The 144,179-nt window shown below is 43.4% G+C and overlaps 4 protein-coding genes and 1 long non-coding RNA gene across 6 annotated transcripts; 3 read left to right on the top strand and 2 right to left on the bottom strand.

Moving 5' to 3' along the window:
- Positions 1-12,131: 12,131 nt before the first annotated feature.
- Positions 12,132-15,323, bottom strand: LOC122543305 (tubulin alpha-1C chain). The gene is made up of 4 exons (XM_043681819.2): positions 15,189-15,323; positions 13,673-13,895; positions 13,400-13,548; positions 12,132-13,207 (listed from the first exon to the last, which is right to left on the bottom strand). The coding sequence occupies exons 1-4, from the start codon at positions 15,189-15,191 to the stop codon at positions 12,233-12,235; spliced, it is 1,350 nt and encodes a 449-aa protein (XP_043537754.2). The 5' UTR covers positions 15,192-15,323; the 3' UTR covers positions 12,132-12,232.
- Positions 15,324-68,347: 53,024 nt separating this feature from the next.
- LOC122543309 (uncharacterized) lies at positions 68,348-93,153 on the bottom strand. Of its 2 annotated transcripts, XR_006309994.2 has the most exons (3): positions 91,937-93,153; positions 89,642-89,840; positions 68,348-68,947 (listed from the first exon to the last, which is right to left on the bottom strand). It is a non-coding gene; the product is annotated as an uncharacterized LOC122543309 (long non-coding RNA). The 2 variants fall into 2 exon arrangements; XR_015755785.1 differs by lacking the exon at positions 91,937-93,153 and having other exon boundaries at positions 89,642-90,009.
- Positions 90,929-95,657, top strand: LOC122543307 (tubulin alpha-1A chain). Its single transcript, XM_043681821.2, has 4 exons — positions 90,929-91,085; positions 93,554-93,776; positions 93,901-94,049; positions 94,155-95,657. Exons 1-4 carry the CDS (start codon positions 91,083-91,085, stop codon positions 95,133-95,135), a joined length of 1,356 nt encoding a protein of 451 aa, XP_043537756.2. The 5' UTR covers positions 90,929-91,082; the 3' UTR covers positions 95,136-95,657.
- A 10,208-nt stretch (positions 95,658-105,865) lies between these two features.
- On the top strand, positions 105,866-109,557 carry LOC148134661 (tubulin alpha chain). The gene is made up of 4 exons (XM_087985636.1): positions 105,866-105,999; positions 107,268-107,490; positions 107,610-107,758; positions 107,997-109,557. Exons 1-4 carry the CDS (start codon positions 105,997-105,999, stop codon positions 108,975-108,977), a joined length of 1,356 nt encoding a protein of 451 aa, XP_087841762.1. The 5' UTR covers positions 105,866-105,996; the 3' UTR covers positions 108,978-109,557.
- A 12,918-nt stretch (positions 109,558-122,475) lies between these two features.
- Positions 122,476-125,785, top strand: LOC122543306 (tubulin alpha chain). Its single transcript, XM_043681820.2, has 4 exons — positions 122,476-122,608; positions 123,878-124,100; positions 124,220-124,368; positions 124,607-125,785. The coding sequence occupies exons 1-4, from the start codon at positions 122,606-122,608 to the stop codon at positions 125,585-125,587; spliced, it is 1,356 nt and encodes a 451-aa protein (XP_043537755.1). The 5' UTR covers positions 122,476-122,605; the 3' UTR covers positions 125,588-125,785.
- Positions 125,786-144,179: the final 18,394 nt, after the last annotated feature.

Genomic DNA, 144,179 nt, shown 5'->3' with positions numbered 1-144,179 from the left:
TTGTTAGGTCCAGACTCCCCACTCCACACCCGGCACCTTCCCCGCCATCATAAGAAGTGCACATCCTGCGCACATACCTCCCCCCTCACCTCCATCCAAGGCCCCAAAGGATCCTTCCATGTCTGGCAGAGATTTAGTTGCACATCCTCGAACCTCATTTACTACATCCATTACTCTCGATGTGGTCTCCTCTACATTGAAGACACCGAGCACAAATTCGTGGAACAGTTCAGGGAACATCCCTGGTCCGTATGCACCAACCAACCCCACCTTCCTGTGGCCATCCATTTCAACTCCCTTTCCCACTACCCCCTATGACATGTCCATTCTGGGCCTACTCCACCACCTAAACAAGGCCACCTGCAAACTGGAAAAGGAACACCTCAGCTTCCACATCAGGTGCCTACAACCATAGAACATAGAACGACGGTACAGTACAGTACAGGCTTTTTGGCCCTCGATGTCGCGCCGACCTGTGGAATTAATCTGATACCCATCTAACCTACACCGTTCCATGATTATCCATATGTATGTCCAATGCCCATTTAAATGCCCTTAACGTCAATTACTACTGTTGCAGGCAGGCCGTTCCATGCCCCTACTACTCTCTGAGTGAAGAAACTACCCCTGATATCTGTCCTAAATCTATCACCCCTCAATTTAAAGCTATGTCCCCTCGTGTTAGCCTTCACCATCTGAGGAAAAAGGCTCTCACTGTCCACCCTATCTAATCCTCTGATTATCTTATACATCTCAATAAGTTACCTCTCAAAATCTTCTCGCCTCCGTTCCCTCAGCCTTTCCTTGTAAGACCTTCCCTCCATGCCGGGCAACATTCTAGTAAATCTCCTCTGAACCCTTTCCAATGTTTCCACATCCTTCCTATAATGCGGTGTCTGTCTTTTTTCAGCTAGCCAATTTCTGATCCAATTCGCTAAATCACCTTCAATCCTGAAATTCCGTATTTGAGCAATAGCTTACTGTGTGGAACATTATCAAACACCTTACTGAAGTCCATATACACCACATCAACCAACTTACCTTCATCCACCTGTTTTGTCACCTTCTCGAAGAACTCAATAAGATTAGTGAGGCACAACCTACCCTTCACAAAAACGTGTTGACTATCCCTAATCAAATTATTCCTTTCCAGATATTTATAAATCCTACTTCTTATAACCTTTTCCAACACCTTACCCACAACTGAAGTGAGGCTCACTGGTCTATAATTACCCAGGTTGTCCTGACTCCCCTTCTTAAACAAGGGAACAACATTTGCTACCTTCAGTCTTCTGGCACTTCTCCTGTTGATGATGATGACATAAAGATCGAAGCCAAAGGCTCTGCAATCTCTTCCCTGGCTTCCCAGAGAATCTGAGGATAAATCCCATCTGGCCGAGGGGTCTTATCTATTTTCAGATCTTCCAAAATGGCTAAAACCTCCTCTTTGTCAACCTCAATCCCACCTAATCTAGTAGCCTGTATCTCCGTATTCTCACAAACATTGCCCTTTTCCAATGTGAATACTGACGAAAAGTGCTTCCCCAATGTCCTCAGATTCTACACACAACTTCCCACTGCTACCTTTGATTGGCCCTAATCTTAATCTTACTCTAGTCATTCTTTTATTCCTGATATACATATAGAAGGTAAAAACAATGACTGCAGATGCTGGAAACCAGATTTTGGATTGGTGGTGCTAGAAGAGCACAGCAGTTCAAGCAGCATCCGAGGAGCAGCAAAATCGACGTTTCGGGCAAAAGCCCTTCATAGAAGGCTTGAGGGTTTTCCTTGATCCTATTCGCCAACAACTTCTCATTTCCCCTCCAGGCTCTTCTCAGCCCTCTCTTTTGTTCTTTTCTGGCTAACTAATAACTCTTAAGGCCCCTAATTGACCCTTCACGCCTCATCCTGACATAAGACTTCCTCTTCCTCTTGACAAGAGCATATGGCTTCAACATTGAATTCACCAGTTTCCAAATCTTTCCAAGTCAGATGCAACCCTCTGACTTGTCTCTGCCCTTTTGACCTGACCTATCTATCTATTTTCCTTCCCACCTCCTACCTTTTCCCACCTATTGCCATCCAAACCACCCTTCCTCAACCCCAGATCTGATGAAGGGTTAGGCCCGAAACATCAAGTCTCTTGCTCCTCAGATGCTGCCTGACCTGCTGTGTTTTTTCCAGCACCACACGTTATTGGCTCTGACTTCTCTAGCATCTGCAGTCCTCACTATCTCCTAGTTCATGAGAAGCACTAGCATTGTGTCTGTGAAATACAGCAAACACAGCCCATTAATATTTTGTTGAAGGTGCCACTTAAGACAGTCCTCCATTACACATTCGCCTCATCAGACAGCATCGTTTCCAGGGCGATAAAGGCACTTAACTTCAGTTGCTAAATCAGTCATTGTTTATATGCAAAGTCAAGAGGAATGATGCTGGAACTGCTCACTCAGTGATTGATTATCTCCATGTGCAAAAACCTGAGCTTCATAGTGTCAAGGCCTTAAATTAATAGCTTGCTACCAAATGTGGGTCCTTCACAAGGTTAGGTTACCCAAGAATACAAAAACAGCTGCTGCTCTATACAAACTGTGACTACAAAGTCAAGCACAAATAGTGTCATTTCTCCAGCAAACCTGTGGTTGCAAGTAATGTAATAGTCAGCAAAAGAACTGAGTCATTCAATTAATTTTCTATCGGAAATCATCAGTTTTCAGCATGGAGTTCCATACCCTGCTAAGCACACCCTTCCTTCAGTAATCACAGTGACTCCTTCGGCAGAGATTTAGGAAGAAAAGCCCTTGATTACAGGCTGAACACAGTTACAGCTCCTTCGCCCTTCTAACCCCCTCATAAAAAGGATTGGCTGCTATTGTGCTCACATCATAATCAGTCACTGTGAGGAGATTATTTGGCTCAGTGTACATCAGCCAAGAAATGCATTCAGGATAATTAGCTGCACAGCAAACATTAACATTGCTCGTTAATTATTGAACAAGTCTGACTTGCTAAACTAAAAGAACTAACCCTCAAATAAAACTACACGCTTGATCATGACGATTTATTTTGCATTGTCAGAGTGGAAGTGGTAATAAATAGTCAGATTCCTAATCAGCGGAATGAGATTCCATTCATTTTCATTTTGTCGTCCACCAGTCACCAACTATTGTTTATTCAAGAAAACAGTGCCTTTTCACTGACATCCAGTGCAGACAATCTCCATGCCCCGATTTGCATGCGTCATTGGGATAGTAGAAGGTATTAGGGTTGATTCTGCTCTCATTTATATTCTTTCCAATAGGGGTCACAATAGCAATCAAGAGGAAGAACTACGATTGATTTTTCGGTCAGGCAGTTTAGGCCAATTGAGCACTTGAACTGCTGCCGTGGCTATGTATAGCTAACATGTTAAAGATCAGAAAGTAAATAAATTTGGCACCTTCATCTGTATATTCCTACACAACAACAGTAGTCACACTTCAAAAATACTTAATTGGCTGAAAAATGTTTTGGGGTTTCCCAGGGTCATGAAGGGGAGGCGGGGAGGGGAAGGGTGCAGGTGCAGGAGCTGCCTGTTAAAAATGATTACCATTCAAAAATGACGATTCATTGTTTAATAGCCTTCGTCACTTTTGTATGCATTGTTCTGGTGCAGCCATGCACAAGGTCAGGTCTCATCTCCTTGATCACCGCTAGGGCCTTCTAAATTAATCAATTTATGCAGTCTTCAGTCAGATCTTTGTGAACAAAAGAAATCATAATCCAAACTGCCACTGTGCAGAATTATTCATGAAATCTTGCTGATTCATTGATCTAAGAAATGAAAATATAGGAGGCAATTTTAACACAACTCAGTAATTGAAATCCGCAGGAGCAGTTGGAATCTTGGTTTCACACTTCATGCAGTATCTTCAAGTGGACGGTCAAATTGGACCAGTTATAAAACCAGCATTTCAACTGATGGCTTTGTGCGTGGGAAATCATGTCTCACAAACTTGATTGAATTTTTTGAAGAAGTAACAAAGAGGATTGATGAGGGCAGAGCGGGAGACATGATCTATATGAACCAGTGTAAGGCATCAACAAGGTTCCCCATGGGAGACTGGTTACCAAGGTTAGATCTCATGGAATACAGGGAGAACTAGCCATTTGAATACAGAACTGGCTCAAAGGTAGAAGACAGGGTGTTGGTGGAGGGTTGTTTTTCAGACTGGAGGCCTGTGACCAGTGGAGTGCCACAAGGATCGGTGCTGGGTCCACTACTTTTCATCATTTATATAAATGACTTGGATGTGAACAGAGGAGGTATAGTTAGTAAGTTTGTAGATTACATCAAAATTGGAGGTGTAGTGGACAGCGAAGAAGGTTACCTCAGATTACAACAGGATCTTGACCAGATGGGCCAATGGGCTGAGAAGATGCAGATGGAGTTTAATTTGGATAAATATGAGGTGTTGCATTTTGAGAAGGCAAACCAGGGTAGGACTTAAATAGTTAATGTTAAGGCCTTGGGGAGTTGCTGAACAAAGAGACCTAGGGGTGCATGTTCATAGTTCCTTGAAAGTGGAGTCGCAGGTAGACAGGTTGGGGAAGGAGGTGTTTGGCCTTCATTGGTTAGTGCATTGAATACAGGGGTTGGTAGGTTATGTTGCAGCTGTACAGGACATTGGTTAGGCCACTGTTGGAATATTGCATGCAATCCTGGTCTCCCTGCCACAGGAAAGATGTTGTGAAACTTGAAAGGGTTCAGAAAAGATTTACAAGGACATTGCCAGGGTTGGAGGATTTGAGCTATCGGGAGAGGTTAAATAGGCTGGAGCTGTTTTCCCTGGACCATCAGAGGCCAAGGGGTGACCTTGTAGAGGTTTATAAAATCATGAGTGGCACGGATAGGGTAAATAGACAAAATCTTTTCCCTGCGGTGGAGAAGTCCTGAACTAGGAGGCATAGGTTTAGGGTGAGATTTAAATGAGACCTAAGGGGCAACCTTTTCACGCAAAGGGTGGTACGTGTATGGAGGCTGGTACAATTGCAACATTTAAAAGGTGTCTGGTTGGGTTTATGAATAGAAAGGGTTTAGAGGGATCTGGGTTAAATGCTGGCAAATGGGACTAGATTAGTTTAGGATATCTGGTCAGCATGGAGGAGTTGGATCGAAGGATCTATTTCCATGCTGTACATCTCTATGACTGTATGATTCTATGATCCAGTCAGTTTCCCAATGAGCATGTCAGCTTAAAATTACTCCTATTATCCCAATTCTCTTCAGAAATTGAAGTTGAAGGGAGGTGTACGGGAAACTGCATCTGATTAAACCAAGTCTTGAGAGGGTATTACTCTTAATAACTCACTATTTTTTTCTAAACTTGAATTGTTATTGAAATGTATATTTTGATCACTCTGATAAAGTGCTTGGCTAAGGCTTCCTTGGCACTGTGATGACACTATGGCTTTAAGAGATGCATTTTGTCCCTTTTTTTAATGAAGAAAGGTTGAGACAGAGGTAGCGAGCAGTCTGCTCAATGCCAATACAGAAAACAGCTTGTGAGGTCTTGGAGGCTTTTATTAACTTGGAACAATGGAAGCAGCTTGAATGGGTGGGGTCAAGCTCCCACAGAACCACAATTTTTAGTTTTCTGTAGATGCTAGAGTCTTGAAGCTGAATGTGGAAGCTCTTATTCCTCTCTCCGTTACAGTTAAAGGCTGGAGTTCTCTTTCTGCTGCGAGAAATGCATGTGGGTGAATCTGTTTTACTGAACTTGCCTTTGCCAACGGCGTGTTTCTGGGATGCTACTATATTCATACCATCAATTATTAGTCGTGGCTAATATATCTAGTATTTCACTAAGCATTTTGATAGAGTTACAGTGAAGCCAATTCTTTATTTTGTCTGTATCTTAACTGTAGAGTAAAAATAAAGTGTGTTTTCCTTAATGTCAAGTAGTTTGACCAATCAAAGTGCACGTGGAACGCAACATCTTACACTTTCCCTAAAATAAGCAAACTTTAAAGTCCAGACTATCTTCTGAATATAATTTGAGGGGGGTTTGGTCTGGTCCATAATAGCACTAATGGCAATTTTGGAACTTTCTCCCTGTACACCTGGCTTATAGATCCTTGTGTGTCACCCACCTCAAGTAGCTAATTCCAATGAGCCATTAAGTGGCAGCAAGTTGTTTGACTTAGAGACCAGAGACTGCTGGCTGCTCCTTCAAATCAAGATCCTGAATTCAGTCTCTTCTTTGGACAATGCAGTAATTTCTTCCTGTCAAGATCTGATATATCTTAGATGGGCCAAAGTACACTTTAAAGGAGATTGCTAGGAATAAGCATATTTGTGGATGGAAAGGCCCATATTTGGTTTGCTTCCAATTGAAAATTTCCATATGTTTAAGAATGGGATAAATCAATAATCTCCCGGACATTTTGAGATAGCGGCTGTTTCTGCCTTGTCTCTATGCAGAGTTTTATCTTTTCTGAACTTGCATTTCTAATATAACTGCATGGTAAAATAGGACTGAGTCAGCATGGCTTCATTGAGAGGAGGTCATTCTCTGAAGAAATAAAGAGCAAGTTCAACATAAAATAACAGCCCACAGTGTTAGGGGTAAGGTACTGGCATGGATAGAGGACTGACAGACTGGTAGAAGGCAGACAGTAGGGTTAAAGGGGTCTTTTTCAGGATTGCAGCTAGTGATTAGTGCAGTTCCGCAGGGATCCATATGGGACCACAACTATTCACGTTCTATATTAACAATCTGGACAAAGGAACTGAGGGCATCGTTACTAAGTTTGTAGCTGACACAAAGATAGGTGGAGAGACAGGAAGTGTTGAGTAAGAGGGGAGGCTATGGAAGGCCTTGGACAGGCTAGAAGAATGGGCAAAGAAGTGGGAAGATGGAATACAATGTGGGAAAGTGTGAGGTTATGCACTTGGGTAGAAAGAAGAGGTTTAAAATATTTTCTGAAAAGTGCAAGGCTTTGGAAATCTGAAGCACAAAGGGACTTGGGAGTCCTAGCTCAGGATTCTCTTAAAATTAACATGCAAGTTCAGTTGGCAGTTTGGAAGGCAAATGCAATGTTAGCATTCATTTTCAAGAGGGCTAGAATACAAAAGCAGAGCTGCACTGCTGAGGCTATTTAAGGTTCTGGTCAGACTTCATTTGGAATACTGTGGGCAGTTGAGAGGCCTGGATAGAGTGAAAGTGGATAAGATGTTTGTACTAGTAGGAGACTAGGACCCGAGGGCACAGCTTCAGAGTGGTTAATCTGTGGAACTCATTGCCATAGATGGCTGTGGAGACCAAGTCATTGAGTGCATTTGAGACAGATAGGTTCTTGATGGGTATGGGGATCAAGGTTTTTAAGAAGGCAGGAGAATGGGGTTGAGAAACAGATCAGCCATAATTGAATGGTGGAGCAGACTCGATGGGCTGAAGGGCCTAATTCTGCTCCTACATCTTATATCTAAGTACCATCATCTCCTTTGCATCACAGTTTTTGTCAAGAGATGTTTGACCTCTGGGTCAGATTTCCAGATTCTGCAGACTTGCTCTTCTGTCAGTTTGAGAAGAGCTTGCATTATCTCACAGCTGCTGCTATCATTTTTGTGATTTGCAGCTTATATTTGTCAGTTCAGTTGCATAGTCACAAAAGTGATCACCAGCGGTTGTGTCTCTCTCCAGAAGTCCATGTCTCACCCAACCTGCACCATCAGTGAGGAACAAGGGATAATCAATGCAATATAAATAGACCTTGGTGCAGATCATCCAAGGTTCTGCCAAAGAATACAAAACTTCCTTACTAAAACCATCACAAAGGTGAGTGTACTCACAGAGATAGGCTTCTCTTGTAGGGGGAGAATAGAGTGGAGCAGCCAAGGTAAAACTTTGACCTCTTTGTAAACTTGTGATATACCATTAAAATAAATGGGTAGAAAAACCATGATTGGTGAGCGTAGAAGCAGAAAGCCCTAGCCCATGTTTCATCTAACCCAAAAATGTGTAATGCAGAAAATCCCCTGCTGACATCATAAATGCTGCCCTTCAAAACAGTTCATTATACATGAAGTGCTCTGGACATTTCTGGAATACATTAAGGCATGTTGCAAAAGATCATGGTCCTGAACTTCCTCAGGGAAGGTGCACACAGTTCCTGTGTAAAATGCAAACGAGAACAGTGGAGGGAATGAGAAATTGGGTGGATCCAAAAATGTTAAGTCTTTTCCTGAAAACTGGCACAAGAGACTTCCTGCTGCAACAACAGACATTCTGCTCTCACCATAATGATCTAAGAAAAGGCAGGAGTCATTACAGGCAGAGTGATTTCACCTGCCAGATTTATTACAACTCCTGCCACTTACATCATGTGCCAGTGACAGGAAAGCTAGAGAATATTTAGACCAGAACTCAGAAGTGATGGAACTGCGTCTCTCAAAGGAAGCCCACAATCAATTATTGCTCCTATTTCCTTTGGCTATCTCAATTGCTTATTAGTATTTTGGGATCATGTTCCACAATTCAGCTTGTCTCTGAAAACAAGCCTCTTTTGCAGCAGAGAGTGGTGGGGCCTGGGCGGAAGTGAGGTCGGACCACAGAGGCTGTTGGGAAGGTTAGTGAGTGCTATTTAAGTAGTTACTTCGAAGCCAGTGGTCTTTTTTGCAGCAGAGAGCGGCGGGAGCTGGGTTGAAGTGAGGTCAGTGCGCAGAGGCTGTTGGGAAGGTTAGTGAGTGCTATTTAAGTAGGTCTGGTCTGAGCCCCTTAAGAGTCCACAGACTCACAGCAAATAAAAAGGGGGTCGAGGGAAGTGTCTGGTGAGAAAAGTGAGAGTCTTTGGCTTATGCCACAGACTCATGAAATTACGCTACAGTTTGAAGAGGGTGAAGACATGACTGCCAACCTGATTCAGTGTACTGTGTGCATGATGTGGGAGGTCAGGGACACTGATGATGTCTCTGGCTCTCATAGCTGTGGAAAGTATGTACACATTCAGCTTCTGAAGGAGCATGTTGCAGCTGAAGAAAGAACTAGATGACCTCAGGCTCATCCAAGAGAATGAGAATTTTCTGGACAGAACCTTCAGCGAGGTCATTACACCGAGCATATCAGGAGAGAGAAGGGAGATGACAATGAGGAAGGATGAGATGATTCAAGTAAAAGAGATCCCAGGGGAAGTACCTCGCGTGAATAGGTTGACTCTCTTCTCACTGCCAGTCTGAGAGGCGGACAGGTCTGCCAACTGAAAATAGGTGCGAAGGCAGAGCCGAGGAGTCAGACATCATGCAAAGCCGTGGTAATAGGGGACTTCATAGTGAGAGGGACTGAAAGGGGTTTCTGCAGCAACAGGCGGGATTTGAGGATGGTGTGTTGCCTTCCTGGTGCCAGGATCCAGGACATCACCAACAGAGTGCAGGAAATCCTCAAGGGTGAAGGTGAAGAGCCAGAGGTGGTGGTTCATGTCAGCACAAATTACATTCAATCCCTTGCGAGGGGGGACATAGAATCAGGAGATATAGAGTCAGTATGGATAGAGCTGAGAAATTCTAAGGGTAGAAAGACCCTAATGAGAGTTATCTACAGGCCCCCAAACAGTAGTCTGGATGTAGGGTGTAAGTTTAAAAAGGGAGTTGAAATTGGCCTGTTGCAAAGGTATTACTACAGTTGTTATGGTGGATTTCAACATGCAGGTAGACTGGGAGAATCAGGATGGTACTGGACTCCAAGAGAGTTTGTGGAATGCCTCGGAGATGGATCCTTAGAACAGCTTGTACTGGAGCCTACCTGGGAGAAGGCAATTCTGGATCTGGTGTTGCGCAACAAACCGGATTTGATCAGGGACCTCAAAGTAAAGGAGCCATTAGGAGGTAGTGACCATTATATGATCAGTTTTAATCTGCAATTTGAGAGGGAGAATTGTAAGTGTCAGTATTGCAGTTGAACAAATGGAACTATAGAGCTATGAGGGAGAAGCTGGCCAAAGTTCAAAACCCTAGCAGGGATGGCAGTGGAACAACAATGGCAGGTATTTCTGGATATAATGCATAAGGTGCAGGATCAGTTCATTCCAAAGAGGAAGAAAGATCCTGATGGAAGGCAGGGGCAACCGTGGCTGACGTTAAGGACTGTATAAAGATTAAAAAGTATAACATAGAAAAGATGAGCTGGAAGCCGAAGGACTGGGAAACTTTTAGAGCAAGAGGATAACTAAAAAGGCAATACGCGGAGAACAAATGAGGTGTAAAGGCAAATTGGCCAAAAAGATGAAGGATAGTAAAAGCTTTTTTAGGCATGGGAAAAGACAGACTAAAATTGGGCCCTTGAAGACAGAAACGGGTGAATTTATTATGGGGAACAAGGAAATGGCAGAAGAATTGAATAGATACTTTGCTTCTATCTTCCCCAGTGAAGATAGAAGCAATCTTCCAGCTGTAATAGTGGCTGAAGGACCTAGGGTAATGGATGAACAGAAGGGAATTTATATTAGGCAGGAAATTTTGTTGGACAGACTGTTAGGTGTGAAGGTTGATAAATCCCCAGGATTTGGTCTGCATCCCAGGATACAGGAGGTGGCTGTAGAAATTGTGAACGCATTGGTAATCATTTTGGTACGCATTGGTAACCAAAGTGCATGGTTACAAAGTTCAATCAGGTCATAAGTGGAAATGAGATTGCAAGGAAACAAGCAGCTATCTGCCACCAACAAGCCTGGAACTGTTAAGTACCTCAGCAAATTCAGTTAGCAAGAAATACTGAAACAAGACTGATCTTACTGGGCTAGGTGCTTTATCTCAAATTAACCCCTATATATTGTCCCTACTCACATTACAAGTGTCTGGATGTTCAAGGTTTTAAAAAAAAAAATATAAAAACCACACCAGGTATAGTCCAACAGGTTTATTTGAAAGCACGAGCTTTCAGAATGCTGCACCTTCAAGTAGCTATGGAACAATATATAGGCAAGAATTATTTTTTTTCTATAAAGCTAGATGTTGTACCTTAGTGATCTTTTCCACAGCTAGCTGCTTTAAAAAAAGTGCTCAAAAAAAACACTAAATAAACCTGTTGGTCTATAACCTGGTTGTGATTTTTTTTTTTAAAGCTTTGCCCACCTGAATCCAATACCAGCTCTTCCACATTTGGTACACATGGAAACATATGACTGCAATAGGTATCATTTACCTACCATCTCACCCTTCTGAAACTGAGCAATATTGGAAAGGTGAGGTACTTCCAAAGTTAAGGTACTGGGGATTCTGGGTGATGTAGAAGCAATTGCCCCAACCTCTGGGTTTGAGTCCCACTCATGACAAACTTGATTAAATAAAAAGCACCAACTCATGGTAGACATTAAACTGCTTTAAAAGAAAAGTGATCAAGCTGTTACAACCTTGCTGTTGTATGACACCCCTTCCCAACTGTTTTTTTTTAAAAAAAGCCTGGATCTTTTATTCAAATACTTGGGCAAGGAGTTTAAAAAAAAATCACAACACCAGGTTAAAGTCCAACAGGTTTAACTGGATGCACACTAGTATGGGCAATGAGGTGATGCTAAGATACCAGTCAATTAATTATGAAGAAACCCTTTCAACACCTTTGTCACAAGGGTCAACAAACAGAAAACAGTTTGAAGGCACAAGACATTTTAACCTTAAAACCTTTTACATCTACCTCAGTAGTAGATGCAGTATTTGCTATTGAGCAAATTATCCTGCAAATGAAACCATGTTTTACATCTTCACCAGCTCCCTACAGGAGTTCAGGTTAGATTCCCTAGTGTGTAAACGGCCTTTCAGCCCAACAAGGCCGAGCCAACCCTCTGAAGAGTAACCCATTGCACCCCCCACCATGGACAATTTTAGCATAGCCAATTCACCTGAGCACTCAGGAAACAGACATGGGTAGAATGTGCAAACTCCACACAGAGCTGCCAGAGGCTGGAATTGAACCAAAATCCTGATGCTGCGAGGAATCAGTGCTAACCACTAAGCCACCCAATATAAGTGTAGCTACACAGTGTAAGGATAGGTAGTAAAGCCTGCTTTCAGCTAGTTAAGATATATTGCACTACATCTGTTTCAGATGAACCCCACCACTGTCAGGAGACATTGAGACAGTCACATACAGTAATCACTTCAGGAAAGTTTTATTAACAGGTTTCACAGGAGAAAAGTAAGGCACAGAATCAGAATACAAATAAAAGCAGAACAAGACAACATTTAAGTCTGAACTTAATACTCCTCTCCTTCTTCTTCACCCTCACCACTATCAGCACCAACTTCCTCATAATCCTTCTCTAAGGCAGCCATATCCTCACGGGCTTCTGAGAACTCTCCTTCCTCCATACCCTCACCAACATACCAGTGAACAAAGGCACGCTTGGCATACATCAGGTCAAACTTGTGGTCCAGGCGAGCCCAAGCTTCAGCAACAGCTGTGGTGTTGCTCAACATACATACAGCCCGCTGAACCTTGGCCAAGTCACCTCCAGGAACCACAGTAGGAGGCTGGTAGTTAATACCAACCTTAAAACCAGTGGGACACCAATCCACAAACTGGATGGTACGTTTAGTTTTAATAGTAGCAATAGCAGCATTGACATCTTTTGGCACTACGTCACCACGGTAAAGGAGACAGCAGGCCATGTACTTGCCATGGCGAGGGTCACATTTAACCATCTGGTTGGCTGGCTCAAAACATGCATTGGTTATTTCTGCTACTGTAAGCTGCTCATGGTATGCCTTCTCAGCAGAGATAACTGGCGCATAAGTGGCCAAGGGGAAATGGATACGGGGATATGGCACCAAGTTGGTCTGGAACTCGGTCAGATCAACATTCAGGGCACCATCAAAGCGAAGGGAGGCAGTGATAGAGGACACTATCTGACTGATGAGGCGGTTCAGGTTGGTGTAAGTTGGCCTTTCAATATCTAAGTTTCTTCGGCAGATGTCATAGATGGCTTCGTTGTCAACCATGAAAGCACAATCAGAGTGCTCCAGGGTAGTGTGGGTTGTCAGGATGGAATTGTAAGGCTCCACCACTGCAGTGGACACCTGGGGAGCTGGGTAGATGGAGAATTCAAGCTTGGATTTCTTGCCATAGTCAACGGAGAGACGTTCCATCAGAAGAGATGTAAACCCAGAGCCAGTGCCACCACCAAAGCTGTGGAACACCAGGAAACCTTGCAGACCTGTGCATTGGTCAGCCTGTTTTAAAATAAGCAGAGATACCACAAGTATATTAAGTACAGTACATAGTTAATTATAACAGAACAAAAAAGATGAAGTATACAATAAGAAATTCTCTATATACAAGAGCAAACATCTCCTTCACAAATTGAACAGAATTTTAGTCAAGGACTAAATCAAAACCTAAATGGGATTTAACAGCCAGCTCACCAGTTTACGGATGCGGTCCAGAACCAAGTCAATGATTTCCTTGCCAATTGTGTAGTGACCACGGGCATAGTTATTGGCTGCATCTTCCTTCCCAGTGATCAGCTGCTCAGGGTGGAACAACTGGCGGTATGTACCAGTACGAACCTCATCTAGGATGGGGAGACAAAATTCAGCAATTGATTAACACGTGCAATCGTGGGATGAAATCAGGCTCAAGCATAACCAGAGAAGAGAAGAGATCTGAAGGCAACTGTCACCCATGCTATCACCTACCTATTACAGTTGGCTCCAAGTCCACAAACACAGCTCGTGGAACATGTTTGCCTGCTCCAGTCTCACTGAAGAACGTGTTGAAGGAATCATCTCCACCTCCGATGGTCTTGTCACTGGGCATCTGCCCATCAGGCTGGATGCCGTGTTCCAAGCAGTAAAGCTCCCAACAGGCATTTCCAATCTGGACTCCAGCCTGGCCAACATGGATACTGATGCACTCACGCTGTAGGAGAGAAAAGAATATAATGTAATAAATTTAATCTATGCATTCCACACTGAGTTAGTGCAAGCCAACATCTGTTGGAAAACCCACAGAATGATCAAAATGAATTCAAGCAACAATCTCATCTTGGAAAATACCAAACTTAATCATAATCCCTGCAGTCAACAGTTAAAGTGTGCGCAGTAGGTCTTTATTGTACAGCATTTTGCTGAGTCAGAGAATAAGTCATTTGGATCCATTTCAAATTACCAGTTGCGGTACATAGATGCATGGGTGCGGAACATACCAGAGTCCAAACCCAAAAAGACAGTTTGGAAATGGAAGATTTTACGAGGGGGAAAAAAGCGCTCTGGAAGTCCTGAGTGGAAACAGACATCAACAAACAAATTTCCAATATTTTAAAGCCAGCAATGCAGGGCTTTAAAAATTAATTGCCTATGGTTGAGGAAGAGGAAATTAGTTCAGAGGAGATGTACTAGAGAGCTTTTTTGCCGTTGAGGTCAGCCCGATCGCATGAATGAGCAATCAGCCATGTGACCGATTACTAATTACATCATCTTTCTACACGAAGAGATCATCCAGCTGCTCCTCGAGAAAGGAAATAAATCTCCGCAATATAAAACTGAAAAAAAAGTTACATCTGAAGCTGCAACGACTTCTGGTTAGGTCGATAAGGCGTACTGCAACTAAGTGTTTCTTGATATAAAAAAAGGCGCTCCCTGTGAGATTTTTTCGAAAAGTATGAAAGGGGCTGTGGCTCGAAGATTTGGAAGGGGGAGGAGTTATCCTAACTGCCGTATATACTTTCGAAATGTTTGCAGCGTTCGGCGGGACAATGAGCGAGTGAATGCCGTTAAACCGCCTTCTGGCCGCCTCGTGCTCACCAAACCGCCACCATTTTAAACTTCCTTAGAGAGGGGCAGACTTCCTCATTTCAAATTCTCGTCGCCCAACACTCTCGTAAATTCGTTTTTTAAAAAAAAAACTCGCCCCTAAAAAAGGCATACCGGCGGGCCAGGTAGAAATGTTAGAATTTATTTCTTTCTTTCCCCGGAATGAAGTGTCTGGCCCAAGGCACCGTTAAACACGCAAAAGGCGGGAAAAGACCAAACGCCGGTAACGGACTTTCCCTTACATCACAGGACGAGTTGAAAAAAAACCCGAAACACGGACAACTTCGACGTTTCAGTTTAAGAAAGGAAACAGACGAAAAATAAAGTTAAGATGCAAATCAATAATTTTTTTTTCTTTCCATTAACATTACACATTTGCGACCGACTACGGGGAGCTTACCATTTTTTAAAAGTTTTGCTGTCTCAAACTTTTCTCTAGGTGAGAAAAACGATCTCGACTCGTCAACGCTTAAGCTCTTACAAGCTGACAACAAGGAGTCGCTGTAAGAGATCTCTAGCACCTCTCTGCGGGCGCGGCTGCTTTAATAGCCGCGCTGGCGTCATAATGGGGCGGGCCGCGTCGGTGACGCGGTGACATCTGCGCTGTGGGGGTGGGGTGACTGCTTGGCTGGCGGCAGGCCGAGAGGCGTGATTGGTCCATTGCACACAATTCAAACAAAAATGCCTGAAAAAGGAAATGTGGCAGCAGGCGCGGGCCAACTTTGGGAGGGCGCAGTTCCGTTTCCGTTTCAAGGGTATTGTTAGCGTTGTTTTGACAAATGATTGAGAGCCAAAAAGTATTTTTTGGGGAGAGGGAACTGTTTAGCCGAAAAATTCTAACACAACTCTTAATATCTTTTACGTCGTTCACAATTGAATAATTAGGAACAAAAACAGTCATTTCTTGAGAAACTCAGCAGCATCTTTGTAGAGAAAACTGCTAACGTTTCGGGTCCAGTGACGGTTCTCCACCAATTTCTGTTTTTGTTTCGGATTTGCAGCATCCGCAGTTCTTTGTAGGGTTTTATTTGGCTTGGCATTAAATAGTTACGATTGTATAAAGAACGTAACAGGAGTTGGCCATTTAGTTTATTTAGCTGCTCCCATTCAGTTAATTCATCACTGATCTAACTTCAACTCCACTCCCAACTAATTCCAGTATTCCTTGATTTTCTTAGAGTCCACGTTAATGTCATGTTAAAATTGTACAAGGCATTGGTTCGGCCGCATTTAGAATACTGTGTACAGTTCTGGTCGCCACATTACCAAAAGGATATAGACGCTTTGGAGAGGGTGCAGAGAAAGTTTACGAGGATGTTGCCTGGTATGGAAGGTGCTAACTATGAAGAGAGGTTGAGTAGTTTAGGATTGTTTTCATTAGAAAAAAGAAGATTGAGGGGGGACCTGATTGAGGTTTACAAAATCATGAAGGGTATAGACAGGGTAGATAGAGATAAGCTTTTTCCCAGGGTGAAGGATTCAATAACGAGAGGTGACGCTTTCAAGGTGAGAGGTGAAAAGTTTAAGGGGGATACACGCGGCAAGTACTTTACACAGAGGGTGGTAGGTGCCTGGAACGTGTTGCCACCCGAGGTAGTAGAGGCAGGCATGGTAGATTCATTTAAGATACATCTGGACAGGTGCATGAGTAGGCGGGGAGCAGAGGGATACAGATGCTTAGGAATTGGGCGACAGGTTTAGACAGTGGATTTGGATCGGCTCAGGCTTGGAGGCCGAAGGGCCTGTTCCTGGGTTGTAAATATTCTTTGTTCTTCTTTCTAATCAACTGTCTTAAATAGAATCAATAACCCGAGCATCCAGAACTCCAGATAATCCTATGAATGAAAAGAAGTCTATGTTGTACTTCCTCTAAAGTAAATATATCGTCCTTAAGTGAAGACACAGTATCCAGGTGTAGTATAATTGTCGCAAAAGGTCTTTAATCTAATATTCTGGATCAGTGGTGCTGGAAGAGCACAGCAGTTCAGGCAGCATCCGAGGACAGGCAAAGTCCGAGGACAGGCAAAATCGACGTTTCGGGCAAAAGCCCTTCATCAGGAATAAAGGCGGAGAGATAAGCTAGAGGGGGTGGGGAGAGAGTAGCATAGAGTACAATAGGTCAGTAGGGGAGGAGATGAAGGTGATAGGTCAGGGAGGAGAGGGTGGAGTGGATAGGTGGAAAAGGAGCTAGGCAGGTCGGACAAGTCCGGACAAGTCAAGGAGACAGTGTTGAGCTGGAGGTTAGAAACTAGGATGAGGTGGGGGAAGGGAAATGAGGAAGCTGTTGAAGTCCACATTGATGCCCTGGGGTTGAAGTGTTCTGAGGCGGAAGATGAGGCGTTCTTCTTCCATGCGTCTGGTGGTGAGGGAGCGGTGGTGGAGGAGGCCCAGCACCTCTATATCCTCGGCAGAGTGGGAGGGAGAGTTGAAATGTTGGGCCACGGGGCGGTTTGGTTGTTTGGTGCGGGTGTCTCGGAGATGTTCCCTGAAGCGCTCTGCTAGGAGGCTCCCAGTCTCCCCGATGTGAAGGAGACCGCATCGGGAGCAACGGATACAATAAATGATATTAGTGGATGTGCAGGTAAAACTTTGATGGATGTGGAAGGCTCCTTTAGGGCCTTGGATGGAGGTGAGGGAGGAGGTGTGGGCACAGGTTTTACAGTTCCTGCAGTGGCAGGGAAAGTGCCAGGATGGGAGGGTGGGTCATAGGGGGGCGTGGACCTGACCAGGTAGTCACGGAGGGAGCGGTCTTTGCGGAAGGCGGAGAGGGGTGGGGAGGGAAATATATCCCTGGTGGTGGGGTCTGTTTGGAGGTGGCGGAAATGTCGGCGGATGATTTGGTTTATGCGAAGGTTGGTAGGGTGGAAGGTGAGCCCCAGGGCCGTTCTGTCCTTGTTGCGGTTGGAGGGGTTGGGTCTGAGGGCGGAGGTACGGGATGTGGACGAGATGCGTTGGAGGGCATCTTTAACCACGTGGGAAGGGAAATTGCGGTCTCTAAAGAAGGAGGCCATCTGGTGTGTTCTATGGTGGAACTGGTCCTCCTGGGAGCAGATACGGTGGAGGCGGAGGAATTGGGAATACGGGATGGCATTTTTGCAAGAGATAGGGTGGGAAGAGGTGTAATCCAGGTAGCTGTGGGAGTCTGGGGGGTTGTAGAAAATGTCAGTGTCAAGTCGATCATCACTGATGGAGAGGGAGAGGTCCAGGAAGGGGAGGGAGGTGTCAGAGATGGTCCAGGTAAATTTAAGGTCAGGGTGGAATGTGTTGGTGAAGTTGATGAATTGCTCAACCTCCTCGCGGGAGCACGAGGTGGCGCCAATGCAGTCATCAATGTAGCAGAGGAAGAGGTGGGGAGTGGTGTCGGTGTAATTACGGAAGATCAACTGTTCTATGTAGCCAACAAAGAGACAGGCATAGCTGGGGCCCATACGTGTGCCCATGGCTACCCCTTTGGTCTGGAGGAAGTGGGAGGATTCAAAGGAGAAATTGTTAAGGGTGAGGATCAGTTCGGCCAAACGAATGAGAGTGTCGGTGGAAGGGTACTGTTGGGAACGTCTGGAGAGGAAAAAACAGAGGGCTTGGAGGCCCTGGTCATGGCGGATGGAGGTGTAGAGGGATTGGATATCCATGGTGAAGATGAGGCGTTGGGGGCCGGGGAAACGGAAGTCTTGGAGGAGGTGGAGGGCGTGGGTGGTGTCTCGAATGTATGTGGGGAGTTCCTGGACTAGAGGGGATAGGACAGTGTCGAGGTAGGTAGAGATGAGTTCAGTGGGGCAGGAGCATGCTGAGACAATGGGTCGGCCAGGGTGGTCAGGCTTGTGGATTTTGGGAAGGAGGTAGAACCGGGCAGTGCGGGGTTCCCGGACTATGAGGTTGGAAGCTGTGGATGGGAGATCTCCTGAGGTGATGAGGTTCTGTATGGTCTGGGAGATGATGGTTTGGTGATGGGGGGTGGGGTCATGGTCAAGGGGGCAGTAGGAAGAGGTGTCCTCGAGTTGGCGTTTGGCTTCAGTGATGATGAAGGGCTTTTGCCCGAAACGTCGATTTTGCCTGTCCTCGGATGCTGCCTGAACTGCTGTGCTCTTCCAGCACCACTGATCCAGAATCTGGTTTCCAGCATCTGCAGTCATTGTTTTTACCTCTTTGATCTAATACTCCAATCCCATTATAATAAAGACTAATGCAGAATTTACTTTCCTAATTGTTTGCTGTACCAGCACATCAGCTTCTGTGATGACAATACCCAGTTGCTCCTGAAAACAAACATTTCCCAGATTCTCACCATATTTTTAAATATCTGCTTTTTAAGTGGACAGCTTGACACTTATTCACATTATTGTTCATTTCCCAGGTCCTTGCCCAACTGCAAGCTTTTGGGTCGCCTTTAAAAGCAAAGACCTCAGCACAGATACTAGCAGATTAAAAGTCCAGATGAAAAATGCAGAAATACTGCATGTCTTCTTTAAACTGACTATTATTTGTAAGGCAAATTCCTCCTTTCAATTGCATGTACTTTTCTCAGTGTACAGTACAGCATCAGATAGAACTGTATGCATGTCCTGTATGCATATCCCTTGTCTGACAAAACACACTAGAAAACTATAAGCCCAAGTTGGGGAAGGGGGAGACAATATGAAGACACAGTTGCTTCAGCCCAACATTACAGATTCAGAGGAAAATTGACCTGACATATTAACTATGTTTCTCGCTCTGTAGATGCTGCCAGATTTGCTGTGTATTTCCAGGGTTTGCTGCTTACGTTCCAATTTTTCTAATGGCTGAGCGGACAAATGGACCACTTTGTAGCGTTGACTTGAATCATAAAAACACTGACTTGAAGCATTAACCCTGTTTCTGCCTTCACAAGTAGTGCTTGGCCTGCTTATCATTTCCACATTTTCTGTTTTTATTTCAGATCTCCAGGATGTGTTATTTCACTTTTACAACTATCTTCAATGTCACTGAGCTGGGGAGAAACAAGTCAGAATTCTCTCTTGATTACTATCCAGTGACTCCATCCTGCCCAGCTGGAAGATGAGTACCCTTTGTGGTTAAAAAGCCTTCCCATACACCCTGGTTAATGAGCACTTACAGGAGATGCTGGAGAGTAGCCAGCAACCATTGAACCAAACCTTCGTCCGCATGAGTCAGGATGTGTCTGGAATGTAACAAGATCATTTGCATTTGCTGCAAGCTCTGTCCTGTGATCGAACAGAAATATATTTAATTGGATTTCAGAGCCCAGCAAATCCACAACGGAGATGACACCACAATTCCTAAAAATATCAACTAAATTAATACTTTCCTTCAAGTCTTAAAATGATTGAAGTAACATTTTGAGACCTATTTTAAAATAGTGTTAAGGACCGTCTGTCACTTTATTTGGAAAACACAAATGCAGCTTTGATGAAGGCAAATGTCTGAATGAGGAAATACTGGCTCCATTCAAATCCACTCATTATACAAAGAGCTACCTGAATTGCTGTTGGCTTCAATAGTGTCTTAATAATATTGCACTTTTATCAAAGTGATTGAGGTTTCTGCTCACCGCCCCAATTTCCTTTTAGAGTACTAGCGGGCAATAATCAATATATCTCAGAATGTATTTCAGCATTATCAACCCAGATGTGCACATGCAAATCCAATTCACTATCAAGCAATTCGAGCATTGCTTTTAATGCTGGCCAAATATGATGAGAGACAATGTATGTTGGCCCTGCCAGCAACACACCCACTTCAATGAATAAATAGTAGGACTTCTCAAAAGCCTTGGTAACCCTGTAAACAACCCTCTACTGCCCCCACCCACTGCCATTATCATCACAAGCAGTCCCTCACAGACCAGGATGACTCTTCCACTCTCAGGGTGAGTCCGTAAGTGACTGTACAGTGATGTGGCTACAACAGGCTCTGGTACACTTGTGGTGGTTGTGGGAAGGAGTGGGTGGGACGGTGTGGCAGCAGGTTCCTTTCTCTGTTTTCTCCGGGCATCTGTTTTTTCTCAACAGCAAGTCTCAAGGTGTTCGATGCCTTCCTGGATGCTGTCCATCCACTGTGGATGGTCTTGGGCTAGTGATTCCCAGGAGTCAATGGGAATGTTGCACCTCGCTAATGAGACCTTGAGGGTATCCCTGAAGCACCTCCTCTGTCCACCTGGGGCTTGCCTGTCATTTCAGAGCTGGGAGGAGAGCACCTGCTCGGGGAGTCTAATGTCGGTCATAGGGACACCGTACCCAGCCCATCGTATCCGATCAAGGTGGTGGTGGGGTTGGGTGGTCAGTGCCTTGATGCTGGGGATGGTTGAGGACGCTGGTATTGGTGCATCTGTGTTGGTGTGACTGCTTCAGCACCTTGAGGTCTTTGCTGTAGACAGTCCAAGTCTCTGAGCCATATAGAAGGGTGAGACCCACCACAGCTCGGTAAGCCATGGCCAAGGACGGAGTGACTCTCATCAAAGACCCACCACCACATGCTGTAAATATGGAACACACTAACTGCAGTGGGAATTACATACATTTTGTTGACCGATATGTTGTGTAATTTTTGTGCCTGAGAGTTTAGTGCTGGCAAAAATTTCAGTTCAGCACTCAGTAACTGCAGGTGTCCCAGGTCAGTACAGCTGAGCGTAAGCTGCTGTACCCTTAAAAAAAAAGGACTGGCATTGCCCTTCTTTATACCAGCTCAGTATGCAGGAGATCTTTTCACTTTGATGCTCCTATATTTTGGATTGTAGGGGTTTGACACGATGCAATGGTTTCCCATATTTGTGTTGATCCCTCACCCCAATGGAAGAATTATTTTAGCTCTGTGAAATTGTGGGGAGTTACACAACATGACTTAAATAAAGTTTCAATTGGAAAAACGCCTCAAGAGAGGACGCATGAGAGGCACTTTTGTATTGTGAGCAGACTAAGGAGACTTTCAACCATCGGTTCTGGCTGGATTTATGCCCTAGTTACAAAGGTAAAAGGCCAAAGTTTAATCTGCAATGTCACATGCAGCTCTTTCAAAGATAGCAGATTAATCAATCTATTGTATGTTTATAAGTTCAAAGGGATAAAATTAGAATAATCTTATTTGCCAGTCATAGTCCCTTGTTTTCAAATTTTGACTGATCTATTTTTTTAAACCTCACTTGCATTACTATGTTTTATTTGAAAAAAAAATGTTTGTCTTTAAATTGATAACTTTGTCAGCCCATGCAATCACTTGAAATGTCACAAAGGTTTGCCTCTGCTACACCCATGGAATAAATAACTGGTGTAATCTGTAGAGCACAGACACAATCACTAAGTGTCCCCACACTTAATTGTTTGCTACATCTGCCTCCTCCATCCAACTTCCACAATTACCCCTGGTATCTACATGGAGAGACTGCAGTTGATTTCCTTAGAGCTGTAAAGGCTAAAAAGAGATTTCATCAAGGTGTTTTAAATCATCAAGAGTTTAGATAAATTAAGATAATAGAAACTGTTTGCCATGGCTGAAGGTTTGACAACCAGACAACAAATAATTTAAGGAGCTTGGTAAATGTACCTGAGGTCACATGAAGTAAAAAGCTTTTTTTAAAACTGCAGTCAGTGGTTAGGATTTGGAATACACAGTGATTGATATGATTTCAATTGTAGATTCCAAGAGGAATAGCATAAATACTTGAAAAAGAAAAGAAATATAGGGATATGGGGAAAGAGCAGGAAAGTGGGACCAACTTTGAAGGGCCAAATGGCCTCCTTCTGTGCCGTACCATTGTATGTTTGACATGTCAAGTCAGTTCTGTTCCAAATCATAACAACTGAAAGATGGATTTTGCTTAAACCCAATTCACTTCCAGCTGAAAATAAGCTATAGTTGGAGAAGGGTGAATCACTCTAGCTGCTTGTTATGCTACTACTGATCAGTTATTCATTATCTTGCTCAATAGTAACACTTGATCTCCTAGAGAAGGCAAAGACAATAGGCATAATTGATTTTCCTCATTGCAGAAGTTTCTTCTATTGATTGTGGAATAACATTGGTAAAGATGATGGAAGTAGCAGTGAGTTGATTTATAGAATATCCTACATTCAAGCTGGGCTAGCACAGTGCCTCAGTGGTTAGCACTGCTGCCTCACAGTACCAGGGACGGGGTTTGATTTCACCCTTGGGTGACTGTGTGGAGGTTGCATTTCTCCCTTGTCTGTGTGGGTTTCCTGCCACAGTCCAAAGATGTACAGGTTAGGTGGATTGGTCACGTTAAATTGCCCATAATGTTCAAGGATATGCAGGCTAGGTGGGTTAGCTATTGGAAATGTAGAGTTACAGGGACAGGGTGGAGTGGGTCTGGGTGGGATGGTGTTCGGAGGGTCAGTGTGGATTGGATGGGCTAAATGGCCAACTTCCACACTGTAGGGATTCTATGAAGTTACTCACTATTTCATCCAGGCTATGCCAGTTGTTATGCCTATCACCTTGTGGATGTGAAAAAAAAAATAATTGGGGCAAAAATACTGCGGGAAAGCAAAATAAAAACAAACTGGGGTGCCAGCTTATTTACAAATCATGGTCTGGGAATCCCTGGTCACCTTCATGTTTTTTCTCCAACTCTATTTGTTAAGTATTGTCTTTTTTTATAATATTTTTATTAAGAAAAAATAGATTTTTAAATATTACAGCAAATACAAAACAATGCAATTCAAAACAGTACAAAACTAAACCCAAATAATAAAAACAAATTCCCCAACCCACCCTCCTATATGAATGTATAAACATATATAGAGAAGTATAAAATTTAAAAAAAAACCTAAATTAGCTATTTAACTAAATAAATAAATACCTAACAACAAACAAATAAATAGTAATAACTCAGCCCAGCCAAACAAAACACTCATACATTCACAGTTCCTCCTCCCTGGATATTGGACTCATAAAACACAATCATTACGGCTATATAAAAGCCCTTGTTAGTGTGGCAGATAAATCTGTGTCCAGGTATTTCAAAAAGGGTTGCCATGTCTTGTAAAAATTCTCAGTTTTGTGGTGTACCATATTTGTGAGAAAATCCAAGGGAATATGCTCCATAACAATCTTCCGCCAACCCGACAGGCCTGGGGGTTTTCTGATATCCAACCTAGCAAGATATTCTTCCTTGCACATAACGTAAGAATATTGAAAAGTTTTTTCTTATGCATGTCTGCAGGAAATACAATGGGTAGGCCCAAAAGCAGAGAATTAGGGTCCTTCTCCACCCCTACACCTAAAATCCTCTCCATTGCACCTGTTAAGTATTGTCAACGTTAAAGGAGTTACATAATGAAAATTGCCCAATTTAAATTTCAACAAGAAGTACAGAGTCTTGAAATCATTTATAATGCCATTTGTACTGGGAAAGAGGAATAAGTAACAGAGACAAGGTTTATATTCAAGGTCGGGAAGTCCTATATTAACCATGTCCCTGATCAGGATGATCTCTGCATTTTGAATGTGACTTTTTATTTCTTTTCAGAAACCCCTAAGAGTATCATGGTTCTGTTTTTTTCTAACAAAGAGAATTGAATTAATGGTCAAGAGACACCAGTTCTGCACCAACTGTAGTAGCTAGGAGCCAAGAATGGTGGACATCGGGCGTAAGAGGTCGCCATGCATGAAGATAATGCTATTACAAATCCACAAGTAAAATATCCATCAGAATCACTTGTGTTTAAAAGGGGAAATCATTGATGAGGACAACGAACGGAATTCCATTGTATTCTTAGCTGGTCACAGGCAGAATTATAGTTTAAGTTCCTGTGGTACGTTGTAGCCCAGAGCTATGAATAGTGATGATAGAGGCTTCAACGTTCTTTCCATTGCATGGCTGACCAGGAATTCCTCCTACTGTTACCACCTGCCACTGGAAACATTTGCAGGTTGATACACAACCTGTTATAAACACACCTTCCTTGGCCATCAAATCCCAGAGGTGAGCCTCGAACCCGGATTTTCTGTCTCAGAGACAGGAACACTAGCCAAAGGCCTCCCTTCACAATCTTTTAGTTTCTTGTATTTTACAAGATTAGTTTCGGTGCATATCTCTGAAAATGATCTGTCTGCCCTCACCCTAGTTTACTGCATGTAAAGACATCTGCAACTGGACAGTGCATAGACTGAATAAAAAAAACGACATGGTGTGGTATGGAATCTGACAAATTGCCACTCTAAGCTGTAGAACTTAATTTAATTAGATAACTGAACTTCAGAAAAAAGAAGTATCCACAATGGTGACCATGAAAGTTCTGGATTGTTATAATGGATAAGAACTACAGCACTACATGGAAAAGTTACGGGAGAAGGACTAGCTTAGTACAGATGACAGGCCAAATGACCTTTTTCTATGCTGTAACCATTCTCTGAAACATTTGTGTCATGTTAAGGCAGAACTACAATGTACACAATTCCAGGCAACATATTGAAAGCAGGTTTTAAGGACAATACAATTCATGGAAGTTATGAAGTTATCAAATTCAAAAGTTTAAAGCAGTTTATAGTGATATGATCACACTATGAGAACATTGTGTCTGCTCGTTCACGAAGTTAAGCATGCAGCTATCTCTGTGTGTGGGCAGACTGTCACTGAGTCAGCAATGTGTGGAATGTTAGATATCACCAGTTATTGGTTCCTGCAGAGTTCAGCAATGCAGTACAATGTTACAAAGGAACTGAATAATTTCACGGACACTACATTAACCTTTTTGTGAAGGACTTGGCAAAGGTGACATAAAACAATTATTTTGGGTGTCTATTGGCTCAATGGGTAAATGTGCCACCCAAGGCTGGCAAGCAATGAGAGTAGGAAGATCCCAAGTGCAATCCCTCATCTGTGCAGAGTTACCCAGCATCAGCCAAATTGTAACTGCAGAGCTGCAATCATTGACTTTGTTTCTGAGTGGGCTAAAATCAGCTGCTCTCTACCATTATGCATTCATTCTGTTGGAAAGTAGACAAATGAGTGGCAAATGTGGCCGCTTGATTGGCGCCCCAACACCTATCTTAAAAATATTCACTTCAACCACAGTGGCAGCAGTTTGTACAGGATATACTGCAGCAACTTGCAAAGCCTGTGACCTCTACCCTTTCGAAGGATAAGGAAGGCAGAGCCATAAGAACATAGGATCACGATGGCAACCAACATCCTGTCTTGGAAATATTTCACTGTTCTTTCATCGCTGCAAGACTTTGGAACTCCTTCATTAACAACACTGTGGAAGAGCTTCACACGCAGCCTGCAGTGGGTACAAGAAGATGATTCCCTATCACTTCACAAGGACAGTTATGAATCATCAACAAATGCCAATCATGGAATCCCTGCAGTGTGGAAGCAGGCCATTCGGTCCATTGAGTCCATATCTATCCTTTGAAGAAGAGGATCCCACCCAGACCCACCCCCCTATCCCTGTAACTCTGCATTTCCCACGGCCAATCCACCTAACCTTCACTTCCTTGGACTGTGGGAGGAAACCAGAGCACCCAGAGGACACCCACACAAACACGGGGAGAATGTGCAAGCTCCACACAGACTCTCACCTGAGGCTGGAATTGAACTGGGGTCCCTAGCAGCAGTGCTAACCACTGTATACCCACATCCCATGAATTACATTAAGGGACTAACAATATTTCAGTAAGAGTCAGTATCTTCAATTGGGAGGAAAATGGTTGATTTTTTTTTAAAACAAAGAGGGTGTGGCTTTTAAAAAACTGATACTTGAGAATTGTCAGGCATGTAATCTTGAGCAATCTTGGCACCAACGAAAGCCTGCTTATCTGTCTTCTCCAGATCACTTTAGGTAACCAGCAAACATGTAGAGATTATATATGGAGCCGTCATTAGACAGACAGCACGTACAAGGAGCACCTCCAGGATCGTGGTACTGTGAGAGGACAATTAAAAAGAAAAGGGGAGTTAAATTGGATAGCCCTGAAGAACATAGGGTTCAGCATGCACGATCACCCTGCACACAATTCAGGAATTGTAGGCATCATAATGTGCTGCCTGTATATTACCACAATTGCTGCATCCAGCATGCATTAAACATACTGTTGAGGAGCAAATTACTGCAGATGCCGGAATCTGTACTGAAAACAAGAAATGCCAGCAATCAGTGGGTCAGGCAGCATCCATGGAGAGAGCAAGTTAACATTTCAACTCGAAACATTAGCTTGCTTTCTGTCCTGACCCGCTGTGATCTCCAGCATATCTTGTTTTCAAACATGCTGTTGAGTTGTTGTCAGCCTCAAGCTGGGGGTCCAAAAATAGAGAGGTGGTAGCACCATTGAAACCAGCCTGCACTGCATAATGCATTTTCTTAAAAGGGAGATTCATTGTGGCTCAAGTAGGTGGTGAAGTCCCTCTACACCTCCATCTGATGTGGCAAAAGTCATAACATGAGAAAGAAGATTTTTAAGGCGCTTGGATGTTGCAATAGAGGCTTTGGCAGAAGATGCAAAGAATAAGAGAAGTAGATGCAAGAGGTGATGAAGGCTTGCAGCCAAAATGGTCAGATAGTTGCAGTGGTGAACGCCAGGAATCTAACTCTTATGACCCAGAATGCAATGCCACAAGAAGTTCAATTACCTCACACAATTGATCAAAGTGAATGGATTTGGGCCTCAGGCACTGCTCAGTTTGTCACATCCCTATCGCTCACCTCCTAACAATCTTTATCAATCAAGACTCATACCTAACATTCATATGCTACACCTCCCCCTGCCCCCACATATAGCAAACCTCAAACCCACAGCTCACAGGCACTGCCAGTAATTCACCCATCTCTTGCAGGAAATGGTTGCACATAACTGGAGACAGCAGAAACTAACAGAAAGGGGAATACCATGCTTTCATAACCTGATTACCACGGAGGGTCAGGGCTTACTGTCATTAGAGCAGCCATTTCTGAAGTTATGGTGAGCAGCAGGGCTGAGAACTGGTAAGATAATGGGGGGGGTTCTTCTTGTACAAGGTACTGTCAATGGTTCTGAAAGAGTCAATGTTGAAGTTGCATTAGCTCCACCCAATCTGATAATGTCTTCGGGGACAGACTCGGACAGTCTCACGTCAGATCTCATTGGAGACAGATGTATCACCTCTGGTTCCCAATAGTTCTAATTCTGCCGATCTAGTTAATGTTATTTGCACCTATTGGTATCGTGCAATAAACTACACATTGTTACGCAAATCAAATGGCTCTTCCTGTTAAAGACTCAATGATTTATCCTCTGCCACTGATCATTAGACAGGCAATTTGACTCCACATAGTGAGGTACAGCGAGGATTGGAATGCATTACCTTGGGTATTCTGATTTAGGAAGTTTCCATTTTCTTTCGTAAGTTACTGTTAACCATTAGTTTACATTTTTGTTACAGTGCCCCAGCAGGGACTATCTGCCATTGTTGGTATTTCTGACTGGAAGGGTAGAGGGAACTTTATTCTGTATCTAGCTGCATGCTGTATCTGTCTCAGATAAGGACAGTATTGAGGTAGCTTCATTTTCAGTATAAAAGAGAAGACGGAACACTAATCTGTTCCTAACCCCATGCTGTCCTGGGAGTATTTAATAGAGACCACGTTGAGAAAGCCTTACTTCCATTTTAAGAGAGTAGAGAACTTTACTCTATCTAACTGCTTGCTGTCCCTGTGCTGGGAGTATTTGGTATTTGATGGGGACAGTGCAGAGGTAGCTTTACTCTGTATCTAATCCCTGTGCTGTCCCTGTCCTGGGAGTATTTGATGGGGGACAGTGAAGACAGAGCTTTACTCTGTATCTAACCCCATGCTGTCCCTGTTCTGAGACAAAGTTAAAATCACCCAACGCCAGGTAGCTGTTTGTTCAATATATCATTTCACCTGCATGGCACTGTAATCTTTTGCTATAAATTGTGACTTATGATCCTGCTGCATAGCTACCTGATGAAGGAGCAGTGCTCTGAAAGCTAGTGCTTCCAAATAAACCTGTTTGACTATAACCTGGTGTTGTGTAATGTTTAAACTTTGTCCACCCCAGTCCAACACCGGCTCCTCCACAACCTGTCCTGAGAGTGTTTGCTGGGGACAGTGTAGAGGCAGTTTTACTTTCAGTTTAAAAAGAGGGTGTGCTGAGCACCACAGAGGCTGGGGTGCATCATCACTCTGGAGAGTATGCTATTTTGATTTGTTAAATTTCCATTTACCATATTTAGATTATGTTGACCATTTGGTTTGTATTTTAGTTCCAGTGCCCCACTGATTAACCCAATTATGGTTTCATTTGAAAAGAGTGGGGAAAAAAAAGAAGAGTATCTGGTGGGCACTGTAGAGGCTGGGGTGCATCGTCACCACAGACAATGTTATTTTGAATTAGAAAGTTTCTGTTCATGTTTTACAAGTTTCTGTTAACCATTTGGTTGTGTTTTTGGCATAGTGCCAGGGGCTGTATAACTACTTGTAAATGATTTCACTTCAAACGAGTAGACAAGGAGGATTTTTTTGATAAGTTTCTGTTCCAAGTCAGTAAATTTCTAATGGAGATTTTGTCCTACAGAGCCCCACCAGATCTAACCTGATGCAATTTTCTTTTTAAAAGAATGGAAGACTGGTGGCTGTGAACTATGCAATCACATGTTATTTTTATTTATTCGTACGATGTGGGCATCACTGGCTGTGCCAACATTTATTGCCATCATAGTTGCCTTGGAGCATGTGTTCCCAAGCATCTGCTGTTCTGCAACTTCTAGGTGATAGAGGTCACAGGTTTAGAAAGTGCTGTCAAAATATTCTGTCGAAATAAGTAGTGCTTCATGTAGATGGTACATACTGCTGCTACTGTGCGTTGATGATGAAGGGAGTGAATGTTGAAGGTGATGGATAGAATGGAATAAAATCCCTACAGTGTGGAAGCAGGCCCTTCGGCCCAACAAGTCTACACCGACCCTCTGAAGAGTAACCCACACAGACCCATTCCCCTATCATCCTATATTTACCCTTGACTAATGCACCTAACCTACACATCCCTGAACATTGTGAGCAATTTAGCATGGCCAATTCACCTGACCTGCACATCTTTGGATTGTGGGAGGAAACCAGAGCACTCAGAGGAACCCCACGCATACACAGGGAGAATTTGCAAACTCCTCACAGGCAGTCACCAGAGACGGGAGTCGAACCTGGGTCCCTGGTGCTGTGAGGCAGCAGTGCTAACCACACCATGCCGCCCATAAATATAGGGCCAATCAAGTGGGCAGCTCTGTCCTGGATTGTGTCAAGCTTTAGAGGCGCACGAATCAAGACAAAGGGGAGAATATCCCATCATACTTCTGCCTCGTGTCTTTTAGATGATGGCTAAACCACTCTATGACAGAATGTAAAAATAAATTAGTGAATGCAAATGTTGGCTCCTTACAGTCTGAAACGGGAGAATTAATAATGGAAAACAAGGAAACGACAGAGCTATTAAACAACTACTTTAGATCAGTCTCCTTAGAAGACAACATCAATATCTTCCTAGAAGTGCTACGGAAACGAGGTTCAATTGGAAAGGAAGAATTGAAGGAGATTAGTATTAGTAATAAAAGGTCATGTGAAATTAATGAGACTGAAAACTGATTAATCCACAGAGCCTGATAGTCGACGTCCCAGATATTAAAGGAGGTGGCCATGGAAATAATAAACAAGTTAATTGTCAGCTTCCAAGATTGTGTGGATTCTGGAACAGCACAAGCAGATGGGAGCACAGCAAATGTAACTCCACTGTTTAAAAAAAAAAGGGAGAAAACCAGGAATTACTGACCAATTTGTGTAACATCAGTAGTAGGGAATGTGCTAGGGACTATTATAACAAAGATGTGATCACAGAACTTTGAAAATACAATGGGATTGCACAAAAATACTGGCTTGACAACCCTACTGGTAGGCTTTGTTTTGAGGATGGAACTAATAGAATAGATGAGGGAGAATCAGTGGATGTAATGTTTTTCAATTTTCAGACAGGTTCTTAGAGGTTGGTGTGCAAAATCAAAAGATATGGGATTGGTGCTAATATACTGGCATGGATTGAGAATTTATTACCAGATAGGAAACAGAAAGAATAATTGGATCTCCTTTGGAGTGGAAGGTACTGCAGGGATCAGGATGCTGGGATTGACATATGAGGAGCGATTGGGCCAATTGGGCCTGTGTTTACTGGAGTTTAGAATAATAAGATGGTACCTCATTGAAAAATCTTAAATTCTGACAGACTGGACACAGGGATAATTTTTCCCCTGACCACAGGGGTTCAGAGCAAGGGATTACAGTTGCAGTCCAAAATGGCCCTACCATGAATCCTGTGATGAGGAGAAATTTCTTCGCTCAAAAAAAAAGGTGGTGAACCTGTGGAATCCTCTACCACAGAAGGCTGTGGAGACCAAAACACTGAATATGTTTAAGAAATAAATAAATAGCCTCCAGCAATCTAAGGGATCACAATAATCATGTTAAACAGTGGAATGGCTCAATGAGTTGAAAGGCTATTTTCTGTGGTGCTATGTTCAAGAACAGACACTAAGTGAATGTACAAGGGTGAATTGTTCGTATGCAATATAGTATGACTTGATTTTAAAATTACTGTTTATTTTGTGGTGGTTATTAAGCAAAAATAAGAAAGCATACATAGTGACAGTCAGTGACAGAGGGCAGCGAAGATGTGGATGTATTGGTGAATGGGGAATTGGAATTGCGTTTACTAGTACTATATTCCAGTGAGTTGTTCATAAACAGACCAACTATGTGTGCGTGATGGCAGGTTAGGCAGCAAATGACAAACCATGATACATGCTCTGTTGAGTACAATAGAGCTCCTCCAGAGTGAACAGGCAGCTGGAGACCTGTTTCTGAACAGGAGGGATCTGCCACAAGTGTATATTGGTTTCACACAAGAGTCGTCAGTCTCAAGGTTAGTGTTATCATCTAGTAGGGTCTGGCAGGGAGGGATATCTAATGGAACTAGAGAACAGTTTGTAGTTCTATATTAATTAAGGGTTAATTGATTGAGACATAGATGCACTGGAGAGGGAGGCGATGGCCTAATGGTATTATTGCTGGACTGTTACATGGATAGGATAAATAGACAAGGTCTTTTCCCTGGGGTGGGGGAGTCCAGAACTAGAGGGCATAGGTTTAGGGTGAGGGGAAAGATTTAAAAGAGACCTAAGGGGCAACTTTTTCACGCAGAGGGTGGTACGTGTGTGGAATGAGCTGCCAGAGGAAGTGGTAGAGGCTGGTACAATTACAGCATTTAAAAGGCATTTGGATGGTATATGAATTGGAGGGACATGGGCCGGGTGCTGGCAAGTAGGACTACATTGGGTTGGGATATCTGGTCAGCATGAATGAGTTGAACTGAAGGGTCTGTTTCTGTGCTGTACATCTCTATGACTCTCTGACCCAGGTTCGAATCCTTCCATGGCAGAGGGTGGAATTCGAATTCAATAAAAATCTGGAATTGAGAAACTAATGATGGCCACAATAATTGTCAGTTGTTGTGAAAAATCTATCTCATGCGCTAATGTCCTTTAGGGAAGGAAACTGTCATCCTTACCTGGTCTGGCCTACATGTCACTCCAGACCCACAGCAATGGGGTTGATTCTTAACTGCCCCCGGGCAATAAATGTGGCCGAGCCAGTGACACAGACATCCAATGAATAAACAAATCTGGGGAGTGAGTGATCAGTACGGTTGAAGTTTGTGGGGCAAGGAGTGACAAAACAAAGGTAAATGACTGGAATCTGTCTAACCAGCATTTTCACCTCAGTCAGCAGACAGTTCTTGTTAACCAGTAACAACCTTTGGATGACCAGATGGCTTAGCTGAAGCAGACAAAGTAACCTGCTGCAGAATGAAGGCATTGTGATTTGCTGTCAGCATAGCAGGTGTTGATCTGTCTAGGGTCACACAACAGCTCGACGTTTGATGGAGGAAACCCTATTGTTGTGGTAGATCTCAAAGTTGGCAGGGTGTACCCACAAAGCAATAGGTGCATTAAGTGGTACGTGTATGGAATGAGCTGCCAGAGGAAGTGGTAGCGGCTGGTACAATTACAGCATTTAAAAGGCTTTTGGATGGGTATATGAATAGGAAAGCCAAAGGGAAAGCCTTATGTCCTATTCACCTGCTGCTTCCTGGCAAGGGAGGATGAAACATGATCAGCTTTCTTTGAAAGTCAAGCCTCCATGACTTGCCTTGCATGATAGTGGATAGCACGCTGCTGAATGGTGCAAAGAGCTCCAGCCAGGCACAGTGGGCGGCACGGTGGCACAGTGGTTAGCACTGCTGCCTCGCAGCGCCAGAGACCCGGGTTCAATTCCCGACTCAGGCGACTGACTGTGTGGAGTTTGCACGTTCTCCCCGTGTCTGCGTGGGTTTCCTCCGGGTGCTCCGGTTTCCTCCCACAGTCCAAAGATGTGCAGGTTAGGTGAATTGGCCATACTAAATTGTCCGTAGCCTTAGGTAAGGGGTAAATGTAGGGGTATGGGTGGGTTTCGCTTTGGCGGGTCGGTGTGGATTTGTTGGGCCGAAGGGCCTGTTTCCACACTGTAATCTAATCTAATCTAATCTAATCAGAACCATTACTATGATGACAGGCAACACAGTCCTTGCTTTGCTCTGAGATTGTGGCAGCAGCCATACAGAGAGAAGCAGATTTCAATGAGGAAATCTTTACTGAACGTTGTTACTCGCTGAGGTTGAGGTAGGAGAGTTCCTCCTTGAAACAAGAGTGCATACGGGCTCCTATCTTTTCGAGCAGTTTTTCCTGCTTTGTGTGTCCCCTGTTCATTCTCCAAGTTATGCTTTTTTGGAAGTCAAATGTCTGCTTGCGTACTAATATCTGGAAGCACTCTTGTTTGTACAGAGGCCTGTAGTCAGGACCAAGTACCTTGTAAATGTTAAGAGACAAAAACTCAAAAATTGCTGGAAAAGCTTGGCAGGTCTGGCAGTATCTGTGGAGAATCAAAGTTAACATTTCAGGTTGAGTGACTCTTCCCTTAGCCACTTTAAAGAACTGTAGAAAGCACCAAGTACTTATAGAATCCAAACATAGCTGAAAGGAGACATTAAGTCAAAGTTTTTAATTTTTTCGAGTCATCAGGACAGGGACATAAGAAATCAAAGTTGGAAATGGTACATTGATTTCTACAGCATGAGAAGAGGGTACTGATTGGTTAGGCCATTGCTAGTAATGTAGATACAGAAAGATCATTTAACTATTCAATCTTTGTTCTCAGACCAGATGGGTATACTAATTGTTAATCTTTGCATTCCCCACGGCAACACCTGACCAATCTCAATGACACCGTTCTGAATGAGAAAAAGGGCAATCTATATGACAAATTCCTTTTGCCGACATCAACCAGGATCTGTGTGTTAACACGTGTAGCTTCTAGAATTCACAATGCACATTACACTCAGGCTAATAAACAACATAGAAACCAGGTCCCTACAAAAGGAGAGTTTTATTCCCTCAATCACAATCAACAGGGCTGCAAACAGAGTGCTGGCTTTCTCACAGGCAAATTATTTTGACTCCACAAACAAAGTGATGTTAAAACTTCAAAAATCCAAGGGAAAAAAATAATCAATGAGGGCCTGTGTAAATAGGTTATATTCTTCACTGCAGACAATCAGCCTTCAGCCATATAACAGGCCTCAGCAGGGTCTATTACTGTCATACTGCAGTGTCATGCTGCTTGGAACTATCCACAAGCAGCCTATTTGCAATTGTAGTCCAATACACTCATGAGGAAGTTAGATAATGGAATATCTTCTGTCATTGCAGTGGCAGAGGAAGTCTGCATCAATGAGCATCCAGAGCTGGCACCAACTCCATCCCCATGGTGTATTTGATGTCACTGATCCATGGAAACCACTCTTATTCCACACAATATTTGGTGTTCCTGCTTCCTGTGAGTGGGAGGGAGGCATGAGGGGTCACAAGCATTGTGGACAAGTGTTTGCAATGGGGCAGTGGGCAAATTGTTACTCCAGGATTTGAATTCATTTAAGATGTCTGAAAGACACTCACTGTATTGCTTCTTTGATGCAGGCACCTCACTGTAGTGTCATTGGCACTGCAGCTACAGGAATGATGAGTACACCCATCCCAGCAAACCCAGCCATTGAATAAACCACACATGGAAGGAAACAATAGAAGTGCAATGAAGATGGATAGAAGAAGACTTCAGTGCAGCAGAAATGCCAACAAAAACCAGATGGGCTGAATAACCTGTTTCTGTGCTGTAAATACTGTGTAATTCTACAAAATTAATAAAAGTCAGAGCAAACAAATTTGTCTTATCTTAAAGAAATTTCATTGTCTCTGCATATCGTCCCTGTGTCTAAGTGGGTTTTCTCCGGGTGCTACGGTTTCCAAAGATGTGCAGGTTAGGGTGGACTGGCCATGCTAAATTACCCCATAGTGCCCAGGGATGTGCAAGTTAGGGTGGATTGGCCATGCTAAATTACCCCATAGTGCCCAGGGATGTGCAAGTTAGGGTGGATTGGCCGTGATAAATTGTCCCATAGTGTCCAGAGATGTGCAGGTTAGGGTGGATTGGCCGTGATAAATTGCCCCATTGTGTCCAGGATGTGTAGGATAGGTGGATTAGCCATGGGAAATACGGGGATAGGGTAAGGGTTGGGTCTGAGTGGGTTGCTCTTTGGAAAGTTGGTCTAAGACTTGATGGGCCGAATGGCCACTTTCCACACTGTGGAGATTCTGTGATTCTATATGTGGAGGTGACACTGGAGTAAAGGTCCACAGTTCCCTTCATTGTACAAAGACATTTTTCATTCTGTCAAGGACTGAAATACTGAACAGTGTCAGGCTATTCAACCATAAAAAGGTGAAACCATTGTCGAGCCCAACCTTGACTTCATCCGATATTTGCACATGGACAATTTCCAGCAACAGCCTGGTTCTTCTGCTCGTGAAACGAGTGGTACGGAGGCCAATGATTGGTCTGTATGGCTCAGTGAACTATCCAATTCAATCCAGCAGAGAGTCTGTGAATTCAGATAGATCTCAAACAATTTCAAACACACAGTTATCAATTTGTATCCTTCAAAATTCATTTTTGCTGAGGTGAACTTCTGGCATCCTCTCAGTTCACTGAATTGTTTATCACTTCACTTCTGAAACAGTGACGTTTACAATGGGAAATTGGACTGACTGTCAGAATTCACTTCCCCATTTTTAAACCAAGTTCAGTCTTGTTTGAATTGGACCTCTTATAAATCCTACTTGTGCATTTCAATTCCAGTCTCTATTTTGCAACACTGATATTTCCTGTTGTTTGGACACACAGAATTAAATCCAAAACACAGTCTGCAGGAAGTCTGGAAGACTCCAGGATGACATTTCTCTGATTTTAGATTTACTCGATTGAACCTCTGACAGAAGTAAGCTTTTGCTTAAGATTATGTCCAGACTCTAAATTTCACTTAATGTCTACATCTGAAAGATTGACCGCAATGCAGGATTTTGTCTATGAATAGTGTGACTCCAGTTAGAGAAATGTGGTTTGTTCCCTTTTTCAATTTTTTTTTACATCCCCTTCCAATTCTGCCCAGATAATATCAGATTTCAACAGCAATCCAGAAATGTATATCTGCCAAATGACTGAACTTCACGTGTACAAACTATTTTCAATCATCTCAACTGACCCAGATCCAACATCCAATCACAGCCCCTTTCATTTCACAGGGTTCCATTAAATGGCAAGTAGGGACAAAATTCCTGGCTGAGTTTTCTCATCCCTAGCTGAGGTACACTGAAGTAGTGACACTGCCAGTGCTGATTTAGCTCACGTTCCTCATCCGTGTGTGTCAACAACATATCAGAAAAGGGACACACACATGTCTCGGGAACCCAAAGTTGGTACTGGAGGTGGAGGGCGCTGCAAATACTGGACCCATTCCTGACCATTTTAGGCAGCCAATTCAGTTCCATTGAGAGCTTTGTTTAAGTTGATCAACTGGGCGAGTTTCCTGCCATAATGGGAGGTGGTTAGGAGTCCAATGCACCAGGTTGGCCTACAGCCCTCCCCTGCCTGGGTGTGGGTGCAGCCAAAGGCTGCCATGCAGAATGGTGGCCTGGCTGTGGTATTACAGAGGCATGAAGAAATGGGAGAGGGCACCTTCATGAAGTGACCTTATTACCATCCATTATTGCTGTTCCTCACAAGTTAAACAGCGTCTGGAGAATGCGTTTCTGTGCCAGTTAAGGGGGCACCCAAATTATCCAAAGAGCAATTATTTATAGAGTCATAGAGGTCTACAGCATGAAAACGGGCCCTTTGGTCCAACTTGGCCATGTCACCCAGTTTTCACAATTTAAATGGATCCCATTTGCCTATGTTTGGTCTATATCCTTCCATACCTATCTCATCCATCTACCTGTCTAAAAGCTTCTTAATTGACAAAATTGTACTTGCCTCCCTTTTACAGGAGGACTGAATCATTTACAGAGCCTTAGGTGAGATTTGCATACACCATTTGCTTCCTGGAGCCACTTTTAGACTCTGGCTGAACCTGCTGGGAGAGGGTGGAACACCAGAACCTTGGAGCTAGTCTGCTCCAAGTCCCACAAAGACAAAAATATAGAATAACTGCCAAAATCAGATATCTCCAGGCAACTATTTGGACAGCTTAGCAACTACATTGAAGTGCTGTCAGACAGACAGCAAAATAGAAGGGACGGAAAGGTTTCCCGTGGGAGACTGGTTAGCAAGGTTAGATCTCATGGAATACAGGGAGAACTAGCCATTTGGATACAGAACTGGCTCAAAGGTAGAAGACAGAGGGTGGTGGTGGAGGGTTGTTTTTCAGACTGGAGGCCTGTGAACAGTGGAGTGCCACAAGGATCGGTGCTGGACCCTCTACTTTTTGTAATTTACATAAATGATTTAGATGTGAGCTTAAGAGGTACCGTTAGTAAATTTGCAGATGACACCAAAGTTGGAGGTGTAGTGGACAGCAAAGAAGGTTACCTCAGATTACAACAGAATCTTGACCAGATGGGCCAATGGGCTGAGAAATGGCAGATGGAGTTTAATTTAGATAAATGTGAGGTGCTGCATTCTGGGAAAGCAAATCTTAGCAGGACTTATGCACTTAATGGTAAGGTCCTAGGGAGTGTTGCTGAACAAAGAGACCTTGGAGTGCAGGCTCATAGCTCCTTGAAAGTGGAGTCGCAGGTAGATAGGATAGTGAAGGCGGCGTTTGGTACGCTTTCTTTTATTGGTCAGAGTATCGAGTACAGGAGTTGAGAGGTCATGTTGCATCTGAACAGGACATTGGTTCAGCCACTTTTGGAATATTATGTGCAATTCTGGTCTCCTTCCTTTCAGAAGGATGTTGTGAAATTTGAAAGAGTTCAGAAAAGACTTACAATGGATGTTGCCAGGGTTGGAGAATTTGAGCTATTAGGGAGAAGCTGAACTGGCTGGGGCTGTTTTCAGAGGAGCAGGAAAATTGACGTTTCGGGCAGGAGCACTTCATCAGGCTCCTGCCCAAAACATCGATTTTCCTGATCCTCCAATGCTGCCTGACCTGCTGTGCTTTTTCAGCACCACTCTAATCTTGACTCTGATCTCCAGCATCTGCAGTCCTCACTTTCACCTAGGGCTGTTTTCCCTGGAGTGGAGGCTGAGGGGTGACCTTATAGAGGTTTATAAAATCATGAGGGGCATGGATAGAATAAATAGACAAAGCCTTTTCCCTGGGGTGGGGGAGTCCAGAACTAGAGGGCATAGGTTTAAGGTGAGAGGAGAAAGATATAACAGAGACCTAAGGGGCAACAATTTTCATGCAGAGGGTGGTGCGTGTGTGGAATGAGCTGCCAGAGGAAGTGGTGGAGGCTGGTACAATTACAGCATTTAAAAAGGCATCTGGATGGGTATAGAACAGGAAGAGTTTGGAGGGATATGGACCAGGTGCTGGCAGGTGGGACTAAATTGGGTTGGGATTTCTGGTCGCATAGATGAGTTGAACCAAAGGGTCTGTTTGCGTGCTCTACAGCTCTATGACATAAGACTGTATAAGAAGCTATTATAGAAAGATACAGAAATGTTTATTCTCGGTAATACACATGCAATCATAGAGACCGAGAGTATTTTACAGCTTGAGTCATCTCTCATAGTATCCAATGCCTGAGGTAATAATAGCCCAGGTCTATTATCGAGGATTGATGGTGTGTCTTTCACTCAAATAAAAGGTTCTTTGATTATTTACCCCGAAGAGAAAGACAGCAGATGGGAGGGTGGGGGGATGGGAAGTAGTTGAGAATGACAAATGATTTGCAGGCTGGTTTATTTGATTTCAGGGAGTCTTGTTTATTTACTTGTGGGAGAATCATGTACTTTTAAAAATATATGATGAGATCTTATTTTATTGTACATGAGGATTCACATTTTTAGCTGGCAGAGACTCAGGATTTTATGTGAATGCAAGAATTTGATATTACATGGTGAGGGAATTAAGATTTCCACATGTGAGGAACTCATTCTTTTATGTGCTTCATTTTAATAATATGTTGTTCACTCACTGGTTTCGAAATGTATCCAGCCCTTAGTTGCAAAGGTTTTGTTTCTGCAGTAGAATGTTCTGAAGTAACATGCATTGTCAAAAATCACAATAGATATCACCAGATTTGATGTCATTTAATCAGTCTCTTTGTCTAGAGACGAGGGTAAATATTTTATGAAGCGCATATAAATGATGTTTTCAATGGCTTCTGTACAAAGAATGTGCATTGTCTGGGAGCCCAGTCTTTGTGTTTGATCCCTTGATTAATGGGTTTTCTGCAGCAGTTTTAAATAAGAAATGCAAAGGTCTTATGCCAGGGTGTTCCAAACTCTATTTTTCTGTGACTGATGCAGTACTGAAGTTTCTTTTCAGTTTAGACTGTTTTCAGTTAGAGCGACAAGACAAAGAAATCCGACACAATATGTGCAGTTTCTTGCAACACCCATGTATGAATCAGCAAACCACAATGGATAAGGAATGGTGCCATCTACTGGGTGATTAATAGAATTGCCAAGCCTGACAGAAACACAAGGAACAAACAGCACAAACTGGACTCAATGGGCTCTCCCCATAGCAGACCACAAAGACCAGAAGATGTCGGAACAGGTGTAGGCCACTGAGTCCATGAGTCTGGCTTGCCATTCGATGAGATCCTGTCTAGTATGATAGATCTCAACTCCACTTTTCCTGCCTTTTATCCTTGATTAGAGACAAAAAAGTACAGATGTTGGAATCCAAAGTAGACAGGCAGGAAGCTGGAAGAACACAGCAAGCCAGACAGCATCGACATATCAGATATAACCCTTCTTCAGGACTGAGGGTAGGTGTGGGGGAGCTACAAACCTACAGACTCCCATAACTACCTGGACTACATCTCCTCCCACCCAGTATCCTGCAAGAACACCATCCCACTCTCCCAGTTCCTCCACCTCTGCCACATCTGCTAAGACATTCCACTCGCGAGCATCCCAGATGTCCACCTATTTCAAACAACATGCTTTTCCTCCCTTTGTCATCCAGACAGCCCTTCACTGCACCACCTCCATTCCCCACCCACTGCTCTAAACTGCCCCACACACAATAAAGACAGGGTCCCCCTTCTCCTCACCTACCATCCCACCAGTCTCTGCATCCAACGCATCATTCTTAAACACTTCTGCCAACTCTAACTAGACCACACCACCAAGAACATCTTTTCCTCCTCACCCCTGTCTGCCTTCCACAAGGACCGTTTCCTTTGACATTCCTTGGTTCATGCCACCCCACCACTGAACCCCCAGGTACCTTCCCCAACAACCAGAAAAGATGCAAAACTTGCTGGTACATCACCCCTCTCCCTTCATTTCCATTCAGGGCCCCAAACAGTCCTTCTAGGTGAGACAGAGGTTCACCTGCCTCTCTTCCAGCACAGTTTACTGTATCCGATGTTCCCGATGTGGTCTTCTCTACATCGGGGAGACCAAATATAAACTGAGGGAATGGCTCACTGAACATCTCAGCCGGGCCCACAGGAGCCAACTGGACCTCCCAGTCACCACCCATTTTAATTCCCCCTTCCCACTCCCTTTCCGACATGATCATCCTTGACCTCCTCCATTGCCAAAACAAACCACAGCATCTTTTGGCGGAATAACACCTCACCTTCCGCCTGGGCAGCCTACAGCCTGGAGGACTCAACATTGAGTATCCCAGTTTCAAATAACCTCCCTCCCCATCCCGACTCCCTTCCCAGCCCCTCCTCCTCATTCCCACTGCTCCCTTCCACCAACTGGATTCATTCCTCCCATTGACCAACCAGGTCGTACCCTCTACCTGTCTTCACCTATCCCCACCTCACCACCCTGCCCCCGCCTACCCCTTTATCTGCAGCTCCCCATACACCCACCCTGAGTCCTGAAGAAGGGTTACACCCAAAACATCGACTTCTCCACCTCATGGTGCTGCCTGGCTTGCTGTGTTCTTCCAGCCTCTTGCTTGTCTACTTTTACCCTTGATTCCCTTACAGATGAAAAATCTGTCCATCTCAGCCTTGAATATACTGAATGATCCAGCTTCAGCAGACCCTTGTGGTAAAAACTGCCACAGGTTCCCTTCGGAGCAGAAATGTCTTCTCCTCTGTCTTAAATGAGTAATCCTTTATTCTGAGGTTATACCCTCTGGTCCTATATACTCTCTCAAGGGGAAAACAACCTTTCACCATCAACCCAGTCCAGTTTGTATGTTCAATAAAGTTCCCTCTTATTCTTCTAAATTCCGAATACACCATTCTACTCTACATGAAATAAATGATATTTTTAAACAATAAAGCTTTCATTTCATGTTGGACTGGCACTTGCACATTCAGATAAATCCTGTGCTGAAAATGTGTTGCTGGAAAAGCGCAGCAGGTCAGGCAGCATCCAGGGAACAGGAGAATCAACGTTTCGGGCATAAGCCCTTCTTCAGGAATCAGGAGAATCGACGTTTCGGGCATAAGCCCTTCTTTCGGGCTTATGCCCGAAACGTCGATTCTCCTGTTCCCTGGATGCTGCCTGACCTGCTGCGCTTTTCCAGCAACACATTTTCAGCTCTGATCTCCAGCATCTGCAGACCTCACTTTCTCCTCAGATAAATCCTGTGTTGAGCTCTTGCCCTACAGGAGGTCTAACACAACCTTGTATTTATGTTTCACCTTTAACATATTTGAATGTGTCATTATGTTTCACAGGAGCAATATAAAGCAAAATATGACACTGGGCCATGCAAGGAGATATTACGTTAGGTTAGATAACCGAAAGCTTGACTAAGTGAGGAAAGGAAGGTGTAGGGACAAAGAGGTGTAGGGAGAGAGTTGCAGAGCTTGAGGCCTGGGCAGCTGAAGGTAGACGCGCCAATGTTGGAGCGATTAAGGTCAGGGAGCTGAAGAGGTCAGAATTGTAGGAACTCAGATCTTGGAGGGTAATGAGGTTGGAGGAGATTCCAGAGATGGGATTTGAAACCAAGGATGAGAATTTTAAAAAGATGACTTTGCTTGACCAGGAGCCAATGCAGATCAGTGAGTGCAGAGGTGATAAAGGAATGGGATTTGGTGCGAGTTAAGACACAGAAGCAGAATTTTGGACACTCTCAGGTTTATGGAAGGTAGAATCAGAGAGACTAGTGTGAACTGAAATATACAAGTTTCAATGTAGTTAGGGTACGAATGAAGATTTCAACAGTAGATAAAGTCAAGACTGGGGTGAGGTCAGGTAATGTCTCAGAGGCAAAAATAGGATATCTGTGTTGGTGCAAGTGTTTGTTTGGAAGCTGATCTCAGTATCAAATATGACACTGAAGTTGTGAACAGCTATTGCCTGGGAGATGGGTGGAATCAGTAGCAAGGAATAGAGTTTGACGCAGGAGATGAAAAACAATGGCTTCGATCTTCCCAACATTTAGTTGGAAGAAATTTCTGCTCCTGCAATCCTGGATGTTGGATATGAGGTCTGATTATCGAGGGGAGAGAGCGCGAGAGAGCTATGTTGTCACTAAGGGGACAGGGTGTAGATGAGAAATAGGAGATGCATCAGGAGAGATTCACAGGGGAACACCAGAGGGAATGAGAATGGGATCAGGAGCAAGAGAGAAGGCATTGTGAGTGATTCTTTGGCTAAGATGAGAGAGATAAGAATGGAACCAGGAGAGAGCAGATCACCCCCCCCCCCCCCCCCATTAGCTGGACAACAGTGGAGAGGTGTTGGATGAGGCTGGTATGGTCACCATGACAACAGTTGCACATAGGGAAACTTTCCCTCCTCGACCTTTGTCCCAGTCACACAGGACGTCAATGCTCATTTTGATGAGAGCTGCTTCAGTATTGTGGCAGGGTCATAATCACAATTTGGAGGGATTCAAACATGGAGCTCGAGAAAAGATGGAAATGGACTTGGGAGGTGACAGGTTTGTCGAGAAAAGGGGAGGTTCGTCATGGGAGAGTAGTTTGCAAGGACAGCGAGGTCAAGAGTTCATTTGTTGAGGAGAGGGATAACAATGGCAGATTTAAGAGAGAAGGGGCCAGCACCTGAAGAATAAAAACTATTAACCATGTCAGCTAAGATCCAGGAGAAAAATTGGGTAGTGCATTGTTAAAAAGTTTGAGGGAACAGGAGGCAGGTCTTATGGACAAGGATGTGTTCAGAGAGAGCACAAGGGCAGATAGGAAAGGAACTAAAGATAATTGCAAGTTAGGGTCAAGACAGGGTAGTTTGGCTCAGTGAATAAGTAGAAGGGAAATAACAGAAGAAACAGAATGGATGATCATGAGCTCCACACGTTATTGGAGGTTAAATGGAGGAGACAGGAAGAGGGGTTTAAGATGACAGTTTGCAGTGGAGGAAAGAAGTTAGGGTTATCTTTGCATTTTAAGATGATGCTGTGATATTGAGCAGCTTTCGCAGATACAAGTGGGACACGATAATGTATTCAGTGGTCTGGCCAGACAGAGATGATTTTAACTATAGAGTTATTTCACCTTCAATGGAATGAGACGGTTCTATAGTTAATTTTATTGTGTAAGCACTCACACACATTTGTTACAGCAATCAGGTGAAGATAATTACTAAAGGAGCATCAACATTATAGCAGAGAAATTAGGAAAGTGAAGGAAAATGATGCTGTCAAGACCTTTATTTGAAAGAGGTCTGCTCAATGGGATAAAGTCAACTGCAACATGATAATCAGATCACTGTGTGATACAATCTTATACAGCCATTTGTGCAGTTGTCAAGCAGACTGTTTTGCCAATCCCATTTCTCTCCTCCCAGGAGTGTTGTTGGATTACAAGGTAACTACAAGGCTTCCCTTCCCAGGATGTCATGGTAAACAGCAATGGCAAGCGATTTAATCAGAGTCGGGGCTGGAGCTCCCCTCCTTTAACATCGACTTACATTTGCCTTGTGATCAGGAACAGCGACTATGGCTAACTTCCTTCTCTCGCTTCAAAATCAATTACATTCCTCTTCTGGGATTTCAGTTGTGACTGACTGACGTAGTGTAGACTAGGAAGTCCAGTCTGAGACATACCTGCTATGTATCAATTCTATTTCTTTTCTTTTGATTTCATATCTTTATTTGGTGCAGCACTTTGACATAATGCAATCAGGTGTTCCTAAATGAAAACCTTTCCTCTTTTTCAAGAAAGCAAAGAGTGGATTTTAATTGAATTTTTTTAAGCTATCATCAATACATTATTTTTCCAGTATTTTTGTCTTCTCCCCACTACTCTTGAAGGTGACTAGGCAGTCCCTCATGGCTGCCACCTCACTCAAGTAGATATTGAGCCACCAAATGATACATACATGGGAGGAATCAGAGCCAAGTCTGGTCTTCTCTGTGGCTCATACACAGACTCCATTATCATCAGAAATCATTACACTAGCTGTTTCCACTCCTACCCATTATACATGAAGGTCAACTCCCTACTCTGGCTGAGTGGTGCACAGTAAGACTCAAACCTACTATTTACTAGACTCTGAGACAGTGTGAGATAATATTATGAAATTAATCATTGAACCGTCAAACTTGGGAATTAACTTTGGCATATGTGGATTAATCAGATTAGGGCAGAGGGAGTGGAGATTAGTTGGACTGGGTTTACCATAAATCTGGGGGGTCAGCCTTATTCTGATGCCTGATCAGATCCAAGAAGGTTTTGTTTCCCACTTCGGAAGGTGGGAATTACTGCGGTAGGATTTAAAAAGCCTACAGCAACGTCAAGGATAGAAGAAAAACACCTTTGACCACAAGTCCATTAGGAAGTGGTCAGCACGTAGTGTCCTAGAGACCCTTCGGGAAAAGGAGAGGGCGGATCCTATCGAGCGGTTCCCTGAGCAGACTGTCAAAGCCATTTGGCAGAATGCCTCATCGCCAGAACTTTCCAACAAGCACCAAGACATGGCTTGGCTGGTGGTGAGAAGGGCTCTGCCTGTGAGATCCTTTATGCACGCCCGGACTCTCAGCCGCACCGCACGCTGCCCTCGAAGCGGCTGCAGGGGGGACGAGACTGTCACACACCTCCTTCTGGAATGTGCCTATGCAGGGGAAGTCTGGAGAGGAATGCAGTGGTGTTTGTCGAGGTTCGTCCCGAGCAGCGCCGTGTCGCGGGACTCCGTGCTCTACGGTCTGTTCCCCGGGATGCACACCAAGACGAACATCAACTGTGCCTGGAAGATCATCAACTCAGTGAAGGATGCTCTCTGGGTGGTCCGAAACCTGCTGATCTTCCAGCTGAAGGAGTTGACCCCGACTGAGTGTTGCAGACTGGCACATTCCATGGTCCAGGACTACGTGTTGAGGGACGCGCTGAAGCTTGGGGCAGCTGCCGCCAAGGCGTGGTGGGGAAAGACCACTGTGTAACATCTGCCTGTCTAACGAAGAACAGGGGGCCCATGCAGTCATTTGGGCTCTGCTGACGCCTCAGCTAATTATATGGGCATATGATTGAAAAATGTACAGACCTGTATAAAAATGATAAATTCTGATCTCTGTATGTAAATGTTGACATATGTATGGCATGACCAATTGTACAGACCATCAAATTATTTTATGAATAAAGTATATTTTTTGAAATAAAAAAAAGTCAAGGATAGGGGTATTTCAAAGGCACTTCTCATAACCTCGGGATATTCTAGAGTGCTTCAAGGCCAATTAGATACTTTTAGTCACTGTTGAAATGTAGGGAACATGGCCAATCTGCAACTAACAAGCTCCCATCTCAATGATATAACGATCAGATTTTTTTAAAAAAAGTTATGTTTATTTGCCAAGTAACTAGACAGAACTCTTCAAAATGGGATCTTCATCCTCAGATGCAAACAGGACTTTGAATCAACGTCTTAATTAAAAGATAGTCGCTCCAACAGCGCAGTGCTCCCTTAGTGCTGCACTGGAGTGTCAGCGTGGATCGCATGCTTGTGTCTAAACGACACCCTTGTAACAAAGCGATAAGACGATCACCCAGTTAGCCAGGATTGATATCTCTGGGCTGTAGTTGATAGGACTGAAAGACTTTGCACTCTTTCTTTCTGGAAGATAATCCACAACAGCACTTAAGTGACGAAGGGAGGACACGGGAGATATTTATTTTGGATAAAGTATTGTTTGAAGTGAAATTGCTCAGCTGTATATCTGCATTAGGCCAGTAGGGGACAGTCAGCTCTCACTGACTCACACCCACACGTTGGCACCAGACATTTTGTGATGCGGGCTGTATCAGGGAAAGATGCAGGAGATTTGAATCCCAAACCCTTTTTGTTTAATAAGTAACCGAAGTACGATATTTACATACCTTAAAAGCAGGCTTGCTATAATTGCCTGTGGACAAACATCAACATCATAAACAGAGGCAAGCACAGCATGAGCAACTCTTATTCTAACCTCAAAATGGTGGAATCCACCCCACCCATATATCTTTGTTCCTCGCCTACCATCTAGAAGCTTCTAAAACCCGAAAGATGTCATGTCATCAGTACTTCCTGATTGAGTTTTAACAATAGATTCTTCACTTTAAATAAAATCCTTACCATTCAAAACATACCGCACAGCTAAGCGTACATAATAACTCTTAAGTCCTTGCTGAAAATTTGCTTCCCAAATCGCTTGACAAGACTTCACACACCCAAAACAAAACTCGTACTCCCGCTTTCCAGCCCTAATCTTTTCCCTTTCTACTCTTTAAGATACTGACACAAGCTAGACTTATTTTCACCAGAGGAAGCCATTCAGCCCCTCAAGGCTGTTCCAGCATTTAATTATAATCAAGACTGATTCATCCTTTAATTGCAAATACCCATCTTGGTTCCAAAACATTGAACACAATCAGTCAATCAAAGTCTGCACCACAAAGGCACCCAGGTATCCAATTTCTTGCTACATTTGAACCCATGTTGCTTGATGTGTTAAATTGATATCTGTGTGGAATCAATGCCCTTCATTTACCTCCAATTGGTCTGTGTTTTTCTAAGGTACAAAAATTCTAAGATCCAGGGACTCTTTTGGTGTGGTGGTAGTGTCCCTAATTCTGACCCAGGAAGCCCAGATTCAAGTTCCACCTGCTCTAGAGGGGTGTTATAACATATCAGAACAGGTTATGATAAAATATCTAGACCCAAACCCACCAAGGAGCTCTTGTGGTACAATAGTAGCATCTGGGTTTGAGTCCTAGCTGCTCCTGAGGTGTGTTCCAACACATGTGAACAGATTAAGATAACTAAACCTTACCACAATGTGTATCACTTTTCAGTTGTTTCTCAGTCTTGATTCCTGAAGAAGGGCTTATGCCCGAAACGTCGATTCTCCTGTTCCCTGGATGCTGCCTGACCTGCTGCACTTTTCCAGCAACACATTTCCAGCTCTCAGTCTTGACACCTTTATAGAATGGGAACGAGTTCAGATTGCCACTATCTTTTGTGTGAGAGGGACAGAAGGACCACAATCTTGGGATGTATTTCAGAATGAGACAGTGCCTTCAAGAACCAATTAGGAGAACAGGGCAATTTAAAATAAAAACAAGGTTTTTATTTTATAATCAATGATCCTTAGCCTAATGTTTTCATGTGATTTCATTTTAATGATCTTGATATGATCTTCATTTTGAAACTTAAACCTGAATCCTGGTCTCAATGCTGGAATTAAAGGGTATGGGCCACAGACTAGTCATTATCTCACTGAATGGCCTATTCCTGTTCCTATGTTTCAAGGTGTTGCCAATATATATTGCTACATTTCATAGAGGAAGGTTGATGGCTTAGTGGTATTGTTGCTGGACTACTAATCCAGAAAGGAGAAAGTGAGGACTGCAGATGCTGGAGATCAGAGCTTAAAAATGCGTTGCTGGAAAAGCGCAGCAGGTCAGGCAGCATTCAAGGAGCAGGAGAATCGACGTTTCGGGCATACGTTTCCTGCTCCTCGGATGCTGCCTGACCTGTTGTGCTTTTCTAGCACCACTCTAATCTAGACTCTTAACTTTTAAGGATAAGCAATAAATGCTGTCTGAAAATGTGTTGCTGGAACAGCGCAGCAGGTCAGGCAGCATCCAGGGAACAGGAGAATCGACGTTTCTGGCATAAGCCCTTCTGATTCCTGAGGAAGGGCTTATGCCCGAAATGTCGATTCTCCTGTTCCCTGGATGCTGCCTGACCTGCTGCGCTTTTCCAGCAACACATTTTCAGCTCTGATCTCCAGCATCTGCAGACCTCACTTTCTCCTCAATAAATGCTGTCTCGCCAGCAACGCTCATGAATTAAATTTTTTTTATCCAGCTGGAGGTCTTATCACAGGCTGTGGTACACTGCAGAATGGTGTCCATGTAAAGATTTCCTACTACACACTTCTATACTTCTGAGTGAAGAGTAAAGATGTCCAGTGTAGATCACAGATTTAAAATGAAATATTTCTGAAATAAATGGGAGCACAGTTTCCGGATAATTATTAACAATTCATCATAAACGACACCTAAAGTAGATTTTGAGATCAAATGTGTTCTGGGCAGACCTGTCCCTGTTCCCAGATGACTGCTGAAATACATCAGATTTCTTACAATTCAATTGCTTGGCGCCTGTCACCGCATGTGGGAGGTGAATCCTTCCACAATGTCAGTCCGTGTCTCTGGATGTTAGTGAGGTTGATCCCCAAGATGCTGTATTGTCCTTGCGCCATCTAAACCATCCCACACATCTAAGAGAGGCTGAATACGGCGCGTCATTGCTCAACAAAAATGCAACCTACACATGCAATTGTGTAACGACGTGAAAACAATAAGATTCTCTGCTCTCCATTCGCCTCCCCAGTCAGGTGACAGCTGGGATTTAATTTTTATACTGCCTACAGCAGTGCACGAGGCTTGCGAGACGACAGGCTTCCAATGTTAATTCATCCTCGTTGCCCAGACGGATTTGTCAGCTGAAATAACCCCATAGCCACCAACATTCTGTGTCTAAAAGTAGCTATTACACTTTGAATGCAAGAACACCAAATGTCACTTATGCACACAGACCTCCCACACACACACGTTGTGTTTCGCCCAGTTCCTTAGTAAATTCAGAGACTGACTTGAGAGCTCTGAAAATGACTTCATAAAGTAACAATAAAACCTCTGCAGCTGACTTGCTGCATTCTGGTTCAGCAGCGGAACTGAGAGTTTCAGGTATTAAGGGAAACTGAGCCAGCGGCTTTTACTGCTGCTGTTCGGCATTGTTGCACGGATTACCACACCGCTTCCTCCAATTTCCTTATCGCGACAGATTTGCAAGTCTGCTATCACGAGAAAGGAGGATACGTTTGGTCGCATGAATGCTGGAGTTGCATAGAGACTGATGTATTCCAGTTGTTGTTTTCAAGTGACCGTGGCAATACACAACCAAACATGAATTTTAACCGCAGCATACTTTAGCTTGCTGGCTTTAGGCCTCTCACAACCTATCAAAAGATGATAAAAGGACCCAGCCGGTTACTGTAACCGCTGCTTGTGCAGTTGGCATGTGGTCTGCTGACTGGGAATTGAATCAAAATTCTAATTCTCAAGTCGCGTCAGTGCACAGAGTACAGGGCAACTGTTCAATCAGCTGCTCCAAGAACCTGCTGAATCTCTCATTCTCGCATGTTGTAACTGAAACAAAGCTGAATCTGAACCCAGGCTACGGCTCCATTCATTGTAAAGCTGGTACTGTTGTGTGAACTTAGTATGGTGAGCCTCCTTTGTAGTACTTATGCACTAGCAATGAGGGGATCGAAAATTACAATGATCTTTCGTGCCCATCTGAGAGATTAGGCTAAATCTAACATCTCATTTGAAAGATAGCAGTTCCAACAGTGCAGCACTCCCTCAGTTAATTGTGTACTCAAGCCTCGAGACTGAAGTTTAAACCTAGGATCTTCTAACTGAGGTGAAAGTGTTACCTTCTCAGTCGCAGCCATTTGCTTTATGCACAATAGACTCAGAAATGGCATTGACCCACATTAAAGATTGTTCTAACTTAGAAGGGGAGGAGAATGCAATTAATAAAAACAAAGTTCTATGAAATCCGATATAGAAACAGAAAAGGCAGGTGAGACAGCAGGTTCGGGAGCATCTGTGGAGAGAGGAACATGGTCCATGGACAGAACTTTCTGCTTCAGAGGTGATGAGTCTGGAGGCAGAAAGAGCACTTTATCAGGCCAGGGTGGGGTTGTACCCAAACCTCACTGCTTTGTTGGCTGTTCTGGTACAGCCAAAGTCCCCTGGCTGACCTTCCTGCCTGATTAATTACCACTTAAGGGCATCAGTCTGCTGTAGGCCTTTGCAATGCAATGTGCCCGACAGATTGGCCCTTGTGGGCAACTTGCCAGCTGTGGGGTGAGTCCCTCCATTAATGGCATCCAGTGCCTGATTGAAGGATTGGACATCAGGTGGGGCATATCTGTTGGCAGCCACCCTGCCCTTGCTTTGAACACCCCCTCCAACGTCCCTGCACCATGAATGCCCCCTCCATAACATCACTTCCTATTGTCCTGGGTCCTCCACAAGTCTGGCACTTGGCTCTTCTGCCAGCAGCCATGGCCACCTCCATGGCATTGTCGAATACATTGAGAAATACAGGCCTCTGACCGGCTGGGTAGGACTACCAAACCAGGAAGCTGATACCAGGAAAAGGCCCTACTGAAGAGGGAGATGGCATGGGGCAGGGTGACACTTGGCACACGGACACACAAGATGGCTGCTGAGCCATCAGTTGGCCAACTTGACACACAAGATGGCCGCCGGATCACAATATGGAGAGAGACAGCAGAGCAGATACAAACACTGCCTGGCCACCAGAATGCCAGCACAATGCACTCACAACGCAGTTGATTAGTTTAAGGAAGGTGGGGGAGAGCATGTTCCTGATGAAGGGCTTTTGCCCGAAACGTCGATTTTGCTGCTCGTCAGATGCTGCCTGAATTGCTGTGCTCTTCCAGCACCACTGATCCAGAATCTGGTTTCCAGCATCTGCAGTCATTGTTTTTACCAGATGAGTAACAGGTCCAGCCAACACCTCTCATAGAAATGCTAACAGCTTGATACAGACTCAATACAAAGTGCTAATAGCCAGGACTGCAGTAATCCTCCTCCTCAGGAAGAGCGATTAATGCTCATTACTACAGCAATGGACATCCGCTCAGACATTGAAACTGACAACGACCACATGGAAATTAACAAAGGTTGTGCTGAAACTGACAAAGACTGTATTGAAACTATCAACCATTCTGTAATGATTGCCATAAACAAACCATGTTACAAAGACAATAATCTCATCACTGACCTATTGTATCACAAGAGGGATAAAAGTTTCTTGACATGTGCTCCAGGTCGAGAGAAGACTTACAACTGACCACTGTGCTGTTGGTGTCTTTCTCTCTCCCGGAGCTCCAGTATTTCCTTGTACAATAAACTCTGTCATTGAACCCCGACTCTGAATCCAAGGCTGGTGATTTTCCCCACAACACTACCACTCACTGACTGCCATGTGGTCCAGGGGACTTCCCTTCTTTTTAAATTTCAAAAATATACTTTACTCATAAAAATACCTTTATATACACACGTAGTGCCTAAGGCAATTCGGTTCTATACAGTAGCATGTGGAGCAACAAACAAACCAAAGGCATTTCTTACTTGTATAAGATTATATTTACATGCATCTGAGGCACTGGGAGAATCCGATAACTGAACAGACCCCCATTTGCCTTCAGCAGAAAGCCTTCAGACAGTGGTCTTTCCCCACTGCGCCTTGGCGGTAGCTGGCCCAGGCTTTAGTGTGTCCCTCAGCACGTAGGCCTGGACCTTGGAATGTGCCAGTCTGCAACACCCAGTCAAGGGTCAACTCCTTGTTCTGGAAGGCCAACAAAGTTCAGGCAGATCAAAGAGAATCTTTCACTGAGTTAATGGTCCTCCAGACGCAGACGATGTTTTTCTCAGTGTGCTTCCTGGGGAACAGCCCGTAGAGCACAGAGTCCTGAGTCACGGGGCGGTTCAGGACAAACCTCGACAGAAACCACTGCATCTTTCTCTGGACTTCCTTTGTGAAGGCACCTTCCAGCAGGAGATGTGTGACAGTCTCTACCCTGCTTCAAGGACAGCCTACAGTCGTGCAGACAGACCAGGCATTCAGGAAGGATCTGACAGGTAGTGCCCTTATCACCACCAACCAAGCGATGTCTTGGTGCTTGTTGGAAAGTCCTGGTGATGCGGCATTCTGACAAATGACATTGACAGTCTGCTCAGGGAACCATATGACAGGATCTACACTCTCCTTTTCCTGCAGGGTTTCAAGGATGCCACAGGCTGACCAATTCCTGATGGAGTTATGGTCAAATTGCTTTTCTTTACAAATTTCTCCACAAAGGACAGGTGATTTGGAAGGGTCCAACTACTTGGAGCTTTCCACAGCAACAAGGCCAGTCCCACCTTTCACATCACTGGAGCAAGGAGAATTTCAGTACAGAGTGACACTTATTGTTTCCCTGCCGAGGGTCTCTACACAACTTGATGCAAATGCACACAAAGGTGGCCATCAGAATGAAGGTGGAGTTGGGTACGTCTTTGCCCCCTCTACCCCCTTATCCAGACATTTGTACATGGTGTGCCTGCAGACGCAATCCAGCTTAGACCTCAGGATGAAGTGGAAGATGGCTTGGGTCATAGAGTCTTAGAGTCCTGCAGCACAGAGACAAGCCCTTTGGGCCAAATTGGTCCATGCCGACCAAAATGTCCATCCACTCTAACCCCACTCCCTGCACTTGGCCCATATCCTTCCAAACCTTTCCTTTCCATGTACTTGTCCAAATGCCTTTTAAATGTTGTCAATGTATCCACCTCAACCACTTCTGCAGGCAGCTCATTCCATGTGCATACCACCCTCTGTGTAAAAAAGTTATCCCTTGGGTTCACTATTATTCTTTCCCCTCTAACCTTAAACTGATGCCCTCTAGTCCTTGATTCCCCAACACTGGGAAAAAGACTGAGTGCATTCACCCTATCCGTGCCTCTCATGATCTTATACACTTCTATCAGGTCCCCCCTCAGTCTTGCCCTATGATAGTAGTGTTGAAGAGGATAGTGTTGCCCTATGATAGAAGAGGAACACCTATACAAGGTATTCGCCAAAAACGGTTACCCGCGCAACTTCATCAACAGATGCCTAAGAGAAAGACCACGGAACGAGGACATACCACAACCAAAAGGACTAGCCACACTACCATACATCAGGAGCATCTCAGAACTGACAGCCAAACTACTGCGACCCCTAGGACTCATAACGGCACACAAACCAACAGCCACGCTCAGACAACAACTCACCAGAACGAAGGACCCGATACCCAACATGAGCAAAACTAATGTAGTGTACAAAAATACCATGCAAGGACTGCACAAAACACTAAATAGGACAAACATGAAGACAGCTAACAATCCGCATACATGAACATCAACTAGCCACGAAACGACACGACCAGCTATCCTTAGTAGCCACACACGCAGACAACAAGCAACATGAATTCGACTGGGACAACACTACTATCATAGGGCAAGCCAGACAGAGAACAGCCAGGGAATTCCTAGAGGCATGGCATTCATCCACAAACTCCATCAACAAACACATCGACCTGGACCCAATATACCAACCACTACAGCGGACAGCTGAAACTGACAACCGGAAGCGGCAGGGACAGACCACTATAAACACCGGAGGAAACATCAAAGAAGCGCTTCGCAGGAGGCTCCCAAGCACTGATGATGTCGCCTAGCCAGGGGACGAAACGTTTGCAACAAAAACTTCCAGCTCGGCGAACAGAACCACAACAACGAGCACCCGAGCTACAAATCTTCGCACAAACTTTGAAGCATCCTTCCACTATTACCCTCTGCTTCCTACCATCAAGACAATAGTGTATCCAATTTGTTAGCTCCCCCTGGATTCCATGTAATCTGACCTTCCAGAGCAGCCTACCATGTGGAACCTTATGAAAGGCCTTACAGAAATCCAGAGAGAGTACGTCTACTATTCTGCCTTCATCAACCTTCCTGATCACTTCATCAAAGAACTCAAACATATTTGTGAGCTATGATCTCCCATCCACAAAGCCATGCCGACGATTCCTAATCAAACTTTGTCTTTCCAAATGCATGTATATGGAGTCATAGAGATATACTGCACGGAAACAGATCCTTCGGTCCATGCTGACCAGATATCCCAACCTAATCTAGTCCCATTTACCAGCCCTTGGCCCATATCTGTCCAAGCCTTTCATTTTTAGATACCCATCCAGATGCGTTTTAAATGCTGTAATTGTACAATTCTTCCTCTGGCATCGCATTCCATACACACACCACCTTCTGCGTGAAAAAGTTGCCCCGTAGGTCTCTTTTATATCTTTCCCCTCTCACCCTAAACCTATGCTCTCTAGTTCTGGACTCCCCCACCCCAGGGAAAAAACCTTGTCTGTTTACTCTATACATGCCCCTCATAATTTTATAAACCTCTATAAGGTCACCCCTCAGCCTCCGATACTCCAGGGAAAACAGCCCCAGCCTGTTCAGCCTCTCCCTGTAGCTCAAATCCTCCAACCCTGGCAACATCCTTGTTATTCTTTTCTGAACCCTTTCAAGTTTCACATCTTTCCGATAGAAAGGAGACCAGAATTGCACGCAATATTCCAACAGTGGCCTAACCAATGTCCTGTACAGCCGCAACATGACCTCTCAACTCCTATACTCAATGCTCTGACCTATAAAGAAAAGCATACCAAATGCCTTCTTCATTATCCTATCCATCTGCGACTCTATTTTCAAGAAGCTATGAACTTGCACTCCAAGGTCTCTTTGTTCAGCAACACTCCCGAGGACCTTACTATTAAGTATGTAAATCCTGCTAAGATTTGCTTTCCCAAAAATGCAGCACCTCACATTTATCTAAATTAAACTCCATCTGCCACTCCTCACTCCTCCGATCAAGATCCTGTTGTAATCGGAGGTAATCTTCTCCGCTGTCCACCACACTTACAATTTTGGTGTCATCTGCAAACTGACAACCATACCTCCTATGTTTATATCCAAAGTAGAGGGCCCAGCACCGATCCTTGTGGCACTCCACTGGTCACAGGCCTCCAGTCTGAAAAACAACCCTCCATCACCACCCTCTGTCTTCTACCTTTGAGCCAGTTCTGTATCCAAATGGCTAGTTCTCCCTGTATTCCATGAGATCTAACCTTGCTAATCAGTCTCCCATGGGGAACCTTGTCGAACGCCTTACTGAAGTCTATATAGATCACATCTACCGCTCTGCCCTCATCAATCCTCTTTGTTACTTTTTCAAAAAACTCAATCAAGTTTGTGAGATATGATTTCCCACACACAAAGCCATGTTGACTATCCCTAATCAGTCCTTGCCTTTCCAAATACATGTACATCCTGTCCCTCAGGATTCCGTCCAACAAGAATCAACGACATAGGAAGGGAAAAGGTTGCGATTCTGAAGGGAGATTACAGAGAGCTAGGCAGAAATTTAAAAAGGAGGTCCTTGAGCGTAGTAATATCGGGATTGCTCCCGGTGCTACGAGCTAGTGAGGGCAGGAATAGGAGAATAGAGCAGATGAATGCATGGCTGAGGAGTTGGTGTATGGGAGAAGGATTCACATTTTTGGATCATTGGAATCTCTTTTGGGGTAGAAGTGACCTATACAAGAAGGACGGATTGCACCTAAATTGGAAGGGGACTAATATACTGGCAGGGAAATTTGCTAGAGCTGCTCGGGAGGATTTAAACTAGTAAGGTGGGGGGGGTGGAGCCCAGGGAGATAGTGAGGAAAGAGATTGATCTGAGACGGGTACAGCTGAGAACAGAAGTGAGTCAAACAGTCAGGGCAGGCAGGGACAAGGTTGGACTAATAAATGAAACTGCATTTATTTCAAAGCAAGGGGCCTAACAGGGAAGGCACATGAATTCAGGGTATGGTTAGGAACATGGGACTGGGATATCATAGCAATTACAGAAACGTGGCTCAGGGATGGGCAGGACTGGCAGCTTAATGTTCCAGGATACAAATGCTACAGGAAGGATAGAAAGGGAGGCAAGAGAGGAGGGGGGGATGGTGTTTTTGATAAGGGATAGTATTACAGCTGTACTTAGGGAGGATATTCCCAGAAATACATCCAGGGAAGTTATTTGGGTGGAACTGAGAAATAAGAAAGGGATGATAATCTTATTGGGATTGTATTATAGTCTCCCTAATAGTCAGAGGGAAATTGAGAAATGAACTTGTAAGGAGATCTCAGCTATCTGTAAGAAAAATAGGGTAGTTATGGCAGGGGTTTTTAACTTTCCAAACATAGACTGGGACTGCCATAGTGTTAAAGGTTTAGATGGAGAGAAATTTGTTAAGGGCGTACAAGACAATTTTCTGATTCAGTATGTGGATGTATCTACTGGAGAAGACTCAAAACTTGACCTACTCTTGGGAAATAAGGCAGGGCAGGTGACTGAGTTGTCAGTGGGGGAGCACTTTGGGGCCAGCGACCATAATTTTATTAGATTTAAAATAGTGATGGAAAAGAATAGACCAGATCTAAAAGTTGAAGTTCTAAATTGGAGAAAGGCCAATTTTGACGGCATTAGGCAAGAACTTTCAAAAGCTGATTGGGGGCAGATTTTCACAGGTAAACGGACGCTGGAAAATGGGAAGCCTTCAGAAACGAGATAACAAGAATCCAGAGAAAGTATATTCCTGTCAGGGTGAAAGGAAAGGCTGGTAGGTGTAGGGAATGCTGGATGACTAAAGAAATTGAGGAGAAAGTGAGGTCTGCAGATGCTGGAGATCAGAGCTGGAAATGTGTTGCTGGAAAAGCGCAGCAGGTCAAGCAGCATCCAGGGAACAGGAGAATCGATGTTTCGTGCATAAGCCCTTCTTCAGGAAGAAGAAATTGAGGGTTTGGTTAAGAAAAAGAAGGAAGCATTTGTAAGGTATAGGCAGAATAGATCGAGTGAATCCTTAGAAGAGTATAAAGGAAGTAGGAGTACACTTAAAAGGGAAATCAGGAGGGGCGGCACGGTGGCACAGTGGTTAGCACTGCTGCCTCACAGTGCCTGAGACCCAGGTTCATTTCCCGCCTCAGGCGACTGTCTGTGTGGAGTTTGCACGTTCTCCCCGTGTCTGCGTGGGTTTCCTCCGGGTGCTCCGGTTTCCTCCCACCGTCCAAAGATGTGCAGGTCAGGTGAATTGGTCATGCTAAATTGTCCGTAGTGTTAGGTAAGGGGTAAATGTAAGGGTATGGGTGAGTTGCGCTTCGGCGGGGCGGTGTGGACTTGTTGGGCCGAAGGGCCTGTTTCCACACTGTAATGTAATCTAATCTAAAATGGGGACATGAGATAGTTTTGGCAAATAGAATTCAGGAGAATCCAAAGAGATTTTACAAATACATTAAGGACAAAAGGGCAACTAGGGAGAGAGTAGGGCACCTCAAAGATCAGCAAGGCAGCCTTTGTGTGGAGCCGCAGAAAATGGGGGAGACACTAAATGAGTATTTTGCATCAGGATTTACTGTGGAAAAGGATATGGAAGATATAGACTGTAGGGAAATAGATGGTGACATCTTGCAAAATGTCCAGATTACAGAGGAGGAAGTGCTGGATGTCTTGAAACGGTTAAAAGTGGATAAATCCCCAGGACCTGATCAGGTGTACCCGAGAACTCTGTGGGAAGCTAGAGAAGTGATTGCTGGGCATCTTACTGAGATACTTGTATCATCAATAGTCACAGGTGAGGTGCCAGAAGATTGGAGGTTGGCTAACGTGGTGCCACTGTTTAAGAAGGGCGGTAAAGACAAACCAGGAACTATAGACCAGTGAGCCTGATGTCGGTGGTGGGCAAGTTGTTGGAGGGAATCCTGAGGGTCAGGATGTAAGTGTATTTGGAAAGGCAAGGACTGATTAGGGATAGTCAGCATGGCTTTGTGTGTGGGAAATCATGTCTCACAAACTTGATTGAGTTTTTTGATGAAGTAACAAAGAAGATTGATGAGGGCAGAGCAGTAGATGTGATCTATATGGACTTCAGTAAGGCGTTCGACAAGGTTCCCCATGGGAGACTGATTAGCAAGGTTAGATCTCATGGAATACAGGGAGAACTAGCCATTTGGGTACAGAACTGGCTCAAAGGTAGAAGACAGAGGGTGGTGGTGGAGGGTTATTTTTTCAGACTGGAGGCCTGTGACCAGTGGAGTGCCACAAGGATCGGTGCTGGGTCCTCTACTTTTTGTCATTTACATAAATGATTTGGATGCAAGCATAAGAGGTACAGTTAATAAGTTTGCAGATGACACCAAAATTGGAGGTGTAGTGGAAAGCAAAGAGGGTTACCTCAGATTATAACAGGATCTTGACCAGATGGGCCAATGGGCTGAGAAGTGGCAGATGGATTTTAATTCATATAAATGAGAGGTGCTGCATTTTGGGAAAGCAAATCTTAGCAGGACTTATACACTTAATGGTAAGGTCCTGGAGAGTGTTGCTGAACAAAGAGACCTTGGAGTGCAGGTTCATAGCTCCTTGAAAGTAGAGTCACAGGTAGATAGGATAGTGAAGAAGATGTTTGGTATGCTTTCCTTTATTGGTCAGAGTATTGAGTACAGGAGTTGGGATGTCATGTTGCGGCTGTACAGGACATTGGTTAGGCCACTGTTGGAATATTGCATGCAATTCTGGTCTCCTTCCTATCGGAAGGATGTTGTGAAACTTGACAGGGTTCAGAAAAGATTTACAAAGATGTTGCAGGGTTGGAGGATTTGAGCTATAGGGAGAGGTTGAATAGGCTGGGCCTGTTTTCCCTGGAGTGTCGGAGGCTGAGGGGTGACCTTATAGAGGTTTACAAAATTATGAGGGCCATGGATCGGGTAAATAGGCTAAGTCTTTTTCCTGGGGTCGGGGAGTCCAGAACTAGAGGGCATAGGTTTAGGGTGAGAGGGGAAAGATATAAAAGAGACCTACGGGGCAACTTTTCCACACAGAGGGTGGTGCGTGTATGGAATGAGCTGCCAGAGGAAGTGGTGTAGGCTGGTACAATTGCAACATTTAAGAGGCATTTGGATGGGTATATAAATAGGAAGGGTTTGGAGGGATATGGGCCGGGTGCTGACAAGTCGGACTAGATTGGGTTGGGATATCTGGTCGGCGTGGACGGGTTGGACTGAAGGGTCTGTTTCCGTGTTGTACATCTCTATGACTCTATAACTTGCCCACCACTGATGTAAGGCTCACCGGTGTATAGTTCCCTGGCTTCTTCTTATCACATTTCTTAAATAATGGTATCTTCTCTCTCAGAATCTTCTCAAGTAATATACCAACCACAGATGTTAAGCTTACTGGTCTATAGTTCCCAGGCTTTTCTTTGCGGACCTTCTTGAATAGTGGGACAACATTGGCTACCCTCCAGTTTTCCAGAACCTCACCCATGGCTAACGATGATGCAAAACTATCAGCCAGGGCCCCCACAATTTCTTCTCTCACCTCTTGCAGTGTTCTTGGATATATCTGGTTCAGGACCAGGAGATTTTTCCACCTTAATACATTCTGATACATCCAACACCTCCTTGACTGTGATATGGACAGCCCCCAAGATATCACCACTAATTTCCCCAAGTTCCCAAGTCTTCATGTCTTTCTCCATGTTAAACACAGAGGAGAAATATTCATGGAAGTCCTCGTCCATCTCCTGTGGCTCTACACATACGTGTCCACTTTGGTCCTTGAGGGATCCTATTCTATCCCTAGTTATTTGTTTTCCTTTAAATATATTTAAAGTACCTCTTTGGGTTCACCCTAATCTTCTCAGCCAAGACTATCTCGTGCTCTCTTTTCACCTTCCTGATTTCCTTCTTCAGTAAACTCCTGTATTCCCTGTATAGCTCCAGGGATTCTCTTGATCTCAGCTGCCTGTACCTGAACGATACCTCCCTCTTTTCTTCTGGTCGAAGCCTCAATATCTCTTGTCATCCAGGGAACCAAGGGGTACCCACCACATCACAGATCCAGGCAACCAGGAGCAGTGACACTCCAAGTCAGGAGCAGAGCAGGACAGTCCCTTAGTTGGACTCAGAATTGGACCCTTCCTGATCAGGGGCTTTTGCCCGAAACGTCAGATTTTCCTGCTCCTCGGATGCTGCCTGAACTGCTGCACTTTTCCAGCACCACTCTACTCCAGAATCTGGTTTCCAGCATCTGCAGTCATTGTTTTTACCTCCCTGTCTTTGTACTTGCCCCAATGGCACTGGTTCAGGGAAATCTCCCAGGCAGGAACAAGGCAGCTACCTCATTGGGGGTGCAGGGAGACCTCAGTGACAAGTCTGCAGATGAATGGATGTTGGGTCTACAGGTAATTCTATAAACTTTTAAAATGGGTTTTAAATTTGCCATTATTAATGTAAGTAGCGTTAAATCTACAATACAATATGTTTCCATGTTGGCTACCTGGCTAATATCAAAGCGGGCCTCCTGTTTTTGCAGGAGTGCAGCATCCCACACCTCAGCAGCTACAGGAGGTCATTCTTATTGTCATGCTAATGGGCTCACTGACCTTCGATTTGGTCAGGGGCAGGGCGGGAAACTATTGCAATTCCTCTGGCCTGGGTATTCTGTGAGGAAGTAACTTCACCATCTCCAGAGTTAAGGAGGTGGTGTGTGGACTAGCAAATGTTATGTACAGAAACACTCCCTGAGACTAATTAACGTGTACGCCTCAATGGTAAAGAGTAAGCTGCTGGTCGTCCTGCAACAGTTCCCACTGCTGCTGGCAACGTCCGGGCTGGTCATTGCCCCATACTCATGAATGTCACGTCGAAGTAGCCCCTGCTGAGGAATTCCTGCATAAAGAAAACATCTGCTGCTTGGAAATCACAGCAATCCAGAAAAACTCTCTTCATGAAGAAAGTCTGGTTGATCTTTCCTCCACCTTCTTCACACTGACTGTATTGCAAACCCCCTGGCCTAGGGCATGGCTCTAGCTGAGGCCATAGTTCTGTTTGGCGGGTCACTGAATTGGCATTACACCAAAGCCAGTATAAAGATCCACCAATTCCAGTTCAACTCAACCAATAATCTTCCAAGTTCTGCTCGCAATCACAATCCAGAGATGATCTCAAGATCTTCTGATCATGATGAAGAAGGTTCTCAGCTCAGACTTGTCCTGGTACGACCACCTTCTGGAACATGGGGCACCTGTTTTGACTCTCCTCCAGTCAGCTACTGAGACCTCAACAAGATTCCACCACGTTGAGTTGAATGCGCCCCTTCTTTGGAACTGAAGGAGAGTGGAAATGTGTTGGGTTATATGTGCCAAATACGGGGAGAGGAAGGAAGAATAAAAGGGAAAGTCTGGGACTGGGTAAAAGATAGGAGAAACTAAATGTCAACGATGTCATGGAACAAGAGGCAAGGGGAATGAGACCTTAGATTTGTCCAGATTGCAATTAAACCCTTGTCAGATACTAATCTTTATGATTAAAAACTCTGTTTCCTTTTCATGTAGTCGTAACATAACAATTATAATTCATTCTGGTGCAATGAACACAAGAATGTATGAAAGAGGGGAAAAATACATTATCCTGTCAGTCTTGTTTGTTTTGTATTTTAATGTCAGATGAATGACCTAACCTCATCAAGAGTTTAATGTTAAATCAAACTCCATTTGTTTAGAATTTAACAGCCAACTCCTTTGAACAAAGATACCGTTTACAATTTAACCTAGGGCTTGGCTTGATGGAATGGTCCTTTCTTGATTTTTCTGTTTACCTTCTCACTGAGGTTGCTGCCAAATGGAGTTGAGTAGCAGTTGGTGAGGTCTGGCTGTTTTGTTTCCTTCGGTGACTAGGGCAATTCTGAGTAACTAAAACAATGAGAGCAACAACAACCTGTCATTACAAAACATCTTTAATCTCGTAAAAATCCTAAGGTGGTTCTGTACAGGAGCATTGTGAAACACACATCAGGTCGACATGGGAAATATTTGGGAAAGGTGAGCAAAAGCTGAATCAAGGAGGTGGGTTTTAAGGAATGTCTTAAGGCAAGAGAGAGAGAGGCAAAAGTAAAACGATTCAGGAAGGGAATTCCAAGACCCAGGTGGCAGACAATTTGGGGAATGTGGGAGAAATGCAAAGATCTTGGAGAGTCTAGGGCAGAAGATAAAAGGATAAGGAATTGTCAATCTACTCAGAAACGCCATTAATATTTCCTGACATATTCATATCTAATTCTGTGAAATTTCCAGACATACATAAATGGTTAAATGATATGAAGTACTGCGTTAGTTTATTTTCACTTTTATGATCCATGTACAGACATAGAAGGATGTATCCCTGTACCACTGTGGTATGTTATTCCTTACGGAGGTTAAAGAGACACAGATGGCATTGATTTAGTCCAATTAACATTGGATTAGTTCCTGGGATGAGAGAGTTGTCCTGTGAATTACAACATTGAAAAGGTATCTGGATGGGTATATGAATAGGAAGAGTTTGGAGGGATATGGGCCAAGTGCTGGCAAATGGGACGAGATTAATTTAGGATATCTGGTTGGCATGGAGAGTTGGACCGAAGGGTCTGTTTCCATGCTGTACATCTCTATGACTCTATGATTGATTAAAGTGGACCGATATTTATAAGAATGAGCGATAACCTCAATGAAACATAAAATTCTGAAGAGGCTTTACAGAGTGAATACTGAGAGACTGTTTACCCCAGGCTGGGGAATGTAGAACATGGGGGCCACAGTCTTATGCTAAGGTGGTGATTATTTAGGATCAAGATGAGAAGACATTTCTTCACTCAAAGGGCTGTGAATCTTCGAATTCTCTACCCCAGGGGTTGCTGTGAATGCTCCAACACCATGTATATTTAAGGCTATGATATATTTGAGAATTTTGATCTCTCAAGGTATTGAGGAATATGTGGAGTAGGCAGGAAAGTGAAGTCCAGGCAGACGATCAGCTACGATCATATTGACTGAGAGTAGGCTCAAGGTCCCATAGCTCTATTTCTAGTTCCTATCGTCCAACATGTGCTGTAATCCTCACAATACAGGGATTATAGCAGATGGCATTCAAACAGGCATAATTAGATACAGATGGACCTTGAGACAAACAAGAAGAATGTTGTGAAGAAGACATGATAAATGTTTAGTCAAATAGGTGAGGTTGAAACAAGGAGAAAAAGAGGCATTAGTGCTCCAGGAAGCAATTAGTTAAAAACCTTTATTGGTCAGAGCATTGAGTATAGGAGTTGGGAAGTCATGTTGCAGCTGTATAGGATGTTGGTTAGGCCACTTTTGGAGTATTGGGTGCGATTCTGGTCTCCCTCCTATCGGAAGGATGTCGTGAAACATGGAAGGGTGCAAAAAAGGATGTTGCCAGGGTTAGAGGATTTGAGCTATAGGGAGAGGCTGAATAGACTGGGGCTGTTTTCCCTGGAGTGTCAGAGGCTGAGGGGTGACCTTATAGAGGTTTATAAAATCTTAAGGGGCATGGATAGGCTAGCCAGAACTAGAGGGCACAGTTTCAAGGTGAGAGGGGAAAGATATAAAAGGGACCTAAGGGGCAACCTTTTCATGCAGAGGGTGGTGGGTGTATGGAATGAGCTGCCAGAGGAAGTGGTGGAGGCTGGTACAATTGCAACATTTAAAAGGCATCTAGATGGGTATATGAATAGGAAGGGTTTACAGAGATATGAGTCAAGTGCTGGCAAATGGGACTAGATTGGGTTGGGATATCTGGTCAGCATGGACGGGTTGGACTGAAGGGTCTGTTTCTCTCTGACTCTTTGACTCTAAGTATTTAAATAAGTACTTGAGACACCATAGGGAAGTGATGACCTCATGGTATTATTGCTGGACTATTCATCCAGAGACCCACATTTGAATCCCACCATGGTAGATGGTGCAAGTTGAATCCAATAAAAATCTAAAACTGAGTTTTAATGATGAACCCTGAAACCCATTTCAGTTGTCGGAAAAACCCATCTGGTTCACTAATCTCATCTTTTAGGGAAGGAAACTGCTATCCTTACCTGGTCTGGCCTACATGTGACTCCAGACCCACAGCGATGGGGTTGACTCTTAACAGCCCTCTGAAATGGCCATTGTATAAACCACAAGAAAGGACAACAGGAATGAAAATGGACAGTTCACCTGGCATCAACTTTGACACTGGAAAAGGCAATGGCAAAAATGCCTTATCGGCCCTGCAAAGTTCCCCGAGTGCCAAAACTGGGAGAGCTTTCTCACAGTCTAATTAAGCAGCATTTTGACATTGTTCTACTCATGGAATTGTACCTCACAGACTATACCCCAGACACCACCATCATCATCCCTAGATATGTCCTGTCCCACTGACAGGACAGACTCAGCAGAAGATTACTTGTGTGCCAAACAGCATAAGCAGCAAGTCATAGACAGAGCTAAGAGATCTCACAACCAACAGATCAGATCTAAGCTATGCAGTCTTGCCATATCCAGTTGTGAATGGTGGTGGACAATTCAACAACTCACTGGATGAGGAGGCTCCACAAATATCCCCATCCTCAACGATTGAATAGCCCAGTACATCAGTGCAATAGATAAGGCTGAAACATTTGCAACCATCTTCCGTCAGAAGTGCAGAGTGGATAGTTCATCTTGGCCTCTTCCAAAGTCCCCAGCATCACAGATATAAGTCCTCAGCCAATTTGATTCCATGTGATATCAAACAATGGTTGGAGACACTGGATACTGCAAAGGCTATGGGCCCTGACAACATTTTGGCAATAATACTGAAGACTTGAGTTCCAGAACTAGTTGTATCCCCAGCCAAGTGGTTGTAGTACAGCTACAACATTGACAATGTGAAAAATTGCCCAGGTATGTCCTGTACACACAAAACAGGACAAGTCTTACCCGGCCAATTACCGCCTCATCAGTCTACTGTCGATCATCAGTAAAGTGATGGAAGTGTCATCAACAGTGCTATCAAGCAGCACCTGCTCAGCAATAACCTACTCAGTGACACCCAGTTTGGGTTCCGCCAGGGCCACTCAGTTCCTGACCTTATCGGTTCAAACATGGACAAAAGAGCTGAACTCCAGAGACGAGGTGAGAGTGAAGCCCTTCACATCAAGGCTACATTTAACCAAGTGTAGCATCAAGGAGGAGAAAGTGAGGGCTGCAGATGCTGGAGATCAGAGCTGAAAATGTGTTGCTGGAAAAGCGCAGCAGGTCAGGCAGCATCCAAGGAACAGGAGAATCGACGTTTCGGGCATAAGCCCTTCTTCAGGAAGGAGCATCAAGGAGCCCTGGCAAAACGGGAATCAACAGGAATCGGGACGAACACTCCACTGGTTGGATCATACCTGGCAGATGGGAAGATGGTCACAGTTGTTGGAGGTTAGTCATCTCAGCTGCAGGACATCTCTGCAAGAGTCCCTCAGGGTTGTGTCCTAGGGGCAACCATCTTCAGTTGCTTTGTCAATGACCTCTCCATCATAAGGTCAGAAACGAGGATGTTTTCTGATGATTGTGCAATGTTCAGCACTATTTGCAAGCCCTCAGAGACTGAAGCAGTCTGTGTTCAAATGTAGTAAGACCGAGAAAATATCCAGGCTTGGGCTGACAAGTGGCAAATAACACTTGCGCCACACAAATGCCAGGCAAAGTGGCACAGTGGTTAGCATTGCTGCCTCACAGCGCCAGAGACCCGGGTTCAAATCCCGCCTCAGGCAACTGCCTGTGTGGAGTTTGCACATTCTCCCCGTGTCTGCGTGGGTTTCCTTCGGGTGCTCCGGTTTGCAGAGTAGGTGAATTGGCCATGCTGAATTGCCTGTAGTGTTAGGTGAAGGGGTAAATGTAGGGGAATGGGTCTGGGTGGGTTGCTCTTCGGAGGGTCGATGTGGACTTGTTGGGCCGAAGGGCCTGTTTCCACACTGTAAGTAATCTAATCTAAGGACCCTCTCTAATAAGAGAGAATCTAACCACACTTAATGGTAAGGTCCTCGGGAGTATTGCTGAACAAAGAGACTTTGGAGTGCAGGTTCATAGCTCCTTGAAAGTGGAGTCGCAGGTAGATAGGATAGTGAAGAAGGCATTTGGTATGCTTTCCTTTATTGGTCAGAGTATTGAGTACAGGAGTTGGGAGGTCATGTTGCGGATGTACAGGACATTGGTTAGGCCACTGTTGGAATATTGCATGCAATTCTGGTCTCGTTCCTATCAGAGAGATGTTGTGAAACTTGAAAGGGTTCAGAAAAGATTTACAAGGATGTTGCCAGGGTTGGAGGATCTGAGCTACAGGGAGAGGCTGAACAGGCTGCGGCTGTTTTCCCTGGAGCGTCGGAGGCTGAGGGGTGACCTTATAGAGGTTTACAAAATTATGAGGGGCATGGATAGGATAAATAGGCAAAGTCTTTTCCCTGGGGTGGGGGAGTCCAGAACTAGAGGGCATAGGTTTAGGGTGAGAGGGGAAAGATGTAAAAGAGACATAAGGAGCAACATTTTCACACAGAGGGTGGTATGTGCATGGAATGAGCTGCCAGAGGATGTGGTGGAGGCTGGTACAATTGCAACATTTAAGAGGTATTTGAATGGGTATATAAATAGGAAGGGTTTGGAGGGATATGGGCCAGGTGCTGGCAGGTGGGACTAGATTGGATTGGGATATCTGGTTGGCATGGTCGGGTTGGACCGAAGGGTCTGTTTCCGTGCTGTACATCTCTATGACTCCATGACACAGTCACTTGGCATTCAATGGCGTTACCATCACTGAATAATCATCGAAGGCATAGCCGTGAATGGTGATGCAAAGAGATACACAACAGGGTAGAAGCAGAAGAATGGAAGGATCTGGCAGATTGAATGGGTGGTGTTGTGGGACTGGAGGAGATTACTATGAATAGGTGGGCAAGGCTCTGCAGGAATGTGAACACAGAGATGAAAGATTTGAACTGGAGAATTAGGAGAAACATCGATCCAAAAGAACAGGAGGCATGACGGAGCTGAGCAAATATTTGCCTTGGACATTTACAAAGGATGGAGGACAGGAGGCTTGTTGGTAGAGCAGTTGTAGCTGCAGGTGAAAGGGGAAAAAGTCTTTTTCCGAGGGTGGGAGAGTCCAAAACTAGAGGGCATAGGTTTACATTGAGAGGAGAAGGATTTAAAAAGGACCTGAGGGGTAACTTTTTCACATGGGTGGTGCGTGTATGGAATGAGCTGCCAGAGGAAGTGGTGGAGGCTGGTACAATTACAGCATTTAAAAGGCATCTGGATGGGTACATGGATAGGAAGGGTTTAGCTCTGCTTCAGCTCTGATAAAGGATCATCTAAACTTGAAATGTTAGCTTGCTCTCTCCCCATGGATGCTGTCTGACCTGCTGTGATCTCCAGCATTTGTTATTTTCAGTTCAGATTCTAGCAGTTGTAGTAATTTGCTCCTACAAGGGTTCAGAGGGATATGGGTCAAATGTTGACAAATTGGACTAGGTCAGATTGGGATTTGGTGTAGTGATTTGGACGAAAGGGTCTGTTTCCATGCTGTAGGACTCTATGACTCTGAGGATTCAATAGCTTTACATGTGTCAATTGAGGCTTATTTGGTGGCATTTATACCTTTCACTCCCAAGATTGTGGGTTCAAATCCCATTGCAGGACTTCAGCATATATCAAGGCTGAGATTCCAGTACAGCTCTGCTGAAGGTGGCAACTCTTAGTTGAATTGTTAAAATTGAGGCTCTTTTGGATGGATATAAAAGATTCCATGGCATTATTTTAAGGAATGAAAGGGATCTTCTTCACCACGTCCTGGCCAATATTTATCTCTCAATCGACATCACAAAAACAGATGATCTTGTCTTGATTGATGGCTGTGGAATCTTGCATGAAAATTGGCTACGATGCTTCCTACATTTCAACAGTAACCATTTCAAAAGTACTTAACTGACTTCAGTCTCTTTTGAGACATCCAGTGTTCATGAAGAATCAGAATTAGAATGAGAATTAGTTTTTATTGTCGTGTATACTCAAGTACAGGGATACAGGAGTACAGGGAAAATTGTATAATGTCACCATTCATGGTGGTATCTCAGGTACAAAGGGACAAAATCTTAGGTAAAGATAGAAAAATAAAGAAACAAGTTAAAGTTCAACATTAAGATTCTTGTCAGTATGTAGTAAACAAGAAATAAAGTTAAACATTCTAAATTACAGCACTTCTTTAGCCATAAGCCTGCAGTTGTTCCATGCTGGGCTTTCGCCAAGAGGGCTCAATCTCCCTCTCTCTTGCACGGGGCTCAACCTCCCCCCGACACTGGACTTGACCTCATGAACCCCATGTCTCTGCATTCTTGCCTTCTTGTCGCCAACTGCCATCTGGGCTCACCGGCTACCTCACCACAGGCTTCCAGAGTTCCGCTCGGGGCCTCCAGCTGCTTCCACAATGCCGTCAACCGCTAGAGCTGTGACTGGGCCACACCAACGCCTCATGGCAGACCAGCAAAGTCTCCACTCTGGGTCTCCAGTTGCTGACTTTGTGACTGAGCTCCGTCCAGAAGGTGAGTAGAGAGGGAAAAAAAACGGAAACAAAAACTAAAGGAAAAAAAGCGAGAAAAGAAGATAGAAAAAGGGTCAGAATTGACGGGCTCTGGCTCAGGAGCCCTACTCCACCACCATCTTGGAAATCATCATAGAATAGAATCCCTACAGTGTGGAAATAGGCCCTTTGGCCCAACAATCCAAGCCGACCCTCCAAGGAGCAACCCACCCAGACCCATTCCCCTACCCTATTACTTTACATTTCCCATGACTATTGCACCAAACCTACACATCCCTGAACACTATGGGCAATTTAGCATGGCCAATTCACCCAACCTGCACATCTTTGGATTATGGGAGAAACCCACGCAGACACGGGGAGAATGTGCAAACTCCATATAGACAGTCACCCAAGGCTGGAATAAACCAGAGTCCCTGGCGCTCTGAGGCAGCAGTGCTAACCACTGAGTTGTTGAATTATATGTGCAAATTACTCTTTTAAAAGAAGATAGGTTAAGATAGGTGGTAAAACAGGTGATGTTATGAAAGTGGAAACTGTATTGGAGAGGACCTGGGGACAGGACCTCATCTCAGATAACAGAGATTATACGGAAGGAAAAATTTTGAGGCAAAACAAGGTCTGTGAATTCAGAGAATGAAGGACAAGGACAGCTGAAGATTGAAATTACCAAATGATCAGTGAAGAAGCTAAAGGGAAGAAGGAAAGCGGATATCTCAAGAAGGAGCTTAGGGTCGGTTTTAGGGGACAGTAGATGAGGATTTTAAAGGAGAGGTTGAGTTTTTTGAAGAAGCAATGAAGTGGATTGATGAAGGCAGAGTGGTGGATGTTGTCTATGGACATCAGCAAGGCATGCAACAAGGTTCCTCGTGGTAGACTGTTTGGCAAGGTTAGATCACATGGAATATAGGGAGAACTAACCACTTGGATACAGAACTGGCTCGAAGGTGGGAGACAGAGGGTGGTTGTGGAGGGTTGCTTTTCAGACTGGAGGCCTGTGACCAGTGGAGTGCCACAAGGATCAGAGCTGGATCCACTGTTTTGTTTTGTCATTTATATAAATGATTTGGAGGTGAGCATAGTTCACATACTATAATTAGTAAGTTTGCATTTGACACCAAAATTGGTGGTGTACTGGACAGCAAAGAATGCTACCTCAGAGTACAATGGGATTTTGATCAGATGGGCCAATGGCCTGAGGAATGGCAGATGGAGTTTAATTTAAATAAATGGTAAAACAAATCAGGGCAGTACGTGTGGTAGGGTGGTATGCGTATGGAATGAGCTGCCAGAAGAAATGGTGGAGGCTGGTACAAGACAATATTTAAACGGCATCTGGATGGGTGTATGAATACGAAGGGCTTAGAGGGATATAGGCCAAATGTTGGCAAATGGGACTAGATTAGGTTAGGATATCTGGTCGGCATGGGTGAGTTGGACCAAAGGGTCTGTGTCCATGCTGTATATCTCTATGACTCTCGGTCAGAAAGCTGGAACATTATAAGGCACTTGAAAGGTGAGAAGTTACTAGAAGGACAAAGGGAGAAATCAAGGTGTGGTTTGGTATAAGGGCCTCCCACTACTGCAGTGATTTCCTATTTGTGCTATCACTAAGATCACCTATTTTCATTTCTGTGACATCAACCAACTTTGCCCACCCTCACAAATATCCCAGCTTTTCTGCAGCTGAAACCCTTATCCATACATTTGTTTTGTCCAGGCTCAACTTTTAGAATATACTCCTGAATGGTTTTGCACATTCTACCTAGATTCTTGATCAGCAAGAGGGTGAAAGGTTATTGGAGTCAGTGAGAACTTTGAGTAATCAGATCAGGTATGAACTTATTGAATGACAGGGTGGGCTCAAGAGGCAGAGTGGTCTCAATCTACTCCTCATGTGTTTTGTTTTATACGTACGTGATGGGGTTTGCCAAAGTAGATACTGAGAAGAATCAGGAACTAGGCAACAGTTTAAAACTAAGAGGTCACCTTTTTAAGACTGAGATGTGAAGAATTTTTTATCTGGGTGTTGTTTGTCTGCAGAATTCTCTTCCCTTAAAAGCAGTGGTGGCTGGGTCATTGAATTTGTTCAAGGCTGAGTTCAGTAGATTTTTGGGGAGTGCAGACAGGAAGGTAAAGTTTACCTTATTGAATGGTGGAGCAGGCATAAGTGTCCAAATGTAGTATTCCTACTTCTTTGTATGTTCCTAAATGTTCCCACCTTCTGTCAACAAAAGATCATTCAAAACTCTGCTGCCTGTGTCCTAACTTACACCAGGTCCTGCTGTTCTATTATATCGTGCCCTATGTTTGGCCCCAGTCAAGCCATGCCCTGATTTTAAAATTCACAGTTTTGCTTTCAAATTCCTCCATGGTCAAAAAAACTCCCCGTCTCTTTATTTGCTTCCATCCTGCAATCCTCAGGATCTTGCTGTTCATCTAATTCTGGCCTCTAGTGTATTCTCAGTTATAACAGCTCCACCATTGAAGACTGCACCCTCAGTTGTGTGACAATACTATGGTTTTAAGAGGTGTATTTTGTCCTTTGTTTTTGAATATAGGATTTTGAGACAGAGGCTCTGAGCAATCTGGTCCAAGCCAATAGAGTAAACAGCTTGTGAGACTTTGATTTGTTTTTATAGTTGGAACAATAGAAGCAGCCTGAATGGGTGAAATCAGGTTCCCACAGAACCAGGGTTTTAGTTTAGCTTTCAGCAATTGTTGGGGCTTAAAGTTGGCAGTGGAAGCTGTTATACACCTCTGTCAGACACAGCAAAATGCTGGAGGTCTGTCTCTCATGCAATTCTGGCAGCAATCTATTTTACTGTATTTGTCTTTGCCAAGGGTGTGTTTATGGGATCTTATTATTTTGGAACAGTTACTGATTAGTAGTTAAATAATCTATTATTCTGTTAAGTTTTCCAATAAAGTTATACCAATTCTTTTTTCTTTTTTTTTGTATTTTAACTGTAGGGAAAGAATAAAGTGTGTTTTGCTGAAAGCTGAGTAGTGTAACCAATTCAATTATATCTAAAACACAGCGTCTTACACTTTCCTTTCAATAATATAAAAGTTAGGGTCCAGGCTATCTCCTTCATATATTGGTAGGGTGTTTGGTCTGATCCATAGCAGTTGCCTTGGCCCCAATTGTGGAATTTCTTCCCTACATCTCTCTGCCTCTCAACTTCACTTTTCTCCCTTAAGACACACCTTGAAATATATCTCTGAGCAAACATCTGGTCATTTTTAACAAATGTCTCTGTATGTGGCTCAGTGCCATAATTTGTTTTTTTAATGCTGCTGTGAAGCATCTTGGAATGTTACACTATGTTAGGGACGCAGGAACAAGAGTAGGCCACTCGCTCTTTCAATAAGATCGCGGCTGATCTGATTTTGACCTTAATTCTACATTCCTGTGTATCTCTGATAATTTTTCATCCCCTTGGTGACCAAGAATCCATTTCCCTCTGCCTTAAAAATATTGAAAGATTCTGAATCCAATGCCTTTTGAGGAAGGGAATTCCAAACAGACTCAAGTCTCTGCCCCTTATTTTTAAACAATGACTCAGAGATTCACCCACAAGAGGAAACAACCTTTCCACATCCACCCAGTCAAGTCCCCTCAGGATTTTATATGTTTCAATTAAGACACTTCTGACGCTTCTAAACTCCAGAGGACACAGGCCTAGCCTGTCTAGCCTTTCCGTATAAAGCAATCTGCTTGTTCCAGTTATTAGTCAAGGAAATCTTCTCTGAACTGCTATGTTGTTCATTCTATGCTATCAGCTCTGACGAAGCGTCATCTGGATACAAAACTTGCGCTCTCTCCACGGATGCTGCCTGATCGGATGTGATCTCCAGCATTTGTTGTTTTCAGCACAGATTCCAGCATTGGCAGTAATTTGCCCCTGTGTTGATATTGTGGTTTGGGTGAGGTAGGCTGGGAAGATTGGGGACATTAGCAACCATGAGGTTTCAGTCAGGGTCAATGAAATCACCCATCAAATGGTCGCGGTTGTGCATACTTCGTTCTAAGAACAATTCAGGAACAATGTGCATTTCTTTTTCATTACAATTCACTTTTGAACAGCACCACATTCTATCAGTTCAGATTTATTTAGCTATACAGCACATAGCAAATTATTCCACTAAAACAGAGTCCGGTCTTGGTTCTGGTCCCACCCTGCCTCTCCGGTGCATTTTCAACACACACTAACAGCTGCTGAGTTATTGATGGCATCACAGCTGTTGAATGAATCCTCTTGGGAACTGGACTCCATCCATGGGGTCCTTCAGGAAGAGACATTTTAATAAACTGGCATTGTGTTTTAGACATTTGCCAAGCTGAAATAGCTCATTTCACAAATACATATTTAATAGTACAATTTACACACTTCTCGGAATGCGCTTGTTCCTGCTGATCTCTGGCCTGCTGCATTTGGAATGGGCATGATAGTAAAAAGCTGCAAATTGTTGTGATTTTCTGGCACCCTGCCAGCTGCTGTAATCCTCTAACTGCTACAAGACATGAATATTAATGACTCCAATTCAACCACTTCGATCCTCCTCCCTTTCTAACTGTTGCTTTCTGCCCAACTGCTTTCTTCCAAGAGCAACTGCCGGTCAAGCTATTTTCCCTGAACTTCATGCACACCACACGTTTCCAGCCAGTGTAGTTTGTTCAGAGTGGGAATCTTGGCTGCATTTCCTCCTTCTCTCATCCAAGGATGCTGATTTATGATCCAATTACATCACCCCCACAGATAACCTGCGCTGAGATCATTTAAGTTGGTGGAAGGATTGCGCCTTTCTGAGCACTCTCACTTCATACTGCACAACTGAGTGACTGGAGGAGCTACCAATATAGTCTGGTTCAAATAAGAAATGCCTTTGGTTTGTTTGGATACAAACTCCAGTGTTTGTTTGTTTCCTTGATACACTACTGTATAGAACTGAACTGCGTTTATGACCATGTATGTATGTAAAGATTTTTTTTATGAATAAAGGACACAAAAAGAAAGACTGGAGGTGCTACCAATAGACTTTATATTCAGAAACAGGAGGAAGGAAATCGGTCATTTCTCAAGTCTTTCTGCTCCTTTCTTGGATTTTGCAAATAACAAATAATTAATCACATAACAAATCTTTTGTTGTCATCTTTCACTAGAACATGGTCGAAATTTCCACACAATCTAGAATCCAGTATTTACTCCCGGGGTTCTGAGGGTGCAGATTGTTTGCAAGCTTATTCCCTCAATATCAAGCACACAAAATGATTTGTGTTTTATGTTTTTGCTGCTTTTGCTTGCACTGTGGCAAACTAGAGGACATCGTTTTGGGGTCATCAATGAACAAAGGGTAAGGTCAGTTTTTTTCAGATATGGATGCAGCAGTTTCTGGTTTCTCTACCAGAAACAATGGTAGAGCCAGAATCCAAAATAGTGTTTAAAGGAGACTAGACAAGTATTTTAAATACAAATATCTTAAAGATGATGGAGAAAGAGTCAGGGAGTGGGATTAAATAGCTAACTCTTACAGAGAGCCAGCATGACTGATGTGCCAAATGGCCTCCTTCCAAAGTTGTAAGATTCTATGGGATAGATTTGGATTCTCACAAACTTTGAATAGATTTGGGTCTTTATCACCCGGCTGTTAAGCATCACCCGAGCAGAGGGCTAAAAGGAAAGTCTGGGGAGGATTGCAAATGAGTGAAAGGAAAATCCATGGATAATGTAACAGGCATGCAATCCTCCTTGTCAGATTTTCCATTCTAACCTCCAGCCAGACAAAGCTTAGCACGCAGGTAGTGAAGACAGAGATCAATCCCTGTGATTCTGTACTTGTTCAGTAATTCCTTATTTGAAGACATGCTTGTGACTCTAGATCTTGCGCGACAGAGAGCATTCTTGTGCTTTCTTCTTAATTCAAACTGTTCATGTGGTCTAAATTCTGAACATAAATTAACTGATGAAATTTTGAGATATTTTGATAAGGCATATAAATGCAAATAGTTATTCATTATAAATCTCTTTGTTTTCTTTATTTTGTTGCAGTCTTTAATTCCCAGACAGCTACAGCCCAAATCTGCAGCTGTTGAATATTGTCCAATGGCTGACGTTTTGTCTTTTCTCCTTGCCAATTTATTGGCAGTTATGGTTTTTCCTTTAACAGCATCTGGCTCTATCATCCTTCTGTTCCCATGACAATGTGTGAGACAGTGATGGTGGTAGGGAGGAGGGAAGTGATTGAGTAGGAGTCAAAGCAAGCTACTTCATTGAGTTCCTGCTTTCTGCAATTTAAATAAAAATGCACTGTGCCATTGTGAGAGAACTCTTATGAGGTCAGTTTCACATAAATCAAATCACAATGCTGTGTGGAGGAAAACTTTTGTTTACATTTCAATAAGTACAAATGTATTGGACTTAAACATATGGACACAAACCCTTAAGGATATTAGTAATCCAAATGGAATTTTGGAACATTTGTTGGTAATTTTATGGCACAATTACTGAGCCTAGCTTTAGATTTCAGATTTATTAATTTAATTTAAATTCCAACAGCTGTTATGGTAGGATTTGAATCTGTGTCCCTTGAGTCTAAGAATTAATAGTTCAGCAATAGCACCACTATGCCACTACCTCCCCTCAAGTCAGACTTATTGAGGGCATGTCCCTAGTGTTCCCCACCAACCTCCATATACACTTCATCATCCTCCGCCATTTCCGCCACCTACAAATGGACCCCACCACCAGAGATATCTTTCCCTCCCCACCCTACCCGCTTTCTGTAAAGACCGTTCCCTCTACAAAGACCTGGTTGGGTCCATGCCCCCTTACAGCCCACCCTCCCCTCCTGGCACCTTTCCCTGCCACTGCAGGAATTGCAAAACCTGCACCCACATCTCCCCCCGCCCCACCTCACCTCCATCCAAGGTCCCAAAAAAGCCTTCCACATCCATCAAAGTTTCACCTGCACTTCCACAAATGTCATTCATTGCATCCGTTGTGCCCGATGCAGTTTCCTTTACATTAGGGAGACCAGCCGCCTACTCACAGAGTGCTTCACAGAACATCTCTGGGACACCCGCACCAATCAACCCCACCGTCCCGTGGCTGAACACTTCAACTCCCCCTCTCACTCCGCCAAGGAAATGCAGGTCCTGGGCCTCATCCATCATCACTCCCTCACCACCCGACGCCTGGAGGATGAAGGCCTCATCTTCTGCCTTGGAACCCTTCAATCCCAGAGCATCAATGTGGACTTCACCATAGAGTCAGAGATGTACAGGATGGAAACAGACCCTTCGGTCCAACCCATCCATGCCGATCAGATATCCCAACCCAATCTAGTCCCACCTGCCAGCACCCTACCCATACCCCTCCAAACCCTTCCTATTCATATACCCATCCAAATGCCTCTTAAATGTTGCAATTGTACCAGCCTCCACCACTTCCTCTGGCAGCTCATTTCAAACACGTACCACCCTCTGCGTGAAAATGTTGCTCCTTATGTCTCTTTTACATCTTTCCCCTCTCACCCTAAACTTATGCCCTCTAGTTCTGGACTCCCCCACCCCAGGGAAAAGACTTTGCCTATTTATCCTATCCATGCCCCTCATAATTTTGTAAACCTCTATAAGGTCACCCCTCAGCCTCCGACGCTCCAGGGAAAACAGCCGCAGCCTGTTCAGCCTCTCCCTGTAGCTCAGATCCTCCAACCCTGGCAACATCCTTGTAAATCTTTTCTGAACCCTTTCAAGTTTCACAACATCTCTCTGATAGGAACGAGACCAGAATTGCATGCAATATTCCAACAGTGGCCTAACCAATGTCCTGTACATCTGCAACATGACCTTCCAACTCCTGTACTCCGTACTCTGACCAATAAAGGAAAGCATACCAAATGCCTTCTTCACTATCCTATCTACCTGCGACTCCACTTTCAAGGAGCTATGAACCTGCACTCCAATGTCTCTTTGTTCAGCAACACTCCCTAGGACCTTACTATTCAGTGTATAAGTCCTGCTAAGATTTGCTTTCCCAAAATGCAGCACCTCTCATTTATCTGAATTAAACTCCATCTGCCACGTCTCAGCCCATTGGCCCATCTGGTCAAGATCCTGTTGTAATCTGATGTAACCCTCTTCGCTGTCCATTACACCTCCAATTTTGGTGTCATCTGCAAACTTACTAACTGTACCTCTTATGCTCGCATCCAAATCACTTCTGTAAATGACAAAAAGTAGAGGGCCCTGCACCGATCCTTGTGGCACTCCACTGGTCACAGGCCTCCAGTCTGAAAAACAACCCTCCACCACCACCCTCTGTCTTCTACCTTTGAACCAGTTCTGTTTCCAAATGGCTAGTTCTCCCTGTATTCCATGAGATCTAACCTTACTAATCAGTCTCCCATGGGGAACCTTGTTGAATGCCTTACTGAAGTCTATGTGGATCACATCTACTGCTCTGCCCTCATCAATCTTCTTTGTTACTTCGTCAAAAAGCTCAATCAAATTTGTGAGACATGATTTCCCACACACAAAGCCATGCTGACTATCCTGAATCAGTCCTTGGTCTTTCCAAATACATGTACATCCTGTCCCTCAGGATTCCCTCCAACAACTTGCCCACCACCGAGGTCAGGCTCACTGGTCTTTAGTTCCCTGGCTTGTCCTTACCACCCTTCTTAAACAGTTGCCCCATGTTAGCCTACCTCCAGTCTTCCGGCACCTCACCTGTGACTATTGATGATACAAATATCTCAGCAAGAGGCCCAGCAATCACTTCTCTAGCTTCCAACTGAGTTCTCGGGTAAACCTGATCAGGTCCTGGGGATTTATCCACCTTTAACCATTTCAAGACATCCAGCACTTCCTCCTCTGTAATCTGGACATTTTGCAAGATGTCACCATCTATTTCCCTCCAGTCTATATCTTCCATATCCTTTTCCACAGTAAATCCTGATGCAAAATACTCATTTAGTATCTCCCCCATTTTCTGCAGCTCCACACAAAGGCTGCCTTGCTGATCTTTGAGGGGCCCTACTCTCTCCCTAGTTACCCTTTTGTCCTTAATATATTTGTAAAACCCCTTTGGATTCTCCTTAATTCTAATTGCCAAAGCTATCTCATGTCCCCGTTTTGCCCTCCTGATTTCCCTCTTAAGTGTACTCCTACTTTCTTTATACATTTCCCCTCCCCCCACCTTATCCCAGTTCCAACCTTCCAGCTCAGCACCGTCTTCATGACCTGTCCCATTTGTCCATCTTCCTTCCCACCTATCCGCTCCACCTTCCTCTCTGACCTATCACCTTTACCCCCACCTCCATCCACCTATTGCATTCTCAGCTACCTTCCCCCCAGCCCCACACCCCCCTCCCATTTATCTCTCCACCCCCAAGGCTCCCAGCCTCATTCTTGATGAAGGGCTTTTGCCCAAAACATTGATTCTCCTGCTCCTCGGATGCTGCCTGACCTGCTGTGCTTTTACCGCACCATTCCAATCTAGACCCTAGTGTTGTTAATGCCAGTCCTTGGCTGGTGTGACTGAGGAAACTATAGCCAGTCCTTCAGCAAGAAAGCATTCAACTCAAAAGAAGTCAATATTTGAAAGGCAAAGAAGGGAGTGCAAAAATGGCTTTCTGTAATGGACAATTTTCAGGAATAGGAACTGGCTAAACTCTGCCAGTTTTCCAAGGAAGGTCAAAACTATAAAAACCTAGGATGCTAATCAATAGATAGCAGAGGCAATTATGGCACACAATGATACGCATTGATCCAATACTTAAAAATATTGTCTCAACCATCAGATTGCTGTGAACTGCTATAGAAATGTAAATAATACTTCTAGGCTAATGAGCTATAAACGACCGTGTGTCCCAAATTTCCTGGAAATGTTAATCCCAAAAAACATTTTGATTAAAGCAAAGCTGATAAATTCATGGACTCTTCATGAACCCAGGGAATGAGATTATTAAAATATGTAAAATACTTACCTAGCTTAAGGAACACTGATCTTTGTAAATTTGTTGATGTTACAATAAACTGTTAAAAAGAGTTGTAATCTTTGATCATTTTCTTTACTAGATGGAATCTTAAAATTACGAGTACAAGGGAGAAGGCACGGGTTCACCTACCTGTAAAAAAATCACTATGACGGTAGAGGGTTTTCATTCCTCTAAGAATCACCCTGGCCTTTTGTCTTCCTGATGTGAAGTCTACTGCAGTATAGATTCTACACAAACATTCCCATTTCCCTGAAAGTAATTGACCAGAATAATCGCCCAGCTTTATTTCTCTACTATTTAATGTTGTCTTAGTACATTCCACTTCTATCTCTGCCGGTCCCTTCCCCAGCAGTATAAAAACAATAATATCCTGAGGAGGACTTCTATAAGACAACTGGTGCTAACTGAAATGAGACTGACATCTGCGGATACATGATCAGATTTGATTAATTGTTAAAAACAGGAATCTGAGTGCGCACAAGACAATAAGAGTCTTTGGTAGAGTTGATTTATTTGGTTTAGATTTTAATTCGATGATAACTGAATAATCTGTGACTGACCATAATGCACATCCACTTATTTAATAATCTTAACATTTTATGGGACATTACAATCACACACAATTGCTTTGCAAATGACACAAATGAAACACAGGGCCTCTGGGTTGAAAAAGCCAGTGCAGTTTACGGAACATTTGCAGGCACTGCACAAAACAGTCCTGCGATAATACACCACCATATTGAACTTACAACTACTATTTTTTTCATGAATAGTTCGGGGATATAATATGCCTATTTTTCAGGATGGGAGGTATGAATGTTTTAGTTATGCAAGAGACTGAAATGGCTGATGTTTGGTTGGCAGGTAAAACAATTCTGTGGAGTCAGCATTTTAAGGAGCGAACATCTTTTGTTCCTCAGCAGATCCATGTGAAATCAATGGCAGGGCTGTCACTGATAATCACATCACCGTAACCCCGACCACATTCAAGCATTGATTTTTTGAACTTCAATTTTGTTTGCAAAAATGTGACAGCCTTTGCTGATGCGGCATTCATTTAAGATTAAAAATCTACCTGGAAACCATATATTTTTGTCATTTTTCTTTTCTTAAAATGAATATTATGTTTCCCCGATGTCATAATTTTATTAGTCAATACTAGACTAGGAAGAACTGGTCTGATCCCAGTTGGTGCTGAATTAGCTCTCTTGCCAGAGGGGAAGTTTTGGATGCTGCAGATGATTACAGCACCCTTGACCAGAGAAGGAAAGAAATCAATCAAAATTCCTGGTGAAACATATACATGTACAGATGTTAGCTGAGGAGAGAAATGGGCTCAGCTGTGAAGTTCCTTCTGGTACCCTCTGATGCTCAGTGCTGCAGCTCATTTATGAATGAAAAGTTGGGACCCATCTTAATTAGGTACCAAAGGCAGTGAGCACAGGTGAAGCTATACCCCAACACAAGTCAGTATCTTTGAGAGAAGAGGGTAGAAAACTGGAAGTGAAGGATTTTAAGGCAATTGATTTTTGTTTGGAATGGATGCCAGGATCTAGGAGTAAAGGTAATCTTTGCATATGTCGACCTTTTTAATCACCCTCCCATCAATTAGATTAGATTCCCTACAGTGTGGAAACAGGCCCTTTGGTCCAACAAGTTCATGCTGACCTTCCGAAGAGCAACTCACCCAGACACATTCCCCTACATTTACCTCTAACACTATGGGCAATTTAGCATGGCCAATTCACCAAACCTGCATATCTTTGGACTGTGGGAGGAAACCAGAGCACCCGGAGGAAACCCACGCAGACACAGTGAGAACGTGCAAACTCCACATAGACAGTCACCAAGGCTGGAATTGAACCCAGGTCCCTGGCACTGTGAGGCAGCAGTGCTAACCACTGAGCCACAGTGCCACCCCGTTGGATTAGATTCCCTACAGTGTGGAAACAGGCCCTTTGGCCGAACAACCAACCCACTGAAGAGACCCATTTCCCTCTGAATGATGCACCTAACACTATGGGCAATTTAGCATGGCCAATTCACCAAACCTGCACATCTTTGGACTGTGGGAGAAAACCGGAGCACCCGGAGGAAACCCACACAGACACAGAGAGAACGTGCAAACACCACACAGAGAGTCGCCTGAGGCTGGGATCGGACCCGGGTCCCTGGCGCTGTGAGGCAGCAGTGCTAACCACTGAGCCACCGTACCGCCCGGAGTTTCTTCAAGGTTTATAGATTTAAAAAAAGGTGTCCCGATTTACTCCTGATTAAACCCATATATAGTTACTGCTTTTTGATTGTCTCTTCCTTGATGTTTTCCCAAGTCCTTGTATTCATGTTTAAGAAACAAAAATGTAAAAGATGTTTTTACTGTTCTGTTAATCCATAGCACACTTGGTTCCTATCTATTATATTCACTCACTGCTGCGTCAGTCAAATCTCAATTTGCAGCTTTTAGGCTTCACAACAGAGCCTGATTCTATCAGTTCATGTGGTTTCCTGCAATTGGGTTCTGTTCTATTCCCTCCAAAAGATAGAGTCATAGAGATGTACAGCACGGAAACAGATCCTTCGGTCCAACCTGTCCATGCCGACCAGATATCCCAACCCAATCTAGTCCCACCTGACAGCACCCGGCCTATATCCCTCCAAACCCTTCCTATTCATATACCCATCCAAATGCCTCTTAAATGTTGCAATTGTACCAGCCTCCACCACATCCTCTGGCAGCTCATTCCATACACGTACTACCCTCTGCGTGAAAAAGTTGCCCCTTAGGTCTCTTTTATGTCTTTCCCCTCTCACCCTAAAGCTATGCCCTCTAGTTCTGGACTCCCCGACCCCAGGGAAAAGACTTTGTCTATGAAATGTATATCATAAATATCCTTTAATTGTAAATGGAGTGAACATTTCAGAGTATTACACACTGCCTTGAAGAAAATTGAACTAATTGGAATTTCTTGAAGAAATTTGACATTGACACTGTCATGTCAAATTTAATATGTCAGGTAAATCACCTTTACAAATTTTATGAATAAAGTATCTTTGAAAGGAAAAGGTGTTTATTTAATTTGGCTCCAGTTTTTTTGTGATGTTGTTATCTGTTTATCAACCTTGGCATAAACTTCACTATCTTTTCGGGCAGTAACATGACATAGAGCTTGTTCAGTTTTCATCTCATTGATTTCGTTATGGTCGCTCAGTGGTTAGCACTGTAGCCTCACAGTGCTGGGGACCTGGCTTCAATTCCAGCCTTGGGCAACAGTGTGGAGCTTACACATTCTGCCTGTGCTTGTGCGGTTTCCCCCTGCAGTCCAAATGTGTAAGGCAGGTGGACTGGCTATGCTAAATTACCCAATAATGTCCAGGTAGCCATGGGAAATGTGGAGTTATGGGGATAGGGTCAGGGCTAGGTCTGAATGGGACGCACTTGGAGGAAAGGTGCAGACTTGATGGGCTGAATGGTCTCTTTCGTTGCCGTAGGGGTTCTATTATTTCAGCAACACCCAACTCCCTCCACTAGCCTCCAGCCACATTATCTTCGAACTGGAGTGTCTACTTGAAGACAACTCCACAAGCTAGTAGGTTTCCATAAATGTGAGAAATTACTCTCAGGCATATTATTCATATGAGTGCAGTAGATGCAAACTGCAGTGAGACTACTACCTGCTGAGTCACAGCCAACATCACTTTTGGCATTGAGTCTGAAGATCAAAGATTCAAGTCCGATTCCAAAGCCTTGAAGCCAAATTTATGGTGACCCACGCAGAGCAATGCTGTCTTTACAGAAACACCATCTTTTAGACGAGCCATTAAACTGAGACCTCACCTGACCTCCAAGGTGGATATAATGATCCCAAGATCACTATTCAAAGAACAGCAGGGCAAATCCCCTGGCGCCCTCACTAATGTTTATCGCTCAACCAATATCACCAAAAACAATGTTATCCAGTCATCATCACATTGAGTGGTGTATGTAAACTGATCACTGCGTTTTCTACAGTACAATGAAGAGAACTCGAGTGCTGCATTGGCTGTAAAGTGTTTGGAAGATTATGAAATGCAAATTCTTTTTTGTTTCTTATAAATTAAGCTAACTCAATCAGATGCCAAGGTTTTTTTTTCTTTCAATTCTCTCTGAAAGCTGGAAGACACTGCACAATTATATAGGGGAATTGAATTGTGGAAGTGGCTGCAATATTCTAAAAAGTGAATTGCAAATGCTATTGCAGTTTTATGGTTGTGACAGCAGTCACAAGCTCCAATGTGATAAAAGAGGCTTACAACCCACCAGGGTGCCAAGACAGTCTCTATGGTAACAGAGCTATTCATCTCCTAGCAACAGGATTGAAAAATTGACTGTCCATTCTAATTAGTTTTTCAACATGCAATCTGGGAGAGGCAGGCTGTGTTGGGATTACTGACAGTGGCAAGTCTGACATGCTCTTGAACCAGTGAACAAAAGAACTGTGAAAATAATTTAATTGCTTGCCCTTTTGTTTCATTGTAGCAGAAATATGTTATTACAAAAATGTTCTTTCTACTATTCATCAAAAGTTATTGACAAGCCAAAAATTGGCCCCAACATGATTCACACTTCTAATTATCTATCTGTCAATTTAATAAACTCAGGATCAACAACCAATGATCGGTGTCTCAGGCAGAATCAATGGCACCGGTAGACAGATCTCTGGATTAACATGTGTACCTTTGAAGATGGCTGTGGTTCTGCCAGTAGGCAAGTGGATAAATACAGCATTCAATGCAGCCAGAAAATTAAACCAGAAAGGTCCTTCTGAATTGTCTGGTGAGTAAGAGGGATACTTCAGTGTCTCCAAACTACAGAGTATAATCATACTTTCAGCTTTCTTCAGTGATTTTTGCTGGAGAGTACACATAGGTATCAGATTAGCATATCATCAGACCTGCCTGTGATTTAACCTACCACTGAACCACATATCAACAGTCACCATCTAGAATAGCACAAGGAACAGCAAACATGGGGTGACAAATGAATGGAACTTGACATACATTAGATTAGATTCCCGACAGTGTGGAAACAAGCCCTTCGGCCCAACAAGTCCACGCTGACCCTCCAAAGACTAACCCACCCAGACCCATTCCCTCTGACTCATGAACCTAAGACTATGGGTAATTTTTAGCACATCTTTGGACTGTGGGAGGAAACCGGAGCATCCAGAGGCAACCCACGCAGATACAGGGAGAACGTGTAAACTCCACACAGACAGTCACCCGAGGTTGGAATCGAACCTGGGACCCTGGTGCTGTGAGACAGCAGTTATAACCACTGAGCCACTGTGTCGCCCCAATTATGAAATGGGCAACAGAGTTTGGATGCCTAGGGGTGAAGTATAATCTGATTTCAGGGATCAGAAAACAGGTTGTATGTTCTGATCTGGATTGTATGTATGTTATTCTACGTTGGTCCCCGGTTCACTAAAATCTCAACTTTTAAAATGGTCATTCTTATATTCAAATCTATTCATCTCTTCCATAGCCTCATTCCACCATATCTCTGTACTCTACTCCAGCCCTATAAGAATTCCATGTTCCACCAAATCTCCACTTCCTTTAACACCACCACTATCGACCGTGTCTTCAGCCACCATAGATTCATGTAGCATAGAAACAGGCCCTTTGGCCCACCATGTCTATGCTGACCAACAAATACCAAACTAAGCTAATCCCACTTCCCTGCAGTTGGTCTATCACCTACTATGCCCTGGCATTTTAAGTGCTTGTCCAGCTGCTGCTTAAATATTGTGAGAGTACCTGCCTCCAGCACCCTCTCAAGCAGCACGTTCCATATTTCTATCACTCTCTAGGTGAAACCATTTTCCTCAGATCCCCTCTAAACATTTACTCCTCACCTTAAATGTACGTCTTTTGGTCTTAGACATATCTGCCATGGGGAAAAGATTCTCGCGATCTACCCTGTCCAAGCCTCTCAATTTTGTTTTCCTCAATTAGCCCCCTCAGCCTCCTCTGTTTTCCAGGTAAAACAAGCCCAGTCTATCCAGTCTCTCCTCATAACTGAGACTTTCCATCCCAGGTAACATCCTGGTGAATCACCTCTATATCCTCTCCAGTGCAATGATGTCTTTGGATGTGGCGACCAGAACTGCATATGGTATTCCATCTGTAGGCTAACTAATGCTTTATAAGGTTGTAACAAGACTTCCTCGCTCCTATATTCCATACCCTGGCTAATGAAGGCAAGCATCTCATCCACATCTTCACCACCATGTCCACCTGTGCTAACACCTTCAGGGATCTATGGACTCCTGCACCAAGGTCTCTTTGTTCCTCAGTACTTGCTCGCGACCTACCATAGTCTCATAATTCACCCGAATAAGTATTGTTCTCTATATTGTTTTAAACCTATATTGAAAAGGTATCATTGTACACCAAATGTTTCCCCTTCATTAGATTATTATTCCAGCATGACATACTTGGAGTATTTATCTAGAAGATTCAGTCAAACCAAATTATGGATTGAATCTGACACACCTGACATTTGTTGAAATGAAGCTACTTGTAGTGAATTAGCTGATCTTGGAGGTACAAGTGCTAAAATTGACTTCAGGACCAAGAGTTAGGTACGGTGAAATCAACTATGTTTCCCACTCTACATGTGATAATCATGATACCAGAAACGTGAGGCTATACCTATCAGGAAAGGATGAACAAGCTGGATCTGTTTTCTCTTGAAAATGGTTGAGGGGTGAGCAAATGAAGTAGTCTTTGAAATGGTGAAGTTCTTTTTAATAGATATGGAAGGAATGTTTCCTCTTGTGGGGAAGAGTATAAGGTTATCAATATGACGGTCCCCAAGGGATTTAGATGTTTCAATAAGAACAGAGAAGATGGTAAAAGGTTGGGGGTGGTATTGTTAATCAAAGATAGTATTACAGCAGCAGGTAGTTTGGGCTGAGGTTAGAAACAGGAAAGGAGATGTCACCCGGTTGGGAGTTTTCCATAGGCCTCCGAATTGTTCCAGGGATGTAGAGGAAAGATAGCAAAGATGATTCTCGATAACAGCGAGAGTAACAGGGTAACTGTTATGGGGTCTTTAACTTCCCCAACATTGACTGGGAATACTATAGTTCAAGTAGTTTAGATGGATCAGTTTTTGTTCAATGTGTGCAGGAGGGTTTTCTGACACAGTATGTAGACAGGCCAACAAGGGGCGATGGCCATAATGGATTTGGGTCTGGGGAATGAACCCAGCCAGGTGTTAGATTTGGAGGTAGGTGAGCACTTTGGCAATAGTGCCCACAATTCAGTTATGTTTACAATAGCAATGGGCAGGGATAGGTATATACTGCAGGGAAAGTGGTATAACTGGGGGAAAGGCAATTATGATGCAATTAGGCAAGATTTAGGATGCATAGGATGGGGAAGGAAACTGCAGAGGACGGACACTCTTGAAATGTGAAGCTTATTCAAGGAACAGCTACTGCGGGTCCTTGATAAGAATGTACCTATCAGGTAGGGACGTAGTTGTCGAGAGAGGGAGCCATAGTTTACTAAAGAAGTCGAAGCTCTTGTCAAGAGAAAGAAGGAGGCTTATGTAAGGATGAGGTGTGAAGGCTCAGTTAAGAGGCTTGAGAGTTATTAGTTAGCCAGAAAAGATCTAAAGAGAGGGCTGAGAAGAGCCAGGAGGGGACATGAGAAGTTGTTGGTAGATAGGATCAAGGAAAACCCTTAGGCCTTCTATAGGTATATCAGGAATAAAAGAATGACTAGAGTAAGATTAGGGCCAATCAAAGATAGTAGTGGGAAGTTGTGTGGAATCTGAGTATGTAGGGGAAGCACTTAATGAATACTTTTCTTCAGTATTCACATTGGAAAAAGGCAATGTTAGTGAGAATACGGAGATACAGGCTACTAGATTAGATGGGATTGAGATTGATAACGACAAGGTTTCAGCAATTTTGGAAGATCTGAAAATAGATAAGATCCCTGGGCCAGACGGGATTTATCCTCGGATTCTCTGGGAAGCCAGGGAGGAGATTGCAGAGCCTTGGGCTTTGATCTTTATGTCACCATTGTCGACGGGAGTTGTGCCAGAAGACTGGAGGATAGCAAATGTTGTTCCCTTGTTTAAGAAGGGGAGTCGAGACAACCTGCTAATTATAGCGCAGTGAGCCTTACTTTAGTTGTGGGTAAGGTGTTGGAAAAGGTTATAAGAGATCGGATTTATAATCATCTGGAAAGGAATAATTCAATTTGAGATAGTCAACACAGTTTTGTGAAGGGTCGGTCGTGCCTCACTAGCCTTATTGAGTTCTTCGAGAAGGTGACAAAACAGCTGGATGAAGGTAAAGCGGCTGATGTGGTTTACTTGGACTTCAGTAAGGCTTTTGATAAGGTTCCACACGGTAGGGTATTGCACAAAATATGGAATTTCAGGATTAAAGGTGATTTAGCAAATTGGATCAGAAATTGGCTAACTGAAAGAAGACAGAGGATGGTGGTTGATGGGAAATGTTCATCCTGGAGCTCAGTTACAAGTTGTGTGCTGCAAGGATCTGTTTTGGGGCCACTGCTGTTTGTTGTTTTTATAAATTATCTGGAAGTGGGTGTAGATGGATGGGTTAGTAAATTTGCAGATGACATTAAGGTAGGCAGAGTTGTGGATAGTGCCGAAGGATGTTGTGGGTTACAGAGGGACATAGATAAGATGCAGAGCTGGGCTGAGAAGTGGCAAATGGAGTTTAATGCAGAAAAGTGTGAGGTAGTTCACAGTGGAATAAATAACAGGAATGCAGAATACTGGCTAATGGTAAAATTCTTGGCAGTGTAGATGAACAGAGAGATCTCGGTGTCCAGGCGCATAAACCCCTGAAAGTTGCCACCCAGGTTGATAGGGTTGTTAAGGAGGCATATGGTGTGTTGGCATTTATTGGTAGGAGGATTGAGTTTTGAAGTTATGAGGTAATGCTTCAGCTGTACAAGACACTGGTAAGGCCGCACCTGGAGTATTGCGTGCAGTTCTGGTCACCGCATTATAGAAAGTTTGTGGAAGCTTTGGAGAGGGTTCAAAGGTGATTTACTAGGATGTTGCCTGGTGTGGAAGGAAGGTCTTACGAGGAAAGGCTGAGGGAACTGAGGCTGTTTTTGTTGGAAAGAAGAAGATTGAGAGGTGACTTAATTGAGACGTATAAGATAGTCAGAGGGTTAAATAGAGTGGACAGTGAGAGCCTTTTTCCTCAGATGGTGAAGGCTAACATGAGGGGACATAGCTTTAAATTGAGGGGTGATAGATTTAGGACAGATATCAGGGGTAGTTTCTTCACTCAGAGAGTAATAGAGGCATGGAACGACCTACCTGCAACAGTAGTAGACTCACCGACGTTAAGGATATTTAAATGGGCATTGGACATACATATGGATAATCATGGAACGGTGTAGGTTAGATAGGCATCAGATTAATTCCACAGGTCGGCGCAACATTGAGGGCCGAAGGGCCTGTACTGCACTGTAATGTTCTATGTTCTAAATCCAATAGGGAATTCAGAATAAACTTCTGAAAGAATGGTGAAAATGTGGAATTCATGACCAGGAAGTGGCTGCAGGGAAATAGTATAGATTAATTCAGGTTGAACCTGGATGGGAATCTGAGGCAGAGGGAGTAGAGGATTTTTTAATGGAATTAATTTGGGAAGGATGGGAAAAGGCTCCCGTGTCACATGTCATAGTGTCATTGAGTCATAGAGATGTACAGCACAGAAACAGACCTTTTGGTACACTTGTCCATGCCGACCAGATATCCAAACCTAATCTAGTCCCATTTTCCAGCACCCGGCCCATATCCCTCTAAAGCCTTCCTATTTGTATACCCATCCAGATGCCTTTTAAATGTTGTAATTGTATCAGCCTTCACCACTTCCTCTGGCAGCTCATTCCATACACGTACCACCCTCTGCGTGAAAAAGTTGCCCCTTAGGTCCCTTTAAATCTTTCCCCCCTCACCCTAAACCTATGCCCTCTAGTTCTGGACTCCTCCGGGAGGAGATTTTGTCTATTTATCCTATCCATGCCCCTCTTGGTTTTATAAACCTTGATAAGGTCAGCCCTCAGCTTCCGATGCTCCAGGGTAAACAGCCCCAGCCTATTCCTGTAGCTCAAATCCTCCAACCCTGGCGACATCCTTGTAAATCTTTTCTGAACCAGAAATGCACGCAGTATTCCAAGTAAGTCAGCACAGACTGGTTAGGGAGAATGACTTGTTTCTGTGCTCTCTTATTCTGTGCGGCTCTACATAATGCTTTGTAGCAACTCTTCCTGTAGGTTAAGATGTGAATGGCGAGACAGCACAGTTGTACCTTTACTGTCCTAACTATGACAAGCGAAAAATGACCTTCTGGATGAACCGTGTGAAGAATGGTTCTTGAGTGAGGTAGCCAATCGCTCATTGTGACTGCTTGGAGCTCTCATCTGAGAAGAGGGGGGAATAAAGGGAGAAAGCAGTCACCGCAGTATGAATCATATAGAACACGATAGCTGCAGTGTGAGTCACATTGTATACGGGTGATGCATAATTGCTAATGGGGGCGAAGAATAATTGTTCCCACTTTTAGAAAATATCCAGATATGGCCGTTTGCCCGTACAATATAACTCGGGGAAGTTAGACTGCCATATAAAGACAGGCACATTTCTATATTCAGATAGAATTAACAAACCCATCTACCTTCTCTGGAGACGTTTACAATACAATACCGTCGAGTCTGGACCCCTCCATCTCGATTCATACACTCCTTCCATCAGCTGATAGACATGATTGAAGCTTGTAATCAGCTTTATGCCCTAAAACTACGTCCGCATATCCGGTGTCGATGAGTTATTTTGTCTCTTCGCTGAAATATCTTACTTCGGACAGTCAATATCGCCTGAAATAGAATAGAATAAAAATAACAATTGTGCCGGGGTAATGGGAAATTGTACTAAAGTTTGTTTTTTTATATATAATTCGACAAAATCAAAATTGGACTGTTTCTCTGAAGTCGCTTCCATTGAAAATAGTTACTCTGTATTGACGTGCGTCCAGCACAAAAGACTGAAAAATCCCCGCCCCACCCTGTCCCATTCCACAGCCTGTTTCGTTCCACGAAACAATAGCAATAAGAGACAAAGTTACTATACTAAGGAATCCGTTTTATTTTGTCACCTCTCCCCACCCAACCCAATGGATGACAATATTTGCTGCGAAGATTGTCGGGTGTGACAATTTGGAATTGAGAAGTCTCCGTTAACATAAGAGCGCGCTGGACGAATTGCAACATGTAGAACACTTTCTGTTACATTGAGAGAAACAGCAATTCAGTCTCACATCGTTACAAACAGCCAATGTAGCAAATCTCACAAATTATTATATTAATGTTACCGGTAAATAAAATACCACTTTTTACATTCAGGATCTAGTCGTGTAATTCGGCTGTGATTGAACGTGGGTTATGTTGTGTAAAAGAATTCATTGGGAGCGGAAAATTCCTTTTGTGAAATAGATGAAAACGTGGCTTCGTTAATTATGAGAAACGTTTTAAACAGAATAATCAGCAAATTGTTTATTTGTAAATTGGCATTTATAAGATATTTAATAATTTCCTTCATCAAATGAACAATGTACTCCAGTATGATGTTATCAGTGAAAGAATATTTCCATTGAATTTCTCTTTATAAGGCAAGGCTATTTTGTTATTTCAGAAGAAGTGGTTTGAATAATTGCTGAGGTGTTTTCTGCTCCAAAAACCGGAATCTTATTATTTCGTCTGCCTGTTCTACGCTGTTTTATCAAATGTCAGCCTTTGTTCCAAACCACCCGTGGTCAAGTCGATTAGTTTGGCCAGGAGCGTCTGTCCAATCAGAACGCCCGAAGCAGTTAACGGCGCATGTCTCCTCCTATCAGAGCGTCGGCATTGTGATGGTTCCTCGTCACTCAAACTGACCTCCTCCAATGAGAATGGCACCACTGCCCAGGCTCCACAGTCTGGCCCAACTATAAGAACATGTCTCTCCCATCTGAATTGTAGGTTTTTTCTTACGACGACCCGTAAAAGTCGCGCTGTAGGAAGAAGTCGCTCAAGCCTTCTCTTTATTCCATTTGTTTTGTCTACTACCAAGGACCAGGCATCATGGTAAGATGCTGTTTAATACAAAAAGAGTTTTCTTTCTCCCCAGCAAGCTACACATTGAAGCTTTTTTATTGTAAGACTTGTGTCTTCGTTTTTAGGCATCTTAGTTTTTTTTAAGTACACTTGTTTGACTTAATTTCTGAATTCCACTACGCAATTATCTGTCGAACATAAATAAATATTATGTGATAGCTAAATACGTACGAGGCGAGAAAGGAACAGAAGAAATCCTGCTAGGGAGGGAGGTGGCTTGTGTGGAGCATAAACACCGAGCCAAATGATCTGTCTGTGTTGCAAATATAACGCAAAAAAAACCTACGTTGTCTGAATAACTTAAATACAATGGGGAATATATATTACTATCAAAGAGTATATATGTACGCTATTCACGTGAAATCTTCCGTCAATAACAATCAATTTCATATTTAAAACCTTAAAGGCATGGTATAAAACCACTCTTCGATTGACTTCTGCAAGTAACCCTTTCTAGGAAAGAATCACTCGAATTAACATATTAAGAACGTTTTTATGAGCTTTTCGCAACTAATCGTTGCATACCTAATGCACTAGGTGGGAAAAATAATAGTTGAAACGTGAAATTAATGTTGGAACATAATGGGCAGCGACTGTAAGCAATGTGCAGAGGGCGTGAGCTGAATTTGACAAGTCCTCTCCTTCAGATTGCTTTGCTTTGTTTTGTCGGGACACTGACGTTTCCACATTTTCTTATTCAATGGCTTGTCGACCATAGCTGTAAGTTGAAGGCTTTCATAGCCATTCCCTGATGAAATGATGAAAGGGGCTGCCCAGTAGCAGCATGAAGAAGGGTTACACCCGAAACGTCGACTTTTTACCTCCTGGTGCTGCCTGTCTTGCTGTGTTCTTCCAGCCTCCTGCCTGTCTATAGTAACAGCATACGTCAGTGACGGTAATGCGTGGGACACAAAGCCAACGTCAACACGAGGTCATCGTGAAATGGACAGCTTTGCAAAATCTGTGGCGTTAAGATTCAAAATACAGACAATGGAGTCAGTATAAATTCCTGGGTTAAAATTTCTAAAAATGGCGGCGGGGGAGAAGAGATTGCAATCTGTTTGTTTAGCGTCTGGTTGGGGGGAGAGAGTTGGCAGTAGTTGGAGACGATCTGCAATGCAGTTTAACCCCACCCAAATTCAGCATCCGAACCAGTGACTGACTAGCTTATGAATATTGCAATGCTTAAACACAAGAATTGCACGGATGTGCCTTTTTTTTTCCAGGCCAGACCCAGTTTCGATTCCAGCCTCTGGCGACTGCCCGTGGAGTTCACATTTTCCCCGGTTGTGTGGGTTTCCTCCTCCAGTCCAAAAATGTGCAGGTTAGGTGGAATAGCCATACTAAACATCCCATAATGTTCAGGGATGTGTAGGCTAGGTAGATTAGCCCTGCATTTCCCATGGCGACAGAGAGGGGGAAGGATCTGAATGGGATGATTTTCGGAGAGTCGGTGCAGACTCGATGGGCTAAATGGCCTCTCTATTGTAGGGAATCTGATTCTCCTTAATACATGCTGTTGTCTCTCAAAAAACAGCCTTTTGATTTATACAGCAATCCCATTCTAACTACACTTCACAGATGGGACTGAAAGCTTTTTCAACTAGCACCTCCAAATGTGTTGTAAAAAACATGAATTGTGCTCTGATTAACATTTTCCAAAAAAATTAATTATCCCCTTTAATATAGCGGGCAGAGTCACTGGATTTTAAAATAATATTGAATTGTTTTGTGAAATGTCAACCATTGCTGAAAGAAATTAATGTTAAGATGGTAAAATACAATGTATTTGGAAAGTAATCTAATTTTATCACCATTCATACTGCTAGAAACATTTGATGCAATTTTGAAGATTGAGTATATACAACTTGCTGAAAGGCTGGGTGATGTTTGGTTTGCATATCACCTGCAAACCTGAATTACTAAATTCAGCCCTATTTTTGTCCTTGCTTGACTTCTCTTGAGTTGTCTGCCTGTCTTTTTCATGCCCCTCAAGCATGAGTTGCACTCCTGTCAGATATATGATACCTTTCACCACATGCACAGAGATTGACCAGATGTACTGATAGGGTTTAATGGCAATTCCAACACATCTGATGCACATGACTACAATGATAATACTGCCTCAATCACTTTCCAATACAGTGGCCTACAGTGAATCCAGTCATGTACAGTTACTTCACAAACAACATACACCTTACAGCTACTCCACATTGCTATGTAGTTGCCCCTCTACATGATTCATGACTGTCACTTTGTTCAGTAAGAGGTCTGAGGCAATCATCAGATGGAGCATGGGTTTGCCTGCACATTGGAGAGCAGTTGACTTCTCCTAAAGCTAATGCTTAAGATAAGCACGAATGTAAGAATAAACTTGGATGGAATGAGTTTTCAGATGAGATGTCAAAGTAGTTGATCACAACTTTGTTTGTTTGCAGCGTGAGTGCATCAGTATCCATGTTGGCCAGGCTGGAGTCCAGATTGGAAATGCCTGTTGGGAGCTTTACTGCTTGGAACACGGCATCCAGCCTGATGGGCAGATGCCCAGTGACAAGACCATCGGAGGTGGAGATGATTCCTTCAACACGTTCTTCAGTGAGACTGGAGCAGGCAAACATGTTCCACGAGCTGTGTTTGTGGACTTGGAGCCAACTGTAATAGGTAGGTGATAGCATGGGTGACAGTTGCCTTCAGATCTCTTCTCTTCTCTAGTTATGCTTGAGCCTGATTTCATCCCACGATTGCATGTGTTAATAAATTGCTGAATTTTGTCTCCCCATCCTAGATGAGGTTCGTACTGGTACATACCGCCAGCTGTTCCACCCTGAGCAGCTGATCACTGGGAAGGAAGATGCAGCCAATAACTATGCCCGTGGTCACTACACAATTGGCAAGGAGATCATTGACTTGGTTCTAGACAGAGTCCGTAAACTGGTGAGTGCGATCTCTGTCCCAGACAGAGACCAAAATGTGGAATGTAGATGTTGCAACTAGTCATTTAAATACCAGGTAACAGAAATTTGCATTTGTTTTCTGCAGGCTGACCAATGCACAGGTCTGCAAGGTTTCCTGGTCTTCCACAGCTTTGGTGGTGGCACTGGCTCTGGGTTTACATCTCTTCTGATGGAACGTCTCTCCGTTGACTATGGCAAGAAATCCAAGCTTGAATTCTCCATCTACCCAGCTCCCCAGGTGTCCACTGCAGTGGTGGAGCCTTACAATTCCATCTTGACAACCCACACTACCCTGGAGCACTCTGATTGTGCTTTCATGGTTGACAACGAAGCCATCTATGACATCTGCCGAAGAAACTTAGATATTGACCGGCCAACTTACACCAACCTGAACCGATTAATAGGCCAGATAGTGTCCTCTATCACTGCCTCCCTTCGCTTTGATGGTGCCCTGAATGTTGATCTGACCGAGTTCCAGACCAACTTGGTGCCATATCCCCGTATCCATTTCCCCTTGGCCACTTATGCACCAGTTATCTCTGCTGAGAAGGCATACCATGAGCAGCTTTCAGTGTCTGAGATAACCAATGCATGTTTTGAGCCAGCCAACCAGATGGTCAAATGTGACCCTCGCCATGGCAAGTACATGGCCTGCTGTCTCCTTTACCGGGGTGACGTAGTGCCAAAAGATGTCAATGCTGCTATTGCTACTATTAAAACTAAACGTACCATCCAGTTTGTGGATTGGTGTCCCACTGGTTTTAAGGTTGGTATTAACTACCAGCCTCCTACTGTGGTTCCTGGAGGTGACTTGGCCAAGGTTCAGCGGGCTGTATGTATGTTGAGCAACACCACAGCCATTGCTGAAGCTTGGGCTCGCCTGGACCACAAGTTTGACCTGATGTACGCCAAGCGTGCCTTTGTTCACTGGTATGTTGGTGAGGGTATGGAGGAAGGAGAGTTCTCTGAAGCCCGTGAGGATATGGCTGCCTTAGAGAAGGATTATGAGGAAGTTGGTGTTGACTCTGTCGAAGGGGAAGGAGAGGAGGAAGGGGAAGAATATTAACATGATTTTGACATCACAATATGGTGCTGCTGTACAGGGATTCCAGATTAAAGTATAAAACATTGCATTAAACATGGTGAATTGTAACTGCAGGTTAACCAATTTGAGGGGGTGTGGTCCTTCAATTTGTTAATTATCAGTTACACACTTGCATAAGTCATGACCATTAATGTTTAATCACCGGTTTAATGATCTTTGCATTCCATATTTATTTTATTTTAAATCTTATATTCTATTGTTTTTTAAAAAACTTTTTTTTCTTCTACCCAATGTTCCATCTTGTATTGTATTCCACATCATAATGCCAAGCCTTTGCAATTGACCTCAACTGGTTTTAGGTCAGTGGATAATTTGGCTATTGTTTTTTTTTAAAAAGTGTCATTGTGTTTCAACTCTTCCCTTGGTTATATTCTATCACAATGTACACTTTAAATCGAGATTGCAGTGCAGCGAATCCCTTTACAAATGTAACTCGTGTTCTGTCTCTTGATTTATCAATAAAAATCCCTGTTGTCAACTGCCTCACTGTATTTTAATATTGTTAAATGAATTAAACATGCTGCATTCCTTTTTCCATTGACACTCATTGGTAATATGGATAGTAAACACTGGAATTTTCAGTACTAAATAGGACTTCAGTGAAGCTGCCAACATTTTTACTTTAAATGTGTAAAAGTTCCCAAATTCTTCTGATCATGTTTTGAGGTTTTAAAAAGTGACTCAAATGCAGTCCTTGTATTCTAGAGAGGTAAAATTGTATTTGAATGCAGAATACTTGTATCTGTTGGGATTAAAATATCCCAATAGAATTATAAAACAAGATTGTTACAATTTATGTAAATATTGCCATATTCCCAACACACCAGACTAGATTGCAGCCCTTGGAAAAGATGCTGAGGTTAGTGTTTGATTAAGATGTGTGATAATGCATACAACCAAAAGAAATACTTTGACCCTATTTGGTTTTATTTTCCACCCCCCCCCCCCCCCCTTCTGGCTAGGACTTCGTTCTTCACCACCTATTCCGTGTGAGCCCTAAACCTTTTTTAAAAAACATAACCAGGAGCTACAAGTTTGTATCTTCCCTCTTATCTGTACTGCATTCCCTAGGAACATATGATTGGTTTTTTTGACTGTATAATTTTCTCAGTTGCATATTTCAACAACCAAGACTTGCATTTATAGTATATCTTCAACATGGTAAAACTATGGCACTTCAGAGCAATTATCAAATTTTAACATCAAACCACCTAAGGGGATAAAAGGATAGGTGACCAAAACCTTGGTTAAAGAAGTAGATTTTTAACAATTTAGCCATAAACTTGAAGGAAAGGGAGAGAAATGATTAGGAACAGAATTCAAGAGCTTCAGCCAATAAGCTGGGAGGGAAAATTGTGATTTTTTTTTTTTAAAAAGGAGGGGGTCATCTGGTGTGTTCTGTGGTGGAACTGGTCCTCCTGGGAGCTGATGTGGAGGAATTGGGAATAAGGGATAGCATTTTCATGGGAGGATGGGTAATCTAGGTAGCTGTGGGAGTCAGTGGGTTTGTAGAAAATGTCAGTGCTGAGTCAGTCACTATTGATGGAGACAGAAGTCTGGGAAGAGGAGGGAGGTCGCTGAGATTCATTCCCCTCCCACATGGTTGATGCCCTCCAGTGCATCTCCTCCACTTCCTGCACCTCTGCCCCCAAACCCCACCCCTCCAACTGCAACAAGGACAGAACCCAGCCCCCACTCCCATTACTCACCTTCCACCCCCACTGCAGGAATTGCAAAACCTGAGCCCACACCTTTCTTTTTTTTTTTTGCTTCCCCCCCCCCCCCCATCACCTCTGTCCAAGGCCCCAAAGGAGCCTTGAGAATCCATCAAAGTTTTACCTGCACGTCCACATGTCGTTCACTGTATCCGTTGCTCCCAATGTGGTCTCCTCTACACTGGGGAGACAGGATGCCTACTCAGAGCGCTTCAGAGAACATCTCTGGGACATCCGCACTAACCAACCCCACCGCCCTGTGACTGAACACTTCAACTCCCCCTCCCACTCTGCTGAGGACATGCAGGTCCTTGGCCTCCTCTATCGCCACTCCCTAACCACCTGACGCCTGGAGAAAGAACACCTCATATTCTGCCTCTGGACCCAACAACCCCATGGCCTTAATGTGGATTTCACCAGTTTCCTCATACTCCCCCCCCCCCCCCCCCCCCCCCCCCCCCTTTCTCTCTCTTTTTTTTCCCCCCTTATCCTAATTCCTACCTTTCCATCTTCCTTTCCACCTATCAGCTCCACCCTCCCCTCTGACCTATCACCTTTACCCCCACATCCATCCATCTATTGTACTCTCAGCTACCTTCCCCAGCCCCACCCCTACATTTCTTCACCCCGAGGCTCTTAGCCTCATTCCTGTTGAAGGGCTTTTGCCCGAAACATCGACTATCCTGCTCCTCAGATGCTATCTGACCTGCTGTGCTTTTCCAGCACCACACTCTCGACTCTAATCTCCAACATCTGCAGTCCTCACTTTCGCCAATAATCCAAATAGCCAGGCTAATACTTTGGGGTTGTGATCTCAAATACACCATGCAGCTGGTGGAACTTAAAATCAGTGAATTAAAAAACAGCTGGAATGAAAAGGTAGTCTCAGCAATAGTAGCATGAAACTACCATTGGTTATCAAAGAAACCATTTGGTTCACTTTTGGGAAAGGAACATAAGAACTAGGAGCAGGAGTAGGCAATTCAGCCCCTCCAGGCTGCTCCACCATTTGATAAGATGATGGCTGATCTAATATTAGCTTCAAATCCACTTTCCTGCCTGCTCTCCAAAACCCTTCAACCCATTACTAGTTAAAAATCTTTCTCCTCTGTAAATTTACTTAATTTCCCAGTTTCCATCATACTGAGGTAGTGAATACTACCTCACTACCTTTTGAGAAAAGTAATTTCTCCACATCGCTTTTCAAATCTGGTCCTCTTTATCCTAAGACTATGAGCTCTCACTCTAATTGCCCCACATGAGGAAACAGCCTTTCTATATCTTTATGGCATCTTATATGATTTGGCATACATTTGATTCCAGACCAGAGCAGTGTGTTCGATTCTTAACTGCCTCTGAAATAGTCTAGTAATCCACTCAGTCTTAGAGCAATTAAGGATGGGCAACAAATGCTTAGCCAGTTTTCCTCAAATATGAAACAAGGCCTCCTACCAACACTATAATGGACAGATTTATCTTCAACAGGTAGGTTGGAGAGGTCAAATAGGTTTTTCCCTCTTGTTGGTTCTCTTATCACTTGTCACAAGCCCAATTTGGCAACTGCATCCTTCAGGACTTGGCCAGCTCAGTCAGTAGTGGTGCTACCAAACCAATCATGGTGATGGACATTGACATCCCCAACAATAAAAGGATTCTGGGTAATCCAAGATGGAGAATGGGAAAAATTTCTGGCTGTAATAGCTGCTCCTTTTTTGAGGTATTTGAGCTGTTGGAGGTGATTTCCTCGAATTCCAGGAGCAGCAATTACTGTTTTATATGCTGTTGCATTGTTTTGGAACTTTGGAGAAAAAAAAAGTCAAAACAACAGCACTTTCAAAAGGGAGAGGATCAGACAAAGGAAGCACATGCTGAGGTCAGGAGAGAGAGAGAGAGAGAAAGAAACCCACATTGCTAACTGACACAGCAGTGAACCTGCACAGTTACTGCCTTTGCTGTTTGAATTCATGTATTACTGGACATCAGAGTGCATCTGGGAAAATTAACAAACAGTGAACTTCACAACTAATCTTGGAGGAGCCTGTCTGGGAGAATTCAGAGCACAGGAACAAGTAAGTGAATATTTTAAGCATGACCTTACAGTACATCTGCAGAGTGGGTTATTTCTTGATTATATGTTTTATTGAGATATGTCTCTTGATTAAACTTAAAATATAAGCCATAAGTATTCATTTAACCTGGAACAGTGTTTGTAGAAGAATAAGACAATGCTATTTTCTGGGTCTATGGATTGAAAGAAGCAAAAATGGCCTTTATTAGAGTGATATGCTTTTCTTGTCAGATGTGGGAGTTTAGGGAGAGTTTATGGGTTACTGAGGATTATATCTGCAATAAATGTCGGTTGCGAATCCTATCCGATCGAATGGATCGGTTGGAGAGACACTTAGAGGCAATGAGGAATTTACAAGAGCAAGGGGATTTGATGGATGGCAGTTATAGGAAGTTGGGGGGGGGGGGGGGAGTCTCAGATATAGTCACATAGATGGGTTAACTCCAGGAAAGGTAAGAGAGGCAAGCAGTTCGTGCAAAAGTCTTCTGTGGCTATCCTCATTTCAAACAAGTATGCTAGTTTAGAAAAACTAGGGAGCGATGGATTCTCAGGGGCATGTAGCACGAACAGCCAAGTTTCTGGTATTGAGACTGGCTCTAATGCAATGAGGGGTACGTTGGCTTCCAAGAGATCAACTGTGTTAGGGGACTCTCTAGTCCGAGGCACAGACAGACGTTTCTGTGACCAGCAGCGAAAAATCAGAATGATGTTGCTTCCTTGGTGCCAGGATCAAGGATGTCTCAGAGAGGTGTAAAATGTTCTCAAGGGGGAGAGTGCCCAGCAGGACGTCATTGTACACATTAGAACCAACAACCTAGGAAGGGAAAAGGTTGAGATTCTGAAGGGAGATTACAGAGGGCTAGGCAGGAATTTAAAAAGGAGGTCCTCAAGAGTAGTAATATCTGGATTTCTCCTGGTGCTACAAGTTAGTGAGGGCAGGAATAGGAAGATAGAGCAGATGAATGCATGGCTGAGGAGCTGGTGTATGGGAGAAGGATTCACATTTTTGGATCATTGGAAGCTCTTTTGGGGTAGAAGTGACCTGTACAAGAAGGACTGATTGCACCTAAATTGGAAGGGGGCTAACATACTGGCAGGGAGATTTGCTAGAGCTGCTTGGGAGGATTTAAACTAATAAGGTGGGTGGGTGGGACCCAGGGAGATAGTGAGGAAAGAGATCAATCTGAGACTGGTACACTTGAGAACTGAAGCAAGTCAAACAGTCAGGGCAGGCAGGGACAAAGCAGAGAACAAGGTAGCACTGATAAATTAAACTGCATTTATTTCAATGCAAGGGGCCTAACAGGGAAGGCAGATGAACTCTAGGCATGGTTAGGAACATGGGACTGGGTATCATAGTAATTACAGAAATGTGGCTCAGGGATGGACAGGACTGGCAGCTTAATGTTTGAGGATACAAATGCTACAGGAAGGATAGAAAGGGAGGCAAGAGAGGAGGGGGAGTAACGTTTTTGATAAGAGATAGCATTACAGCTGTACTGAGGGAGGATATTCCCGGAAATACATCCAGGGAAGTTATTTGGGTGGAACTGAGAAATAAGAAAGGGATGATCACCTTATTGAGATTGTTTTATAGACCCCCTAATAATCAGAGGGAAATTGACAAACAAATTTGTAAGGAGATCTCAGTTATTTATAAGAATAATAGGGTGGTTATGGTAGGGGAATTTAACTTTCCAAACATAGATTGGGACTGCCATAGTGTTAAGGGTTTAGATGGAGAGGAATTTGTTAAGTGTGTACAAGAAAATTTTCTGATTCAGTATGTGGATGTACCTACTAGAGAAAGTGCAAAACTTGACCTACTCTTGGGAAATAAGGCAGGGCAGGTGACTGAGGTGTCAGTGGGGGAGCACTTTGGGGCCAGCGACCATAATTCTATTAGATTTAAAATAGTGACGGAAAAGGATAGGCCAGATCTAAAAGTTGAAGTTCTAAATTGGAGAAAGGCCAATTTTGACGGTATTAGGCAAGAACTTTCAAAAGCTGATTGGAGGCAGATGTTCGCAGGTAAAGGGACGGCTGGAAAATGGGAAGTCTTCAAAAATGAGATAATGAGAGTCCAGAGAAAGTATATTCCTGTCAGGGTGAAAGGCAAGGGTGGTAGGTGTAGGGAATGCTGGATGACGAAAGAAATTGAGGGTTTGGTTAAGAAAAAGAAGGAAGCATATGTCAGGTATAGACAAGATAGATCGAGTGAATCCTTAGAAGAGTATAAAGGCAGTAGGAGTATACTTAAGAGAGAAATCAGGAGGGTAAAAAGGGGACATGAGAGAACTTTGGCAATTAGAGTTAAGGAGAATCCAATGGGTTTTTACAAATATATTAAGGACAAAAGGGTAACTAGGGAGACTACAGGACCCCTCAAAGATCAGCAAGCCGCAGAAAATGGGGGAGATACTAAATGAGTATTTTGCATCAGTAGTTATTGTGGAAAAGGGCATAGAAGCTATAGAATGTAGGGAAATAGATGGTGACATCTTGCAAAATGTCCATATTACAGAGGAGGAAGTGTTGGATGTTTTGAAACGCATGAAAGTGGATAAATCCCCAGAACATGATCAGGTGTATCCTAGAACTCTGTGGGAAGCTAGGGAAGTGATTGCTGGGCCTCTTGCTGAGATATTTATATCATCGATAGTCACAGGTGAGGTGCCGAAGACTGGAAGTTGGCTAACGTGGTGCTACTGTTTAAGAAAGGTGGTAAGGACAAGCCAAGGAGCTATAGACCAGTGAGTTTGACGTCAGTGGTAGGCAAGTTGTTGGAGGGAATCCTGAGGGACAGGATGTACATGTATTTGGAAAGGCAAGGACTGATTATTGATAGTCAACATGGTTTTGTACATGGGAAATCATGTCTCATGAACTTGATTGAGTATTTTGACGAAGTAACAAAGAGGATTGATTAGGGCAGAGTAGTAGATGTGATCTATATGGACTTCAGTAAGGTGTGCGACAAGGTTCCCCATGGGAGACTGGTTAGCAAGGTTGGATCTCATGGAATACAGGGAGAACTAGCCATTTGGATACAGAACTGGCTCAAAGGTAGAAGACAGAGGGTGGTGGTGAAGGGTTGTTTTTCAGACTGGAGGCCTGTGGCCAGTGGAGTGCCACAAGGATTGGCGCTGGGTCCACTACTTTTCATCATTTATATAAATGATTTGGATGCACGCAAAAGAGGTACAGTTAGTAAGTTTGCAGATGACACCAAAATTGGAGGTGTAGTGGACAATGAAGAGGGTTACCTCAGATTACAATGGGATCTTGATCAGATGGGCTAATGGGCTGAGAAGTGGCAGATGGAGTTTAATTCAGATAAATACGAGGTGCTGCATTTTGGGAAAGCAAATCTTAGCAGGACTTTTACACTTAATGGTAAGGTCCTAGGGACTGTTGCTGAACAAAGAGACATTGGAGTGCAGGTTAATAGCTCCTTGAAAGTGGAGTCGCAGGTAGATAGGATAGTGAAGAAGCTGCTTGGTATGCTTTCCTTTATTGGTCAGAGTATTGAGTACAGGGGTTGGGAGGTCATGTTGCGGCTGTACAGGACATTGGTTAGGCCACTGTTGGAATATTGCGTGCAATTCTGGTCTCCTTCCTATCGGAAGAATGTTGTGAAACTTGAAAAGGTTGAAAAAAGATTTACAAGGATGTTGCCAGGGTTGGAGGATTTGAGCTACAGGGAGAGGTTGAGTAGGTTAGGGCTGTTTTCCCTGGAGCATCAGAGGCTGAGGGTTAAACATAAACTTTATAGAGGTTTATAAAATCATGTGGAGCATGGATAGGATAAATAGACAAAGTATTTTCCCTGGGTTGGGGGGAGTCCAGAACTAGAGGCCGTAGGTTTAGGGTGAGAGGGGAAAGATATAAAAGAAACCTAAGGGGCAACCTTTTCACACAGAGGGTAGTACGTGTTTGGAATGAGCTGCCAGAGGAAGTGGTGGAGCCTAGTACAATTGCAATATTTAAAAGGCATTCGGATGGGTATATGAATAGGAAGGGTTTGGAGGGATATGGGCCGGGTGCTGGCAGGTGGGACGAGATTGGGTTGGGATATCTGTTGGTAAAAACAATGACTGCAGATGCTGGAAACCAGATTCTGGATTAGTGGTGCTGGAAGAGCACAGCAGTTCAGGCAGCATCCGAGGAGCAGTCTGGTTGGCATGGACAAGGTGGACCAAAGGGTCTGTTTCCGTGCTGTACATCTCTGACTCTATGACACTAAGAGCACATTCCATGCTTTTGTCATCCTCAGTGTGTTCTCCAGGTCGTCTTCAACACTAAGTAAAGATTGATCTGGTGAATGTGGGTGGTAAGTGGTAATTAGCATACATCCTTGCACATACTTAACCTGGTGCCATGAGATTTCATAGAGCTTGGAGTCAACTTGAGGTCTCAAATCCGCTCCCTCCTAGTTATATACCACTGTGCCACTACTTAGGGTGAATAAGTCCCACAGGTGGGATCGAACCTGTGCAGGATGGTGATGGAGACGTGACCCGAAAGGGATAATTTTGTGAGCATAACTATGCAAGGCTATTGCTTAACTATTCCATTGGACAGCTCTCTTAATTTTGATACAAGCGCCAATAGATTAATTAGGTACCTTGGCCCATGCCAGGTGGTCTGTTCAATTTTATGCTTATTACAGTTTTGTTTGCAGCTATTTTGGTAACCAAGTGGCTTGGTAATCTATTTGAGAGGGGACTGAAGTATGAACTTTCATTTATACCAAATGGCTCTATCAAAATAACCCAATATGCTGAGAGCTTTATTTACACCTTTTTGTACATTGATCAAGCTCATCAATGCAAATAACACTGAGTCTTCAGTAACACTCCCTGTAAGTGATATATCTATTTTGCATGCCTGACTAGTGGGCAGCACGGTGGCACAGTGGTTAGTACTGCTGCCTCACAGCGCCGGGTTCAATTCCCGCATCAGGCAACTGTCTGTGTGGAGTTTGCACATTCTCCCCGTGTCTGCGTGAGTTTCCTCCGGGTGCTCCAGTTTCCTCCAAAAATGTGCAGGTTAGGTGAATTGGCCATGCTAAATTGCCCGTAGTGTTAGGTGAAGGGGTAAATGTAGGGGAATGGGTCTGGGTGGGTTGCTCTTCGGAGGGTCGGTATGGACTTGTTGGGCCGAAGGGCCTGTTTCCACACTGTAAGTAATCTAATCTAATATGTATGAACTTACATTTATCTATGTTCAAGCAATTTACATTGTATGACCCAGCACAGGGGTTATCCAGCTGTCGTCTGCTGAGATATTCCTGGGGATCTGCAAAATGATGTGAAAGGGCTTACCAAGCAAGATAGGTGATGTGGCCAACTACCCTGGGCACTGTGATTAAGTGAAAAAGAATGAGTGAGGGCTGGAGGAGAGGAGGTGGAAGTAGAATGCAATAAACATTGTTCTAAGGATAGCATACTCTTGTATACTTAAAAGTATTATGAAAACAATTCTTATATGCAATACTATCACATTATGAATATTGTACAGTGTTCTAATTTGGATTGTGGAGGGATCGATAATTATTAACCTATTTCCTTTAAGAAATAAAGTTTGAGAACCACTGCCCAAGCATACCTATATTTCTTTATAGACTACATCCCTCAACTGTCTTAACCAGTGCACAGATTCATGTATAATCTGCAAATTTACCAACCACACTACCAACATCACTGTCCGGAACATTCGTAAGTACAATAAAGATAGGGAACTGATGATCAGTTCCTGAAGAACATCATAAGTAATGTGGGTTTAGGTTGAGGTACATCCATACTACATTTTTGCTGTGGAAGTGGAGCCAATTCCTAATCCAGTGTTTGAAATTCCTGCTGGTACAATCCTGCTAAATAACCTAGTATGAGGTACCTAACCAAAGATTTTGGAATACTTACTAGAATTCCTCCACCCACTATGCTAGTAACTCCTTCAAATACTGGAATTTTTTTCTCATCTATGTTATTTTATTGATCTTCGGGCACCTGAGTGACGTACTGAATTTGCTGGACTGCGGCTTTGATCCACAATCTCTAATACAGAAGTGAAAATGTTATTACTGACAGAGAAAGGTGATACTTGATTTTTTTTTGCCACTTTATCCACAAAAGATTATTTTTTCGTTAAAAAAATGGACATCGGCTTTGCGTTCCATTCCCCCTTTAATGATATCCATCCTTAAATCACACATTTAAACAAGTACACAATATCCTCAATGACAGATATATACCTAATTTAAACGTTTTCTACACAAAGGTCACATCAGACAGTAATTTTAGCACAATATCGTGTGTAGCCCCTGACTTTTCAACATTCCAAAGTCAAGGGTACATGATGGAATTGTGATATAAATTCTGCAGCAACTGCGGAGTCGGTCAAATTGCTTTCCTCATAGTCCGCATTCTGCAATCTCGGATCATCCCCGCCCCTACTGCAGATGTCTACATAACACACATTTCATTACTGCAATACTCATAATCTATTGAAGCTTTCAGTGGCCCTTGTGCTTTCTTGTTTAGTCATCCTTGTACAAATATTAAAAGATGCTAAACAGGGGGAACTCATTTTATTTTAAAGTCACCCTTTTCCAAGATTTGATATGTGAAAGATGAAGGGCGTGGTTTGAAGACTAGGGCTGCATAGCAAAGATATTCCAATTTCAAATCTCACCACTTGCTCAAGCGAAAGGTAACTCGCCCCTTTTCTCGTACATTCTGCGGTGATTTATTTTGCGCAGTCCCTGAAACAGAACTTGTAACGTTAAAGCTGACGTGTTTTAAAATGCCAACATTTGCCCAATCCACTCTAATTGACATCTTCTCCCGCCACCTCCTTTCTTCCTCTGAGCCAATGGCGATGAAAGATTGGACTAAGGACGGCCTCCATTCATATAAAAAGGCGCCATCCGCTAATATTTCCCACTCGGTTACTTACACCGACTCGTTATTGTCGAGCGAAGTAACAGTCCCATTCTTTGTAAGTTCATCCATATCATTTTCTGACTTGAATAAAAATGGTAAGTATACAATATTATTTTCCATCCAAAACTAATTTATATTCGTGCCGCCTGTCATATCGATGGTGCACAATTGCGCCGAAATTAATCAGCAACCTTTATTTTATCGCCGTCGTGGTGTACTTTCTTTTGAAGTGCAGTAGCGTTTGTAGTCGACTATAATGTTGCTTTGAAGTAACAAGCTTGGCAACGTTGTTTAAAATTGAAGCTCATTTGTCTTTTAATACATCAATGCTAAAGCTCGATGGCAGTAGCATTTGCTCTACCCCTCCCCCAAAACATAATTTTCCAGCGTGTAAAATATTCTTTGTCTGGGAGAAGTCATTAATCGATTATTTCGCTCGAGTGAGGCAGAAAGTGATCCTGGTGTAGCATCCATGTGTGTAATGCGCTGCATTGGTTTGGGGAGGGGAGGTGGGAGAGAGAAAAGGCGTCGCTCTGCTCTTTTTGAACGTGAAGCTTACCCGCGGGAATCAAGAGGTTTCTCTTTCATCCGCCTGGCTTTAAAGCGCTCCAGCTCTTCTGAACTGCCTGAATGAAAAGCGCGGGAGTTGGGGAACGCTCTCGGTGCGCAGTTTAAAATCTAGAGGGAGGTTTGAGGGTGGGGAGGGTTAGACAAAGCAATAATTCTCATTCTGCAACTTAAATTGCTCGAGTTTATAAAAGACGAAAAGTCTGACCCTAACAATGGCTGTCGAGCCGTGTGTAAATGTGGTTATTTAGTAAATAAAGGTCTAGGCTTTACACGTACCCTTTTACATCTACTCCCATGTCCTGTTCAGCACTCTATAGATCCCACAGGGAAAACCTGGCGATGGATGGGAACGCTTTATCGAGCAGTTCGGGTACTAACATGGCGGAGCCGCTGTGGCCTGTAGGTGCCGCAGTGCGCACTACATCCTGGATATTGTAGTTCTGTCACTGGTTCCCGCGCGCACAGGGACGCAGCGGAAAACTACATCCCCCCCCCCCCCCAAATATTTGTCGGAGCCTGGACCCGCTCACTGCGCATGTGCTGTTTTCCAAGCTCAGGCGCCAAGTATCATCTCGAGGAGCTGAAGCGTTCAAAGCAAACTTAAGTCAAAATCACAGACCTTGGCCATTATCGCTAGTGCATCAGCCGAGGATGTTTTTAACATCGCTGTTCTTGACTACAGTTTAGTGGTTGACGTGATCTTAGCGAGCGATGCTTGAGCAAAGCTGCAGGACAAATATCCTGAACTGATTGTATTGTATTCTTTTTTTCTCTCTCGTTCTCTTTTCTACAGCGTGAGTGCATCAGTATCCATGTTGGCCAGGCTGGAGTCCAGATTGGAAATGCCTGTTGGGAGCTTTACTGCTTGGAACACGGCATCCAGCCTGATGGGCAGATGCCCAGTGACAAGACCATCGGAGGTGGAGATGATTCCTTCAACACGTTCTTCAGTGAGACTGGAGCAGGCAAACATGTTCCACGAGCTGTGTTTGTGGACTTGGAGCCAACTGTAATAGGTAGGTGATAGCATGGGTGACAGTTGCCTTCAGATCTCTTCTCTGGTTATGCTTGAGCCTGATTTCATCCCACGATTGCACGTGTTAATAAATTGCTGAATTTTGTCTCCCCATCCTAGATGAGGTTCGTACTGGTACATACCGCCAGCTGTTCCACCCTGAGCAGCTGATCACTGGGAAGGAAGATGCAGCCAATAACTATGCCCGTGGTCACTACACAATTGGCAAGGAGATCATTGACTTGGTTCTGGACCGCATCCGTAAACTGGTGAGCTGGCTGTTAAATCCCATTTTTAGCAAGGATTAAATCAAAACCTAAACTCTGTTCAATTTGTATAGGAGCTGTTTGCCCACTCTATATATAGAAAATTTCTTCTTGTAGTCTTCAAATAAATCTTTTGTTCTATGTTTATAATTAACCACATTCCATAAAAATAATTGTTACTGAGTAACAAATACACTGTGTACTTAATATGCTTGTGGTATCTCTGCTTATTTTAAAACAGGCTGACCAATGCACAGGTCTGCAAGGTTTCCTGGTGTTCCACAGCTTTGGTGGTGGCACTGGCTCTGGGTTTACATCTCTTCTGATGGAACGTCTCTCCGTTGACTATGGCAAGAAATCCAAGCTTGAATTCTCCATCTACCCAGCTCCCCAGGTGTCCACTGCAGTGGTGGAGCCTTACAATTCCATCCTGACAACCCACACTACCCTGGAGCACTCTGATTGTGCTTTCATGGTTGACAACGAAGCCATCTATGACATCTGCCGAAGAAACTTAGATATTGAAAGGCCAACTTACACCAACCTGAACCGCCTCATCAGTCAGATAGTGTCCTCTATCACTGCCTCCCTTCGCTTTGATGGTGCCCTGAATGTTGATCTGACCGAGTTCCAGACCAACTTGGTGCCATATCCCCGTATCCATTTCCCCTTGGCCACTTATGCACCAGTTATCTCTGCTGAGAAGGCATACCATGAGCAGCTTTCAGTGTCTGAGATAACCAATGCATGTTTTGAGCCAGCCAACCAGATGGTCAAATGTGACCCTCGCCATGGCAAGTACATGGCCTGCTGTCTCCTTTACCGTGGTGACGTAGTGCCAAAAGATGTCAATGCTGCTATTGCTACTATTAAAACCAAGCGTAGCATCCAGTTTGTGGATTGGTGTCCCACTGGTTTTAAGGTTGGTATTAACTACCAGCCTCCTACTGTGGTTCCTGGAGGTGACTTGGCCAAGGTTCAGCGGGCTGTATGTATGTTGAGCAACACCACAGCCATTGCTGAAGCTTGGGCTCGCCTGGACCACAAGTTTGACCTGATGTATGCCAAGCGTGCCTTTGTTCACTGGTATGTTGGTGAGGGTATGGAGGAAGGAGAGTTCTCGGAAGCCCGTGAGGATATGGCTGCCTTAGAGAAGGATTACGAGGAAGTTGGTGTTGACTCTATCGAAGGGGAAGGAGAGGAGGAAGGGGAAGAATATTAACATGATTTTGACATCACAATATGGTGCTGCTGTAACAGGGAGCTAAGATTAAAATGCAAAACATTGAGTTTTAAACAATTGTTTATTGAAGATTGACCAAATTGAATTGGATCTCCCTTTTCCTATTGGGCATTGCATCGTGGTTATGTCAATGTGTTTGCATTCCATAATTTTAAGCAAATGTTCTGCTGTGCTTTGTCTGGGAGAAAGTGAGGACTGCAGATGCTGGAGATCAGTTGTGTGGTGCTGGAAAAGTACAGCTGGTCAGACAGCATCTGAGCAGGAGAATCAATGTTTTAGGCATAAGCCCTTCATCTGGAATGAGGGGCACAGTCTGCCCAATGTTGAGCCTCTGCTATACTATACTTGTAGTAACTCTTGGAAGTAATATCATGGCTTCAGTTCAGTGAACAGCTAATGTTTAAGTTGCAATGTGTGCTAAATGTAATGAGACATAACACTTGTAATATCTGTAGCAATATACATCTGAATTGAGATTGCTATGCAGCACAAAGTAAATTTGTCACAGATGTAACTCTTGTTCTGTCTTTATGGCATTATCAATAAATGATCCCTGTCATGTCTTGTCTTGATGCATTGGTCCTGGGCACTTGAAATTACCTAATTACTGAATGGCTGAAATATATATATTTTATTTTTAACCTTAACCTTGCCAACAGTTGAGTTGGACAGGAGGTTAAGTCTCAATATTGGTGTTCAGCATGCTGGGAACAAAATAATTAGTGATAAATTCATTTTTTTTCTAGTGGATGCTGTAATACCTGACACTCCAGGACTGGGCTATTTGAAATACCTCATTATTTAGGCAATGGATCAAGTTGGCCTAATTATCACCAGGGAGACAGGGCCAAAGAGGGATGAATGAGGAAACAGTTTTGATTTCCACTCTATAGGATGGAAAAAGTTACCTTACAGATTATACAATAGTTTTATCAAAGTGCTTCCTGGGGTGATGTACTATGCAACAAGGAGAGAGTGAAGATTGGCGGTCATTAAAAATGTGTGGTAGTGGAAAAGCACAGCTGGTCAGGCAGCATCTTAGGAGCCGGAGCGTTGACATTAGGAACAAGTTCCTCATCAGCAATGTGGGGGGGGGGATGCTGAGAGATAAATGGGAGAGAAGAAGGGTGGGGATGTGATGTGTTTTTTTTCTGTGCACCTCCACATACATCTGTGGTCTCCTACATTGGAGAGATAGGATGCCAACTTGTGGAACGTCCCAGAGAGCATCTTTGGACGTGCACTACACAGCCCCACCACTCCATGGCTGAGCATTTCAACGTTCCCCCTTCACAGACATGCAAGTCCTAGGTTGCCTCTAATGCCAAGTTCTAATCACCTGATGTCTGGTGGAAGAATGTCTTGTTTTCTGCCTTTGGACCCTCCAACCACATGGATCAATGCCAATTTCACCAGTTTCTTCATCTCTCCTCCCCTGACCTTATCTCAGATTCAACCTTCCAAATCAGCACTGCCCTCTTGAACTGTCCATCACACCCACCTTCATCTACCTATTGTGTTCCAAGATACCTTCACCCCACCCCAATTCCTAACGAAGAGCCGATGCTCAAAACATCAATTCTCCTTGGATGCAGCCTGATTGGTTGTGCTTTTCCAGCACCACACTTTCTGACCCCTATTCAAAAAGGTTAAGTGGACCTGGCTCCTGATTCTATGAAGAGTAAGGTGGTTAAAATTGCAATATGGAAAAATCTTAAGGAGCCTGACTTGCTAGATATTAAGGAAACTTAAATTTTCAACATGAGGGTCACAGTCCTTGAATTAAGAGGCTGGCCATTTCTGTCAAATGTTTTAAGAATCTCTGGAATTGTATGCCCCTTTTTTTGGGAAAAAAGAGACAACATGGAGTTAAAGTAGGAAGATTGGTATAACTTGGAATACCATCACAAACCATCCTTAGCAAAAAGTATTTTCAGGAAGGAACTTTTACTAATGGTTACCTTAACTTCAGGTTGTAAAAATGCTCCCATTGATCCAATCACCTTTAATTTTAAATACCTTGAATAGCTATTCTATGGCAAGTGCTGAACTTTAGACAGCAAAGAGAAGTTCCTTGAGACGAACCTTGGGTTTTTAATTTAAAACAAAAACAGGATGTGAGTATAGCATTTGTTGCCCTTGAACTAAGTGGCTTGCTCCATCATTTCAGAGAACAATTGAATCAGGGTAGTTCATTGGTCTGGAGACAAATGTATCCTTCCCCAAAGGACAATAGTTAATTGGCTGGGCATTTTCAACAATCAATAGTAATTCCATGGTCACTATTACTAAATTTCAATTCCAGATTTTAATCAATAAAACACCAATCTTTTAGCTTCTGTAGTGCGATTGGAATAAACTTCTTCCCCCGGAGCATCAGCCTGGTTGTCTAGACTACTAGGCAAAAGAGAGGACTGGAGATTAGAGTCAAGAATGTGGTACTGGAAAAGCACAGCTGGTCAGGCAGCATCCGAGGAGCAGGAGAATCGATATTTTGGGCAAACACCCTTCTTCAGGAATGAGGCTGTGAGCCAAGGAATGGTGAGATAAATGGGAGGGAGGGGTAGGGCTGGGGGAGATTAGCTGAGAATGCATGAGGTGGATGGAGGTGAGGGTAATGGTGATAGGTTGGAAAGGAGGGTGGTGCTGAGTTGGAACAGGGGTAAGGTGGGAGGGGAAATGAGGAAACTGGTGAAACTCACATTGATGCCGTGGGGTTGGAGGGTCCCAAGGCAGAAGATGAGGCATTCTTCTTCCAGGCATCGGGTGGTTAGGGAGTGGTGATGGAGGAGCACCAGGCTCTGCATGTCCTCGGCATTTTTATAGGAGGCAGGGTGGGAGGAGGTGTAGTCCAGGTAGCCGTGGATGTCGGTGGGTTTGTAGAAGATGTCAGTGTAGAGTCGGTCATCATTGATGGAGATGGAGAGATCCAGGAAGGGGAGGGAGGTGTTTGAGATGGTCCAGGTTAACTTAAGGTCATGGTGGAATGTGTTGGTGAATTGATGAACTGTTCAACCTCCTCATGAGAGCACAAGGTGGCGCCGATACAGTCATCAATGTCATGGAGGAAAAGGTGGAGAATGGTGCCGGTGTAACTGCGGAAGATGACTGTTCCATGTAAGAGACAGGCATAGCTGGGCCCATGTGGGTGCCCATGGCTACCCCTTTTGTCTGGAGGAAATGGAAGGATTCAAAGGAGAAATTTTTGAGGGTGAGGACCAGTTCAGCCAAACGAATGAGATTATCAATGGAAGAGTACTTGTGGGGACGTCGGGAGAGGAAGAAATGGAAGCCCTCATCATGGCAGATGGAGGTGTATAGGGACTGGATGTCCATGGTGAAGATGAGGTGTTGGGGGCCTTGGGAACGAAAGTCTTGGAGGATGTGGAGGCATAGCTGGTGTCCCAAATATATGTGGGGAGCTCCTGGACCAGGGGGAATAGGACAGTATCAAGGTATGTGGAGGTGAATTCGGTGGGGCAGGAGCAGGCCGAGACAATGGGTCAGCCGGGGTAGTCAGACTTGTGAATCTTGGGGAGGAGGTAGAACCGGACGGTGTGGGGTTCTACCTCCTCCCCAAGATTCACAAGTTGGAAGCTGTGGGTGGGAAATCCCCTTAGGTGATGAGGTTGCGTACAGTCTGGAAAATGATGTTTTGATGATATGAGATGAGGTCGTGGTCGAGAGGGCAGTAGGAGGAGGTGTCTTCGAGTTGGCGCCTGGCTTCAGCGGTGTAGAGGTCAGTGCACCAAACTGCCACTGCGCCCCCTTGTGTGCTGGTTTGATGGTGAGGTTGAGGTTGGAGCGGAGGGAGTAGAGATGGTGAGGTAGCTTATTAACATTCTGGATTAGTGGTGCTGGAAGAGCAATTCCACCACCTCCAAACAGACCCCACCACCAGGGATATATTTCCCTCCCCACCCCTTTTTGCCTTCCGCAAAGACCGTTCCCTCCGTGACTACCTGGTCAGGTCCACGCCCCCCTACAACCCACCCTCCCATCCTGACACTTTCCCCTGCCACCGCAGGAACTGTAAAACCTGCGCCCACACCTCCTCCCTCACCTCTATCCAAGGCTCTAAAGGAGCCTTCCACATCCATCAAAGTTTTACTTGCACATCCACTAATATCATTTATTGTATCCGTTGCTCCCGATGCGGTCTCCTCTACATTGGGGAGACTGGGCGCCTCCTAGCAGAGTGCTTTAGGGAACATCTCCGGGACACCCGCACCAATCAACCACACCGCTCCGTGGCCCAACATTTCAACTCCCCCTCCCACTCTGCCGAGGACATGGAGGTCCTGGGCCTCCTTCACCGCCGCTCCCTCACCACCAGACGCCTGGAGGAAGAACGCCTCATCTTCCGCCTCGGAATATTTCAACCCCAGGGCATCAATGTGGACTTCACCAGTTTCCTCATTTCCCCTTCCCCCACCTCACCCTAGTTCTAAACTTCCAGCTCAGCAATGTCCCCATGACTTGTCCGGAGTTGTCCTACCTGCATATCTCCTTTTCCACCTATCCACTCCACCCTCTCCTCCCTGACCTATCACCTTCATCCCCTCCCCCACTCACCCATTGTAAAAGCTGTGCTCTTCCAGCACCACTAATCCAGAATCTGGTTTCCAGCATCTGCAGTCATTGTTTTTACCTCCTAGCTTATTAACATGACCATATTCTATCCGTACTATATCAAAGCATACTAATAGCTAGTTAAAACATCTCTGAATCCATAATGACTGAACTTAGAATTAGTGACTAAAAACATCTGAGGATGCATAATTAATGAGGAAAAAATTAATGTTTGTGAAATGTTTGTGAGATTATTCGCCATCATAATCCATTTGATTAGTTGAATCTGATTTTAAATATTCTTGTGTAATCAAAATATACAAGTCAGTATGAATTTTCTTTCTGACAAAATCCTCCTTTGTGGTGGCTCCAACTTTGCTTTGAAAATGATAAAGAGACTAAAAAATTGCACATGCTGGAATCCAAGGTAGACAAGCAGGAATCTGGAAGAACACAGCAAGCCAGGCAGCATCAGGAGGTGGAGAAGTCGGGTTCGGGTATAACTTCTTCAGGACTGGACTCAAAATGATAAAAGCATACACTGAATGATCTGCATTGAGAGCACACAAGACATCTAAACAACAGCAACTTATATAGCTCCTTTAATGTAGAGTTCATAGGAACATTATAGCACAAAGTATGACACATGCTTCAGAAAGTGGTATTAGGACAGATGACTGAAAGCCTGGTTTAAATGGTAGGTTTTAAGATATCTCTGAAGGGAGAGAAGAGAGAACACAGAATTCCAGAGCTTGTGGTCCAGACAACTGATGTCACAAACACGAATGGTAGGTCTATAAATATTGGGAATACTCAACAGGCCATGTTTAGAGCAGTACAGATATCCCAAAGTGTTGTACATTTGTAAATTACAGGGATGGCGAGGGGTGAGGCTATGCATGGATTTGAAAACAAGGTTGAGAATTTTAAAACCAAGACACTGCTTCGCTGGGAGCAATTGCATATCAGCGAGAACAGGGGTGATAGATGAATGCCTTTTCCTGCAAATTAAGACGGGGCAGTTGTGTTTTGGATTACCGCAGGTTTAAGGAGGATGGTGGGTCAGATATAAATACAGTATAAATGAATGCAACATTTGGGAGAGTTAAGCAGATGTTTCTGTACACTATGGACGGGTTGGACCGAAGGGTCTGTTTCCATGCTGTACATCTCTCTGACTCTCTGTCCTCGGCGGCAATAGTACTCGGTTCCTGAGTGTGGGGTTCGGCCACTCATGGGTTCATGTGGCAGGTCCAGCCACATTCACACCAGCTTCATTGTTGTCTTTCCAATTCGGTCATTTCATTTTGGTTTGGTTGCTCTGGGGCGTCCTCCTGTGGGAGGCCGGAGCCCTGTGTATCTTCATCCCCGCTCAATCATGGGTGGCGGTGTCAGAAGACGAGATGGAATCTGTCAGTTGACTCAGAGCAAGGACCCATCAGTCAATGTCCAGCATTGGAGGAGGTGCGGGACCCCCGCAGTGTGACGGTCTCCAGCTCGGAAGCGGCTGATGCAAAAGCGATGTGAAAAGGAGCACATTGCCAGGACCCCAGGGACGATGTCAAACTGGATGGGCAGAGAGTGTGAACTCTATGGAGGGCGGGGGAGATGAACTTTTTAAGCTGTTTCAGTTTTTGTCATATCAATTTAATATTAATTTATTCAATATTTTACCGTTTGTACAATTTATTCAGTAATTTATTCTGGAATCCAAGACGGTGCTGAAACGTGGCGGCGGCATTATACACTTTCACTGTACCGAGGTACAAGTGATAATATTAAATAAATCGAAGTCTAAAGTGATCATTAAGTAAATCCAGTCCACGAATGTCAGTACAGGACTGGGGTTAGCTAATCTCAGCAGAGTAGCAATATAAAATTGAACTGGACCTCCCAATAAATGATCTCCACATTCCTGATGAAGGGCTTATATGCTGGAAAGGTCGACTCTCCTGCTCTTCCGATGCTGCTTGACTGACTGCTTTTCGGGCACCACACTTCTTAACTCCATATAAATGGTCAGAGGTCAGGAATTAGACCACAAGAAGCAGAAACTAGGCCATTCGGCCAATCGAGTCTGCTCCGCCATCCGATCAGGTTATTTAACCCCATTTTCCCGCTTTCTCCCAGTAATCTTTGATCCCCTTGGCAATCAAGTACTTATCTATCTCTGTTTTAAATATACTCAATGGCCTGGCCTCCACAGCCTTCTGTGGCAATGAATTTCACAGGTTCACCACTCTCTGGCTGAACAAGCTTTTCCTTATCTCTGTTCTAAGGCTGTGCCCTCAGGTCCTGGTCTCTCTTGCCAATGGAAACATCTTCCCAACATCCACTCTGTCCAGGCCATTCAGTACTCTGTATGTTTGAATCAGATCCCTCCACCACCAAACCCCCCCCCCCCGCCACCCCATCCTTCTAAACTTAATCAAGTGTAGGCCCAGAGTCCTCAACAGTTCCTCATATGTTAAGCCTTTCATTAATTCTGCAGTGAGTAACTCTTGTCTCCACAATGCCTGTTCAGCATCTACAAGGTTGTTGGAGATCAGTCATCTCAGGTCCAGGGCCTCATTATAGGAGTTCCTCAGGGTAATGTCCTATGCCAAACCATCTTCACTTACTTCATCAATGACCTTGCCATCATCATAAGGTCAGAAATGGGGATGTTCACTAACATTTGCAATGTTCAGAACCATTCGCATTTTTTTAGATACCAACACAGTCCATTATAAATGCAGCAAGATCTGTATAATGTTTCAGGCTTGTGTTGGAAAGTGGCAAGATTCACGTGTGGTGTGACAATGCTGCTCCTTTAACAAAGTCATGCTGTCCTTGGCTTTTTTTAGTGAGGTCATAAAAGCAGCGATTCCGAAAAGTCTGAGTTTAACTACTTGAGAATGCTTTCAAGTTTAAAAAAAAACACTTTTACAATGAAAGTGAATTGGCCATTTTTCCCAGCTCAGCTTTCCTCTGGTTTGGTTTGGTCTGGCTGTTCACTGAAAGCAGTCAGTCAATTGTTTGCTGCAAAGAAGCAGGTCCATGCTGATCCTCCCTCTCTCTGACATCTTTCGTGTAAGACGTTGTGTTTGATTTTACCTTTTTTTTGCCAGGGGTATTTATGGGGATTGTTCAAGGAATTTGGAACAGCATCATTAAGCTGGGATAATTTGTTGGGTTTTCAGATAGGTTACGTTATTCCATATTCTGTTCTCTTTCGTTTGTGTTTCATTCGGTAATCTTGCAAATAAATTCTGTTTTGTTTAAAACTAAGTTGCTGGGCCAGCTGCATCACTCCTGGAATATCCACGTTACATCTGCTTAAAACAACTAGCAAAATTAGGGTCTGGGCTACTTTCTTACAATATTTTGAAGGGGTCTGGTCTGGTCCATAACAGTGGAATAAACTTTCTGAGGAAGTGGTGGATGTGGTACAATTACAACATTTAAAAGACACTTAGATAAATACATGAATAATAAATGTTTGGAGGGATATGGGTCAGGAGCAGGCAGATGGGACTAGTTTAGTTTGGGATTATGTTCGGAATGGATGGTTTGGACCGAAAGGTGTGTTTCTGTGCTGTATGATTCTATAGGCACCAGGCAATGTCCATTTCCAACAAAAAAGAATCTAACCGTCACCCATTTGACATGCAATAGTATTACCAACACTCAGTCCCCAATATCAACATTCTGGGAGTTACCATTGGCCAGAAACCAATTTGGACTAACCAAATACAAAGGAACCTTGATTATACGAAGGACACAGGTGGGGAGTATTTTGGTCAGTTAATTGAATTCGGGATAATCGAATGCCGGATAACATAGTTTAGCCAAGCATCAGGACCTTATGATCTTGCTGGATAATCTGATATTCGGATTATCGAATGCCGGATAATAGAGGTTCCTCTGTAAATATAGTGGCTCCAACAACAAGTCAGAGGCTAGGAATACTGCAGCAAGTAACTCACCTCATGACTCCCTAAATGTTGTCCACTGTTTACAAGGCAGAAGTCAGGAGTATGATGGAATAATCCCCACTTGCCTGGATGGGTGCAGCTCCAACAACACTCAAGAAGCTTGACACCATTCAGGTCAAAGCTGCCCAGTTGTTTGGCACTACATCCACAATCATCCACTCTCTCTACTACTGAGACAGAGTACAGCAGTGTGTACGATCTACAAGATGCACATCAGAAATTCACCAAAACTTCATAGACAGCACATTCCAAACCCATGGCCACTACCATTTGAAGATAGGTACACAGAAACACCACCATCTGCAAGATCTCCTCCAAGGAGAAAGTGAGGGCTGCAGATGCTGGAGATCAGAGCAGATCCTGTTCCTTGGATGCTGCCTGACCTGCTGCGCTTTTCCAGCAACAAGTTCTTCTCCAACCCAATCATCATCCTGATTTGGAAATATATTGCTGCTCCTTCATCATCGCTGGATCAAAATCCTGGAATTACTTCCCTAACAGCATTATGGGTGTACCTAAACCAAATAAACTGCAGCAGATCAAGAAGGCAGCTCAACACCACTTTCTTAAGGACACCTGGAGATGGGCATTGAGCCCATTAGGATTCACTCAGCCAGTGAAGCCCACATTCCATGAATTGATTTTTTAAAAAAAGCACTTCAACATCTCACCACTCCTCCGAGGATATCTTCCAAACTTACAACCTCTAGAAATTAGAAGAAGAAGGGTTCAATTCCCGCCTCGGGCGACTGACTGTGTGGAGTTTTCACGTTCTCCCCATGTCTGCGTGGGTTTCCTCCGGGTGCTCCGGTTTCCTCCCACAGTCCAAAGATGTGCAGGTCAGGTGAATTGGCCATGCTAAATTGCCCGTAGTGTTAGGTAAGGGGTAGATGTAGGAGTATGGGTGGGTTGCGCTTCGGCGGGGCGGTGTGGACTTGTTGGGCCGAAGGGCCTGTTTCCACACTGTAAATAATCTAATCTAATCTAATCTAATCTAATCTAAAAGATGAATAAGAACAGCCTCACATGCAAGTTCCCCTCCAAGCCACACAGTCTGATTTGAAACTAATTGGCCATTACTTAATTATTGCTGGGCCAAAATCCTGGAACTCCCTCTGTAACAGCACCATGGATGTCCCCAGAACCCAAGAATTGCATAAGTTTAAGAAAGCAATTCACCAGCAACTTCTCTAAGCAGTTAGGGACTGGCAACAAATACTGGCATAGCCAGTGAGGCCCACAGCCCATGAAGAAAGAAAAAAATGTGGTTATAGAGGAGAGAAATCTGACTGCTCTTATTTACTGGAAAGTGTTCTCAGGTGGAAAGGAGGATTTAGCTTCCTGAGGACAAACATACCCCCATTTCACTGACACACAATCAAATAATCCATCTGGCACATGAAAAGTGGCCACTTGGCTTAAAATATTAAAAGTTAACAGCTCCCCTGGGTTTCTGAATGGGTTAAGCAATATTTTATGAGTTGGCCCTTGAGAAAAATATGACACGTGGAGAGGACCAGCCCTTGAATGACTTTACTGAGTTATTCACTGATACACATGGACCCGTTTCACTTTATCATGAGAGCAGAACATTTGGGCAGTGGTTTCCAAAGTCCCAATGATCCCCAGTTCTTCTTCCTAAATTTTCCATACCAAGCAACTTAGCACTTAGGGAGCTGTCATGCACAGTTGATCAACTAACTGACAACAAATAAAGTGTGACCTCATAGAAAAGCACAGTTTTTCTGATTCACTTTGTCAAAGTACATGAGAACAACTACGGTCCAGGAAACGAAATGGCAAGGAAAACAAAACAGGCATTTAAAACATTCCACATTTGACTGTTTTAAAGTGATTTCAGCAATTAAACCAATTTTTAACTCTGTTTTCTCTCCAGAGATGCTGCCAGATCCGCTGAGTTTCTTCAGGGTTCTCTGTCTTTGTTGAATATATTTTAATGTTTCAATGCAAGGTTAAAGGAGATTGTTTTATCTCAAGTGGGGATTTAGGTCATAGCTTGATTATCTTGTCCAAACACTGCTCTTGTGTGAGCCTCAAGTGTTGAGAAGCCAGCATCTAGCATTTTGATTCCTCCTTTATCTGAAATTTGTGCCTAAGAACACATAAATGATTGACATTTTGTATAACATCCAAAGTGGATCCAGTGGCGCAATGCATAACTCGTTTGATTCCGAAAGAGAGGATTATAGGTTGAACCCCTATCTGGGTTGAGTGTAAACTTTTAGGGCAGCTCGGTGGCTCAGTGGTTAGCACTGCTGCCTCACAACACCAGGAACTCTGGTTCGATTCCCTACTTGGGCAACTGTCTGTGTGGAGTTTGTTCTTTCTCCCCGTGCCTGCATGGGTTTCGTCCCACAATCCAAATGATGTGCAAGTCAAGTAAATTGGCCATGCTAAATTGCTCATAGTGTTAGGTGCATTAGTCAGGGGTAAATATAGGGTAGGGGAATGGGTCTGGGTTACTCTTTGAAGGATTGGTGTGGATTTGTTGTGTTGAAGGGCCTGTTTCCATACTGTAGGGAATCTAATCTAATTTTTAATATACCTTACAGGAACAATTAACAAATTTCAACACCAAGCCACATAAGTAGATATAGTACAGGTGGGCAACAACCACCTGTAGTGAAGTAGAGTGAAAAACAGCGGTGATGGGCAAGTCATGCCTACCCTTCCCCCCCCACCATGATGGCCTCGGCACAGGCTTACTTATGGGGAAAACACAGTAAAGTTGATATGAGGAATGTCATAATGCTATGCATGTGGGCGGCACGGTGGCACAGTGGTTAGCACTGCTGCCTCACAGCGCCTGAGACCCGGGTTCAGTTCCCGCCTCAGGCAACTGACTGTGTGGAGTTTGCACGTTCTCCCCGTGTCTGCGTGGGTTTCCTCCGGGTGCTCCGGTTTCCTCCCACAGTCCAAAGATGTGCAGGTTAGGTGAATTGGCCATGCTAAATTGTCCGTAGCCTTAGGTAAGGGGTGAATGCAGGGGTATGGGTGGGTTGCGCTTCGGCGGGTCGGTGTGGACTTGTTGGGCCGAAGGGCCTGTTTCCACACTGTAATGTAATCTAAAAAAAAAATCTAAATGCTAGGGACCCAATGATCTATTCTTCCTATTTTTAATGGTCTTATAACAAGACATTTCCTTGTTCAGGTGCAATACCCTCTAAATGTGGTCAAACCAATAACCTGTATAATGATAGAATCACACCCTTTGATTTACAATTAATGATTCAAATACCCAATATCTATTAACATTAGCTCCCTCTCCACTATTCACCATCAACATTGAGTGATCTGTGCGTAAGTAAGAACTAAATCTCTCAATTTCTTTCAGCAAAGTTCCCTGCAAACGATATATGTGGTCTCTATTGGTCACAACCAACGTGTATGACACTACATTTGTCAGATTTTGATTTAATCTGCAAATTTACTATATACTGTATACCCTAACATACTAGTCCAGAGTGGGTGTGATTCTGCCATTACAAATCACAATGGACCAATGCTTTCTTGCTTTACAACTTTCATGACCATTCCTTTTAATTTTTGTTCAATGCCATCATTGTCATTGAATATCTCCCATCCATTGCCTTAGCCCTTTTGTTCTTCCTCCCCCTCCCCCCTTTCAATAGCATTACTCTTTCCACAGATACTGCCAGATCTGCTGAGTACTTCCAGAATTCTCTAGTTTTTATTTTAGATTTCTAGAACTTGCAGTGTTTTGCTTTTATTCAACCTCCTGGGAGAGAACAGAATAAATGGTTATGATAGCTTTAGATTATATAATAAGGGAAAAAGATCTAGTGGAATTAAATCACCAGCATGGACTGGTGGACAGGGTGGTCTATTTCTGTGCTGCATAGATTTATAATCAACATATTCTTTTAAAAAGTGCTCTATTATTAAAACACCATTTACGTGCAACACTTCCATCGTATAAACATTATATGATTAATGGGAAATTAATTATTCGAAATTAATTTGAAAACGGTTTCTTCAAATAAATTTGAGAACCACTGGCCCAGATAATGTGCGTAAATCTCTGGAGCAGGACTTGAATTCGCAATCTCCGATTAAAAGACCAGAAAGGTACCATTGAGACAAAAAGCTGATATCTGATGCTTTCAAGGTTGTCTATTACAGATCGAAAAGTTCCCGTTCTAAAGAGAATTGGGCAGCTTTATACTGCACAACCTCCATTTCAATGTTATCCAGGCTAAAACCACAGGTCCAATATTTTACGTTGCCGTGATATAGCAAATCGAATGCATTTTTAAAATAGCCACATCAGACAGTAATTTTAGCACAATATCGTGTGTAGCCCCTGACTTTTCAACATTCCAAAGTCAAGGGTACATGATGGAATTGTGATATAAATTCTGCAGCAACTGCGGAGTCGGTCAAATTGCTTTCCTCATAGTCCGCATTCTGCAATCTCGGATCATCCCCGCCCCTACTGCAGATGTCTACATAACACACATTTCATTACTGCAATACTCATAATCTATTGAAGCTTTCAGTGGCCCTTGTGCTTTCTTGTTTAGTCATCCTTGTACAAATATTAAAAGATGCTAAACGGGGGGAACTCATTTTATTTTAAAGTCACCCTTTTCCAAGATTTGATATGTGAAAGATGAAGGGCGTGGTTTGAAGACTAGGGCTGCATAGCAAAGATATTCCAATTTCAAATCTCACCACTTGCTCAAGCGAAAGGTACTCGCCCCTTTTCTCGTACATTCTGCGGTGATTTATTTTGCGCAGTCCCTGAAACAGAACTTGTAACGTTAAAGCTGACGTGTTTTAAAATGCCAACATTTGCCCAATCCACTCTAATTGACATCTTCTCCCGCCACCTCCTTTCTTCCTCTGAGCCAATGGCGATGAAAGATTGGACTAAGGACGGCCTCCATTCATATAAAAAGGCGCCATCCGCTAATATTTCCCACTCGGTTACTTACACCGACTCGTTATTGTCGAGCGAAGTAACAGTCCCATTCTTTGTAAGTTCATCCATATCATTTTCTGACTTGAATAAAAATGGTAAGTATACAATATTATTTTCCATCCAAAACTAATTTATATTCGTGCCGCCTGTCATATCGATGGTGCACAATTGCGCCGAAATTAATCAGCAACCTTTATTTTATCGCCGTCGTGGTGTACTTTCTTTTGAAGTGCAGTAGCGTTTGTAGTCGACTATAATGTTGCTTTGAAGTAACAAGCTTGGCAACGTTGTTTAAAATTGAAGCTCATTTGTCTTTTAATACATCAATGCTAAAGCTCGATGGCAGTAGCATTTGCTCTACCCCTCCCCCAAAACATAATTTTCCAGCGTGTAAAATATTCTTTGTCTGGGAGAAGTCATTAATCGATTATTTCGCTCGAGTGAGGCAGAAAGTGATCCTGGTGTAGCATCCATGTGTGTAATGCGCTGCATTGGTTTGGGGAGGGGAGGTGGGAGAGAGAAAAGGCGTCGCTCTGCTCTTTTTGAACGTGAAGCTTACCCGCGGGAATCAAGAGGTTTCTCTTTCATCCGCCTGGCTTTAAAGCGCTCCAGCTCTTCTGAACTGCCTGAATGAAAAGCGCGGGAGTTGGGGAACGCTCTCGGTGCGCAGTTTAAAATCTAGAGGGAGGTTTGAGGGTGGGGAGGGTTAGACAAAGCAATAATTCTCATTCTGCAACTTAAATTGCTCGAGTTTATAAAAGACGAAAAGTCTGACCCTAACAATGGCTGTCGAGCCGTGTGTAAATGTGGTTATTTAGTAAATAAAGGTCTAGGCTTTACACGTACCCTTTTACATCTACTCCCATGTCCTGTTCAGCACTCTATAGATCCCACAGGGAAAACCTGGCGATGGATGGGAACGCTTTATCGAGCAGTTCGGGTACTAACATGGCGGAGCCGCTGTGGCCTGTAGGTGCCGCAGTGCGCACTACATCCTGGATATTGTAGTTCTGTCACTGGTTCCCGCGCGCACAGGGACGCAGCGGAAAACTACATCCCCCCCCCCCCCCCAAATATTTGTCGGAGCCTGGACCCGCTCACTGCGCATGTGCTGTTTTCCAAGCTCAGGCGCCAAGTATCATCTCGAGGAGCTGAAGCGTTCAAAGCAAACTTAAGTCAAAATCACAGACCTTGGCCATTATCGCTAGTGCATCAGCCGAGGATGTTTTTAACATCGCTGTTCTTGACTACAGTTTAGTGGTTGACGTGATCTTAGCGAGCGATGCTTGAGCAAAGCTGCAGGACAAATATCCTGAACTGATTGTATTGTATTCTTTTTTTCTCTCTCGTTCTCTTTTCTACAGCGTGAGTGCATCAGTATCCATGTTGGCCAGGCTGGAGTCCAGATTGGAAATGCCTGTTGGGAGCTTTACTGCTTGGAACACGGCATCCAGCCTGATGGGCAGATGCCCAGTGACAAGACCATCGGAGGTGGAGATGATTCCTTCAACACGTTCTTCAGTGAGACTGGAGCAGGCAAACATGTTCCACGAGCTGTGTTTGTGGACTTGGAGCCAACTGTAATAGGTAGGTGATAGCATGGGTGACAGTTGCCTTCAGATCTCTTCTCTGGTTATGCTTGAGCCTGATTTCATCCCACGATTGCACGTGTTAATCAATTGCTGAATTTTGTCTCCCCATCCTAGATGAGGTTCGTACTGGTACATACCGCCAGCTGTTCCATCCTGAGCAGCTGATCACTGGGAAGGAAGATGCAGCCAATAACTATGCCCGTGGTCACTACACAATTGGCAAGGAGATCATTGACTTGGTTCTGGACCGCATCCGTAAACTGGTGAGCTGGCTGTTAAATCCCATTTTTAGCAAGGATTAAATCAAAACCTAAACTCTGTTCAATTTGTATAGGAGCTGTTTGCCCACTCTATATATAGAAAATTTCTTCTTGTAGTCTTCAAATAAATCTTTTGTTCTATGTTTATAATTAACCACATTCCATAAAAATAATTGTTACTGAGTAACAAATACACTGTGTACTTAATATGCTTGTGGTATCTCTGCTTATTTTAAAACAGGCTGACCAATGCACAGGTCTGCAAGGTTTCCTGGTGTTCCACAGCTTTGGTGGTGGCACTGGCTCTGGGTTTACATCTCTTCTGATGGAACGTCTCTCCGTTGACTATGGCAAGAAATCCAAGCTTGAATTCTCCATCTACCCAGCTCCCCAGGTGTCCACTGCAGTGGTGGAGCCTTACAATTCCATCCTGACAACCCACACTACCCTGGAGCACTCTGATTGTGCTTTCATGGTTGACAACGAAGCCATCTATGACATCTGCCGAAGAAACTTAGATATTGAAAGGCCAACTTACACCAACCTGAACCGCCTCATCAGTCAGATAGTGTCCTCTATCACTGCCTCCCTTCGCTTTGATGGTGCCCTGAATGTTGATCTGACCGAGTTCCAGACCAACTTGGTGCCATATCCCCGTATCCATTTCCCCTTGGCCACTTATGCACCAGTTATCTCTGCTGAGAAGGCATACCATGAGCAGCTTTCAGTGTCTGAGATAACCAATGCATGTTTTGAGCCAGCCAACCAGATGGTCAAATGTGACCCTCGCCATGGCAAGTACATGGCCTGCTGTCTCCTTTACCGTGGTGACGTAGTGCCAAAAGATGTCAATGCTGCTATTGCTACTATTAAAACCAAGCGTAGCATCCAGTTTGTGGATTGGTGTCCCACTGGTTTTAAGGTTGGTATTAACTACCAGCCTCCTACTGTGGTTCCTGGAGGTGACTTGGCCAAGGTTCAGCGGGCTGTATGTATGTTGAGCAACACCACAGCCATTGCTGAAGCTTGGGCTCGCCTGGACCACAAGTTTGACCTGATGTACGCCAAGCGTGCCTTTGTTCACTGGTATGTTGGTGAGGGTATGGAGGAAGGAGAGTTCTCGGAAGCCCGTGAGGATATGGCTGCCTTAGAGAAGGATTACGAGGAAGTTGGTGTTGACTCTATCGAAGGGGAAGGAGAGGAGGAAGGGGAAGAATATTAAGCTTGAATTACTATCCCACTCACAAATGCATATTGTGGTGTGAGCTCCAGCCTCAGTTAATATTGGTGTTTTTAAAGGGTACCTTTTAGTACATTGTAGCATATGTAGCTGTCTTTACAGTGATCTCTGGTCTGATTATGTCTGTTTGTCTATGCATAATCTTTTGTCTGATGCAATAAAGGAGCTTATTGGTCTCAATTTGTTTCTTTTTGTCAATAGTTGCATTCATTTAAATCACTTTCTTGATTCCTGTTACCCTTGCCTTAAGAAAAGTCTCACTTGGAACATTCAATTGAGTGGTTGGGCACAAGTTGTACTCTTACGAGCATCCTTATTTGAGGATTTTTTTTTAAACTTATGGTTGAACCCTCTGCATTAATCTAATTTCAGTGCTGCTACCTGCAGCGTTTTGTTTTATCTAGACGTGCTATGATGTGTAACTTGGTATTGGCAGCAAGCTTTGCTATGCTGTTGTCACCAAAATGCTAATGCATGTCTTAATTAAACCTGAAGTTGAATTGCTGTGCAGGCTATATTATGCTTTTTGAAATATAATGCAAAAATGCAGGTGCAGCAAGCAATTAATGTGACCAATGTGGAGGAGCTTGTTAAAAATCACAACACCAGCCTATAGTTCCAACAGGATGATTTTTGGGAGCACTAGCTTTCAGAACACTACTTTGTGTAGCTCTGGGGCCGGATCATAAGACAGAATTTATAGCACAAGATCATAGTGTCATTCAACTGAAATGATTGAACAAACCTAAAATAAGTTTTTATCTTGGAATGGGTTGCAGGTTTCAGTTCACATGTAAATCCTAGAACTTCTTTCAAGTCACGTTCTTGATAACTTTAAGGTTTTAAAAAGTGACATCTCAGCTCAGACAATACACTTAAAAGCATGAGGTTTGAATTTGTCTCTCCCATCTTAAGTCAGACTAGTTTCACTTACAAAGTAGCAATTTATTAATGAATTGACTGCAGATTGTGCCTTTTGAGCAAAATAGAATGTTTCTGTAAATTATAGTTTCACCCCATAGACCTGTGTATACAGAAATGAGTGCTGGTGTAAAACCAGAGGGTGTGCACATGTGTGAAAGTGGGGGGGGGCAAGGTGTATGATGGTTTGTGTGTATGGTGTAGTAGGGTCACGTGTAGTTGAGGCCTCTGCTCAGTCACTCTCCATTGTTGCAAATCCTGAAGTATGCCTTGGCGCATAGTCAGCTGAAGATCTGATGCTGAATGTTCCTGACTACAATGTTTCCTAACTGGGAGGGAACACTTTGGTGGTTGGGTGGTGTCCGTTCGTCTGTTGTCATAGCATCTGCTTGGTCTCACCAATGTACCATACTGCAGGCAAGGATGCCCTGACCTATGAGACAACACTAGCCAAGTCACATGAGTACCTGCTATGTCCATGGTTAGTGGTGTCTGTGTTGACACTGACATATCTTGCAGTGGTTACCATGACAGGGTTGTATAATGTTGTCCTGAATGCAGGGTGGTTTGCTGCAAACAATGGTCTGGTTTCAGGTTTGGCAGTTGTTTAAAAGTGACAAGTGGAAGCATAGGGAAGGTCTTGGCGAGGTGCTCATTCTCATTGATATGTTGCAGGATGTAAAGAACATGGTGCAGTTTCTCTGCTCCCAGAATGACTGGATAAAGGGTACCTGAGTGGTTGCATCCCATGTCGCTTCCTGACGAGGTCATTAGTTTCTTGCTGTGGCACATTGGACCTGGTGATCAATGAGTTGAGCATCGTACCCTGTTTTTGAGGGCATTCTTGAGCATCTTCAGGTGTCTGTTGTGTTCCTCCTCATCTGAATAGATCCCATGTATGCGTAGGGGATGGCTGTTTTAATGTTTAGGGTGGAAGCTGAGAAGTACAGCATCATGAGGTTATCTGTGGGTTTGCAGTATTGAGGTGCCTTTCATTCTTGGAGATTTGTCCAAGAATGAGATTGATACTAAGGAGTAGTCCATGGTAAGTCTGATGGTGGAATGATGATATTACTAGTTTCAGTGATTCCTTGCCATGAGGCCAGAGGAAGAAGATGTCAATATATCTGGTGTTTCATGCTGTTAAGGCTCACTCGCTCACTGAATTTGCAGTTGCAGAATTGTATTCACAGATACAAAATAGAATCTTTTTGAGCAAAGTAGAATCTGCAGGGAGTCAATGCATGTAATATTTTATAAATTCCTACTTTAGAAACATAGAGTCATAGTCATAGAGATGTACAGCATGGAAACATACCCTTCGGTCCAACCCGTCCATGCCGACCAGATATCCCAACCCAATCTAGTCCCACCTGCCAGCACCCGGCCCATATCCCTCCAAACCCTTCCTATTCATATACCCATCCAAATGCTTCTTAAATGTTGCAATTGTACTGGCCTCCACCACTTCCTCTGCCAGCTCATTCCATACCCGTGCCACCCTCTGTGTGAAAAGGTTGCCCCTTAGGTCTCTTGTAAATCTTTCCCCTCTCACCCTAAACCTATGCCCTCTAGTTCTGGACTCCCTGACCCCAGGGAAAAGACTTTGCCTACTTACCCTAACCATGCCCCTCATAATTTTGTAAACCTCTATATGGTCACCCCTCCGCCTCCGACACTGCAGGGAACACAGCCCCGGCCTGTTCAACCTCTCCCTGTAGCTCAAATCCTCCAACCCTGCAACATCCTTGTAAATCTTTTCTGAACCCTGTCAAGTTTCACAACATCTTTCTGCAATATTCCAACAGTGGCCTAAACGATGTCCTGTACAGCTGCAACATGACATCCCAACTCCTGTACTCAATACTCTGACCAATAAAAGAAAGCATACCAAACGCCTTCTTCACTATCCTATCTACCTGTGACTCCACTTTCAAGGAGCTATGAACCTGCACTCCAAGGTCTCTTTGTTCAGCAACACTCTCCAGGACCTTACCATTAAGTGTATAAGTCCTGCTAAGATTTGCCTTTCCAAAATGCAGCACTTTGCATTTATCTGAATTAAACTCCATCTGCCACTTCTCAGCCCATTGGCCCATCTGGTCAAGATCCTGTTATAATCTGAGGTAACCTTCTTCGCTGTCCACTACACCTCCAATTTTGGTGTCATCTGCAAACCTACTAACTGTACCTCTTATGCTCGCATCCAAGTCATTTATGTAAATGATAAAAAGTAGAGGACCCAGCACCAGAACTAATCTGACTCAAGATTGGGATACAAACAGACTTTAAACTCACACCTTTAATGCATTGTCTGAGCTGAGATGTCACTTTTTTTATATGAAACTTTTAAGTTATCTCAAGAGTGTGACTTGAAAGAAGTTCTGGGATTTATATATTAATGAACTGAAACCTGCAACCCATTCTAAAAGATGAAAGACTTAACAGCAATTTAGGTTTGTTCAATATATCATTTCAGTTGTATGACACTAATCTTTTGCTATAAATTCTGTCTTATGATCCTGTTCTACAACTACCTGATGGAGCAGCATGCGGAAAGGTAGTGCTTCTAAATAAACCTGTTGGACTATAACTTGATGTTGTGATTTTTAAATTCAGGCAAATACAGTGTTGCATGTTTTCAAAATGAATACCAGAGTAAGGATGTGTAATACAAGTGTACAGGACCTTTTAGTAAGACCATATCAGGAGTATTTGTGCAGTGTTGATCTCTTTGCCTAAGGAAAAGATGAACTCCTATAAAAGGAATGCAGTTCACCAGGCTGATTCCTGGGATTGGTTTTATTTTTCATTTTTGTGGGATGTGGGTGTTACTGGCTGAAGCTAAGATGACTGACCTCCAACAACCATGACTATCTTCCTATTCCTGAAGAAGGGCTTATGCCCGAATTGTCGATTCTCCTGTTCCTTGGATGCTGCCTGACCTGCTGCGCTTTTCCAGCAACACATTTTCAGCTCTATCTTCCTATTTGCCCAGTGTGATTCCAACCAGTGGAGAGTTTGCCCCCAATATCAGTTGATTCCAGTTTTGTTAGGGCTCCTTGATACCATACTCAGTCAAATGTGGCCTTGATGTCCAGGGTTAACACACTTTCACCTCCCCTCTGGAATTCCATACTTTTGTCCTGCTTAAACCAAAGCTGTAATGAGATCAGGAGAAGACAGCGATTTGGTCCCGTGTTTGAGATTCAAAGAATGACTGGGGTATCTGATTGAAACCTAAATTTTTCTAACCAGACCAGACATAACGATGTTATCCTGTGACCCATGGCCAGAGTAGGAGAAATTTCTTAATTCAGAGAGTGGTGAACATGTGGAGTTCTCTACCATTTGTTTCTAACGAGCTTTCTAAAGGATAAAGCCATAAAGGGTTATGGGGTGACTGGGATTATTGCATGGAGATAGAAGATCAGCTGTGATAATGTTGAATGATGAGTAAGTTGGATACTCTGAATGGTTGACAACTCCTATTTTCCATGCAATTGTCAATGTATAATTTAAATTATTGACTGGATTGAGTTGTACTGCCAGTGCACAAGCATAGGGGGCACCACTACCCATTCTGAAAATGGGTATGTACTTCCACTATCCTGCTTCTACCAACATTCATGTAGTTTAAAAATTTTACTATTCGTCCTTTTGTGGAAACCAATCAGGTGCATTTTTAACATGTACATGTCTTGATTTTGTATTCTAAAGCAATGATTAAACTTTTAAAAGGAAGAACTACTGGTTAAATCATCCATTGAGATGTAAGAAAACATCCTTCAGGAAAAAGATAGTTTGTGCCAATTGTTGAGTCAAACTCAGCACAGACTATTTGGCTTCTCATACTGGCGATGTTGATCCAACTTCTCTGCTGACTTCCCTTATCCTTTATCTCTTCTCTCAAAATGTTTTACCTGCTTTGGTTACAATTGGCAAGCTATTAACTGAAATGTTTTTGGGTTTTTGTTTTGATTTAACACTAGAATTTAATATGTACAGGAAAGTCTTTTGCAAATATTGTTTAAATACAGAAATGTATTCAGATGCCAGGTATGCCATTAGCCAGCAATTAAGCTTTTAATTGCATTTTGACAATTAGGGTAGTTGAGGCCCAATAAGGAAATAGTGTGATATTCTCAGGATTCAAAATAAGATCCTTGCTTTGTAAAGGGAAGTGAGCAATTTTCTTACTTTTAGGTCAATCTCAGTATCTTTTGAAAATACCTACTTCCTCTTAATAGATAGCAAACAGGGAAATGGTGCTGCCTTCAGTTTTAGACTACAAGACATAGGAACAGAATTAGGCTATTCAGCTCTGCCATGGCTTTTTCTCAAACTCATTTTTCTGCCTTCTTCCAGCAACCCTTGATCCCCTTACCAATCAAGAACATTTTGTTCTAATGATCCAGATGCTGGATGTCATACTTAAGTTTGATGTATTGCTGTTGGTCCTCACGTCTCTATGCTGAATTTCACAATTCCCAGATAGCACAACATTTAAATCAACAGAAAATGCAAATCCACAATTGCGCCCTCAGTGCTGTATTTGATGAGAACATGGATGTGGGATAGGGCTACAACATAGTTCTGAGAAACAGTGCTGAGTGCAACTACCCATGAAAAATCAGGACTGCTGAATTTCTCTTAAAAGATTCCAGTGCATACACTGGAAAATTTTAAGTTGGCGATTTAAGAACATTGTTAATGCATTACATGGTGTAAACATTTCTTGTTCCTTTGTGCTGAATTTTGACTTTGTAATGATGCAATTTTTTAAAAGATTCCAGTGACTCACGGTATCTTGCAAACGTCCATTCATAGTACAATGAGCCTTAGCTCATTATTGCTAGGCAATTTTGTCCTACAAGATGTCTCAGCCAAGCTTGATCCGTGCCTCACTCGGACCAAGGGGGTGGGGGGTCCACTGGATAGTGATGAGCAGCATCAATCATTGCTAATTATGTCCACTGTGGCTGAGGTCTGGTGTAATATATCAATTGCTAACTCGTTTGATGTTTGCTAACATGGCAAAGAGTCAGAGGTTTACAGCATAGAAACTGACCCTTTGGCCCAACTTGACCATGCTGCTTAGTTTTTGCAATTAATCAGGTCCCATTTGCCTGCATTTGGTCCACATCTATCTCATCCATGTACCTGTCCAAAGATCGCCAATAGTTTTTGCGTAACAAACTAAAGCTTTATGAAAATTGTAGCTCCATTAGAGGATTGGATCCAAGTAAGCAACAGTTCTTTGTTGTAAAATCTGGGCCTCCATTAGTTTCCCCGAGCATTTCAAGGGAAATCAGCAAGCAACCCATAATTTGAAATAAATATTCACTCAGGATAAGGAAAAGAACAAATAAGGAAACGTTAATGCACATCAACTAAACTAATTCACATGTGGTTAATACATTGAGCTGTCACTTAGTTTTTTTTGTTTTCATTTAGGTTTCAGTTCCCGCTCCATTGCAATTATCTCAAGTCTGGAGATGGTGAATCATACTGGGGTCATACTGTCCTCCAAGCTCAGCATTCCCTCCACATCCAATTGTAGAATGGTAGTAGACAATTAAACAGCTCACCAAAACAGAAGGAATCTCCACAAATATCCTCATCCTCAATGTTTGGAGAGTCCAGTGCAAAAGATAAAGCTGAAGCATTTCCAACCATCTTTAACCAGAAGTGCTAATTGGATGTTCCATCCCAACCTACTTCATCCTAGATAGTGATGGCTCTGACAACATCCCAACTGTCGTTCCACTATAGTTACAATACTGCCATCTATCGGTCTATGTGGTAAATTGCTCTATGTAGTAAATTTCCCAAAGGACTTATGCCCGAAACGTCGATTCTCCTGCCATTTGGATGCTGCCTGACCTGCTGTGCTTTTCCAGCACCACAGTCATGACTTTGATCTCCAGCATCTGCAGTCCTCACTTTTTCCTAATTGTTCTGGTATGTCTTGTCCACAAAAATTACAATTTGGTCAAATACCACTCCATCAATCTACTCTCAATTATCAGCAAAGTGGTGGAAAGTGTCAACAACAGGGCTATGAAGAGGCGTTTACTCAGCAACAGCTTGCTAATAATCAGGGTTCTATTAGGGCCATTTGGGTTTTGACCTTATTCTATACAACCTAAGTCTAAACATCTCTATTAGCTAAATTCCAAAGGGTGACGTGAGTGGACTGCCCTTATCAAGGCAGATATGTGACTTCAATGACCCTGAAAAAAATTAAAGTCAATGGCATTAAAGGGAAATCTCCTTATTTGTTGGAGTCATACCTAGCACAAAGGGAGATGGGTGAGATATTTGGAATGGATGGGGCAAAATTGGTTGAGAGAGATTTACCAGATACACCCAGATAGTAAAGGAAGGTTTGGTGGTCATATTTGGAGCCAGGAAGTTCCACCAATACCTTTATGGATGTAAATTTGAAATAATAATGGACCACAAACCCCTGCTAAGTCTAATTAGAGGTCAAGGCTGTGTCACCCATAGCTTCAGGCCAAATTCAGCAGTGGGCTCTAATACTAAGTCTGTACAATTACAACTTGGAGCACTATCTGGGAGGCCAAGTAGCGAATGCAGATGCATTGAGCAGGCTCCCACTGGCAGATACATCACTAGTGACATCATCATTGGAAGTTTCTGTTATGGTTTTAAATTTTCTGGACACACTTCTAGTCACAGCTGACAATATCAGACTTTGGACACAGAAAGATCCCATCCTGGCAAAACTGAAATAGCTGGTGGGGACGGGGGAAACCAAAGGGTCATCACAGCCAGAATTAAGGAATTAAGGGCTATGGGGAGAATGCTGGTAAGTGGAGCTGAAATGCGCATCAGCCATGATTGAATGGCGGAGTGGACTGGATGGGCCGAATGGCCTTACTTCCACTCCTATGTCTTATGGTCTTAATTGAAACCATTTTGGATGCAGAGAGACCAGATCACAGTAGAGAATGCCATATTATTATGGGGAGCAAGAGTGATTGTCCTGAGCATGAAACAGCATCAGGAATGTCAGTGCTGGATGCCAGACTCTGCCAAGCAAGAGAGACAGTTTACATCAGGGAACGAAGTTTGGTGTAGGAACTATGGAAATGGACCTGCACGGGTGAGAGGCATGGTCAACATGAGGCCAAATCCAGTGACATGGAAAGTTCATGTCGTTGTGACAGTCCTGAACAAGTGCATGGATCATATGAAAGGCACGAATTCATAAACAGTGCGGGATCAAAATGTGCCCTGCCCCTCGGAACAGTTGGAAAGGCTGGCAGAATTCGTGAGTTCTCCATCTCTGTCAAGCGTTGAAGAGACCTCAGAATCTGAGATGGACACAGTGGATCTCACCACATCAACGTCTTTGCTGCCAAAAGAAGAGAGTAAATTTCTCCCGAGATGCTCTGGGCACAACAGGCGAGCTACAGTGTGTTACATGCCACCCTTGTCTGAGGGAGAGTTGGACAAACAAGATAAAGAACTGGCCTACATCCTCAGACAGAGAGGAGGTAATGAAAAAAAGGGAAAAAAAAGAAAAAAATAATAAATAGGAGTGTCAGATGTCCTGTTCACTCTGAGAGCTGGCTCTTACGAAGAAAAAAATAAACAGGAGAGTAACTGGAAGGTGTGTCAGGGCGGACCAAGAGCCAGAAGGGACCTAGGGGCGGGCTGCCTTAGAGTGGCCGGAAGGTGGGAGACACGGGTGGCTTGTGAGGTTGCTGGGGGACTGTATTTTATGCACTGTTTTTTCTGTAATTAGAAGTCTTATGTATATGTCATTGTTATTGTTTTGTGACTGAAACTGGGATTTGAGGTTTGTCCTCATTTCCCTGAAAACTGGTTGAATGGTAGGGTTTGGGGCTTGGCTTTGCTACTCCTTTCCCCTGTAAAATTGCTGTTTCTCTGTATACAGCTGTTAATGTTAATTGTTTTTTTTTGTAAACTGTGTATTGTTTAATAAAATAAAAAATAACAGAAAAAAAAACAGGAGGGTCAGAGGTTCTGTTTACTCTGAGAGCTGAATCATTGTCAAGATCTCTCTATGTGTAAATCAAGGGTGACTTGGTCATGGGATACCAGCTTCTGTGGAGTTATTTCACATATGTAGAAAATCTGTGCAAGAATTTCCATCCATTAAATAAACTCTTTCCATGCCATTCTTATTTTTGCGTTCTCACAAGGGATTTAAAGTCCCCAATTATTCAGAGCATAAAATAAACAGGCAATGTTTCAAATGCAATTGTTCCCTTTTTACATCTCAACACGCAAATAACCTCACCAATTTATTGAGCAAGGACAAAGAATATAACATTATTCTCAAATTGTTACATTTTAAGAATTACATCAACACAGTGAACTGAAGACCTGATAGCTATTCATTCAGTAATTCGATACATAAATGATTAAACTAAACAGTTTCTTACATAAACTTTTTAAGTGGACCATCTGTCTGTTAAAGGCTGCTTAAGATATTTTGCTACATATTATGTTATTTTCCTAGGTAGCACTGTAACTTTATTTACTTACATAAACAAGGGTTTTCCAAATTGACACAATGCACAAAGTATATAATTTATATCTATTTCATATTTTTAATCCAATTTTGTTAATGTAAATAGTACATTACAAAAATAGTAGTTACATTCATATTCACCTGTAACCAGTCTTCTTCCAGGTTTAATACGACACTCAAATGACTTCATGTAACTTTCAGACAAGAAAGGATTGCACTGCACATTACCCTATAATTTTAAATCTGTTATTTGTATCTTTGTAGCATTTCCAAAGAGTTGGCGAAACTGTTCACATCACCTAGGTGACGTTGCTTCCCCCATCCTCTAGCTCAGGTTCTGTTGTCTTCAGTTTAAAAGAGTTATACAGCACAGAAACATCCATGTTGACCAGGTTTCCAAAACTGAACTCGTCCCATTTATCTCCATATCCCTCTAAACATTTCTTATCCATGTGCCTGTCCAAACATCTTTTACATGAGTGGACAAAAAACATGGCAGGTGAAGTATAATGTGGATAAATATGAGGATATCCACTTTGGTAGCAAAATAGGGAAGATGGATTATTATCTGAATAGCGATAGATTATGAAAAGGAGGATGTGCAATGAGTGACCTTGTACACCAGTCACTGAAAGTAATCATTGCAGGTGTAGCAGGTGGTGAAGAAGGCAGATGGTATGTTGGAATTCATGATGAAAGGATTCAAGTACAGGAGCAGGGATGTCTTGCTGCAATTGTACAGGGCCTTGGTGAGATCACACCTGGAGTATTGTGTGCAGTTTTTGTCTCCTCATCTGAGGAAGGATGTTCTGGCAATGGAGGGAGTGCAACAAAGGTTTACCAGACTGATTCCTGGGATGGCAGGGCTGACGTATGAAGAAACACTGAATCGGTTAGGATTATATTCACTGGAGTTTAGAAGAATGAAGGGGGGAATCTCACAGAAACCTGTAAAATTTGAACAGGACTAGACAGGAAGGATATTCCCGGTGACCAGAGTCCAGAACAAGGGGTCATATTGTAAGGATACGGGGTAGGCCATTCTGGATTGAGACGAGGAGAAATGTCTTCACCCAGAGAGTGGGGAGCCTGTGGAATTCTCTGTCACAGAAAGTAGTCAAGGCCAAAACATTGCATGTTTTTGAGAAGGAGTTAGATATAGTTCTTAGGGCTAAAGGGAATAAAGGGTATGGGGAGAAAGGGAGAATATGGGACTGAGTTGGATGACCAGCCATGATTTTGTTGAATGGCAGAGCAGGCTTGAAGGACTGGGGTGGCACAGTAGCTCGGTGGTTAGCACTGATGCCTCACAGCGCCAGGGACCCCGGGTTCCCGGGATGGCAGGACTGATGCATATAGAAAGACTGGATCACTATAGTCACAGCAGTTTACAAGAGTGAGAGGAGAATCTCACAGAAACCTATAAAAATCCAATGGGACTCAACAGTGTAAAGGCTAGACAGGCAGGATGTTCCTGATGACCGGGGGTCATGGTCTAAGAATATGAGATAGGCCATTCAAGACTGAGGGGAGGAGAAATGTCTTCAGCCAGAGAGTGGGGAGCCTGTGGAATTCTCTGTCATAGAAAGTGGTTGAGATGAAAACATTGAATACCTTCAAGAAGGATTTAGATATAATTCTTAGGGCTAAAGGGATCAAAGAGTATGGGGAGAAAGTAGGAACAGGAGACTGAGTTGGATGATCAGCCATGATCTTATTGAATGGTAGAGCAGGCTCGAAGGGCTGAATAGTCTACTTCTATTTTCTATGTTTCTGTGCTTTTACCATGCCAGAAAGCTCCAAACTCACATAATATTTTTGTTTGTCTGCATGCATTCTAAGAATTCAACACAATAAGTAATCCCTACATTGTCTTTGCTGTCTAGTAGGCACAGTGAAATGTGTCAAATATCTTTGGTGAATGCTCCATTATGATGTTACTTCAGCTGCCCAGTGAATTATATTGTACATCTCTCATGAGTAAGTGGTTTGAATTGATCCCAGTGGTGCTCTGCTCTTTGGGTCATAAAGTGTACTCACAGTGCATCTTTTGTACCATTTCATCTCTTCACATATTTATTGACATATTTCTTTTGGCTTGCTCAAATTAATCAGATAGCGGGATCTCCCTGATCATAGATCTTCTTTGGAGCTTCCAAGTGAAGAAATGATGGCACTGCTAACTGAATCACCTTTAGATGTAGAAAATCTCAATCCCACTGATTTATAAGTCTCAATACTTGGGACTTCTCACTGTCACAACGTATTTTCACAATCTGACAACAGTGGTACCAATTATTACCATGATTTCCTACCCAGAATTGATCAAACAACTTGACACGTTCCGCAAGAGACATTACTCTCACACAGTTTGCTTCCTGTTAACTAGACCGAATTTTTACTCAACCTCTTCCACACACCATATGTTCACCCTGTTGATACTGGTCTCTCTTCTCCTGTCGGGTATGTGTGGACTAGCCACTACCATACATCAAGAACATCTCTGAACTGACAGCCAGACTACTGTGACCACTAGGACTTATAACAGCATACAAACCAACAGCCACACTCAGACAACAACTCACCAGAACGAAGGACCCGATACCCAGCATGAGCAAAACTAATGTAGTGTACAAAAATCCATGCAAGGACTGCACAAAACACTATATAGGACAAACAGGAAGACAGCTAACGATCCACATCCATGAACACCAACTAGCCACGAAACGACATGACCAGCTATCCTTAGTAGCCACACACGCAGACGACAAGCAACATGAATTCGACTGGGACAACACTACCATTATAGGGCAAGCCAAACAAACAACAGCCAGGGAATTCCTAGAGGCATGGCACTCATCCACAAACTCCATCAACAAACACATCGACCTGGACCCAATATACCGGCCACTGCAGCGGACAGCTGAAACTGACAACCGGAAGCGGCAGGGACAGGCCACTATAAATGCCGGAGGAAACACCACAGAAGCGCTTCACAGGAGGCTCCCAAGCACCGAGGATGTCACCTAGACAGGGGACGAAACGTTTGCAACAAAAACCTCCAGCTCGGCGAACAGAACCACAGCAACGAGCACCCGAGCTACAAATCTTCTCTCAAACTTTGAGTATGGTCAGATCTTTTTATACTGTAATAACCTCCCACAGTACCTCTCAACAACCCCAACCCCACCTCACCCACAACCTCTACCACCCAGAAGTTCAAAGGCATTAAAATAGAAACACCACCTTGAGGTGGTGTTCCTCCAGGTCACACATTATCCTGCCTTGCACATATGCTGATGTTCCTTCATTGTCACTGGGGTCAAAATCCTAAAACCCCATCATAGAGTCATACAGCATGGAAACGGACCCTTTGGTCCAACCAGTCCATGCTGAACATAATCCCAAACTAGTCCCACCTGCCTGTATCCTTCCAAACCTTTCCTCTTCATGTACTTATCCAAATATCTTTTAGCTGTTGTAATTGTACCCACATCCACCACTGGAGCACAACCATGATAAGATCATTGGATCATACAAATAGTAGGTCACTCAGCCTGCTCCAACATTCAATCAGATCATGACAGGGCTATTGTAGTACAGTGGTAGTGTCCCTACCTCGGTGCCAGGAAGCCTGCATTCAAGTCCTGCTTGCTCCAGAATTGTGTTATAATATCTCTGAACACATTGATTAGATAATTTCCTTAAGATCATGGTTGATGTGATTGTGGCCTTAACTCCACCTTCCTGCCTGTCCCCATAACCCATGGCTCTCTTGTCAATCAAAAACCTGTCCGTCTCAACCATGAACATATTGAGTAACCCAGTCTCCACTGCTTTCTGTGGAAGAGAATTCCAAACACTAATGACACTGAGAGAAGAACTCCTTTTCATCTCTATCTGCAGTGGGACCCTCCATACATTTAAACTCTATCCCTTAGTTCTAGATTCCCTCTGAACTGAAAATGTGTTGCTGGAAAAGCGCAGCAGGTCAGGCAGCATCCAGGGAACAGGAGAATTGACATTTCGGGCATAAGCCCTTCTTCAGGAAGATTCCCTCATCAGGGAAACATCCTCTCAAGCCTTTCAAGCCCTTGCAATCTGATATGTTTCAATGAGATCACTTCTCATTCTTCTAAACTTTAGTAAGTATATGCTAAACCTGCTGAACCTTTGCTTATAAGACAACTTGTTCATCCCCAGAATCAGTTTAGTGAACCTTCTTTGAACTGTTACCAATACAAGTACTGTATTTCTGTTCTTAAAACTGTGTTCACAGGATGTGGGTATCACTAGCTGGGCCAGCATTTATTACCCATCCCTAACTGCCCAGAGAGCAGTTAAGAGTCAACCCCATTGCTGTGGGTCTGGAGTCACATGTAGGCCAGACCAGGTAAGGATGGCAGTTTCCTTCCCTAAAGGACATTAGTGAACCAGATGGGCTTTTACGACAATTGACAATGGTTACATGGTTGCCATTAGGCTAGCTTTTTATTTTTCTTCATTGAATTCAAATTAAAATTTCACCATCTGCCAGGGTGGGATTCAACCCCATGTCCCCAGAACACGAACACATGGTTCTGGATTTTGAGACCAGGACGATACCACAGTCTCCTCTTAAAGTAAGGAGGCCAAAGTGCACACAAGTGCTGTCTTACCAACGTCCTGTCCGGTTGTAGCAAGACTTTCCTATTTGTATATTCCACCCCAGTAAAGGTCAACACTCCATTTGTCTAACTCATAACTTGCTGTAACTGCATGGTGCCTTCATGTGTTTCATGTACAAAGACACCCAGGACACACCTTATTGCAAACTTCTGCAATATCTCTCCATTCAAATAATATGCTGCTTTTATGTCCTTCCTACCAAAGTCGACAACCTCACACTTCCTCACATTGTACTCCATCCGTTACTTCTTTTGTCCACTTGCTTAACCTGTTTATATCTTTTTGCAGACTCCTTTTGTAGTCTCTTCAAAACTTGGTTTCCGGCATATGTTTGTATGGGAAAAGTTTGGCTCTAATACACTCAGTACCTTCATCCAAGTCATTGATGTAGATTGTAAATAGTTGAAGCCCCAACACTGATCCCTGTGGCAGTCTAGTTACAGTTTGCCCATCTCAAGATGACTAAATTATCCCAATTCTCTATTAGTCAATCCTCTATCCATGCTAAAGTATTAACCACAACAGCAGAAGCTTTTATTTTCTGCAGTCATCTCTAATATAGATTGGAACAGCTTGAGGCGGGGGGTCCATCATGAGTTCTCAGAGTAATTAGGGATGGATAATAAAAGCTGCCTCACCAGTATCATTCATACCCCAAGATCAAATTAAAAAACAAAACATTCCCTTCACCATAGAGTCTACCTTTATTTGCATTTCTCCACAAGCCTCAGGGATGAGGTACAGAAACAACACAAATTGAAGTAATCTAGGATTATGTTCTTAGGCTGCACAGAATATTTTAATTCAATGTCAAAATACACTTATTTGGATATCCAAGAACACTTTGTGATCTAATAGCAAAGTCTGACAAAGCCAAAGTTAATTCCCTCTCTTTTAATGGATGGCTGTCCATGTCAGCCTCCTGCTACCAGAAATTAGAATCTGAGAGTCAGGTATTGTGTCTAGGTCCATCTCAAAGTGTTGTTGGTGAAGGGATTCTGATAACAATCCTTACCATTGACATATACGAAAAGTGTAGTGAGATGCTCTATCAGTAGAGAGAATACATGAGTGCTTCAGTTATTCAAGGTGAAAGGAGATCAGAATTTGCTTTGTCTGTGGTGTCCTTCACCCACTATCATGGGCAAAATAACCTGCTGACACTCAGTGTCTAGATTAGGTGTTTACCACATGCCCACGCACTCATACGTGACTAGACTTCAGCAAAGGAGCTAATGTTAAACAACACTGCCATAACCAGCCTCTGTAGCAAATGCCCGAAATGGAGGAGCTGCAGCATTTCTTAACTATGAAAGAAATGGAATGAAAGGGACAAGAAAATAATTACTCGATGCATTACCAGCTTCTGTAGCAGAAAATGAAATAAATTTGCTCTAGCATTTAAGAAAGACAGCCTTGAATTTCTATGGCAATTTTCACCATTGTAAAAACTTGCCAAAACACTTCATAGTAAATGAGTTATTTTTGAAGTATGGTCACTGTTGTAATGCAGCAGCCAATGTGTGCACAGCAAGCTCCCACAAACAGCAATGTGATCAAGATTTGTTAGTTTGCTTTTGTGAGTATATTTGAATATAGAGTGTATTCAAAAAGAACGGGTCCCAATGAACACAGTCCGCCTATTTCTGAGCAACAAGCCCACACAAGCAGACAAAACGCATCCAGAAACCAGAGCCACTCTCCCCTACATCAAAGGCATCTCGGAAATGACTGCCAGACTACTCAGACCCCTTGGCATCATGGTAGCCCACAACCCCACCAATACACTAAAACAGCAGCTAATGAACTTGAAAGACCCTATACAGACAATAAGCATAACTAATGTCATTTACAAAATAATTTGCAAGAACTGTAATAAACACTACATTGGACAAACAGGCAGAAAACTAGTTACCAGGATACATGAACATCAGTTAGCCACAAAACAACATGACCCTCTGTCACTAGGATCCTTACATACGGATGAGGAAGGACACCACTTCGACTAGGACAAGCCAAACAGAGACACGCATGAGAATTCCGAGAAGCATGGCATTCCAACCAGAACTTGATCAACAAACACATTGACTTGGATCCCATTTACCAGCCCCTGAGAAAAAGAACAGGAAATGACATCACCATAGGAAATGGTGTCATCACAGGAAATGACATCACTAACCCAAGGAAACGCAAACATATAAATAGAAAGCAGGCTACACCACCAGTGTTTCATTCGGAGGCGCACTGAAGATGTTACCTAGAATGGTGATGAAACATCTGGAAATGAACCTTCCAGCTCAGTGAGCAAACCTACATCCAGGGCCTTTTTGGTTGGCTGGACAGATAGTGATCAGATTCATGTTCACAGCAAGGAGTTCAATCTGCATTCTGACAGCAATAGACCTGGGGGTCTGCCTTATTACCCTAATTGTAATTTTTAATAATCAAAGTGCTTAACTGTGATGGCTGAATGATTGCCAAGGACCTGCCTTTGGGTACAGAACTCAAGAAAACTAATTGATTTGTGTTTTTATTTTTGCCTTCAGCTCCCAAGGCCCAAAGCTCAGAAAGTCTCTCCTCTGAACTCCCTGCCTCTCTAAGACACTCCTTAGAGCTATGCCTTCCATTAAACCTTTGGTCACCCGCACTAAAATTTCCCAACCACAATTTGTCTGATACTGCTCCTGTGAAGTGCAGCAGGACTGTTTACCACTTTAACTGTCATGGATAAATACAACTTCTTGTTCACGATTTCTGAAGACAATTGTAGAACTGTTAGCTTCAAAACATGGTGAATGAGGGATTCAGCATAACACTAATTGCATACACAAATTAATCACAGTATTGTTACATTGTCTAAAGAGGCCATTCAGTCATAGTGTCATACAGCACAGAAACAGACCCTACCGTCAACTAGTCCACGTCGATGTCCCCAAACTAAACTAGTCCCACCTGCCTGCACTTGGCCCATATCCCTCCAAACATTTCTTATTCGTGTACTTAACAAATAACTTTTAAATATTGTAATTGTACCTGCATCCACCACTTTCTCGGGCAGTTCATTCCATATATGAACCACCCTCTTGTGTAAAAAGGTTGCCCCTCATGTTCTTTTCAAATCTTTTCTCCTCGCACTTTAAAAATATGCCCCCTAGTTTTGAACTCCCCCACCTCAGGGAAGAAAACCCTTTTCATTCACTTTATCTATGCCCCTCATGATCTTTTAAACCTCAAAAAGGTCACCCCTCAACTTCCTATGCTCCAGTTTATTTTTATATCTCAAAACCTCCATTCCCAGCAACATCCTGGTAAATCTCTTCTGAACCCTTTCCAGGTTAATAATATTCTTCCCATAAAAGGGTGACCAGAACTGCACACAGTTCTCCAGAAGAGGTCTCACCAACATCCTGTACAACCTCAATATGACGTCCCAACTCCTATACTCAAAGATCTGAACAACGAAGGCAAGCGTGCTAAACATCTTCTTCCCCACCCTGTCTACCTGTGATGTAAATTTCAAAGAATTATGTACCTGAACCCCCTAGGTCTCTCTGTTCTACAAACACTACCCAGGGCCCAACCATTAATTGTATAAGTCCTGCCCTTGTTTGTATTACCAAATGCAATACCTCACATTTATCCAAATTAAACTCCACTTGCCACTCCTCAGCCCATTGACCCCAACTGATCAAGATCTCTTTGTAATCTTCGATAACCTTCACTGTCCACCACACCACCAATTTTGGTGCCATCTGCAAACTTACTAACCATGCCTCCAATATTCTCATCCAAATCATTTATATAAATGATAAATAAAAATGAACCCAGTACCCATCCCTGTGGAACACAACTGGTCACAGGCCTCCAGTCTGAAAAACAACCCTCCACCACCACCACCCTATTTCCTACCATTAAGCCAATTTTGTATCCAATTGGCAAGCTCACCCTGAATTCCGTGTGATCGAGCTTTACTAATTAGTCTACTCTGTGGAACTTTGTCAAAGGCTGTACTAAAGGCCTTCATCGGTTCTAGATATTTTCTCATGTTACACACCTCTGAAGCAGGTAGGACTTGGACCTTGAGGCTTCCTAGCTCAGAGGTAGGGATACTACCACTATACCACAAGAACTCTCCCTGCACTTGTCCTGTTGCATAGTGCCAAACTCCCGACTTTTCCCCGTAACCTGCCTCCCCCACATTTCCAGGCATTGGTATTGTGAATAACAGCTGTCCAACCGTGGAATAGGACATTGTTTTTCAAAAAACAGCATCCCAGTTGCAGTATTTTCATAACATCGAAACTGACTTTACTGTAAATAAGGAGATTTATTTACCATGGATTGAGACATATTGATTAAACAAATAGTTCTAGACAGTAGTCCACACCAGAGGCAATATAACAAAACACTAAAAACTTGAAGGCTAGTGTGCCTGAAACGTTAATGAGCTTTTCT

Source organism: Chiloscyllium plagiosum, unplaced genomic scaffold (assembly GCF_037043375.1).
Source record: "Chiloscyllium plagiosum isolate Xiang-an unplaced genomic scaffold, Cpla_swu_hap1 HiC_scaffold_53X, whole genome shotgun sequence".
NCBI classification, from domain to species: domain Eukaryota; kingdom Metazoa; phylum Chordata; class Chondrichthyes; order Orectolobiformes; family Hemiscylliidae; genus Chiloscyllium; species Chiloscyllium plagiosum.
The sequence above is the reverse complement of the archived record's forward strand: the minus strand, read 5'-3'. Positions and strand labels throughout refer to the sequence as shown.

Excerpts from the sequence above, each read along its gene's own strand:
- LOC122543305 (XM_043681819.2), bottom strand. Across the intron at positions 13,549-13,672 it reads CTTGGAGCCAACTGTAATAG|ATGAGGTTCGTACTGGTACA; the intron begins GTAGGTGATAGC and ends TCCCCATCCTAG. Across the intron at positions 13,208-13,399 it reads TGGACCGCATCCGTAAACTG|GCTGACCAATGCACAGGTCT; the intron begins GTGAGCTGGCTG and ends ATTTTAAAACAG.
- LOC122543307 (XM_043681821.2), top strand. Across the intron at positions 93,777-93,900 it reads CTTGGAGCCAACTGTAATAG|ATGAGGTTCGTACTGGTACA; the intron begins GTAGGTGATAGC and ends TCCCCATCCTAG. Across the intron at positions 94,050-94,154 it reads TAGACAGAGTCCGTAAACTG|GCTGACCAATGCACAGGTCT; the intron begins GTGAGTGCGATC and ends TGTTTTCTGCAG.
- LOC122543306 (XM_043681820.2), top strand. Across the intron at positions 124,101-124,219 it reads CTTGGAGCCAACTGTAATAG|ATGAGGTTCGTACTGGTACA; the intron begins GTAGGTGATAGC and ends TCCCCATCCTAG. Across the intron at positions 124,369-124,606 it reads TGGACCGCATCCGTAAACTG|GCTGACCAATGCACAGGTCT; the intron begins GTGAGCTGGCTG and ends ATTTTAAAACAG.
- LOC148134661 (XM_087985636.1), top strand. Across the intron at positions 107,491-107,609 it reads CTTGGAGCCAACTGTAATAG|ATGAGGTTCGTACTGGTACA; the intron begins GTAGGTGATAGC and ends TCCCCATCCTAG. Across the intron at positions 107,759-107,996 it reads TGGACCGCATCCGTAAACTG|GCTGACCAATGCACAGGTCT; the intron begins GTGAGCTGGCTG and ends ATTTTAAAACAG.